Source organism: Canis lupus, chromosome 12 (assembly GCF_003254725.2).
Source record: "Canis lupus dingo isolate Sandy chromosome 12, ASM325472v2, whole genome shotgun sequence".
Taxonomy (NCBI): domain Eukaryota; kingdom Metazoa; phylum Chordata; class Mammalia; order Carnivora; family Canidae; genus Canis; species Canis lupus.
In genome coordinates this window covers 46,053,451-46,197,629 of record NC_064254.1, presented here as the reverse complement: position 1 = coordinate 46,197,629, position 144,179 = coordinate 46,053,451, and the positions used below count along the sequence as shown (strand labels likewise).

General features: G+C 37.1%; 1 long non-coding RNA gene across 3 annotated transcripts; it reads right to left on the bottom strand.

Annotated features, from left to right (window-relative positions):
* Positions 1–31,248: 31,248 nt before the first annotated feature.
* Positions 31,249–89,650, bottom strand: LOC112658451 (uncharacterized). Of its 3 annotated transcripts, none has more exons than XR_003135713.3 (6): positions 89,286–89,650; positions 79,046–79,109; positions 78,092–78,155; positions 76,217–76,319; positions 33,583–33,809; positions 31,249–31,372 (listed from the first exon to the last, which is right to left on the bottom strand). It is a non-coding gene; the product is annotated as an uncharacterized LOC112658451 (long non-coding RNA). The 3 variants fall into 3 exon arrangements; XR_007401288.1 differs by having other exon boundaries at positions 89,512–89,645; XR_003135715.3 differs by lacking the exons at positions 76,217–76,319; positions 78,092–78,155; positions 79,046–79,109; positions 89,286–89,650 and adding an exon at positions 49,168–49,526.
* Positions 89,651–144,179: the final 54,529 nt, after the last annotated feature.

The window sequence follows — 144,179 nt, the reverse complement described above, 5'->3', positions numbered from 1 at the left end:
CAAGAGACTTCATGACTGCAGAATTTAGAGCTAATCAGGCAGAAATTAAAAATCAATTGAATGAGATGCAATCCAAACTAGAAGTCCTAACGACGAGGGTTAACGAGGAAGAACGACTGAGTGACATAGAAGACAAGTTGATGGCAAAGAGGGAAACTGAGGAAAAAGAGACAAACAATTAAAAGACCATGAAGATAGACCATAAAGGAGCTAGAGAAAAAATAGCAAATAGATGATACACCCAAGAGAAGAAGGGAATTAATAAAGATTCGAGCAGAACTCAATGAAATCGAGACCAGAAGAACTGTGGAACAGATCAACAGAACCAGGAGTTGGTTCTTTGAAAGAATTAATAAGATAGATAAACCATTAGCCAGCCTTATTAAAAAGAAGAGAGAGAAGACTCAAATTAATAAAATCATGAATGAGAAAGGAGAGATCACTACCAACACCAAGGAAATACGAACGATTTTAAAAACATATTATGAACAGCTATACGCCAATAAATTAGGCAATCTAGAAGAAATGGACGCATTCCTGGAAAGCCACAAACTACCAAAACTGGAACAGGAAGAAATAGAAAACCTTAACAGGCCAATAACCAGGGAGGAAATTGAAGCAGTCATCAAAAACCTCCCAAGACACAAGAGTCCAGGGCCAGATGGCTTCCCAGGGGAATTCTTTTTTTTTTTTTTTTAATTTTTTAATTAAGTTTTTAATTTTATTTTTTTTATGATAGTCACAGAGAGAGAGAGAGAGAGGAGAGAGAGGCAGAGACACAGGCAGAGGGAGAAGCAGGCTCCATGCACCGGGAGCCCGACGTGGGATTCGATCCCGGGTCTCCAGGATCGTGCCCTCCCAGGGGAATTCTATCAAACGTTTAAAGAAGAAACCATACCTATTCTCCTAAAGCTGTTTGGAAAGATAGAAAGTGATGGAGTACTTCCAAATTCGTTCTATGAGGCCAGCATCACCTTAATTCCAAAACCAGACAAAGACCCCACCAAAAAGGAGAATTACAGACCAATATCCCTGATGAATATGGATGTAAAAATTCTCAACAAGATACTGGCCAATAGGATCCAATAGTACATTAAGAAAATTATTCACCATGACCAAGTAGGATTTATCCCCGGGACACAAGGCTGGTTCAACACCCGTAAAACAATCAATGTGATTCATCATATCAGCAAGAGAAAAACCAAGAACCATATGATGCTCTCATTAGATGCAGAGAAAGCATTTGACAAAATACAGCATCCATTTCTGATCAAAACTCTTCAGAGTGTAGGGATAGAGGGAACATTCCTCAACATCTTAAAAGCCATCTACGAAAAGCCCACAGCAAATATCATTCTCAATGGGGAAGCACTGGGAGCCTTTCCCCTAAGATCAGGAACAAGACAGGGATGTCCACTCTCACCACTGCTATTCAACATAGTACTGGAAGTCCTAGCCTCAGCAATCAGACAACAAAAAGACATTAAAGGCATTCAAATTGGCAAAGAAGAAGTCAAACTCTCCCTCTTTGCCGATGACATGATACTCTACATAGAAAACCCAAAAGTCTCCACCCCAAGATTGCTAGAACTCATACAGCAATTCGGTAGCGTGGCAGGATACAAAATCAATGCCCAGAAATCAGTGGCATTTCTATACACTAACAATGAGACTGAAGAAAGAGAAATTAAGGAGTCAATCCCATTTACAATTGCACCCAAAAGCATAAGATACCTAGGAATAAACCTAACCAAAGATGTAAAGGATCTATACCCTCAAAACTATAGAACGCTTCTGAAAGAAATTGAGGAAGACACAAAGAGATGGAAAAATATTCCATGCTCATGGATTGGCAGAATTAATATTGTGAAAATGTCAATGTTACCCAGGGCAATATACACGTTTAATGCAATCCCTATCAAAATACCAGGGACTTTCTTCAGAGAGTTAGAACAAATTATTTTAAGATTTGTGTGGAATCAGAAAAGACCCCGAATAGCCAGGGGAATTTTAAAAAAGAAAACCATATCTGGGGGCATCACAATGCCAGATTTCAGGTTGTACTACAAAGCTGTGGTCATTAAGACAGTGTGGTACTGGCACAAAAACAGACACATAGATCAGTGGAACAGAATAGAGAACCTAGAAGTGGACCCTGAACTTTATGGTCAACTAATATTCGATAAAGGAGGAAAGACTATCCATTGGAAGAAAGACAGTCTCTTCAATAAATGGTGCTGGGAAAATTGGACATCCACATGCAGAAGAATGAAACTAGACCACTCTCTTTCACCATACACAAAGATAAACTCAAAATGGATGAAAGATCTAAATGTGAGACAAGATTCCATCAAAATCCTAGAGGAGAACACAGGCAACACCCTTTTTGAACTCGGCCACAGTAACTTCTTGCAAGATACATCCACGAAGGCAAAGAAACAAAAGCAAAAATGAACTATTGGGACTTCATCAAGATAAGAAGCTTTTGCACAGCAAAGGATACAGTCAACAAAACTCAAAGACAACCTACAGAATGGGAGAAGATATTTGCAAATGACCTATCAGATAAAGGGCTAGTTTCCAAGATCTATAAAGAACTTATTAAACTCAACACCAAAGAAACAAACAATCCAATCATGAAATGGGCAAAAGACATGAAGAGAAATCTCACAGAGGAAGACATAGACATGGCCAACATGCACATGAGAAAATGCTCTGCATCACTTGCCATCAGGGAAATACAAATCAAAACCACAATGAGATACCACCTCACACCAGTGAGAATGGGGCAAATTAACAAGACAGGAAACAACAAATGTTGGAAAGGATGCGGAGAAAAGGGAACCCTCTTACACTGTTGGTGGGAATGTGAACTGGTGCAGCCCTCTCGAAAACTGTGTGGAGGTTCCTCAAACAGTTAAAAATAGATCTGCCCTACGACCCAGCAATTGCACTGTTGGGGATTTACCCCAAAGATACAAATGCAATGAAACGCTGGGACACCTGTACCCCGATGTTTATAGCAGCAATGGCCATGATAGCCAAACTGTGGAAGGAGCCTCGGTGTCCAACGAAAGATGAATGGATAAAGAAGATGTGGTCTATGTATACAATGGAATATTACTCAGCCATTAGAAACGACAAATACCCACCATTTGCTTCAACGTGGATGGAACTGGAGGGTATTATGCTGAGTGAAGTAAGTCAGTCGGAGAAGGACAAACATTTTATGTTCTCATTCATTTAGGGAATATAAATAATAGTGAAAGGGAATATAAGGGAAGGGAGAAGAAATGTGTGGGAAATATCAGAAAGGGAGACAGAACGTAAAGACTGCTAACTCTGGGAAACTAACTAGGGGTGGTAGAAGGGGAGGAGGGCGGGGGGTGGGAGTGAATGGGTGACGGGCACTGGGGGTTATTCTGTATGTTAGTAAATTGAACACCAATAAAAAATAAATTAAAAAAAAAAGAAAGTAAAAAGAGAGGTTTAGCACTGCGAAGAAAAACACAACCTTGCTTATAAATAACAAACGTGAGAAACTTTCCAAGAATAAAGGAAAAGGACAAAGGTATTCAAGTAATGAGAATAAAGAAGAAAAAGAGAAGATAAATTGTTCATGTGAATTGTAGATATACCTAAAGAATAAATCATTACAAATAATATGCGAAGACTTGTATTTAAAGTATCCGACAAAATAATAAAACATCCACACCAAGATATCCTATAATACTGTTGAATTATAAAGACATAGGAAAAAATCCTACAAATTAGGTACAAAAACAAGCAGAGGTCCTCTTTTTTGCTAAATGTCAGAAACCTGTGAAGCAACATCAACAGAAGCTTTAGGAGAAAAAGTCTTTTGACTAAAGAATTTGAATCCCAACTAATTTGTTATTCATATGCACAAAATATATTTTTAAATCATTCTTTTATGTGCATGATCACAGAATATAAACCACTCACAGGTTTTAATTTTTTTTAAATTGAACTTATTTTCCAGCTAACTAAGACTGGAATAAAAATTACAATATAATGTAATTTGATATCATTTAATTTAATTTAATAAAAATTCAATACAGAAATTATGCTTCTTAATAAACCTTCCAATGAGCACTGAAACCATAAAGTTAAAATCTAAGTGGCTGATGTAATAGTTTTATTGTAACTTGTTATTTTAACAAAACTAACCAGTATGTTAGTTGTAACAAAAAATAAATTCAAATCTTAAAATAATTCCTGAAAGAGCAGATAAGTAATGTAAAAACAATAATTTTTAAGTCATTTTAAAGAAAAATCTCCAAGATGTTAAGCAGCTGGAGTGATGAGGATAAATGAAGAACTCTCACTGAGTTGAAGAATGAATCTCTCATACAAAGGAGAGTGAGTTAAAGCAATAGAAGTTTATTAAGTTCCTTCCGTGGTTTGGCTGTTGTGGACATTGCTGCTATAAACATTGGGGTGTAGCTGTCCTGGCATTTCACTGAATCTGTATCTTTGGGGTAAATACCCAGTAGTGCAATTGCTGGGTCGTAGGGCAGATCTATTTTTAACTCTTTGAGGAATCTCCACACAGTTTTCCAGAGTGGCTGTACCTAGTGCAAGAGGGTTCCCCTTTCTCCACCAACAGTGCAAGAGGGTTCCCCTTTCTCCACATCCTCTCCAACATTTGTTGTTTCCTGCCTTGTTAATTTTCCCCATTCTCACTGGTGTGAGGTAGTGTCTCATTGTGGTTTTGATTTGTATTTCCCTGATGGCAAGTGATGCGGAGCATTTTCTCATGTGCTTGTTGGCCATGTCTATGTCTTCTTTGGTGAAATTTCTGTTCATGACTTTTGTCCATTTCATGATTGGATTGTTTCTTTGCTATTGAGTTTAATAAGTTCTTTATAGATCTTGGATACTAGCCCTTTATCTGATATGTCATTTGCAAATATCTTCTCCCATTCTGTAGGTTGTCTTTTAGTTTTGCTGACTGTTTCTTTTGCTGTGCAGAAGCTTTTTATCTTGATTAAGCCAAACTGTAGAAGAGCCTTGATGTCCATCGACAGATGAATGGATAAAGAAGATGTGGTCTATATACACAATGGAATATTACTCAGCCATTAGAAAGGACAAATACCCACCATTTGCTTCAATGTAGATGGAACTGGAGGGTATTATGCTGAGTGAAGTAAGTCAATCAGAGAAGGACAATGATTGCATTGTTTCACTCATACAGGGAATATAAGAAATGTGAAAGGGATTATAGGGGAATGGAGGGGAAATGAGTGGGAAAAATTAGAGAGGGTGACAAAACATGAGAGACATCTAACTCTAGGAAACGAACAAGGAATAGTGAAAGGGGAGGTGGGCGGGAGATGGGGTGACTGGGTGACGGGCACTGAGGAGGGCACTTGAAGGGATGAGCACTGGGTGTTATACTATATGTTGGAAAATCGAATTTCAATTAAAAAATATTTTAAAAAAAGAATTTGAAAATTCAAAATAAAAGTTTATTAAGCAAGAATACAGAGAAAGCTCTCAGGAGGAGAGGGGTCTGGACAGGGTTGCCAATGAGGGCATCTACTGACAGTCTTTTATTTAGAACTGATCAGGGAGCTTGTATACTTAACATTCTTGTGATGTCTTGGTTTGAGTAAGAACTGGTGATAACATCTTTAATGGCTTACTTCTTCTTTGGGGTCTGGTTATTCTTTGTTGGTCACAGATGACTGTCATAAAAAAAAAAAAAAATCCCTCCCCACCCAGGATGGTCTGGTTTGATCCCTTATCTCTGATTTCCTTCCTTATACCTCAGCATTTTGGGATTTCTGTGAGACTGATCACATAGCCCACTCTCTATCTAACCCTACCTAGCCCCAACTATTCCCTACTCATAAGGAGAAGTTGAGATGAGAAAAAACACATGAATTTCCTCATCTTCCAAGGGTGAGAAAGAGGAATTCAAATATTTATCCTTCATTTTTACAGTATTAAAGATGTAGATAAATATATTTTTAAACACTTTCAGGATCATTGGTCATAGAATTATAAGTAGGTAAATATCTTTCAAATCTCCAAGAAAGAAAACAAGTTAGAATAATAAAAAAAATAAACCACAGAAGGAAACAATGAGGAAATATTAAATATATTAAAATTTTTGAAAAATAGATTTAGCTCCCAATAAAAATATAACATCCAATTGTAGATTATTTATGAGATATTATATCAAGGATATTTATAAGTGGAATACTACTTTGCACTTATAACACTGGTTATGTTTTAAAACTGCTTAATGTTTTGAAAATTAATATTAGAGTTGGGAAGAGTGTAATAAGTCAGGAATTCTCATAATTTTGTGAAAAGTTTCTGGAAAAACGTACACATTAGAGGCCTGATGTAGGTTCTTGAAAATTATCCTAAAAAATGTAAACAGGATGTAGACAAAAAGCAATATATAATTAATTTTGTTGCAATGCTATCTTAATAGTAAAAACCCAGACATTTCCTAATGTCCCATAATAGGGGGTGAGTCAAATTATCACATATCCATGTAATGGAATATTCTGCAACTATTAAAACTATAATTTATAAAATTATTTAATAATGTAGAAGTTTTAAATATATAATTCTAATTAAAAATGAAGGGTAGGAGCACCTGGGTGGCTCCATCAGTAAATCAGTAATCTGACTCTTGATTTTGGCTCAGGTTATGATCTCAGAATCATGGGATCAAGCCCCACATTGGACTCTGCACTGGACATGGAGCCTGCACTGGACATGGGGCCTGCTTGAGATTCTCTCTCTCCCAATCCCTCTGTTCCTCACTACTCCCCTCCTCATTTCTAAAAATAATAATAATTATTAAATAAATTTAAAAATAAAAAAATTAAAATAAGATGAAATCAGAGAGGGAAATAAACCATAAGAGACTCTTAACTATAGGAAAGAAACTGAGGGTTGCTGGAGAGGAGGGGGATGGGTGATGGGGTAACTGGGTGATGGGCATTAAGGAGGGTCCATTACTTGATGTAATATGTGTGATATGCAACTGATGAGTCACTGAATTCTACATCTGAAATCAATACACTATACGTTAATTAATTGACTGTAAATTATTTTTTTATTAAAAATTTATAAAATTTTTAAATAGAGGGTAAAGTTGTAACATGATCTTAAAGAAAAATGCATTTGGATGTACTTAAATTTAAGGAAATTTGCCAAAATGGTAATAAGAGTAATGTCTACTCAATTTTTAAATTTTCTTGGTATTATGCATTTCCTCATGTTCTACAAGACCATATTTTGTTTTAGATGTTCAATAAGCAGCTGAGCAACCCGATACATCTTTGGAAAATGAACAGGAAAATAAGTGAGATAATCCGTGAGCACAGAAATTTCTGGTAGTAATTTAGTATATTTTTTTCTTCAAACTTATTTTTTCTTCTCTTTTGGATTACAAGGGAAAAATTCCACGGAATTCCTTTCAATTAATCTTTATTCATTTCTACTAAGTCCTAATGATCAATCTTTCCTTCCAGGCAGCAATGGACTTTTCTTGGGTGCTCATGTTAATTCCTAAAGCATAATATATTGATTTTAGGGAATGAAAAGAACAGGAAAATGAGAGATTTTTAAAAATATTTTATTTATTCATTCGAGAGACACACAGAGAGGCAGAGACATAGACAGAGGGAGAAGTAGGCTCCTCATAGGGAGCCCAAAGTGGAACTCAATCCCCAGACCAGGATCATGCCCTGAGCCAAAGGCAGATGCTCAACCACTGAGCTACCCAGGCATCCTGAAAACAAGGTATTTTAATAATTTTTAGTAGAGTAAACAGAGAGGGAAAGAAAATCTGTATGAAAACATGAAGTAGTGGCTATTAAAGCAAAAAAGAAGAGGAGGAGGAAAGAAAAAAAGGAAACCCCAAACTTAGACAAATACAATGGAGAGTAAAAGATATAGATTGAATTAAATCAATTAGAAGTCTATATATAATGCCATAAACTCACCCAATATATTTACTTATCAGACAAAATGGCCAAAGGCAAGTATATACACCCAAATGGCAACAAAAAGTGAGGATAATTTGTAAAGAAATTGAACACAGTTTTAAAGGAAAATTAGGACAGCTTTTGTGGGTGTCAGCACCACTGGGCAAATCTCCCACATGACAGTGTTTAGGGGGCCAGCATCAGTGCAAACTAATTAACAAGCCTCTGTACACAGCAAAATAAGTGAAAACAATCTATGAAATAAAAATGGCATCTTCTCATCCACACTTAATGTTAGAAGACAACTGATGAATATCTTTAAAGGTCTGAGAGAAAGGATTTGCAACCTGAAAGTTGATTTCCAGCAGAATTATAAATCAATCAAATGTGGAGATAAAATGAAGGCATAATCAAATATGAAGACCCAATAATAAGATGTCTAGACATGCAAAGATACAGCAAGTTAACTACCACACATCCCTTATTAGGAAGTTAAGTCAAAAAACATAGTGTATAATTATTTAAAATTGATGGAACAAGAAATAATATGTATGTTTATTATGTAAAGTTACAAAAGGAGTAATAAAGTAAAAATAGAAATAACTATATTGGGAGAAGAGAAAATGGGTAATAATATAAATGATCTAAATCATCAACTCTAATTCTAGGAAGTCAGTATTTAGAGAAACAAATATAAACATCAAAATAATTCAAAGTAAGAAAATGTAAAAGTGTAGGGTGGGAAAGGAATAGGAAGACAAAATATACATGCTTTTAATTAGTATTAGTCCTATTCTATCTTACTGTAAAATTATTCACATGGATAATTTTTTCAAATTATAAAACTTTTAATTGAATGGCAAGTGAGGATGTAGAGGAAGTACAGATAATCAATTCACTTGAGAAATTTAGCTGTTAAAGGGAACAGAGAAATGTAGAAATAAGTTGATAAGAATGAAGTAAAGAAAAACTATGTCTATTTGTTTTTCTAATGGAAAATGAGTATTTTATACATTGAATAGAATGATACCAAAAGACAGAAAAATTAATAATACTTTTGTGTACCATCCATTGCAGGTAATAGACAGCATCCAAGCTATTTATAAGGTAAGAACCATTTTATAAAGAAAACTTACACCATCACTAATGTCATCCTTGCCCATCTACCATCTCTAAACATTCATCCTCACACTTTGAAGTGTAATATCAAAGTTGATGTCCTGAACAGCTTCCTGGTGGAAATCTAAATTTATTTGAACTGTACCTGCTGGGAAGCTTCACTTTAAAAAGTTTTTTTTGTTTGTTTGTTTAAGATTTATTTCTTTATTTTAGGAAGAAAGTGCAGGGAGAAAGGGGGAGAGACTCTTAAGTAGACTCTGCACTGAGGTGGGTCTCCATCTCACCACTGAGATCATGACCTGAGCAGAAACCAAGAGCCCAGAAACCAAGAGTCAATGCTAAACTGACTGAGCCACCCAGGTGCCTTACTTTAAAAAGTTGGGGGTATTTTTTAAGATTTTATTAATTTATTCATAAGAGACACAGAGGGAGAAAAGCAGAGACATAGGCAGAGGGAGAAGCAGGCTCCCTGCGAGGATCCTGATGCGGGGCTCAACTCAGGGATCACGACCTGAGCCAAAGGCAAACACTTAGCTACTGAATCACCCAGGCAACCCTAAAAAGATTAAAAAAAAAAAAAAAACCCTCTGTGTTGTGTTTTTCAGCCTGATCAAATTGCACAACAGATGAGTAAAAATCAAGATTGGCTAATATCTTACATTTGATTCAGAGAAGATACACAGTAAAGAAACTACTCAAGGAATTCTAGCTTCTTATAAAGCATCAAATTTACTTAGTTCCTCTTTTCTGTGGAAACTGGGCTGCCATCTTACTACAAAACACCTATGGAAGCTTTCCACCCAAAAGCACTAGCCACAATTTATGCTTAATTATCTAATTTCTCTGTGCGATCTTTCCTGGCACTTTCCAATTTTAATATATGTGCTGCCGAAGTGAGCCCTTCCCGGCATTTGCCATTTCATTAGAGGTAGAATGGGGGACAGTTCAGTCAGGGATCCATAACAATTTTGCAGGACTCTTCTCAACTTTTCTCAAAGAGCTTTCAGCCAGATATTAAACATCTAGCACCACAATCACTGCCCTACACAATCAAGTGGAACAATTGGATTGATTGCCCAACACCCTCTGACAAAAGGCCAGTCTTTGCCTCAACTCCATTTTTAAAAAATGCATATACTGACACTTGATTTGAGCTGTCAGTAGTTAAGTTTAAAGCCAATATCCAGTCTGGCATGAGGCTGCAAACCAAGGATGTCTAAAAAGAGGAAGATTGAAGATAGTGGGCAAATGTGTTATTAGATTTCTAATGATTAAAGATGTCACCCAATCTTCAAGAATAGAAGTCATTACTGCTAAATTACTCATGAAATTCATGCCTTTGATTCATGTCAACCATTCCTATACAGACTTGGCTTAAGGCATACAAATAACACATGTCAAAAAATAATGTGTTCTGGGTGCTGCTAAGTTTAATCTCCTCAATTCCTTTGACTTTTACTTCATATCATTGGCCCCAAGACAAGATGGGCTCTTCTACTATAGTATAGGTCATGAAAACCTGAAATTGTTTAAGCTCCAGGCTGCAAGTGGAATTGATTTCTTTACAACTATAATAGATTGAGGATGCCTGGCAACCCCAAAATAAATTTGGATGATGGCCAAAAGAACAAATTGATTTCTTCTCATAGAGTACTATATGGCACATAGTACATGCTTAATAAATATTTGTCAGATAAATAAACTATTGAACCAACTCTAATAAACTGGTCATGATGACTGCCTGAAGAGAGCTGTATTGAGTAGGAGGGAGTTACATGAGCTTTCATTTATGTCCACCATAGGCTCTGGAGTGGTGAGTGGCTCCACTTGTGCCATAAATCTGTCATTCTTGTTCTAGAGACAAATGAATTTTCAACTATGCATTCATAAAAGTCCTAACAAAGTGATAAATAAGAAAGGGAATATAGATACAGTTCCTGATGACTACAGATTATGTTAGCTAAGTAGGAATAATTATTATTTGTATTAGTGGTCTGTTTCTGGACTAGTTTTAGTGCCTTTGAGTTATTGAAAGCCATAAACTACCAGAAAGTAGAGCATGAGTTTAGTTATTTTTAGAAGTAATGAAGTTTTCAAGCTGAAGTGTCATCTTCTAGTCACTACTGCTCCTCAAACTTTAAAGAAGTTTGAGTAACGCATAAAGTGATACATGTGCCCTTTTTCAACTCATGAGGTCACCAAACAGTTCTACTGAAATTCCACCAAACAGCTTATAAATCTAGGATTATTTTTCTTAAAAATGAAATTTCAGAGATATCTATCACAACTACTAAGAAAGAATTGAAGAGGAATATGGTAGCAAGTTATATAGCTATTCATTGGCTAAGCTATTATTTATCTTGGAAATGATTAGCATAAATATACAGCATATTTTTTACTCTTTAAACATATTGAAAATAATTGTAAAGAAAGTTCAGGCTAATATTTTTTTTTACATTTCTGTTAAAGCTTTTTTCTCCCCTCTAGCCATTGTTAGAGCCTACACAAATAAAAAGTATCCAGTGTCTGCAGAAATTAGTGGTATAACGAACAATATAGTGTTGAACAGTGGAGTAAAAGACCTGGATCCAGCCAGGTTATAATCTTGGAAGCTTATGACTCTCTCTTGCAAGCTTATGACTTTAGGCAAGCTACTCAACCTCTCTGTAAAAGTAGGACAATGATATTGACATTTCAGGATGTTTAGGAGAACTAATAGGAATAATGTGTATCAAGAATAGCACCTGTCACATGGAAGTTGCTTAATGGACTGATGTTAAGGAGGACAAAGAATATGGTTTTTAAGGAGTGACAGTAAAGGATTCAGAAAAGGGGTAAATGTTATTAAATGTAGACAAAAGAATAAGAAACAAGGCCTGTGTCTCCATTTTAGAAGTAATAGTGTTAGTATTTCTTATGATGTCAAAGTAGTTTAGCTTTGTGAAGGATGGCCACAATGGAATGGAGAGCTGGGGAGGCAGAAATAGGAGGCAGAGCCTGAGGTGGTACACAGAGAAAACAACTGGGGAAATGAGCAGGCCTGGCACATGTTGGCATCACTGAGCTCAGTGGGCCACTGCTTTGGCTCTAGAATGAACTGAGAGTTAAAGTAGTCACTCAACAGAAATAGAGACTCACTGGAGACCCAGCAATGGGCACTTACTGTGAAGCAAAAGAAAAAGTGGGAGTTGGCTAGAGTTATTAGAGGCAGTGTTAGCCAGACAGTATAACTGTTAAAACAGTTATAAAACAATAACAAATCGCAGCAGTTTTCAAAATAAACATTTATTTCTCGCATCTCAGTCCACTGTGGGTAAGTAGTAGGTTAAAGGTCGCAAGGCTTATTCTACAATCAGAGGTGCAGGGTTCCTTCCATCCTGAGACTTTGAGACTCTGTATGGTGTCAAGGTTCACTGCTGGGTCCTCTGCAGTGGATAGCAAGTGAGAGTATGAAAGCATATGGGGCATCTCATAGGAGTGAAAGAAAGAAGAAATAGAGAAAGGGGCTAGATGTATACACCACAGAATCACTTCCAGAAAGGCAAACACCAAAATGATGTTATGTAGAAAACATATCAGGGAAAGCCTAAAAAAAAAAAAAAAAAAAAAAAAAAAAAACAACCCTAGAATAATGTATCGACAAATCAAAGAGAATAAAAAATTAGATTTAAAACTTGCTCCTGGCAGTCCATAATAAGAGGAGTCAAAAATATTTGTTCTTCCAATCCATGAGCATGGAATGTCTTTCCATTTCTTTGCATCATCTTCAATTTCTTTCATCCATGTTTTACAGTTTTTGGAGTACAGGTCTTTCATCTCTTTGGATAGGTTTGTTCCTAGGTATTTTATGGGTTTGGTGCAATTATAAATGGAGTTGATTCCTACTGTTTCATTATTGGTGTTGATTCCTACTGTTTCATTATTGGTGTATAGAAATGCAACATATTTCTGTATGCTGATTTTCCATCCTGCAACTTTACTGAATTTGCTTATCAGTCCTAGTGGTTTTTTGGTGAAGTCTGTGGATTTTCCATATAGAGTATCATGTCAACTGTAAATAGTGAGTTTTACTTCTTCCTTGCCAACTTAGATACCTCTTATTTCTTTTTGTTGTCTGATTGCTGAGGCTAGGACTTCCAGTACTATGTTAAATAACAATTGAAAGAATGGGCATCCCTGTCTTATTATGACCTTAGGGGAAAAGCCCTCTGTTTTTTACCACTAAGTGTGATATTAACTGTGGATTGTTCATATATGGCCTTTATGATTTTGAGATATGTTCCCTCTATTCCTACTTTGTTGAGGGTTTTTATCATGAATGGATGCCAAATAATTTTTCTGCATCTACTGAGAGAATCGTATGGTTCTTATCCTTTCTTTTATTAATGTGGTGTATCACGTTGATTGATTTGTGAACACTGAACCACCCTTGCAGTCCTGAAATAAATCCCACTTGATTGTGGTAAATGATTTTTTAACGTATTGTTGGATTCAGGTTGCTGAGATTGATTGATTGATTGATTGATTGATTGAGAATTTTTGCATCCATGTTTATACGGGATATTGGCCTATATAGTTCTTTTTTCAGTAGAGTCTTTGGTTTTTAGTACCAGGGTAATGCTAGCCTCATAGGATGAATTTGGAAGTTTTCCTTCTTTTTGTATTTTTTGGGGATAGTCTAAGAACGGGTATTAACTCTTCTTTAACTGTTAGGTAGAATTTGCCTGTGAAGCCATCTGGCCTTGGACTTTCATTTGTTGGGAGTTTCTTGTTCACCAACTCAATTTCTTTGCTGGTTTTTGGTCTGTTCAAGTTTTCTATTTCTTCTTACTTCAGTTTTGGTAGTTTATATGTTTCTAGGAATTTGTCCATTTTTCCCAGACTGTCCAATTTGTTGGCATGTAGTTTTTCATAATATTCTCTTATAATTGTTTGTATTTCTCTGGTGTTGGCTGTGATACCTCCTCTTCCATTTGTGGTCTTATTTATTTGGGTCCTTTTTCTTTTCTTTTTGAGAAGTCTGGCTAAAAGTTTATCAATTTTATTAATTTTTTCAAAGAACTAGCTCCTGGTTTCATTGATCTGTTCTATTGGTGGTTGTTATTGTTTTTATTTTCTATATCATTTATTTCTCTCTAATCTTTTCTTTTAAAGATTTTATTTACTTATTTATTTATTTATTTATTTATTTATTTATTTATTTAGAAAGAGGGAGAGAGAGAGGGAGAGAGCAGGGGTTGGGGGAAGGCTTAAAGGAGAAAGAGAGAGAATTTCAAGCAGATTCCATGCTGAGTGTTCAGCCCAATACTGGGCTTGATCTCAGACCCTGAGATCATGCATGACCTGAGCCAAAATCAAGAGTCAGACACTCAACTGATTGACAGGTGTCCTTGCTGTAGTCTTTATTATTTCCTTCCTTCTGCTGACTTTAGGCTGCTTCATTTTTTGTTCACTTTCTAGCTCCATTAGGTGTAAGTTTAGGTTGCATATTTGAGATTTTTCTTGTTTCTTGAAATAGGCCTAATTTCTATTTACTTCCCTCTTAGGACTGCTTTTGCTGCATCCTGAAAGTTTTGCACTATCATGTTTTCATTTTCACTTGTTTCCTTATGTATTTTTTAAATTCTTCCTTGAATTTGGCTAACCCATTCATAGTTTAGGAGCATTTTGTTTAACTTCCTTGTATTTGTGGATTTTCCAAATTTTTTCTTGTAGTTGACTTCAAGTTTCATAGCATATGTGGTCAGAAAAGGTGCATGGTATGATTTCAACCATTTTTATTTGTTGAATCCTGTTTTGTTACCTAATATGTGATCTATTCTAGGGAATGTCCCAGGTGCACTTGAAAATAATGTGTATTCTGTTATTTTAGGACGGAATGTTCTGAATATATATATAAGTCCATCTGGCCCAGTGTGTTATTCAAAGCCCTTGTTTCCTTATTGATTTTCAGTTTAAATGATCTGTCCATTGATGTAAGTGTGGTGTTAAAGCTGCTACTATTATTGTATTTTTATCAATGAGTTCCTTTATTTTGTTTTTGGTTTTTTTACAGATTTATTTAGGGCAAATAAATAAGCCTGAGCCTGTGTGGCTCAATCAGTTGAGTATCTGCCTTAAACTCAGGTCACAATGTCAGGGTCCTGGGATTGAGCCCCACATCAGGCTCCCTGCTCATCAGGGAGTCTGCTTCTGCCTTTGCCACTCCTTCTACTGCTCCCCCTCTTTGTGCTCTCTCACCCTCACTTTCTTTCAAATAATAAATAAAATGTTTTATTTATTTATTTATTTATTTATTTATTTATTTATTTGACAGAGTATGTGCATGGGAGAGGGAGAAAGTGAGATGCAGACTCATAACTGAGCATGGAGTCTGATGCAGGGCTCGATCTCACAACCCTGAGATCATGACCTGAGCTGAAAGTGTTGGACCCTTTACCAACTGAACCACCCAGGTGTCCCAGGTTCCTTTATGTTTGTTATTAATAGTTGTATATATTTGGCTGCTCCCATGTTGGGGGCATAAGCATTTACTATTATTTTGTCTTTTTGTTGAATTGTCTCCTTTATGATTATATAATGCTTCTCTTTGGCTTTTTTTTATAGTCTTGTTTTTAAAGTCTATTTTGTCCACCATAAGTATTGCTACTCAAGCTTTCTTTTGACACCCATTTGCATGACAGTGTCTCTCCATTCTCTGTCAATCTGCAGATGACTTTAAGTATGAAATGAGTTTCTTGTAGGCCGCATATAGATAGATCTTGTATTTTTATCCATTCTGACACTTTATGTCTTGATTGGAGCATTTAGTTCATTTACATTTAAAGAAGTTATTGATAGATATATATTTATTGCCATTTTAATACTTGTTGTTTCTAAAGATTTTCTCTGATCCTTTTTTTCTAAGGTCAGGAACAAGAGAGGGATGTCCATTGTCACCACTGATATTTAACATACTATTGGAAGTCTTAACCACAGCAACCAGACAACACCTGTCAGAACGGCTAAAACTAACAACACAGGAAACAACAGGTGTTGTCAAGGATGCGGAGAAAGGAGAACACTCTTACACTGTTGGTGGGAATGCAAACTGGTGCAGCCATGCTGGAAAACAATATGGAGGTTCGTCAAAAAGTTAAAAATCTACCTTACAATCCAGTAATGACCCTACAAGATATCTACCCAAAGGTTACAAAAATAATGATTCAAAGGGATATGTATACACTGATGTTTATAGCAGCATTATTAACAATAGTCATATTATGGAAAGAGCCCAAATGTCCATCAAATGATGAATGGATAAAGAAGATGTGGTGTACATATATATACTATGGAATGTTGCTTAGCCATAAAAAAGAATGAAATCTTGCCTTTTGCAACAATGTGGATGGAACTAGAGTGTATTATGCTAAGCAAAATAAGTCAGTCAGAGAAAGACAAATACCATATGATTTCACTTATCTGTGGAACTTAAGAAACAAAACAAATAAGCAAAGAGAAAGAAAAGAGGAGGTAAACCAAGAGACAGACTCTTAACTTCAGAGAACAAACTTATGGTTTCCAGAGGGAAGGTGCGTAGGGGGTGGGCTACATAGGTGATTGGGATCAAAGAGTGCACTTGCTTTGATGAGCACAGTGTGTTGCATGGAAGTGTTGAATCACTATATTTTACACCTGAAACTAATATTACTGTATGTTAACTAATTGGAATTTAAATAAAAACTTAAAAAAAAAAAAAAAGAGGAGTCAACAATAAACTAGGAACAAGGGCCAGGGGACTTCTCATGCTGAAAACCAACAAGAATGAGAAAGAAAAACCAATGCTAGGTCATTATAGACCAGCTTGAAACTCAAAAGGTACTGTCCCCTTCATGAGTAGGACAAAGAAAGAGGGACAAAGGGAGAGAGACAGCCACAATGTGCAACACAGAGGACTGTGAGGTGGACACCAGGACTTGATGTCTTGGAATGAACTCTAGGAAAACAGCTGAGGACTTCTCATAGCCCAGGTGTTTTTAAGCTATCAGGAAGTCAATTCTGAAAGGGATCTACAGCACACACATGCCCACACTCACACACAGAAGAAGGTTTGGTCATGGCACCAAATCTAGCCTGGTCTAAGGACTGAGTCCCTTAGACCAACATAAACCAGGTAGGGTAAGGTGGGCTGATTTTCAGGGCAAGAATTCTGAATGGTGTTATCAGTGATACTTTTACATTTTTTTATATTTTCTAAATTCTCTACAATTAACCTATATGTGAATAATTTTAAATGCCTTCTAAAATATAATTAATAAAATATAATTAAAAGCATAGAGATGGTTAGATGATCTAAGAAAGGGAATCAGATGTTCTTGGGAAGAGGGCAAAATTGTTCCTTTTACAGTTCTTTAACATTTCAGTGAAGTCCTGAAACAATTTCAGAATTTGTAAACTATTCCCAGACAGTGTTTGTCATTTTGGCCAACTCTGCTGGCTTCCCTGATGTGACCAGCAGTAAGAACGCTTATCACCAAAGTGAGATTTCTTTGCTTATTTCAGAAACAGCAGGGAGAAGTGAAAAAAGTTCACTTTTATATCAAGGCTGTATAAAGAAGGAACTTCAGAAAGTAAAATGAAGTAATGGTAACAGAAAAGAAGACAGGCAGGTCAGGCAGCAGCTGAGGAAGTGGAGGAAGAGGAAGCAGCCCTTGTCTATTTCCTAAACAACCATATGCAAACTCTATTTGGGCTCAAAGAATGGACAGAGCAACTCAAACTCTGACCTTAATTGCTCTTCCTAAGTTCAAGAACATTGGCTGCACCTGCATGTTCTGTGTCAGTAGGAAGGACAGGAGAGGAGTGGCCCTGAAAGTGTCTTTGGATTGATTGGGAGTCTGGGGAAACTAAATTGCTAAATCATCTCAAGAGTCATTAGATGGGTCATATTCTTCGGTCCATTAATTTCTAACTCCTTCTTATTTTGGTAAATGAACTCATCAAAAGAATAAAAGTATAAACATAGTAAGGCTTTTGTTGCTTTATTAAGCATATAAGCTTATTTTTCCAGGACCTCTTTTTTCTGGGAGCTGCTCCTCACATTTATAAATTTTCCATTAGAGAAATGTTTTTACAGATGTGGACCTGCCTTTACCACCAACATGCCAAGGGTGGGGACCTGGTCCTGATCCAAACAGCAACTCCTGATCACATGGGTTGGTCCAGCGACAAACATCTAATTTCACAGTGGCCATCTTCATCCTTCCCTGCTGGGTGTTTGCAACTAAAAACTAGAAAGGGGTGGTTTCTCTTTAGTGGCTCAAACTGCAATGTATAAAATTCTGGAGTTTGTAGGCAGTCATGTTCTCTGTGATTCAAGCTGAAAACAACCAGGAAATCTGTCTGAAGCAGGAGAGGAAAGTTAAACAGATGCACATAGACAGGCACATGGGGATATGAGAAAAGAAACCTTCAAACCTCTGCAATTGTTCTAAGAATCAGCCTCATCTTTGCCCTTTTTTCAAGGCTTGGTTACTGAAATCTTTCTTAATTTCATGAATTGCCTCAGGATCCAACTCATGAAGACAATCTATTTCAAGAAAAAGTCCTGTCAATCACAACTCACAGATCCCCAATTAGTAAAGTTCGAATTTTTATAAAGGAAATGCATTAAAAATAACTTAAGTAGAGTCAGTGGGAGAACATTTAAGTAAAAGTTGTTGCACACCATCATGAAAACAACACAGCAACATAGCAAATATTTATATAAGTAAATCAGAACTTCATGAACATTCTAATTGCAACTATGGAAAAGCCTGTATATCCCTAAATACTAGAAGAGAGAATGGAATCATTAAAACTAAGGATAATATTTTTATAGTAATATCTCACCAATCAAAATGAAGTATAATCAGAAGTAAATAATTATATAAATATGTATATACATATGTACATACATACATATATATACACACATTTATATTAGTCATAATTAATTAACCAAAATTCCAGGAGTGTAGTAGAAGGAGCATGTAGTTCAAAAGGAAAACCAACACTCAGCATAATATGAAAGACTATGTGTGTCTGCCCCACTGTTGGCTAAAGTATCCTAGTAGGTTCTGACCACACTTTCAAGTGGCTTTACTGTGATTTATTCAGCTAAGAATGTGAGTAGTACCCAATATTTGTGAATTCCTGGCAGAGATACTGCTTTGCAGAAAAGTCAAGGAGGAAGCAGCCTCCATCCCACTGCTTTGCATGCAGACAAAACTGAAAAGCAGCTCTCCTTTGGCATCATTACATTGTGTAGCCTTAGCTCCCACTGCATCCCAGATGAGTGACAGCACATCTCTTCAGTGCAGGAGTTATCGATGTATACGGCTTAGTCAAAGGAGAAAAAACAGATTTTTAACACTTTGTGTTATCCCTGTCCCCTCTGATAAGAAAAAAAAATTCATAGAGGCATGTAATTTTGTTTTCTAAATCCACTGAATTATCATTTCTAATGTTCATACCTTATGTCACAGTGAAAATAAAGGAAAACCATAAGCACTTCAATCCCAGGGACACTACATAGTCACCAAATTAGACACAGCATCTGTCACTACCACAGTATACACTCTTCAACTAATAATAGCTGCATCTGACCAAGAGCCCATTCTGTGTGTGCACTGTGCCTGATGCCTTTGACACATCATCACATACAATTCTCAGACAATCCTCTGATGCAGGCCCTCTTGCTCCCATTTTACAGAAAATGGATGGGACAGTAGAAAAAACTTAATTACCTAATTCCAGGTCACCAGGCTTCTAAGTGGAGAACCAGAACTCAAAATTAGAACTTCTCTTACTGCAAAATGCATCTATTTCCATTGAATTCTGACACAGCACATAATCTGGTGATGATGATGATGATGATGATGATGATGATGATGATGATAAAAGCAAGATTCCTTATGGAAGCAGAATTAAATTCATTCTGTGTGATCCTTCAGAAATGAATGTGAAGGGGTACAGGTGACGTCTGCTGCCATAGACACACAGTGCTTGTTCACAGGCACAGTGCTCAGAGTTGATGGAGGAGAAGGGACTCTCAGAGAAAGGGAGCCTGTCACTGTTAATGCAAGCAGAGGCTATACCTTTGCTCAGTTAGAAGGTTGAAGGGTGAGAGAATAAAGAACCTTCAAGGCTCCCTAGAAGCCTGAACTTCTTTGACCCTTTGATTCTGAGGTTGGGATGATGGTGATGATAATAACAATGATGAGGTTTTCTGGCGGCAATTCCCTTGACTTTTTGGTTTCTTCATGTTCTGCCAAGACCATACACCACCTAGCATTCCTCTTCCAGGTACATGGGTGGGGAGCCAGGCTGGGTGCTGAGTAAAGGGGACTTCAAACCCCCTGTGTCCCCTATAACCGTGATAGCTTTGTTTTTCTCTGTTTTACATGTTGGACTTCTGCATAAGAATATATTTGGAAAAAAGTTTCCATTGGAAAGAAGAAAGGAAAGGAAAGGAAAGGAAAGGAAAGGAAAGGAAAGGAAAGGAAAGGAAAGGAAAGGAAAGGAAAGGAAAGGAAAGGAAAGGAAAAAGAAGGAAGGAAGGAAGGAAGGAAGGAAGGAAGGAAGGAAGGAAGGAAGGAAGGAAGGAAGGAAGGAAGGAAGGAAGGAAGGAGAGAGGGAGGGAAGGAAGAAAGAAAAATGAAAGAAAGAAGGGAGGGAGGGAGAAAGAAAAGTAGATATAATGCTTGAAAATTTCTGAATTTGGGGATAGCTATACTTCTGAAAGGAAAAATTTATCTAGGCAATAACAAAATGGAATGCTTTGTTTCACCACAACTGAAGCTCTTAAACACTATGAACTTGAAGCCACCCACCAAAGTGGATAAGTGATAAAAACTTTGAACACCCCAAAATGCCAGAATCCTCTTGGACCCAACTGGAGAGTCTTACCTAGTCAGTGTGCAATGGGACTTGATGAATCAGCCACGTATGGACTCTAGGACTCATCCCGCCCTCCCCAGAATGAAACTTTTCATTTTCTAACACACAAACCATCCTGACTTTTTCCCCATTCAGTGAACAACACAGAGAATTTTTTTCAGGGGACTCTGTTTCCTCATCAGGCAAGTAAATAAACTCAGCACAGGCTTTGTTATCCCTGAAGTGGTCATTGTCTTCCTTTGCCATTCTCCTCCTAACTCTGGCACACAGGGACATTCTGGGGCATACTGTGGAAGGACTGCCACTGGGTCCTGTGCTGAGCTTTCTGAAGCCTCAACAGGCAGGCTCTCACAGGACAAAGAACACCCACACAGCAGTATTTCACATGGCAAATATTACATCTAACCCCTCTTATAATTCTTTTTAAGGTTTTAGTTGAGATAAACTGATTCGTAGAAAAACCAAAAAGAGTTTTCAAACTCAGGAAGACCTCATATTTGCATCTCGTCTTTTTCCTCCTGTTGGGGACAGACAGCTCTTTCGCCTTCATAAAAGTCAGACTGGTTCCTTCATGTTCATTCAATCATCTCTACATATTCTTTTTTGAGCTCTATTAGTGTGAACTTGGTGAGCTGTCATCACTCTCATCCTGGCTACATTCAGATGCCCCACATGTACTGTACACTCTCAGGCACCCATGTGAAAAGAGAAACCTTTGCAGAAAGGAGAGAACAGGTTGGCTGGCTAGTGGCTCTGGTGGCCAGGAAGAACTCCCACAGGTTAGAATGAGGATATGAGAGACACCTGGATGGGCTCAGCGGTTGAGCATCTATTTCGTCCCAGGGCCTGATCCTGGGTCTGGGGATCAAGTCCTGCATCAGGCTCCCTGCAAAGATCCAGACTCTCCCTCTGCCTGTGTCTCTGCCTCTCTCTGTCTCTCATGAATAAATAAATAAAATCTTAAAAAAAAAAAAAAAAAAAAGACACTGAGGAGATGGTATAAAGTGTCCATGGTGAAATCCAGGAGATGGATATAGTGATATTCAACTCATTGTAAAGTCCTTTCAACATTGATATATGTTTGAACATTTGTGTAATAATATTTCAGAAAAGGAGTAAGTGCTTAATATCTGCCTAACTGGTAGAAACTTTAAGCTCCAAATCCCTCAGAAACAAGACTTAGTGAAGGATAGAGCTATAAAAGTGGACCTGAAGGGTTCTCACTTAGGGCCAACTATAGTCAGGCCCAGTCTTATGTGTCCTGAATGATGAAAACAATCTATCCCCTCTTTAGCCATACAGCTCATTTGGCACAAAGGAGGATAAGCAGCTACAGGCAGAACTGTGAGATCTCCACTCTCTCCTCTTTTCCAGGGGCATCACTCTGCCCTCCCTGCCCCATCCTCCATCATAGATTCAGTGCCTTCCAGCTCCTAAAACTTTCCCTACCAGCAAAAAAGAAAAAACTTCAGATCTGGTGTTCTGAAAGTCTCTTATGAATTTTATGTTTTTCATTTTTCACTTGCTTAACCAAAAGTGTTTTAGCAACTGCTCAAGCTGGTCCTGAGGATTTGTGCATGAGTATGTCTGAGGATGGGAAGGTTTCTCCTATACTGACACCAAAAAAGAGTTTAAACTGTCATAGGACAGAGAAGTTTTCAAGGTCAGAGCTGGAATGCTCTTGGAGATTATACAGTCTACTTGCCTACTGTTTAGTCTGTGCACCCCCCCAGGACAAGCCTGAGCTATGAAACCTGTGATAATATTCAAGCTCTTTCATGAATCATACATTGAAGCCATAGAGTAAGAATCTAATGAATTGTTTATTTACTCCATTTGTACTAAGTGGATACTAGATATTGATGAAAGCAAACTGTTCCTTTGAGCCGTAGGATTCCTTTTGGTCTTAAAGGCTCTATCTAGAGCATTTCTTAATAAATTACTATGGAACATAATATGAGATAACAAAATGATTCCTACAAATGACATTGCTCCTATGAAACATAAAATACTCAAAAGACAGAAATAATATTCAATCTTTCCAACTAATTGGAGTTTTTTAAGTGTTTACTCCAGTTATTCCTGGAGAATAGCTTCTCAGAAGTCTCTTGTATAATTTGTTTACCAACCTGGTTTAAACCTAGTTCATAAAATGTTACATCCTAGGCTTGAATATTCCTTCCTGAAAAGAAAATATTAGGTATTCTTGACTTATAGAGGATCTCATGTACCTACTGGAGATTTACTGGAGTAGTAAGAAAGGGTTACTAGAAGGAGACATATGGAGACTACTAAGGGCTCCAAAGGACAGAAATTTGCTCTACTGGTAGCTGGCATTCAGAAGCCACAGCAGCAGGAGCTATACCAGCTTCACTCTGATAGAGATGGCAAGCTCTGAAATGGGAGGCAACGGTGACTACTATCTTATGGGTTTTGCTTCTCAACAGAAATCTTATATTCCTGGCTGTAGATCAGATCTTAGAACAGCTTATTCACTCATCCATTTCTTCACTTTTTTAGACAAGAGACCTGAGGTCAAGAAAAACTGAGGGAGTTAATCACCACTAGACCTACCTTATAAGAAATACTATTTATATTAGCATTTATGTATAATATCAATTTCTACATATAAACTGAAGAGAAATTTTTAAAATAATAATAAAATCAGCTGTACTTTGTTTTCTGTCATAGAAAGTTCCACTGTTCCTGCTAGGGAGGAAACTGTGAGGGATATTATAGATCTGAGGGCATAATCCTAATTATTTAATGACTATACCTCACCCTTCAGATAACCTGTCTGTCCCTAATTAAATTATGTACCCAAAGGTAAAAAAGCCTTCTATGTCATTGACAACATTCCTTCCTTCCTCCCCTCCTCTTTCCTTCCCTCCTTCCTTCTTCCTTCCATTCTTCCTTCCTCCCTTCCTTTATGTGTTTGGCAAATATTTAAATGCCTATCATATGTTGGGTGGATTGAGTAGCAGATAAAATGACTATTTTTGTACCATGAAATGCTGAAAACAACAGATAACCCACAATTAAATCAAAGAATCTTACAGGTAAGAAATACTGAGGAAAACAAAGGTTAAGTTCATACATCTAATTAAAAGAATCATAACTAACACTCAAGTTTCCTTCTTTTCTCTGGTAGAAAGACCTCTCATTACAAATTGGAAAGCTGACTCAAACCTCAGCATGGCCAATTACTAATGATGATCTCAAGAGAGTTTATCACTTGTACAGTGGGAATATTATCTTTTTTCCTGAGATTACTATAAAAAATGAAATAAGATAGATAAGATATATAAAATACTTCAATACAGTGTCTGACCCATTATAAGTATGCGATATTATTTAGCAATGTTTTCCCTTCATGGTTCAATACACTGTTCATGACTATCAACAAAAGGTTCACTTTTTTTTCTGCCACTGATTTATTAAGGAATTTTCTCTGTCTTCTTAATTCCATTTTTAAAATGGGTCAAGTTTCCAGTCTATGGCTGAATAATTTCTTTACCTTTCTCCTAAACTCGGAGCTACTGCTGTTCTATACCAGGCTTTCTGGACTATTCCATTCTCCCACAGCCATGCTGATGTAGTCCCACAATCAAGCTACCACCATCCTCTCAGCCAGGAGTTCCTGTGCAATGCCCAACCTGCCTAGCGTGGCCCTTCCTAGTATGATCTGAAACCTCTTGAAAATGTTCCTGTTTGTTCACGTATTCCAACAACATTTACCAAGTAGAATTATGAACTAAGATGGCCTAGTTGCTGACACATTGAGATAGGTTTTATAGTGTCTCTCACTGCAAGGAGCTCACATTATAATGATGTGTATTGTGTGATATTTGGTTATTTATCCAATACACATGTAAAGTCATTACATAAGGTGATGGAGTACGGAGGTGGAAGAGCTAATTAGCTGAGGAAGAGAAAGTTTATCAAACAAAGGCTTCTCAAGGGCAGTAAGACTGGGTTTAGATTGGGTCACAAGGGAAGAATTTGAGCTCTTCAAGTATGGAAGAGAGGAAATTCTCAATCAAGCAACAGCTCAACTGGTTCAGTGTGGCCAGAGCCTGCTATACCTGAAGAAGAGCACAGGAAAGTGGTGCTATAAAAGTTGGCAGAAAGCAGGTAGAAAGCACTGATGCTCCTATCACAAAAGTGATGAAGTTCCGAGTAAATCTTAACAAGAGGTATAGCACAATCATATCTAGACTTAATAAAGACTATTCCACTGATAGAAAACTGTAGGGAGGTGGGGTCTGACTTAATTCCAAGAAAGCAACTCTCAGACTATTACCAAAACAATGGTCTTGGTAATGAGTAATGAGGATCCGAATCAAGGCAATGAATAGGAAGAAAGAGATGCACATATGAGAAATTTAGGAGGTAGAATCAACCAGACTTAGCCACACACTAGAAATGGGAACTGAAGTTCCAACAATCATCTGGAATGACTCTGGATTCTACCGTCAAAGATTGTGATTTTGTAGTCATGTTAGTAGAAGTTGGGAATCTGAATTTTTAGGGAGTATTCCTACAAAAAAATTATTCTGGTACAGGTCGTCCACACACTACAGGGGAGGTTAAGACAGAAGGTACTTCTTTTTCTCAAGTGGCAACAGCACACCTTCTTGATTTAACATCCCTGTAAAGATAGGACAGCTTGCCAGTGATGAGTACCTGGGTGGTTCAGTTGCAGGTGAAACACAGAGCACTAATCAATGATGGGACACTAGAAAACAGGCACAGAGGAAGAGGGTGACTCCAAAAGAGGATAACCAAAGAGTTGTCATAGAGAATGTAGATACCCAAGGCAGATGCTACTCGTGGCCAGAGTTTTCCTTGACCCAGCCTTTAAGGCAGAGATTGCTTTTTCTTGGGGACATGATTACAGTAGGCAGCTGAAGGATGTGGCCACTGTGAGTAGGGGAGAGGGTTTGTTTCTGTATTTTAATTCCTGCAACTAAATTCAGAAAAAGTCATTTAGCCTTCACCTATCCATGAGCTAATCATTTCTGTGATATTTGATACAGCACCTGGAATCCGTAGCACATTTAATGATGTTGGGACTTCTACTTAATGCTTTATAATAATACTCGTTGTGAAAATGCCCATCACCTGAGTGAGACAAGTCAGACAATCCCATTTACATCTGACTGAGCAAAACATATTTCCTTTGTATATATTTAAAATCTATTGATAAGCTGAATGTATACTTGAAAATACACCTCTGGCAATAATTTATATTATGTATATAATTGAATACCAGAAATATTTTCTTTGTGCAAAGCACTGTGTGTTAGTTCCTTTCTTCCACTAGGGCCTTATAACATAACAAGGGAATGACAATAATAGATGGCAAAATCTGACAAGGGCCATCGGGAAAAGACAAAATACCACAAGAGGCAAACAAGAGAGAGCTTTGTGGAGGAGCTGTCATTTGAGGGAAATTGTGAAAAAATTACAGTTTCAACAAACAGATGATGGGAGGGGTAGGGTGGGGCTGGCATTTCAGATGGGACAAAGACTGGCAAATGAGGAAATACAGAGCAAGCTTGGGGAATGAGAGTGATAGGGAATGTGCATAAACTCTAAGGAAACACCAGAAAGCTGCAACTATAGATATGGCCATTATTTTCAAAAATCTAAAATGCTAAACTGAGCATCAATTCCATACTTCCAAAAGGTTTTGTGAATGAGGGCAGGGTGAACACAAGTGAGAGCTCTGTGTTAGGAACATTACTTTGGCAACAGTAAGAAGCAGAGCCTGGAGAGACTGGAAGCAGGGAAACTAATTAGGAGGCTGCTGCCATAGTCCTGGGAGAGTCCACGAGGGCTTGTTTGTTTGTTTTCTTTCTTTTTTTTTTTTTATTTATTTATGATAGTCACACAGAGAGAGAGAGAAGCAGAGACATAGGCAGAGGGAGAAGCAGGCTCCATGCACCGGGAGCCCGACGTGGGATTCGATCCCGGGTCTCCAGGATCACACCCCGGGCCAAAGGCAGGCGCTAAACCGCTGCGCCACCCAGGGATCCCGTTTGTTTGTTTTCTGTAGCTGTATTTCTGAATGTAGCAATTTGAAATTTTATTTTATTTTAGTTTTTCCTGCCATTCTTTCTTTTTTTAATTTAAATTTTAGGTTAACATACAATATAATATTGGTTTCTGGAGTAGAATTTAGTGATTCATCACTTACATACAACACCCAGCTCATCACAAGTGCCTTCCTTATGCCCATCACCTATCTAGCCCATTCCCCACCCTCCTCCCCTCCATCAACACTTGGTTTGTTCTCTATTGCTAACAGTCTTTTACAGCTTGATTCCCTCTCTCCTTTTTTTTCTTTTCCCCCTTCCCATATGTTCATCTGTTTTTGTTCTTAAATTCCACGAGTGAGATCTTATAGTATTCATCTTTCTCTGACTAACTTATTTCACTTAGCACAATGAGGTTTGAATTGAGAAGGGAAAAAACAAAGGGATGGATGCATTAGACATTGTACAGGTAGCATCTGGGTACTAAGCCTTCAGCTCTTAAGTTGCACTGACATTTGTGGTTAAATGGATTATTGGAGTGGCTTCAACAAACATAGTTTGAGTGTGAGGGAGTGAGAAGAATAAAGTCATGAAGAAAGTCCAGGCAACAGGAGTTTGGTGTCTCACATACTGTTGATGATACCTTTAGGGCTCATCTCTCTCCTAAACTGGCATGAGAGCTTCTTTCTGCTGGCACCTGCCCATTGTTGTATGAGGGGTCCTGGCGACCACAGGTTCCAGGGAATTAAGACCCTTTGGGTGGCCCCTGAGCAATGACAGATGAGAGTTGGTATAGAAATACTTATTTCTTCACCCCTCAGGAGACAATCCTGAGACCTGTTCTATGTCTCCCAGAGTCCCAAAGGGCTTAAAGCCCCAGTTGCCCACAGTTGTAGCCTGCTCAGGATAGCTTTCTTTATTGGCATCCTTTTCTCCCTGGGGTCATTTGCTCACTCCACTCAGGGCCTCCTGGGATCACCTCTCTATAATTTTTTATATAACTGGATTCTTCTCAGAATTTGCTTCTGGAGGGGCACCTGAGTGGCTCAGTCAGTTGGGCACCTACCTTCAGCTTGGGTCATGACTCCAGGGTCCTGGGATAGAGCCCCACACCTGGCTTCCTGCTCAGTGGGGAGCCTACTTCTCCCTCTCCCTCTGCCTGCCACTCTCCCTGCTTGTGTTCTCTTTCTGTGTGTTAAAAAAAATAAATAAAGCCTTTAAAAAAAAAAAGAACCTGATTCTGGAAAAATAACCCCTTGAAAATAGAGTCATCTCATATCACAACTTAAAGGAAATGCTGATAACTGTCTTAGGAGCAAGACTAAAGTCACTGGAGGTGAGTTAATAATATTGCTGAAGGGTTTGGGATTATACTAGAGGAAAAAATGGGGGTGAGACGAAAGGGACAGAATATCCACCTGTGGGCAGAAGATTGAGGAAGAAAGAAGATAGAGTGCTACAAAGATCATCTCAAGTTCCAAAGAGGGGAGGATGCCGAGTGAAAACAGTTGAACCAGACCTCGGTCTTTTCTTATTAAATTACAGTCTCAGGACATGACATGGCTAGATTGTTGTTTGATTGATTTTGGTTAAATTAATGCTTTCAAAGTGGAAGCTCCAATTTAGAATGAGTTATGAACCCTGTAAAAATGATGTAAGCCACCTAAATCTTCTTCTACCTAAAATATCCCTACTTCCTTTACCTAGAATCTTTGCTCATGTTTAGGAGGTAGCTGAGGCTTCAGGGAACCCAAGGAGGTGTCCATCTTAGTACCCTGAGTCTCCTATTATAATTGCCTCTCCTTGAACCTTCTATCCATTTGTCCACCTTTCCTAAAGATAGTAAGTTCTTTGAGGGAAGGGATCATCATTCATTATTCTGATGCTGATGGACAAGTGGACTTAGTCTAGCAGCTCGTGGGTCACCAAAAGGGTTGTTTCAGCACCATCTGATCAAGAGAAGAGCAGGATTTCCACCTACAGAGCATAGATAGTATGATAACCACAGTTTAGACAAGAGAGATAGACAGCTAGAGTTAGAGACAGAGACTGAGACAGAAACAGAGGCAGAGACAGTGCTGTTGAGTATTTTTTGTTTGTTTTTTTGTTGTTTTATTTTGTTTTTGCTAAGTACATTGAGGGAGGATAGACCTCCACAGGATATGTATATTATCCTGTGAAAATTTCCTACACAATGAATTTAATGACTTTTGTTGAGTGTCTCTATGAAGTTGTCAGTGTTTGGGAGCTAAGGACAATTTGACAGATAATTCCACAACTTTGATAAAACCTACATTCTAGTGGGGTGGGGAGGGAGACCGATGGCAGATAGGTAGATACTATAACAGCAAATATATATTATGAAAAAAATAAGAGGATAATGGATGGAGGAGATGGGGAAGGGGGGTCATTTAGGTTGGTTTCAGATATTTGAGCTAAGACCTAAATGACAGGAAGAAGGAAGGACTCAAATACAGGAAAGATTGCAAAAAGAATGTTTCAGGCAGAGGAAAAACAGCATACTTTAAAACCATAGGCAAGAACCACAAGAAAGTCATTGTGGCCAGAGGAGACCATGGCAGAAGATGATGTTGGAGAGGTATGGGTCAGGCCATGTGGGGCCTTAAAGGCCATCACAAGGAATTTGGACTTTATTCTAAGTGAGATGGGAAGGCACTGGAGGATTTTAAAAGGAAAGTAATGTAATTTTGTTTTTAAGAATATCCCTCGGGCAGCCCGGTGGCTCAGCGGTTTAGCACCGCCTTTAGCCCAGGGTGTGATTCTGGAGACCCGGGATCGAGTCCCACATCAGGCTCCCTCCAGAGGGGGAGCTTGCTTCCCCCTCTGCCTGTGTCTCTGCCTCGCTCACGCGCGTGCGCACGCGCTCTGTCTCTCTCATGAATAAATAAATAAAATCTTAAAAAAAAAAAAAAAGAATATCCCTCTAGTTGCTATGGGGAGAGTGGATTGTAAAGAAGCAAGAAAACAAGTGTGGAAACATGGCTGAGAGGCTATTCAAGTGTGCAATTATAGCATTCAGGTAGGGTAGAAGCACTAAACACTGACAGAGCAGGACAATGATTTGGATATATTTTGGAGGATATGATGTTCTTTTGATACTTCCACTAGCTCTGAGAATCACTTATGTACCACCTTTCTTCTCCAAAGGTAATCCAACTTTGGTCCAAAACTCCACATCAGATTGTACAGGAATATAATCACTTTTTGGAAGCCACCTAATATTTCCTTCAGGAAAGGTCTCATAAAGACAATACTGATTAAAACAAACAAAACAAAACAAAACAAAAACAGTAAAACCTAGTCCTAGAGCTCACACATGACAATTCTTGGGCACTTGAGGCTGAAATTCTCATTGCCTCCAGCATGTTTTGTGCCAGCTGAGAAGGCATTGCTATCACCATCACTCCTTATTTGGGTCTCCTCCAGCAGCTTGGCATCAGTCCTCTACTGTTTGGGGTGACATGGTACTAATATAAAACAGGATATGGCACACATATTCCTTGATTTAACACACACACACACATACACACACGTGCTTGGTCATTTGAAAATCTCATTCTTGTTGTCCTCATTTTTGGTGATACTCTCATCATCTGAAATGTAACTTAGATTAATAAAATGGGATAGACATTATCATAAGGACACTTTATGGGTTTTGCTGAGAGCTGCTTCTTATGTGCATGAGAAAAGATACATTTCACTCATCACAATAAAACTACATTGCTTCAAAAAGATGAACTAATCAGAAGCAGCTGGAATGAATTAAAGACACTAACAACTTAGAAATGAGACATAAGTGATCTTGTAGGGGGAAAGTACTTTTAAATTGTTTAAATGTGCTTGTCTAACATGTCACTAAAAGCTGTAATCTTCCATTTTCCATTAACAACTCCATCAATTTTTCCTTAATGTTTTAAATTAACTGTCTTCTCTCAAACATGATGCTGCTCAACATTTGAAGAAAATAGCCCTTGTTTTTCTTTTTTTTTTATTCTGGATTTAGGAAGCTGAAATAATTTTTCATTTGCATTTTTATAAAAGTTTTTTCATTTTAGAAATTGACATGTTTTCTATCATTTTAAATGTCAGAGCACTGCCCCAAAATAAATGTACCTGTCCTTTTTTAAAGTCTATGATGCCTGTGATATTAGAATTATAACTATACCAAGCAGAAGAAAATTACATTGTTTTTATAAAGATACATCATTTTTATAAAAGTCCACAGTGACCCGATTTTCACTTAATTAACTTCATCCATATATCCTTGTTCTTGTCCTTCTTGTAGCAAACTTCCTGGAAAAAAGAAACACAAGAGGGAGAATATGATCGTGTCTCTGGCACCCTATATTGAAAGGAATATGTGTTCATCTATCAGAAGGGATATATAACCCTTCACTTAGTTAGTTGATGTAGCACATCTGGCTAATGGATAAGAGAAATAGAATAGTGTTCACAGACCAAAGAAAACTGAATTTTCTTTTTCTTTAAAAAAAATTATTTATTTTTTCATGAGAGACACAGAGGGGGAGGCAGAGACATAGGCAGAGGCAGAAGCAGACCTCCTGTGGGGAGCCTGATGTAGGACTCAATCCCAGGACCCCAGGATCACGCCCTGAGCCAGGCGGACACTCAACTACTGAGCCACCCAGGTGCTCCAGAAAACCTGAATTTTCATATGAAACTATTAAGCAACCACTACTCATCATGTTGGGAAAGATATCAGACACTCCTTATAAGCCCTATTGAAGCTATTTTGTTTGGCTTTTTTACTGTAGAATGTTTACTAATTCCTTTCAATTTAAGGGATACTTACTTAGTATCAGTTTACATAGACACAAATGTAGGTATTGGGATACAAAGACTAATTAAACACAAACCATGTTCTCAAGGAGCTCAAAATTGGGGGGGGGGGTATAAAAATCATGTTCAAATTACTATATTGTAATGTGATAGTATCAGATAGGAGAGATTGTTTTATTTTATTTTAATATTATAATAACATTATAGGATCATGGCAGAGTGGTTAATTGTGCCTAATTTGGATAGGGAGAGGAGCACAAATTCTACAAGCCTACCCTATTTTCAATTTAACAGATTTTTTCCTTATATCCTTGTTTTCTTATTAAATAAGGGACATTATTAAACTTGAAAACTTCAAGAGTGACATTTGAAGTGTGCATTGAATAATGAGAAGAGGTCTATAACACTCTGTGACTCTCTCTCAGGCTTAAATTAAGCTGAAGATATGCACAAGATATTCAGGAAAACATTGGACATATATCCTGCCTACTACAATAACTTCAGTTTTTTATGTGCCCAAAAGTAAAGAGAAACAGGAGAAAAACTCCTGATTCAGACTGTGAAATAATCTGATACACATTCCAAGGATCATAGACCCTAACCCCACATAATGGGAAAAGACTGAAAATTTTTTAACAAGGGTGTGGTGGCCATTTTTAAGTATTAGGAAGATTATTTTGGCATGATGCCTTGGTAGAGCATTGTTCCATTATCTTCTAGCAATCAGAGTTGCTTTTGCAAAATTCAGTACCATACTGATACCCAACCCTTTAAAAGCTTAATTTCTCTTTTTGACCTAAAGGTGACCTAGTTTCTCTTTTTAAATCCTAAAGGATCTTTTCTTTATTCTTGGTGTTCTGAAATTTCATCATAGTGTCTTTATTTTCTATGTTAGATTTCTGTTCTTAAAAACGTCTTATGTTACTTCTTAGATAATTCCCTACCCATAATTTTACCTGTTCTCCCTTTCCAAAATTCCAATTAAATAGTCAAACACCTGTTCATTTTTTTTAGTTCTATTTTCTGGGTCATTTCCTCAGCGTTATCGTCCCATCCTCCTTCTGAATTCTTTATTTATTTGGTTGGGTTCTGGAAGAAACATATATTATTACATCCCAGAGCCTTCTCCTGTGTTCTGATCATTCCTTTTCTCTACCATCCTGTTCTTATTTCACAGGAGCAGTATCTTTTCTTATGTAAAGTTTCTTCCGCTCTCTAATTTCTGTTTTCCGTGGTTTCCTTTGTTTAATTATATAGTTAGTTGCTTTCATCTGCCTTTCATGTGAAACCTTTCCCAAAATGTTGAATGATACTTGTCTATCAGGTCTTATTTTCAACTTAGGTATGGACAAACTGATTGGAAATTCAAAGTACATAGGCAGGGCTTTTGCATATCTATATATTTAAGGGCACATCACAAAACCAGATTTCAATCGAATAAACATCAAATATCAGTATCCCTCTAGGGCCAACAAAGTTCTCTAGCCCTAACCAGTCTTCAGGTTGATGCTTGGCAGTCACTGATCTGGGAGCAAAGCAAATAGGAACTAGAAGTCTCACCAGTGTAAAAATTCTCCCTAACTCCCTTGAGTTCATCACTTAACCTTCCCTCCCCCTTTCTACTATACCTGGTATTTCCTGTGACCAGAGACTTTTGGATTTTCCTATCTCAGATTTGAACTTCAACCTTGTCTTCTGCTTACCTCTGAGTCTCACATCTTTCTAGGATTCTGTGTCAACTGGCAACTTGCTTCATGAATCCTGTGTACAGATTCAGGTGGAAACTTCCTCTGCTCTACCAAGTCAATGGCCATCCTGCTGTCCACTTTTCATCTTCAGAGACTTTTTCAACATTTCTTCTGTTATTTTTTTCTTCATATTCTGCTTGTAAAATTATAGCAGATGTCAACTCGTTCCTTAACAATTAAGTCTGCAATGCACAAAATAAATAAATAATTTTATATTAGTCTAGGTGCTCTAAAAAGTAGGTTCAGACACATGCCTATGAAAGAAAATGGGGAGGGAGCTTGGAAAGTGTGGAAGAGCCATCACACTGCAATGCAGGTGAAGGGGATATGAAAGGGAGAAAGTTTGAGTGGAAGCATCTTAGAATGCAGTGCAGTTATAAGAGAAGCTCAGCAAGGTGGTCAGGGGGGTTCGTAAGACAAGTTCACTGGTCAGTAGAGTTCTACATTTCCAAGGCATAGGTCTGACTTATTACCCCTGCCATTTTCAGTCATTGTCTAGGATCAGTCCATTGGAAGCAATGTAGGAGTGAATTTCACAGTGCAGCATCTAGGGCTGTTGGTCAGTAACGCTTTCTGTAGTTGGAGATCTGAAAGGAATATTTATATGCAGATCTTGGGGCTTCTCAACCTCCTTAATCATGAGCTAATGACTTATAAGTCTCTTCCTATATGTGTATACATCCTATTTGTTCTGTTTCTCCGGAGAGCACAGACTAATACACTATGTAAAATGTAAAATAGTACAATCATTTTAGAAAAGAGTGTAGCACATGGACAAACCTGAAGGACTTTATGTTACATAGCATAAACCAGAAACAGAAAAAAAAGAAAAAAGAAAAGAGTGTAGCAATTTCTTGAGGAAAGTTTACATCTGGGGACATTTTTTTTAATTAGAAGAAAACCTGTCAGGGAGCTTGGGTGGCTCAGTCAGTTAAGCCTCTGCCTTTGGCTCAGGTCATGATCCCAGCATTCTGAGATCATGCTGGGCTGGGTCGCTGCTCAGCAGGGAGATTGGTTCTCCCTCTCCCTCTGCCTCTCCCCTCTGCTGCCAGTTTGTGCTCTCTTTCTCTCAAATAAATAAATAAAATCTTTAAAAAGAAGAAAACTTGTCTATAATCTAGTCTCTTATAATCAGGCAGAGGGATTAGGGAAATGCTTATAAATGCTGGAAACCAGCCCATAATAGCAGTTAATATATTTTCAACATTCACTTTTAGAAATAACATTGTTCTGTGTGTTCCAATAATCTGCCATGACCTACTTCCTAAACTACAAAAATAAACTACGAAATTTACATGCCAGAATTTAGTTCTTATTAAGGATAGTAGCATATTTCTTTCAATACAGAAGTAATCAAATGAACCTAGAACAAATTAATAATATCCAAACATGACTGAGGTGTTCCTTAGCTGCACATGCCTTTTTGTACTTAAAGCAGCCCAGTCTTGTCATATGATTAAGGATGTGGAAGTACATTGTAAACCCTAAAGGGCTATGTAAGTGGTGGATACTATTCTAAGCCTAATAAGACATAAAATTGCCCTCAAATATCAATTTTTGTCATATTCTGGAGAATATTCCCAGCAGCATGGGGCCTCCAGCCTCACACAGCATGGAACTTGCAATATTCGCTTTTATCTCTACCAGTTACTACTGTTTTTTCCTCTCTCTCTCTCTGTGAGGTCAGTTATTGTATTTATTCCTGAATAGCTACTCTGCTCTATCTAGAAATATTTAAAGTTCTCCTTTAATCTGTGGTTTGTTTGGCTTCATGTTAATGTATCTAGGTATAGGTTTTCCCTTACCTATCCTGTTCCCTTACCTATCCCTTACCTATCCCTTATGTATCATTCTTTAGGCACTTACAATCTGAAGTATTTTTCTTTAATTCGGGGAAGCTCCTTGCTGTTATTTTCTCAAATATCTTCTCTCTTCCATATTTTTTTGTATGGCACTCTTATTTTCCAGATGTTGTCATTTATATTGCTTTCCTATATATATCTTTTGTTATTAATATTTATCATTTTTAATCTCTTTATTCTTTCTTGCTTCATATACAATGAATTTCACAATTTGACCTTCTAGGTTACTAGTTTATCAGGAGATATAGAATATCTCATTTCTCTACATCCTTGTCAAAATTAGTTATTTCATGGTTTTGAATCTATGTTAGTGAATGAACAATGGTGTCTCATCATGATATTGATTCATATTTCCATGTGACTAATAATGTCTACCACGTTTACATATGCTTATTGTCCATTTGTATGTTTTGTTTGGAGAAATGTCTATTCAGATCCTTTGCCCATTTTATAGCTGAATTATTTAGTCTATTATTACTGAGTTGTAAGAGGTTTTTTTTATATTTTAGATATAAGTCCATTATCAGATATATGATTTACAAATATTTCCCCCCACTTCTGTGTGGATTTTTTTTTTCACTTTCTTGATAATGTCCTTTGAAGCAAATTTTTAAAAAAATTTTAACTAAATCCAGTTTACCCATTTTTTGTTTTGTTGCTTGTTCTTTCAGTGTCATCTAAGAATCCATTGTCATATCTAAAGTCATGAAAAGTAAATAAATAAATAAATAAATAAATAAATAAAGTCATGAAAATTTAACTCTCTGTTTTCTTCTTTGAATTTTATAGTTTGGTTCCTACATTTACACCTTAATACATTTGCAGTTCATTTTTCTTTATTTTTTAAAAGATTTTATTTATTTACTCAGGAGTGACACAGAGACATAGGCAGAGGGAGAAGCAGGCTCCCCACAAGGAGCTCAATGTGGGGCTTGATCACAGGACCCTGGGATTATGCCCTGAGTTGAAAGCAGATGCTCAACCACTGAACCATCCAGGCGTCCCGAGTTAATTTTCTTTATAACGTGAAGTGATCCAATAATTATCCACTTTGCCCCAGTACCATTTATTAGAAATATTATTCTTTCCTCCCTTGAGTGGTTTTGGAAAAAATCAGTTGACCATAGACATGTGGATTTATTTCTGGGCTCTCAATTTTGTTCCACCAATCTAAAGCCAGACCTTGAAGATATTATGGGTTTGGTTCCAGACCAAAAGAGCAAATAAAGCAATAAAATGAGTCAGATGATTTTTCTGTTTCCCATTTCATGTAAAAGGTAGGTTTTAAAAAAAAAGTTATGTTTACACTATATTGTAGTCTTTTAAGTGTGCAATAACATTATTTCTTTAAAAAACTACATACCTTGGAGTGCCTGGGTGGCTCAGTCGCTAGTGTGCCTGCCTTTAGTTCAGGTTGTGTTCTCAGGTGCTGGAATTGGACCCAGAATGGAGCTCCCTGCTCAATGGGGAGTCTGCTTCTCTATCTCCCTCTGCCCCTCCCCTCTGCTCAGGAACTCTCTCTCAAATAAATAAATGAATTATTTTTAAACTACATATCTTAATTTAAAAATACTTTATAACTTAAGAAATGCTATCATCTGAGCTTTCAACAAGTCATAATCACTGATCACAGATCACCATAACAAATATGATGAAATAATGAAAAAGTCTGAAGTATTGTGAGAATTACCAAAATGTGACACAGAGACATGAAGTGAACAACTGCTGCTGGAAAAATGGCACAAATAGATTTGTTTGATGCAGGGTTGTCACAAACTTTCAATTTGTAAAATGTGCAATATCTGCAAAGTGCAATAAAGTGAAGCACAATAAAATGAGGTATGCCTGTATATATCAATCATTGTGCCAATACTGCACTGTCTTGATTACTGTCACTTTGTAGTAAATCAGGAAGTGTGAGTCCTCCAATTTTGCTCTTTTTTCCAATATTGTTTAGGCTACTCTGGGTCCCTTATAATTCCATATGAACTTTAGAATCAGTTTGTCCATTATTGCAAAAATGGAAGCTGGAATTTTGGCAAGGATTTCACTGGATAGAAGCTAAGATGGCAGAGAGTAGGGGGACCCTATGATTGTCTCATCCCTTGAACACAGCTAGATAAATATGAAATCATTCCAGACACCCAAGAAGTCAATCTGAGGACTGACAGAACAAATTGCACAATTAAACATGGAGAAGAGGCCACATCATGGAAGGTAGGATATGCAGAGACACAATTTGTGGGAGAAAAGGATGGCTAGTGCTATGGAGAGGAGGGAGCCCTGGTGACGGAGAAAGGAAGGGGGTGGGCGGAGAGAAGAGAGAGTGAGAGAAGTGCCCAGGGGATCGCAAAAGGAAAACATTTCCCCTAAGCATTTGATTGGAAAAATGAGAGGGACTGATTATCTTGAGTTTTTACAACAGTGGAGCTCTACCACCGAAGTTTTTGAGGTCTGTGCCTAGGGGCACTGCAGCCCTCCTGTGGAGAAAGATGGCAGAAACCCTGGAATGCACTGGGAGAGATAGTTTTCCCTTCTTGGAGTGCATCTGGGAGAGGCAACATTGCCTATCAGGGGACAAAGAGCTGCACCACTATACTCCCCTGCCCCTCAGTATATGGACAGAGATACCTGCTGAAGTTAGGTACCCTGGACACCTAATTTTTGCTATGCTTTACTCAAAATTCCAAGCTTCTATATGTTGGTGAAATACTTCTTCTGCACCAGCCCCAATACATCAAGACCCTCCCCAAGAGGACCAGTGCACTCTATACCATGTCCAGTCCTAAGGTTTGGAGTTTAAAATTCAGCCAGCCTGCCTGGACTAAACACAGGTGTACTGTGCTGCCAGGTGGGCAGACGGCCCAGACACAGATAGAATGAAGGCAGGGATCTGAGGGATCCCTGGGACACAAAAAGGGAGATTGTTCACTCTTCTGTAAGAGCTTCCCAGACAGTGATGGGCCCAAACACCTTTGTCCAGGGAGGAGGGAGAGGGCTGGCACCATTTTCCTCCCCTGTACCTCAAGCATAAACTAGCTTTGGTAAGCACAGTGCCAACAGTGGAGGCTTAAATCACTTACACCAACCTCTGCAGGTGCTTCTTTTCTCAGGCAAGTATGCCAGAAAAGCAGTGCTGTGCATTCCTTCGATAGAAGATCAGCACAATCTCTGCACACACACCAAGTCTACTGACCACAGTGTGCTGCAAAGCTTCAGTTCTCAGGGAAATAGTATCAGGCCCCTTTAAACAAACAGACTACAGCAGACCTTGTTAAAACTCACCACACACTAGAAAAGGTCCAAGCACTCCCCACTGCAGCAAAGAGAAATTGTAGAGTACTGACCTACGGAAAGAGCAGTCAAAACACAGCAGCAGAGTGCACATAGCACACTAGAAACCATTCCTGAAGCACCAGGCTCTGAAAAGTATATGACCTCTTCATAATAAAGCCACTACTCTCAGCAGAGAAACAACACGCTTTTCTAACACAAAAAAGAAAACACAGACCTCAACAAAATGCCAAAATGGAAGAATTAATCCCACAAGAAAAGGTCACAGCCAGAGATCTAACTGAAACAGATTTAAGTAATATGCATGATCCAAAATTTATAGCTGGGCTTGAAAAAAGCATAGATGCATAGAAGACACTAGGAAGTCCTTTACTGCAGAGATAAAAGAAACTAGACAGGCCAAAATAAAAAATGTTATAACCAAGATGTGAAATTAATTGGATGTAATGGCCACAAGAATGGAAAGGTAGAGGAATGAATAAATTATATAGAAGATAAAATTAGGGAAAATAACGAAGCTGAAAACAAGAGGAAAAGAAAAATATTGGCTCATGAATGTAGACTTGGGGAACTCAGTGACTTCATAAAGCATAATAACATTTGTATCATAAAAGTGCCTGAATAAGAAGAGAGAAGAAAAGGAGCAAAAGGTCTATTTGACCAAGTTATAGCTGAAAACTTCTCTAATCTGGGGAAGGAAGCAGACATCCAAATACAGGAGGCACAGAGTACTCCCATCAAAATCAATAAAACCAGACCACAGCAACACATACCATAGTAAAATTTGCAAAATATAGATATAAGGGAAAAAATCCTAAAAGCAGCAAGGGAAAAGAAATCCCTATAAGAGAAGACAAAAAGGTAACAGTAGACCTGTCCACAGAAACTTCCAAGGCCAGGAGACAGTGACATGATATATTCAATGTGCTGAAAGGTAAAAATACGCAGCCAAGAATATTATATCCAAGAAGGCTGTCATTCAGAATAGAAAGAGAGTTAAAGAGTTTCTAAGACAAACAAAAACTAAAGAGTTTGTGACCACTAAACCAGCCCTGCAAGAAATATTAAAGGGGACTCTTTGAGTGGGAAAGAAAGATCAAAACTGACAAAAACTAGAAAGGAACAGAGAAAATATACAGAAACAATGACTTAAGAAGTAATAAAATGGCACTAAACTAAAATCTATCAATAATCCCTCTGACTCTAAATGGACTACAGGCTCCATTTAAAGACATAGGGTATCAGAATGAATCAAAAAAGAAGACCCATCTAAATGCTGCCTATAAGAGACTCACTTTAGAGCTAAAGACAACTGCAGATTGAAAGTGAGAGGTTGGAGAACAATTTATCACACTAATAGACATAAAAATAAAGCCAGAGTATCCATACTTATAATAGACAAATGGTTTTAAACCAAAGACTGTAACATGAAATAAAGAAGGGTACTATAACATAATAAAGGGATCTATCCAACAAGAAGATCTAACAATTGTAAATATTTATACCCCCAGCTTGGAAACCCCAAATATATAAAACAACTAACAAATAAAAAGGAACTCATTCATAAAAATACAATAATATGAGGGGACTTTAACACCCCACTTACAGCAATGGACAGATAATCTAAACCAAAAATCAACAAAGAAATAATGGCTTTGAATGACACTGGACTAGATGGACTTAACAGATAATATTCAGAACATTTCATCCTAAAGCAGAAGAATACACATTCTGTTTAAGTGTGCATGGGACATTCTCCAGAATACATCATATACTGGGTCACAAATCAGGCCAGAACAAGTACAAAAAGATTGAGATCATACCATGCATATTTTTTGACCACAACATTATGAAACTTGAAGTCAACCACAAGAAAAAAATTGGAAAGACCACAAATATATAGAGGCTAAAGAACATCCTACCAAAGAATGAATGGGTTAACTGGAAAATTAAAGAAGAAATTTAAAAAACAACAACAACAACAACAAAAACATGGTACAAAACTTTTGGGATGCAGCAAAAGCAGTCCTAAGAGGGAAGTATATAGCAATACAGGCCTACCTCAAGAAACAAGAAAAACCTCAAGTACACAAACTTTCACCTAAAGGAAATAGAAAAAGAACAACAAATGAAGCTTAAAGCCAGCAGAAGAGGAAATGATAAATATTAGAGAAGAAATAAATTATGTAGAAACAAACAAAACACCCAGTAGGACAGATCAATGAAACTAGGAGCCGGTTCTTTGAAAAAATTAATAAAATTGATACACTTCTAGCCAGACTTACCAAAAAGAAAAAAGAAAGGACCCAAATAAATAAAATCACAAATGAAAAAGGAGCGATCATAACCAACACCTCAGAAATATAAACAATTATAAGTTAATATTATGAAACACTATATGCTAAAAATTTGGGCGATCTGGAAGAAAGGAATACATTCCTAGAAACATGTAAACTGCCAAAACTGAAAGAAGAAGAAATAGAAAACTTGAACAGACTCATAACCAGCAAAGAAATTGAATCAGTAATCAAAAAACTTCCAACAAACAAAAGTCCAGGGCCAGATGACTTCCCAGGGGAATTCTACCAAACATTTAAAGAAGAATTAATACTTATTCTTCTCAAACTGTTTCAGAAAATAAAAATGGAAGGAAATCTTCCAAACTCGTTCTACAAGCTCAGCATTACCCTGATTCCAAAATCAGGCAAAGACCCCACTATAAAAGAATTAAAAGCCAATATCCCTGATGGAGACAGATATAAAAATTGTCAACAAAATGCTAGCAAATCAAATCCAACAGTACATTGAAAGAACCATTCACCATGATCAAGTGGGATTTATTCCTTGGTTGTAAGGGTGGTTCGATATTCAGAGATCAATCAATGTGACACACCACATTAATAAAAGAAAGAATAAGAACCATACTCCTCTCAATAGAGGAGAGGAAAAATCATTTGACATAATACAGCATCCATTCTTGATAAAAATCCTCAACAAAGCAGGGACAGAGGCAACATACTTCAACATCATGAAGGCCATATATGAATGACCTACAGCCAATATCCCTCAATGGAGAAAAACTGAAAGTCTTTCCCCTATGGTCAGGAACAAGACAAGGATGTTCACTCTAATCACTGTTATTTAACATAGTACTGGAAGTCTTAGCCTCATGAGACAGAAAACAAGAAGAAATAAAAGGCATCCAAATCAGCAAGGAAGAGGTCAAACTTTCACAATTCACAGATGACATGATACTCTATGTAGAAAACCTGAAAGATTGGTAGAACTGATACAGGAATTCAATAAAGCCATAGGATACACAATCAGCATACAGAAATCTGTTGCATTTCTATTCACCAATAATAAAGCAGCAGAAAAAGAAATCAAGAAATTGATCCCATTCACAATTATACCAGAAACCATAAGATTCGTAGGAATAAGCTTAACCAAAGAGGTGAAAGATCTGTACTCTGAAAACTATGGAACACCTAAGAAATAAATTGGAGATGACGCAAAGAAATGGAAAAACATTCCATGCTCATGGATTGGATAAATAAATATTGTTAAAATGTCTATACAACCCAAACAATCTACACATTTAATGCAATTTTTCACAGAGCTAGAACAAACAATCCTAAAATTTGTATGAAACCACAAAAGACCCCAAATAGCAAAGGCAACCTTGAAAAAGAAAAGGAAAGCTGGAAGCATCAAATTAAAGTCTTCAAGCTATATTACAAAGCTGTAATCATCAAGACATTATGGTACTGGCACAAAAACAGATAGATTAATAGAACAGAATAGAAAACCAAGAAATGGACCCACAACTATATGGTTAATTCATTCAACAAAGCAGGAAAGAATATCCAATGGAAAAAAAGAGTCTCTTCAGCAAATGGTATTGGGAAAACTGGACAGTAACATGTTGAGGAATGAAACTGGACCACTTTCTTACACCATACACAAAAATAAATTCAAAATGGATGAAAGACCTAAATGTGAGACAGAAAACCATCAAAATCTTAGGACCAAAATCCTAGCTCCAGCTGAGGTCAAAGAAGTTGCTCCTCTTTGACCTCAGCTGGAGTAACTTCTTACTAGACATATCTCCAGAGGCAAGGGAAACAAAAGCAAAAATTAACTATTGGGACTTCAACAAGATAAAAGCTTCTTTTTTTAAAATAAAATTTTATTTATTTATTTATTCATTCACTAGAGACACACAGAGAGAGGCAGAGACACAGGCAGAGGGAGAAGCAGTCTCCTCACAGGGAACCTAATGTGGGACTTAATCCCAGATCCCCAGATCACACCCTGAGCCAAAGGCAGGTGCTAAACCACTGAACATGCAGGCGTCCCCCAAAAAAGCATCTTAACAGTGAAGAAAACTATCAACAAAATTAAAAGGCAACTTCTGGAATGGGAAAAGATGTTTGCACATGACATAACTGATAAATGGTTAGTATCCAAAATCTATAAAAAACTTATAAAACTGAGTAACCCCTCAAAAAATAACCCAGTTAAAAAATGGGCAGAAGACAGAAGACTTTTTTCCAAAGGAGACATCCAGATGCCTAACACAGACACGTGATAATATGCTCAACATCACTCATCATTAGGGAAATACAAACCAAAACTACAATGAGCCAGCACCTCACACCTGTCAGAACAGCTAAAATTACCAATACAGGAAACAACAGATGCTTGGTGAGGATGTGGAGAAAGGAGAACTCTCTTACACTGTTGGTGGAAATGCCAACTGGTGCAGCCACTCTGGAATACAGTATGGAAGTTCCTCAAAAATTTAAAAATAGAACTACCCTAAAACCCAGCAATAGTGCTACTAGGTAGTATCCAAAGGATATAAAAATACTAATTTGAAGGGCCACATGCACAAGCAGCATTATCAACAATAGCCAAAATATGGAAACAGCCCAAGTGTCCATCAACTGATGGCTAAAGAAGATAAGTAGTTATGGATATAGATATAAAGTATATATGTAGATATAGTATATAAGTACATATGTATATACACTTACAATGGAATATTACTCATAAAAAAGAATGAAATCTTGCCATTTGCAATGATGTGGATGGAGCTAGAGTGTATTATGCTAAGCAAAATAAGTGAAACAAAGGCAAATATCATATGATTTCACTCATATGTGGAATTTAACAAAAAAAAAAACATGAACATAGGGGAAAAACATAAAAGAGAGAGAGGCAAACAATTAAGAATAGGGAACTTAAGTATACTTAACTAGGGACTCTTAAATATAAAGATAAACTCAGGCTTCCTGGAAGGGAAGTGAGTAGGGGGATGGGCTAAATCGGTGATGGGTATTAAGGAGGGAACTGGTTGTGATGAGCACTGGGTGTTATTTGTAAGTGACAAATCACTAAATTTGACTCCCAAAACTAATTTTACACTATATGTTAACTAACTGGAATTTAAATAAAAACTCAAGCAAACAAAAAAGATTGCACTGAATCTTAAAATAAATTTGGGTACTATTGACATCTTAACAATATTAAATCTTCCAATCCATGAACATGAGCTGTGTATGTCTTTTCAGTTATTCAGGTTTTCTTTCATTCCTATCAACAGCAATGTACAAGTCTTGCACCTCCTTGGTTACATTTATTAGTCCATTTTACTGTCCATTCTTCCTTAATGCTTGTTTTTGCAGGAGGAAATATCCTCTAATGTAGCATTTTAACATTGTAATGATTTTTTTTACTATTTTTTACTATTTTGTACTATTTTACTATTCATATCAGTGGCTGCTCTAGACCTGACTATATATATGCTAACTTCTCTGATTTATACAGACTTAGCTCCAGTGTTTTATATATTTTTTCCTCCTTTTTGTAATTTTATTGTTGTATATATCACATTGTAAATGTTATAAGCTCAATACTAAATTCTTAATCATGATTTTATACATTTTGAATAAACAGAGAAAGGAGGAGACCAAGTTTATATATTGTTCTATTATCCGTATTTATCATTTCTGGATCTCGTAATTTGTTTTTATAGAATCAAATTACCATCTGGGGTTATTTCCTTGGCCAGGTACAGCTTTGCTCCCACCTAGCTCTTTTCTTACATTACTGGAAAATATATTACATTTTTACATGCTATAGGTCCAACAATATATTATATACATATTATACAATGCTTTTTAATCAGTTAAGAAAGTAAAATAAATATATATTCATATTCCCTTCTAACTACACAATTACATAATTGCATTCATGAGTGCTCTGTCTTTTTATGTGTATTCAAATGACCATCTGGGGTTACTTACTTTTAGCCTGAAGAATAACTTCCTTTAGCATTTTTGTCAGGTGGAACTGCTAGCAACAAATTCTCTCAGTTTCTGCTTACCTGGAAATGCCTCTATTTCACCTTCATTTTTGAAAGCAAGCTTCACTGGATATAGGATTCTTGGTTGGTAGTTTTGGGTTTTGAATAGTTTGAATATGTTATCCCACTGCCTCTCAGTCTCCATTATTTCTTATGAAATGTCATTTGCCAGTCATATTGGAGTTCCCTTGTAAGTGATGAGTCATTTTTCTCTTCCTACTTTCAAAACTCTGTCTTTGACTTTCAGCGTTTTTACTATGATCCATCTGCTTGTAGGTCTCTTAGTGTTTATTTTACTTGGAGTTCATTGAACTTCCTAAATGCTGTAGATTAATGATTTCCAAAAAATTTGGGAGGTTTTTGGCCATTATTTCTTCAAATATTTTTTCTGCTCCTTTCAGTCCTCTCCTCCTGGTACTGGCATTATATGTATGTTGATGCACTTAAGGATATCCCACATTTCTGAAGCTCTGTTCATTTGTCTTCATTCTTTCTCTCTCTTCTTCAAATTGCACAATCTCTATTGATCTGTTTTCAAGTTTGCTAATTCTTTCTTCTGCCAGTTCAAATCTACTTTTAAATTTCTCTAATGAATGTCTCATTTTAGTTGTACTTACCTAATCCAGCCTTTCCATTTGGCTCTTTCTTATAATTGTATCTGTTATTGACATTCTCTATTTGATATGACCCTATATTCTTACCTTCCTCTACATCTTTAATCATGGTTCCTTTTAATTCTTGAACATATTTACAGTGGCTTTGAAGTCTTTATTAAAGACTTATTTCAATATGTGGTCACTCTCATAGGCAGTTTTTATTGCTTGGAGTTTTTTTCAGAGTATGGGTCAGACTTAGTTTCCTTGCATGTCTCATGATTTTTTTGTTTGAAACTGGTCATTTGAGATAATATATTGTAGCAACTCTACGTACTGCCCCTGCCTTCCAGCACTTGTTATTGTTTGTTTGTTTACTATGTTTAGTAACTAGCTGGATTATTTTAATTTATTTATTTAGTTATTGCCTCCCACAGCATGAAGACTCTGATGTTGATTCTCAGAGAGCACAGCCTTGGGTATACCCAGAGTCACCCAAGGATGATAGTGGCTTCAGTGTGGCTCTCTTTGACTATCTCTTTCCACTAATTGCTCAATGATTGCTCTATTGTTTTAATAAGGCCCTGGGGCACCAACTGACCCACAACTGTCCAATTAACTCAGGTAATGGCTTTCAGGGCCCCACTATTCTGTACAGTGTCTTGCTCAAGATAGAGCCTCCATTACATGAAGGAATGGGAAGAAGAAAAGAGCCAGCAATATTGACAATATTCACCCAGAACTTAGCCTCAGCCATAGTTAGCTAGGAGCAGGATTAGAAATGCTGAAGTTTTTCCTCTAAAGAAGATAACCCTCTGACCAGGAGTTAAGGGGAGAGTGTCTTATATTCTGGGCATTACCACTCTGCGGAAGAGTTTCTGTCTTGCTGAGCAGGAAAGGGGATGTGGGTGTAGGTTTCCTTTAAATACCAAAGAGCCTCACTATTCTTACCAGGTTTTAATATGTTTTCTTGAATAAATATTTGTTATATGCCCTTAAGGACATTTGCAGGTCCTTTTGATAAGTAGGTTTTAAAAAATCATTTTCACCATTTTCACTGAAGAGCAGGTCTGTGGAGCTTCTCATACTTCATTCCAAACTATTTAGACTTCTTAATTCTTCATTAGGCTGAATGATTTGGTGAGTTTTCAATAGCCTTAATTTATTCTACTCACATAGATTATATTATGAATGGGAGTGCCTGGGTGGCTCAGTCGGTTAAGCATCTGTCTTCAGCTCAGGTCATGATCTCAGGGTCCTGGGATCAAGCCTCACATCGGGCTCCCTGCTCATCGATGAGTCTGCTTCTCCCTCTTCCTCTCCCTCTGTGATCTCTCCCGCTCTCACTTTCTCTCAAAGGAATAAATAAAATCTTTGTAAAAGATTCTATTAAAGGTTGCCTGGGTGGCTCAGTCAGTTAAGCATCTGCCTTTGGCTCAGGTCATGATCTTGGGGTCCTAGGAGAGTCCCACATTAGGTTCCCTGCTCTGTAGGGAGCCTGCTTCTCCCTCTGCCTCTGCCTGCTGCTCCTCCTGCTTGTGCTCTCTTTCTCTCTCTCTCTCTCTCTGACAAATAAAAAAGCAAAATCTTTTTTAAAAAATATTATTAATGGAGTATGCAGCAAAAAAAATTAGAATATGGATCAAAAGGGGAAGGTAAAAGAAATAAGCATAGATTCCTGGGTACTACTTTCTGCTACTGTTTCAAGTTCAAGATTAAGAATGAGTGATGGGTATATTAGTTAACTTGAGCTGCTTATACATTTTTCTAGACCATATTATGGTTTCTACTTTATGGGAGAAATTTCAGGCAGTTAGGCAAGATCAAAGGTAAGGCCAAAAAATTTGTTCCACGTTTGGATCATTAAAATGTTTGCCCATCCTTCAATTTGTTTTTGTGTGCCAGGAAACATTGAAGAATTCAAGGTTCCTATAGCAACTTTTTAGTTTCTATACCAGCTGTACTCATTAGCCACTCTGGAGAATGACCTGAGGTCTGACTTCTTAAAGAACACAGATTCTTCCTTTCTCTGGAGTCACAGTGCATGGTTTAGGCTCCCACTAAAATATTTCATCTTATGTTCTACCACTGAGGCCTTGTGTGCCCTTAAAAAACATATTTAACTGCTTAGTTTCTCTCATTTTAGATACTTTCTTTCATTTTCAATAATTTAGAAGGGATTAATCTCCTGTCAGACATCATGTAGTTTATAAAAGAAAAAAATGTCCTCCTGAATTATGTTGTTATGCAGTTTTTCATTTCACTATTCTTTTATAACTGGATAATAATAATGAACACTTTTTTCTTCAAAATCTTGAATTTCAGTCAATAAAGAGTCCTAAATCCTCTTGAACAGCATATGAACAGCTCCTTAATTTGTCATTTTACTCTTGTAATTCTACCAAAAGCTTTATCTGCAGATGAATGTAGATTTCTCTTCTAATACATGTGAGGTGTGCTTAGAATTTTTTGAGAAATAAGCCATAAGCATTTGTGCATGTATAAAGTTAGTATTTGAAAATAAGAAATACTTGGTTTAGAAGCAGAGAAAAAATTTGAAGAGAATGTGAAACATGTGAATTACAAGATTGATTTGAAACATGATTTCCCTTAACCACTACATTAAATAATAAACTGCCTACTGTATCCAAAAGTGCTAGTATTGTTCTTCCATTTAGGGTGTTTCTTCAAGAATGAAAGATCCAATCCCATAACTTCCACCCAGCCCATTGTTTGTCACTGTATGGATTTATCAAATAAGTATTAACACTTTTTGGGTGCTTATTATGTTCTAGGTGTTGTTCTAAGTGCTTTACATGTACTAAGTTTCACATTCCAACCCCATGAAACAGGCACTCTTATTACCTCTATTTTAAAGATAATTAGAAATATACACTGTGGCTTAAGAGTCCATGCTCTAAACACTAAATATAGTACTTCATGGAATAACTCACTATGTTTGAGAACACCTATAATCATAAAAGAGAGCAAAGCTCAGTGACCCCTCCCACAAATATTTAACCTAAGTGTTGCAATTTGAGGGAGCCCAAAAAAGAGCACCTCCATTCTCTAAGTTTTTCACCAGTTGAGATGTAAAATGAAATTTTAGGGCAGAAGAAAGGAAGGTTAAGATATTACTTTTTATTACTGACTTAAGTAATATTGAAGAATGTGGCTTCCATCCCGAAGGCAAGTCTCAGAACTGGACAGGATTAAATACCTGTTCCCAGGAGTCTCCATGACTCCTACATGGGGCCTACATCTGTAAAACCTATGTGTGATGCAGGCATCTGTAAATCTCTATGCATGGTGTACACATCTGTAAAAACTTGCATTCTGGAGGAGAAGAGCCAGACACAGGTTCTGTGGAAAGGCCAGCTCCCAAGATGAAGAATAGAGGAAGGGTCTGAATTATACTCACCAGTTTTTCCTTCCAAACTCGGCAAAGACACACCCCATCCTATATTGTTTGGAGTCATGCTGGACTTAACAATATAACTGAGTTCCATCCAAATCCTTTTCATAATTTCAAGATCTATAATCTCAGACCCTCTCTAAAAGTACAGTTTATGATATTCTCAACAAGAATTCAACCTTCCTTCCTGTCATTAGTCATGAAAACAGATTCTTACAAACACCACCATTGTTAGCAGGTTCTATGCTCTAAGGCATAGAGTCTATGTCTTTTCTTCCTTTGAGTGGAATTTGTCCGTGAGAGCTGATGCTAGCAACATTCCTCTCAGGTGCCTCAGCAATCTGAATTCCTCCTTCAAGATGTGTTCTCTGGTGGCTTGGCAAAATTAGAATAAACATAGAATTTGGAATTTGGAGTACTGAATTAAATTCTACCTGTGCAAGTTTCTAAGTGCCCCTTGAACATATTGTATAGGCTTGCTGAATTTTAGTTTCCTCATGAATAAAGTATAGATAATGATAATAAAAAAATCTCAAGGGATAATCTTTATAGGATGATATGAGATCATAAATTTTGGAAAGTGAAAAGCACCATATAAATATAAGTGCTTATAAGCACTTTAAGTCATCATTACCTAGCCCCGAATAGCATTAATAATTGTTATTGCTATTATTACAATTGAATTTTTAGTAATATTTATTCAGTATTGCCAGATCTAAGAATACTCCTGGTCAGATCACATTTCTGAAATGTAACTGCTGCATTTGGACATATTATTTATTATTAGAAATGAAAATAACAGTAAGCCTATAAAAGTTTCATATTGGCCAACATACCCTAAATAATTAAAGTTCTTAGTTCTTAAACCTTACCCAATTGAAGAACTGTGTGACATTTAAAGAAACTGTTTTTGTAAAGTCCAATATATCTAAGGCTTTGTACAACTGGCTTTCTATAGAGAAGATGGGCATGGCATAATTTGTTTTTTTATATATTAAAATTTATTTTATGTAAGGAGTAGTCTTTGCTAGTTACATTCTGCCCTTAAAAGAATATTTTACAGGAAAGGTAAAAGGGGAGAAAGTTTCCATCTATCACTCATATTTATTTTTACTAGATTAGAGTCTGATTTGATAGAGAATGCCAAGCATATAGAGCCAAATGTTGAACAATTAATTACTCTATTCCTTTAGGATCATTTTACTTCCACAGTTAGCACTACAGTTCTTCTGAGATCAACCTAATTGGCATTTAATTCTAAGCTGAAAGCACAAAATATTCTCTCAAGCCATTCTTCCACAATATGAATCTCATTTATGAAGGCCAAAATCAAGGAGCCTAATACCCAATTTTTATCCCATACTGAGTGAAGAGAATTGCTGAGAAGCCTGACTTGTCATTAGACCAGAAGGAAATATAAATTGTTCAAGTGAGCCAACCAGAAGGAAAATCTGTATATTATATACTGGTTTATTGTGCTCCACAGTAAAGCTAAATTGTACGGTTTGCAATTTGTCAGTCTAGATGTAAGATGGAACACTCAATCTATTTCCTTGGATATGCCCCTCTAAAAACTGCAGGTAAAACATGGTTTCTTTCCCCATATAAGTATATATTTATTTTCCCAAATATAAATATGAAAAGAGAAGGGATTCAGTTACTTCTGGTATTTACCAAACTGTTTAGTGGTGTGGATATTGGTCCTTGGCTACCCAGGGACCTAATCCTGCTCCACAAAGAACAAGACAGTCATTCAGAGAAATCTACTTTCTCTTTATAGGCTTTCACATATTTGAAAGTCACTATGATGCAATCTGCAAATTTCTCTTCTCCTGGATGAACATCCAAGTTTCTTTTTACCTTTTCTCTTACAGTCTGCTCTAAAGCTTCCTTCACCATCTTTATAGCTGACCTCAGGACCTCATTAAATTTGTACACATTAAAGCGTTTTACAAAGGAAATTAGGCAATGCTTCAGGCATGGTGTGGTCATCATGTGCTACAATGACAATAAAAACTCCTTTGTTTGCGGAGTCTGGGCAAGCTGGCTGAGGCATAGGGTCCCCAAGTCACCTGGCCCCACCAAATTACCTAGATAACTTTCAAATCATCCTGAAAACCTATGAATTCGGCCTGAGATTTAAAAAGAGAACAGCTGGAATGCTAAAGTGAGAAGAATTTGCGCTTCTATCAAGGTAGGAAGACGGAAAAAAATAAACAAATGAAAAAGCATCCAAGGGGGAGGGGCCCCACAAGAAGCCGGGCTAAGGGGGGCAGCGAGAGTCCCCAAGACAGGAAGGCCCAGTCCCGGAGAAGCAGGAACTTTATGAATCCTCCCCAATGGAAAGGCTCTCACAGAGAACTCCAGCAAGACCCCAGGAGGGGCAGTGGAGCCCCCAGGTTCCCGGGGTCACTAACAGAGGACCTGTGCCCGGGGGGCGAGCCCACCACACACCACAGCGGAGGTCCCTAAAGAGCTGGAGCAGGCTCCCTGCGGGGCCCCGGGAGCAGCTCAGGCTGGAGCTCCGGCAGCGGCTCCCGGTGGAGGGGCTGTGCGGCCCGGGAGCACGATTCTAGCAGCACAGGCCCCAGAGCCAAGGCCGCTGGGTGACACAGTCCAAGATCCAGCACTCCCCCCGGGACAGGCAGAAGCCGGGTTAGGACACGGGGCAGCAATAACACTCCTGCCACAATGAGGCCCCAAGCTGTGCAGATCGGTGCCACCACTCCCAGAGCATCCGGGCCCCAGCAGACTGGAAGCTGCGGTAATTACTGCGGGAGCTGACTCCAGGGCTGGGGAGCTGGCCGCCACCACTGTTATTGTTCCTCCTGGTGTCACGTTGTACCTGGGACCGAGGCGGGCCGCCAGGGAGCAGAGGCCTCACAGGATAAACAGCTCCCACTGAGCCCGGCATCTGGCAGGGGGCAGGGCAGCTCCCGTAGGTGCACCCATCTGAGAATCAGCACAGCAGCCCCTCCCCCAGAAGACCTGCTAGAAGGACAGGGGAAGAGCAAGTCCTTGACCAAGCAGCGCTGGAAAGTTCCAGGGGAAGTCTAGGGACTTACAGTATATAGAATCAGAGGATAACCCCCCCCCTTGGGTTTTGTTTTTTGTTTGTTCCCCTGCCTTTTCTTTTCTTTTTTTTTTTCTCTTTTTCTATTTTTTCCACTACAACTTGTTTTTAGCCACTCTGCACTAAGCAAAATGACTAGAAGGAAGAACTCACGACAACGAAAGAATCAGAAACAGTACTCTCTCCCAAACAGTTACAAAATTTGGATTACAATTCAATGTCAGAAAGTGAATTCAGAAGCACAATTATAAAGCTACTGGTGGCTCTGGAAAAAAGCATAAAGGATTCAAGAGACTTCATGACTGCAGAATTTAGATCTAACCAGACCAAAATTAAAAATCAATTAAAGGAGATGCAATCCAAACTGGAGGTCCTAATGATGAGGGTTAACGAGGTAGAACGAGTGACGTAGAAGACAAGTTGATGACAATGAAGGAAGCTGAGGAAATAGGAGAAAAACAATTAAAAGATCATGAGGAAAGGTTAAGGGAAATAAATGAAAGCCTCAGAAGGAAAAATCTAAGTTTAATTGGGGTTCCAGATGACGTCGAAAGGGACAGAGGTCCAGAAAGTGCATTTGAAAAAATCATAACTGAGAACTTCCCTAACTTGGGAAGGTAAACAGGCATTCAGATCCGGGAGATGGAGAGATCCCCCCTAAAATCAATAAAAACTGCTCAACACCCTGACATTTAATAGGGAAAATTACAAATTCCAAAGATAAAGAAAACATCGTTAAAGCAGCAAGAGACAAGAGATCCCTAAACTTTATGGGGAGAAGTATTAGGTTAATAGCAGACCTCTCCACAGAGACCTGGCAGGCCAGAAGGGGCTAGCAGGATATATTCAGGGCCCCAAATGAGAAGAACACACAGCCAAGAATACTTGATCCAGCAAGGCTCTCATTCATAATAAAAGGAGAGATAAAGAGCTTCCAAGATAGGTAGAAACTGAAATTATATGTGACCACCAAACCAGCTCTGCAAGAAATATTAAGGGGGACTCTGTAAAAGAAAGAGGAAGTCGAAGGAAACAATCCACAAAAACAGGGCCTGAATAGGGATCATGATGACACTAAATTCATATATTTCAATAGTAACTCTGAATGTGAATGGGCTTAATGACCCCATCAAAAGGCGCAGGGTTTCAGACTGGATAAAAAAGCAAGACCCATCTATTTGCTGTCTACAAGAGACTCATTTTAGACATAAGGACACCTGCAGCCTGAAAATAAAAGGTTGGAGAACCATTTACCATTCAAATGGTCCTCAAAAGAAAGCAGGGGTAGCCATCCTCATTTCAGATAAATCAAAATTTATCCCAAAGACTGTAGTAAGAGATGAAGAGGGACACTATATCATACTTAAAGGATCTATCCAACAGAGGACCTAACAATCATGAATAGTTATGCCCTGAATGTGAGAGCTGCCAAGTTTATCAATCAATTAATAACCAAAGTTAGACATACTTAGATAATAATACACTTATACTGGGAGACTTGAACACAGCACTTGCTGCAATCGATAGATTTTATAAGCACAACATCTCCAAAGAAACAAAAGCTTAAATGATACACTGGACCAGATGGATTTCACAGATATTTACAGAACTTTACATCCAAACACAACTGAATACACATTCTTCTCAAGTGCACATGGAACTTTCTCCAGAATAGACCCCATACTGGGTCACAAATCATGTCTTAACTGATACCAAAAGAATGGGATTGTACCCTGCATATTTTCAGACCAAAATGCTTGAAACTAGAACTAAACCATGAGAAGAAGTTTGAAAGGATTTCAAACACGTGGAGGTTAAAGACCATCCTGCTAAAAGATGGAAGGGTCAACCAGGAAATTAGAGAAAAATTGAAAGATTCATAGAAACTAATGAGAATGATGATACAAACGTTCAAAATCTTTGGGATACAGCAAAAGCAGTCCTGAGGGGGAAATACATCGCAATACAAGCATCCATCCAAAAACTGGAAAGAACTCAAATACAAAAGCTAATCTTGCACCTAAAGGAGCTGGAGAAAAAACAGAAAATCGATCCTACACCCAGCAGAAGAAGAGAATTAATAAAGATTCGAGCAAAACTCAATGAAATAGAGACCAGAACTGTGGAACAGATCAACAAAACCAGGAGTTGAAAGAATTAATAAGATAGATAAACCACTAGCCATCCTTCTTAAAAAGAAGAGAGAAAAAAAAAGGAGAAAAGACTCAATAAAATCATGAATGAGAAGGGAGAGACCACCACCAATACCAAGGAAATACAAACGATTTTAAAATCATATTATGAGCAGCTTTATACCAATAAATTAGGCAATCTAGAAGAAATGAACATATTTCTGGAAAACCAAAACTACCAAAACTGGAACACGAAGAAATAGAAAACCTGAACAGCACGATAACTAGGGAGGAAATTGAAGCAGTTGTCAGAAACCTCCCAGAACACAAAAGTCCAGGGCCAGATGGCTTCCCAGGGGAATTTTATCAAACGTTTAAAGAAGAAACAATACCTATTCTACTAAAGCTGTTCAGAAAGATAGAAAGAGATGGAGTACTTCCAAACTCGTTCTATGAGGCCAGTATCACCTTAATTACAAAACCAGACAAAGACCCACTAAAAAGGAGAATTATAGGCCAATATCCCTGATCAACACAGATGCAAAATTTCTCAACAAGATACTAGCCAATAGTACATTAAGATTATTCACCATGACCAAGTGAGATGTTTCTCCAGATGCAAGGCTGGTTCAACACTCATAAAGTAATCAATGTGATTGATCTTATCAACAAGAGAAAAAACAAGAACCATATGATCCTCTCAATAGATGCAGAGAAAGCATTTGACAAAATAAGGATCCGTTCCTGATCAAAACTCTTCAGAGTGTAGGGATAGAGGGAACATTCCTCAGTATCTTAAAAGCCATCTACAAAAAGCCCACAGCAAATACTCTCAATGGGGAAACACTGGGAGCCTTTCCCCTAAGATCAGGAACACGACAGGGATGTCCACTCTCACCACTGCTATTCAACGTAGTACTAGAAGTCCTAGCCTCAGCAATCAGGCAATAAAAAGAAATAAAAGGCATTCAAATTGGCAAAGAAGAAATCAAACTTTCCCTCTTTGTGAATGACATGATTCCGTACATAGAAAACCCAAAAGACTCCACCCCAAGATTGCTAGAACTCATATAGCAATTCGGCAGTGTGGCAGGATACAAAATCAATGTCCAGAAGTCAGTGGTATTTCTATACACTAACAATGAGACTGAAGAAAGAGAAATTAAGGAGTCAATCCCATTTACAATTGCACCCAAAAGCATAAGATACCTAGGAATAAACCTAACCACAGAGGTAAAGGATCTATACCCTAAAAACTACAGAACACTTCTGAAAGAAATTGAGGAAGACACAAAGAGATGGAAAAATAGTCCATGCTCATGGATTGGAAGAATTAATATTGTGAAAATTTCAATGTTACCCAGGGCAATGTACACGTTTAATGCAATCCCTATCAAAATACCATGGACTTTCTTCAGAGAGTTGGAACAAATCATCTTAAGATTTGTGTGGAATCAGAAAAGACCCCGAATAGCCAGGGGAATATTAAAAAAGCAAACCAGATCTGGGGGCATCACAATGCCAGATTTCAGGTTGTCCTACAAAGCTGTGGTCATCAAGACAGTGTGGTACTGGCACAAAAACAGACACATAGATCAATGGAACAGAAGAGAGAATCCAGAAGTGGACCCTCAACTTTATGGTCAACTAATATTCAACAAAGCAGAAAAGACTATCCCCTGGAAAAAGGACAGTCTCTTCAATAAATGGTGCTGGGAAAATTGGACAGCCATGTGCAGAAGAATGAAACTAGACCATTCTCTTACACCATACACAAAGATAAACTCAAAATGGATGAAAGATCTAAATGTGAGACAAGAATCCATCAAAATCCTAGAGGACAACACAGGCAACACCTTTTTGAACTTGGCCACAGTAACTTCTTGCAAGATGCATCCATGAAAGCAAGAGAAACAAAAGCAAAAATGAACTATTGGGACTTCATCAAGATCAAAAGCTTCTGCACAGCAAAAGAAACAGTCACCAAAGCTAAAAGACAACCTACAGAATGGGAGAAGATATTTGCAAATGACGTATCAGATAAAGGGCTAGTTTCCAAGATCTATAAAGAATTTATTAAACTCAACAGCAAAGAAACAGACAATGCAATCATGAAATGGGCAAAAGACATGAACAGAAATTTCACCAAAGAAGACATAGACATGGTCAACAAGCACATGAGAAAATGCTCCGCATCACTGGCCATCAGGGAAATACAAATCAAAACCACAATAAGATACCACCTCACACCAGTGAGAATGGGAAAATTAACAAGACAGGAAACAATAAATGTTGGAGAGGATGTGGAGAAAGGAGAACCCTCTTGCACTGTTGGTGGGAATGTGAACTGGTGCAGCCACTCTGGAAAACTGTGTGGAGGTTCCTCAAAAAGTTAAAAATAGATCTGCCCTACGACCCACCAATTGCACTGCTGGGGATTTGCCCCAAAGATACAGATGCAGTGAAACGCCGGAACACATGCACCCCCCCCCCCTCCAATGTTTATAGCAGCAATGTCCACAATAGCCAAACTGTGGAAGGAGCCTCGGTGTCCATCGAAATATGAATGGAGAAAGAAGATGTGGTCTATGTATACAATGGAATATTACTCAGCCATTAGAAACGACAAATACCCACCATTTGCTTTGACATGGATGGAACTGGAGGGTGTTATGCTGAGTGAAGTAAGTCAATCGGAGAAGGACAAACATTATAGTCTCATTCATTTGGGGAATATAAAAATTAGTGAAAGGGTAAAAAGGGAAAGGAGAGAAAATGAGTGGGAATATCAGTGAGGGTTACAAAACATGAGAAACACCTAACTCTGGGAAACAAACAAGGGGTGGTGGAAAGGGACGTGGGCAGAGGGTTAGGGTGACTGGGTGATGGGCACTGAGGGGGGCACTTGGCAGGATGAGCACTGGGTGTTATGCCATATGTTGGCAAATTGAACTCCAATAAAAATTTTTTTAAAAAAACTTCTTTGTTTGCAACACCATATTTCTATTAATGTGACTAGAGTATGTCAACTTTTTATACCATCTTCCACTATTGACTTATATAAAGCTTAAACTAAAAGTCAACTAAAAATCTTTTTCTAGGCCCTGCTTTTAAGTCACAGTTCCACCATTATATTTTTGTACTACTAGAGGCAGATGAGTCATGGGTTTGTTTTGCTTTGTTTTTTCTTAAACCTAAGTAAAAGCCTTTATATTTATTTATTAAGTTTTGTCTTCTCTGTAATGCCATACCTTTATAAAGTCAGAGTCCTTGTCCACCTGATTTGCTCTTGAATCCCCCCTATTTTCTGGCATATAATATGCACCCAATACATTTTTTTAAATTAAATGCTTAGATAAATAAACCTGTCCTCATGTTTCAGGTTACTAAGATCTTTTTAGATTCTGGTTTTAGTAGCTAATGTATTATCTTTAGCATCTCAATTATGTCATCTGCAAATCTGATCAATATTCTCTCTACATTCTCATTCAAGTCATTAATAAAACACTCCACCACTAATTCGTCAAAAACAGAGCCCTCACATGCATTTTTAGAGACTCTCCTCCAGGTCAATGTAGGCCTATTAACTAGCAGAATGAAATGAGAGAAATGAAATTTCTCCTTGAGAATTAAATCATAAATCAACACCAACAAGCAGAGCAGGGACAACCAAATCACCTTAAAAAGAAGGGATGTACTCAGAGCTGTCTGATGTGCCTGAAACCTGAGCAAAGGTACTAACTTATCTTTAGTTCTAAAGAACTGTCGGAACATCTGTCAGAAGGGAATCAGGGAAAAGGAAGATAGTGTTGAAGATCACATCCAGTTAGACTAATCACAGAACGTCTTCCTTGAAGATGGACAAAACCAGGCTTTGAGAGTACAACGCCAAAAGACCAATGGTTTTAGACATTGGAACCAATTAACTAATTCCATTTGCTCTGATTCTGTCATTCCCAAGCCACCTGCCTCACCGCCTGCTCACTGTATGACTTTGGGTAACTCTTTTTTTTTTTTTTTTTCCTTTGGGTAACTCTTATAAACATTATGCTTCCTCAGTTCCCCATCTATAAAATGGAGGTGTTTATCAGACCAACTTCAGGGGGTTGTTTGAGGATTAAATGGAGTAAATATATTTAACATCTGGAAACAGTAGCCCTTCAGTAAATGTTAGCTATGGAAGGGAGAGGTGTATGTTAGACCTATATCAGAGTCCAGACAGACTACTTGGTTGATATTTCATATTGTAAATCAACTAATTGGTATGAACAGTTTTGATCACAAGAGGCAGATTCTTGTAGTTACAGCTGGGATATAGGAAAGAGCACATTTAAGAGTTTCTTAGCCCACATGTTTGAAGCCTTCTAAGAACCCAGTGAATAGGCTCATCTTGGCAGCCCTTACTTTTACTTTCTTTTCAAATTTCCAGAATATAATTTGAATTTGTATTTGACCCAATTTGAAAATTTTTGTATTTCGATAGGGGTTTTAACTCATTCATCTTAATAACCAAAATTAATAAGTTGATATGAATTACATAGGCTTATTTCATGTCTTTGGGCTTATTAGTTTTCTGATTTATTTTTATTGTCTTTTGGCATATGGACCACAATTTCTATGTTCATTTTGTTTGTTTTTGAAGTGATTTAAAATATAGATGATATTGTTTTAACTTCTAAGTTTTTGGGGGAGGGAGATGAAGAGTGACAAGAAGAGAAATATTTTTCTTACCCTTAAACAAGGAGAAAACTGCAAAGATTTGATGCCAGCAAACAGGTGGGGAGCTTCTTGGTGCCCACTGACATCTGCTTGTTGGTAGAATCCCAGAAGCAGCCTTTCATTTTCTTCTTGCACAAATAGTGCAGGGTAAACAAGAACCCCCGCCTCATTTTTGCCTGGTGCTGCCCTTCATCCCAACTGCAACATTTCCTGCTTTCCCATTAACAGTATTGCGTTGACTGAGATCTCCGAAGAAATACAGAAAGCACGAAGGAAGTCAGGGAGAAAAAAGGTGGAATTGCCCTGGCCAACTTAAAAAGCAACTAATCTGTAGGAAGAGGTAACTTCCTTCCATTAGCCTACAAAGACACTGTATCTTTGAGGCAGGGATACTAAAAATACCCTTACACCTTGCTGACTTCTGCCACTGCACCCTACATCTGCTTCAAGTGGTGGAAATCCTCCTTAAGATCCAACAGATTATCAATCATGTACCTAGTCTCCATCACAGTTAGATTTTTGCATCTCTTTCCCCATTTCATGAGAATTGCAATATGAAGTCAAGGAAGAGAGAAAATCAGGTACAGCTAGTCAGTTGTCAAATTCCCTTCTGTTTTCTGCTATTTCCAAGGATGGTTATACTGTAAAAACACAGTAGTTTGTGTTGAGCAACATGACATTGTGGTAAAAAGCATAAGTTTGGAGTCATATAGGAACTGACTACCAATTTCAGGTATAGAGATATATGACTTCCAGCAACTCACATCACATCCACAAGCCTTAGTTCTCCCATCTGCATAATGGACCTAATAAATTAATTTAATTAATGCCTAACTTACAGCATTTTTATAAGTAGTAGAACATAAATAAGAGGTTTATACTTAAAGATCCCTCAAAAGTACTTATTACTATTCCTTCAAAATACTGTGAGTTCATTTAGGAGCTCCCCAGTACCCTCTCTCCAATCAGCAAGAGATCAGAGGAGGATGCAGGATAAACAGCCTAGACCTCCTGTTCCCACTTAAATCAATGCAGCTCTGCTTCTGTCTGTTCTGCTTCTATATTACATTTCTTCTAAACAAAAAGTCTCTTTGGTTAAGCAAATTTGAAAATCACAATTGAACAACACAATGACTTGCAAAGTCTAAGAAATCAAAAAATGTCTGGGGGCTTTATTATTTGTGAAATAGCCTATTCATTCATCCTGGTGATGTCTTCTGACAGCCTTTTACCTACCAAGGAAAGGATGACTACCTTCTTCCCCAGTTCCTATGTAGTTTGTAAGCCCAGAACCCATAAAGCAGCTATTCCATCACTTTATTTATTTATATTTAATATGTTAAATTTATATTTTTCTTGGAATATTTAAAAATATGTAAAAATAGAAAAATATTTGAAGATAATTCTTGATCTCACCATCCAGACATAACCAATGCAATGTGTTTTTATAGGGATTTATACATAGATTTTGGTTTGGTTTTTTAACTGGGTTATGCTTGTACATCTTATACAACTTTTTTACTTGAGTGTTTTTATATAGCTTCATAAACATTTTTCCATATTTCTATATTCTCTTTTAAATGTCAGTATAATATTTCATTCAGTATTGTTTTATGTTTATCCTTTTCCATATAGATCATTAAGGTTGTTTTTAACTTTCTTATGTTGTAAATAGCATTATGATGAATATAATTGCACATGAAGCAATTAAAAAATTATTGCTTTTATATAAACTCATAAACATAGAATCTTTGCATCAAATAGTATGAGTAATTTAAAGATATTGATATATTTTGCTTCTAAAAGACTTCTACAAAGTTACACTATTACCCTTACAGTATGCCTATACCTGCTGCTTGCCCTCAACAGTTTTAGTAGCCCATACTATTTTCCTGTGAGTAGAATGGAAAACCCAAAGAATATAAAAAAACACAAGCTTCAGATTTTGTTTTCATTTGCAGTATTACTAAATTTATATAAACTTAAATTAAATTATACAAATAAGTCTGAATGTGATTAGATTGATAGGAATATAATTCTAACTTCTCCAGGTGGAAAGCTATTAAAGATATATCTGTGGCTTAAAGTAGTGTAAGTGGTTCAAGAAAAATGACCATAATACCCTCAATGCAAACCAGCGCTTTATAATCTCCTACTATTTTTTCTGCACTGAAACCTAATGAAAAATTGGTTTACACAGTTGGTTTACAAATTGGTTTACTCATAAGATTATGTGCAATAACATCTAACTTTGACCGAAAGGTAATGCTTTCAAGGTTACATCTGCAAATCCATTAAGTTCTGCTAGTTTACACAGTAACATATGAGGTACCTGAAATAACTGAAAAGTGTTAAGGAACATTGCTACATTATTCTTTATTTCTAATGGAATATAGATAATTTCTAATTTTTTCCATAACAAAGACTTGAGCCCAGCTGGCAGCTAATTACCATAAATAAGTATTAAAAGTACCTTTCATTTTAGAATATTTCTAATTGCTAAATCTCCACCTCTCCCCCATCAAACAATGAGAATACGTGAACATGAGAACTTTTCCCACCCAAAGTAGACAGGTAGAAAAGAGGGGTGTATTAAAGGAAAAATGTAAAAGAACAAACCCAAGATTCCTATCCAAATAATGGAGAAGATGGTACCAGACATGAACAACAGCTAAAAATCTCAGCCACTGGGGTCAACAATTTTCAGTGACCTCTCAAGGAGAGTTCCCCTTACATCATGTAATTTAAATTAAATCTATGCCATGCAGCATCTTTGAGGCTAGGGTTGGTGGTACCAGTAATGATTTTACATAAACATTTGTTGGGCATTTTTAACTCTAAAAGGCTAAGAAGTGACATTTTCTGTCTCCATTTCTAAATTATGTTGGAGAATGTGAAATATAAGAAATCATAACCAAGTTTTCATATTCCCTATGTTTGTTCATAGTATAGATTAATACAATTCAAACCTTATCCCCAATCTCAAGTAAGTCAATAGTTTTCAATTTTGTCCACCCAAATTTTTTAACCAAACAAGCATCAGAATAAACTTTTCATTCATCTTCTCTGAAAGGAGCTGAAGAAAATTAAGGCAGATTACCAAAGGAAAAGAGAGAAGAAAGAGGTTGGGTCATTCACAAGTTAAATGATCAAACCTAGAAACATGGAGAGGTAAGACCAACCTTAGCATTTTCTTACATTCCCTTTTCATTCTCTTACATCTTCTTTTTTCTTCCTTTGATTATTAATGATTTTAGAATCTTGTTCAATAGACTTTGCTCCATTTAAAAACACAGACACTATAAAAGATAGTCTCCTGGAAACTATAAGTATAATGACTTAAAGTCATCACTTAAGAAGTTCAGAGTCTTGGTCATGCATTGGAATCACCTGGAGAGCTTTTGAAAACAATGTCCCAAGCCAACGGAATCAAAATCTCTGGGAGTGAGGCCAGAGACTAGTATTTTTTTTAAGCTCCCCCAGCAGTAGTTTGTGTAGCTAGACTTGCATTCCTTTGGCATAAAGTAACAAAATCAAAAGACCCTGATTGGTCCAGTTGTTTAAATCCAAATTTTAAAAATAAGTGATAGGGAAAAATACTAACAAGTATAATTGTAAAACGACAAAGTTTTAGGGATAGAAAGGGGATTTCGACAGGTGCCTGGGTGGCTCAGTCAGTTAAGAATCCAACTCTTGATTTCTGCTCAGGTCTTGACCTCAGAGTCCTGAGATGGAGCCTCCTATGGAGCTCACACTCAGAGCAAAGTCTGCCTAAAACTCTCTTCCGCTGCCCCTCCCCCCTGCTCACATTCTCACAAGGGGCTTTCTCTCTCCCTCTCTCTCTAAAATACATAAATAAAATATTTTAAAAAATAAAAAGAGAGAGGGTTTAGAGAAAACCTAATTTCATTTTCAAGAAGTGTTAGCAAGGGATCACCTTTCCTTTAATATGAAAATTCTAGTAATTTTTGGACCACCTATGCAGTTTGAAGTTTAATTTACCAAAGATGATATTTCTGGAAATCCTCAGATAATGTGCACCCCTCCCTAAACCCCCCATTCATACATTCCCTTAGTCCATCACCTCAGCCAGGCATTTGGTCCTAGGCTTCTAGTCCTGCTCTTCCTACAGGTCAATCACATCTTGGTCTCCTCCAAATAACTCCTATTGTTTCCAAAAGATCTCTCCTTCCCAACACAATCTCAGTTTTTATTTTCTCCACCCAAATTTTTTTTGTTTTTTTGGAAACCATATTCCTTTTTAAACCTTATTTTATTTAAATTCAATTAATTAACATATTGTGTATCATTAGTCCCAGGTGTAGAGTTCACTTATTCATCAATTACATAGAACATCCAATGTTCATTACATCATGTGCCCTCCTTAATGCCCATCACACAGTTACCCCATCCCTCCACCCACTTCCCTTCACCAACCCCCAGTTTATTTCCTATGGTTAAGAGTCTCATGGCTTGTATCTCTCTCTGATTTTGTCTATTTTATTTTTCCCTCCCTTCTCCTATGATCCTCTGTCTTGTTTCTTAAATTCCACATGAGTGAAACCATATGATAATTATCTTTCTCTGATTAACTTACTTTGCTTAGCATTATACCTTCCAGTTCTATCCATGTTGTTGCAAATGGTAAGATTTCATCCTTTTTGATGGCTGAGTAAAATTCCATTGTATATATACACCACATCTTTTTTAAGATTCATCTCTTGATGGACATCTGGGCTCTTTCCACAGTTTGGCTATTGTGGACATTGCTGCTATAAACTTTTGTGTGCAGGTGCCTCTTCATATCATGTTTATAACCTCTGCGCAAATACCTAGTAGTGCAATTGCTGGGTTGTAGGAAGTTCCAATTTTAACTTTTTTTTTTAATTTTTATTTATTTATGATAGTCACAGAGAGAGAGAGAGAGAGAGAGAGAGAGAGGCAGAGACACAGGCAGAGGGAGAAGCAGGCTCCATGCACCGGGAGCCCGATGTGGGATTTGATCCCGGGTCTCCAGGATCGCACCCTGGGCCAAAGGCAGGCGCCAAACCGCTGCACCACCCAGGGATCCCCAATTTTAACTTTTTGAAGAAACTCCATACTGTTTTCCAGACTGGCTGCGCTAGCTTGCATTTCCACCAACAGCATAAGAGGGTTCTTTCTCCACATCATCCCCATCATTTGTTATTTCCTAACTTGTTAATTCCTAACTAGTTAATTCTAACTGGTGTGAGGTGGTATCTCATTGTGGTTTTGATCTGTATTTCCCTGAGGCTGAGTGATGTTGAGCATTTTTTCATGTGTTTCCACCCAAAATTTTCAACACAACGTTGGTGATGAGTTGGGCTTATAGGAGAACAACCACAAAGAAGTATCCCATAACTGCTACTTAAAAGGATCACCCTCAGGAGTCCGGCATCCTCCTACTCAGTTCTTTCATTCTCTCACTTCCTTCTCTCCCAGTACCATATACAAACTTATGGCATAGGAGAAGCACTTGGTTCTCAGTCATCTACCCCTCCACACTGGCTGATGCTCACAGTTTGGGTCTCTATTCCTCACCATCAATGTCCTTTCACCTCGACTGCAAAGTCCCTTAGTTCTGCCAGACCTTGCTCATGCACTTCTGTGTCCCTTTAGCTTATTTTCCAACACTTGGAAGCTATGGCAGAATGGGGTTGTCTCAGGCCCTCTGTGTCTAGACACTCCAGGCAGCACCTAATTCTGCTGATATCATGCAGATATTTCTAGGGTCTCATTTGTTTTTCAGGGCTACATCCAGAAATCAAACACTGGTCCTCTCTGACCTCAGATCACCAAACTTACATAGGGTTGGCTGAGGACTAAATGGGGAGAGGGAAGGCACAGAGTTCCCACCAGCAGTTCATACTTCTTGATTTCTTTCCCCTTACATCAACCCCTAACTTGAATAAATTTAGAGCGGAAAACTCTGAAATCATCATACATTCTCCCCAGATATATTGTTTGTAACATAAACTTTGACTTTTGTGGCTTAAGAACATTTTCTTTCTAACTTATGGGATGGGCTGTTCAAAAGTCTACTTAGAAACTCAAAAAGCTGCCTTCCTTTTCCTCTTGTATGCCTGATATACCAACCCTACTCTAGGGAAGTGTGCAAAGCCCAAGCCTATCCCTCACAAACACAAATGGTCGGTGAAGGGAAAGGAAATCATGAAAATTCTCATCAGTTATATCAACAAGTCTCTCTGCACCTTGGAAAGAGTGCAAGTAGTCTGTCTAAGAAAAGGTTAAGAGACCAGAAAGATGAGAGAGGACATGGAGGATGTAAAGGATACAGGAAATATTTGGAGAGGTGAGTCTAGGCAACTGGCCTCTGAAAAGAGAAACTTTGGAGGAGAAGAGACTGTCTCACAAGGATGTTCAAATGAAATTTAGTGTGTGCCTTCACCTTTTACCCCCCAACATGGCTTCATTACTAGATTCTTTATAATGAATGAAAATATTGTGTTTTGTGTTAGTTGGCTTAGTAAGATGAAATAGAAATAAGTCGTACTTAGAAAATAAGTTAGACTAAAGGAAAATAATCTGAAGCTATGCCAGTCTGCCTAGGCTGTTGGTTTCATTTACTCAGGAAGCAGATTAGCTCATTGGAACCATAACATTTCCAACAGCTCCTTCCATGCAAAGGCCTATTTTGTTTAAATCTCCTTGGTTTTAAAGAATAAATCTATCCAAATTGGCCCAATCTTAAGGGGAAATTTATTGGAGAATAACAGAGGTTATTTATTTCATAGAACTCAAGAGTAAGCAGAACAGCTGGGCCCCAGAAGGACTGGAATCAGGATCTGGAAAATCAGTAATTTTCTGTTTTCCAAGACTATTTGGTCTCTTATACATGGAGACATAAGGCAGCATGATAGATTTGAGGAATTCCACATTACCATACACTATGAGACAGGGTGCCAGCTGACGAGTAGACTGGACACGGAATTAGAGAAATAGGCAAGGCATGGCACGTAGCAGAGACCTAAGCAACATATGTGGAATGAAGGCATGATGATTTTTGTTTTAGATATTTAGATATTGTGGATTATTTAAGTTGAAAAGACCAGTAAGAAGTAGATTAATGGGGCAGCCCGGGCGGCTCAGTGGTTTGGCACTGCCTTCTGCCTGGGGCGTGATCCTGGAGTCCCGGGATCGAGTCCCACATTGGGCTCCCTGCATGGAGCCTGCTTCTCCCTCTGCCTGTGTCTCTGCCTCTCTCTCTCTCTCTCTCTCTCATGAATAAATAAATAAAATCTTTTTTTAAAAAGAAGTAGATTAATGAATTTGGAGCTCAGAAGGGATATCCAGCTGGCAACAGAGATTTGCATTACCACCCTAAATTAGTAGTGTAAACAATAAGTGAATAGGTCATCCAGAAAGACAGTAGAGAAAAGAAAAAATGGGCTAAGGACTGATGCCTGGAAAGACACTGCATGTAAGGGATGATCAAAGAAGGAAAAGCTTGAGAAGGAGAATGAGCAGGACAGGTCAAAACAGGAAGAAAATTTAGATAGCTTTGCACAAATAATAGCAAATATGTCTTCCAGAAGGTGGGAGTGGAGAAAGGATACAAAGATTGTCCTGAAATCAGTTTTGGTAACCATGATGTTCTATCACTGCTTTTGATGAGCTTTAGTTCTGGAGTTGCTTGGGCAGAGGCCAGAGTGTGCTAGTTTGAGGAGTGAATAGGCTGTGAGAATTCTGGCAGTGGGTAGGATCACTCCTAAGTGGGTGTTTTCACATGGTCTATCTCACCTAAACTTCATAACAATCCTGTGAATCAGGGATCATTATTTCTACTTTATAGGTAAGAAAACAGAAACTCAGAAAATTCCTTTTATAAGCCAACTTCCATTTCTGATAGTAGAGAAGATAGATAATCTGAAGTCCAACCCTCACATGGCAAAATTAAAATGTTCTAAATATACTAAAAATGTCATTTTATTATTATATATGCCATTGTATATGTTGACTATAAATATTTTAATATATTTAGCATTAGCATTTTTAATCAAGTAACTAAAAGAAATATTATCTATATTCAAGCTGCAATCTGTTAGAGCAAAAATTCACATTCTTTGTTGGTTAGTTGCTTTGGGGGAATTAAAAAAACTGAAATAGTACAAGTAACAATTCAAAATGCCAGAAAATATCAGGTTTTTCTTTTCTGGACCACATCATTTTTAAGGGTTGAAATAAAAACTGAACACTGTTCTCTAAGCATAATCTGAGCAATGCCAATTACAGTTGCTCTGGGTAATTGCAAATCTACTGTGTTTTCTCTTAAGTGTCATCTAGGGAACCAAAGTTAGCCAACTCCTTAATGTTCAAGGGGCTTTCATTTGTACTGAAAATTGATCTAAAGTTCGACTAACTTCATTCCCTGACATTAGTATCCTCAAATCTTCATATCTTCATATGGCTACACACAAGCAGGCCTAAAACTTGCATAGGATTCCCAGAAAAATTCATTTGGGCTTGAGCTCAAAGTCTGAGTGTCTTGTGTTGATGAAAACCTTTGTAAATGAGTATAGAGAGGAGAGAATGATCCCTGACCTCACCAATACTGCTAAGGAAGATACTCATCAAGGTACTAGGCATTTACTTAAAGTTTGGATCATGTCTACCTGCACACAACCCCAACTATTATTAATCCAGAAACTGCCTGCATAGTCATGCACTGGCCACAGAGAGGTCTGAGGATTTTTCAGAGATATGTTATTCTAAGAGAAAAATAAATAAATAAATGGAGATTTTCTTTGCTTTGCTTGGGAATAATCACTCCTCACTGTTTGCCTCTCCATATAAGTATGAAGAATGAATGTCAAGACTCCTATGCCTTTCTCAGGAGGAACATAGCACAGCATTTTATTCTAAGACAGACTAACATTCAGCAGAGCTCTATAGCAAATCATTCTTCAGATTCCTCACTATGTACTTTACAGAATGAATATGATATGGGGGCATGGTGATGAAATTTTAACATCCCAATGTGGGTAGTAATCACTAACTAATCAGTAAGGTGTGGAATAAGTGTGCCATCTGATTTTTTCAATGAAGAGACTGAATTTGTAAAGTAATTTCAAATTTAGAAAATATGTTTTAAAACTGTATGTAGGACGCCTGGGTGGCTCAGCATTTGAGTATCTGCCTTTGGCTCAGGGCATGATCCCAGGAGCCCAAGGCTCAGGTCTTGCATTGGGCTTCCTGAATGGAGCCTGCTTCTCCCTCTGCCTATGTTTCTGCCTCTCTCTCTGTGTGTCTCTCATGAATAAATAAATAAAATATTTTTAAAAATAAATAAAATAAAACTATGTATAATATAATCAAACTTTTGGAAAATAGACATAAAAGTGAAAATCTACCAAACAAAATAATTATTTTGTGGTGGTAAAACAATAGATTCATTTTAGTTTTCATTTAGATGTCTATATTTTCCAAATATTAAACAATAAGCATACTTACTTTACAATAATTGCAAAGAAAAATATTTCACTGTCATTATTTTTTCATGTTTCATGGCACACATTTTCATGTTTCACACTCATTATTTGCATCAGTAGGTTTCAGGGCTACATGAGAGTCAGACGGCGTGTATGATTCAAAGATTAGAACAAGGACTAGTGAGGGGTCCCTGGGTGGCTCAGTTGGTTGAGTGTCCAACTCTTGGTTTTGGCCCAGGTAATGACCTCATGGGTCATGATACTGAGCCCTGCATCAGGGTCCAAGCTCAGTGAGAAGTCTGCTTGAGAATCTCTCCCTCTGCTCCTCCCCCATCTTTAATTGCTCTCTCACTCTCTCTCTTTCTCTCTCAATCCAAATAAATAAATAAATCTAAAAAAAAAGGACAAGGATTGTTGAGAGTTCCAGATTAAAAAAAAATAGCGGAAGACATTTTACACAGAATATGGAAGAAAATAATTTTCAATGGCAATTATTCATTAACTGAACTTTGAAAATGCAGATTAGAGAGTAAATTTTTGGTCAAAAATAGAACATGAAACATAAAAGCAATATTCCTGCTCAAATTGCCTGTGATAAAAATAATGGGGAGTAAAAGAAGAAAATCAACAGTCTGCACTGTAAAACAGGAGCCATCTATCCTGGGATAGACAGAGGTAACCTAGCTGAGTATTTCCACTAATTTTACAGGGGGGATAAACTAAAAAGTAATATCTGAACCTAATTGATGGCTGACGAATTTAAAGTCTTCTGAAGCAAATGTTTTTATGTCTGTTTTTTAAAGAACTTTTTTTTTAAAGATTTTATTTATTTATTCACAGAGAGAGAGAGAGAGAGAGGCAGAGGGAAAAGCAGGTTCCACGCAGGGAGCCTGACGTGGGACTCGATCCTGGGTCTCCAGGATCACACCCCGGGCTGCAGGTGGAGCCAAACCACTGTGCCACTGCGGCTGCCCTGAAGCAAATGTTTCATTAAAACATAAAACTTTTGGTCCTTCAATCAAATGGAAAAACATGTCATGTTCATGGATCAGAGGAATAAATATTGTTAAAATGGCAATACTATCCAAAGCCATCTACAGATTCAACACAATCTCCATCAAAATGCCAAAGCCATTTTTCATAGAAAAAGAACAAACAACACTAAAATTTGTGTGGAACCACAAAAGAACTCAAATAGCCAAAGAAGTCCTGAGGAAAAAGAAAGAACAAAGTCAAAGATAGCATACTTCCTGATTCCAAACTAAAGTCATAGTAATAAAAACAGTATGATACTGGAACAAAAATAGACATATAGATCAATGGAACAGAATAAAGAACCCAAAATTAAATCCCAACACATATAGTTAACTAATCATTTGACAAGGAAGCCAAAAACACTCAATGGGGGAAAGATAGTCTTTTTAACAAATGGTTCTGGGGAAAATGGAGAAACACATGCAAAGCAATGAAATTGGACCCATACCTTACACCACTCACAAAAATGTACTCAACATCAATTAAAGACTTAAACATAAGACCTGATTCTATAAAACTCCTAGAAGAAAACAGAGGGAAAAGAAATTCATTGATCATTGTCTTGGCAATGAGTGTTTGGAGATGATGCCTAAAGCACAAACAACAAAAGCAAATATCAATAAACAGGACTATATCAAACTCAACAGATTCTGCACAGCAAAAGAAACAATTAGCAAAATGAAACTTCAGCTTACAGAATGGGAGAAAATTTTTGTAGACCATTTATCAGATAAGGGGTCAATATCCAAAATAAAGAACTAAAACAACTTAATAGCAACAAAAAATTCTATTAAAAATGGCCAGAAGAACTAAGTACATATTTTTCCCAAGATGACATCACAATGGCTACCAGGCATATGCAAAGATGCTCAATATGACTAATCATCAGAGAGATGCAAGAAGAAAAGAGACAACAGATGCTGCCAAGGAACCCTTATACACTCTTGGTGGAAAAGTAAATTAGTCTAACCACTATGGAAAACATTATGAAGTTTCCTCAAAAAATTGAAAATATATCTACCATTCTATCCAGCAATTTTACTTATATATATACACCCAAAGGAAATGAAAACAGGACTTTGACAAGATATATACTCACCCTTATTTATCATAGCATTGCTCACAATAGCGAAAATATAAAAAGAAACCAAATGCCTATAGATGGGTAAATGCATAAGAAAGATGTGGTATATATACACAGTGGAATATTATTCAGTCATGAGAAAGGAAGATATCCTGCCATTTGCAACAAAATGAATAGACTTTGAGCACCTTATGTTAAGCAAGATAAGTCAGAGAAAGACAAGTATGGTATCACTTATGTGTGGAATCTAAAAAAGTCAAATCTATAAAAGAAAAACAGAAAGTAAAATGGTAGTTACTAGGCAATAAGGATAAGGTTGATGGTGTTTCAGGACATAAACTTATTGCAAATAGTAAATAAGCCATAGAGATTTAATGAACAGTATAATGAACATAGACAATAATAATGTAAAGATAAATGTGATAAATATTACTTCAATGGCAACCATTTTACAATATATAAATGTATCAAAGTAAATTAATATGTAAATATATATTAATGTATAAATGTATACATATATAAATACGTATATATACATTTATATATACATACATATATAAATTTATATACATAATTTATATACATGAATGTATATATATACATTTGTATAATTTACATATGTGTAATTATACAATGTATAATTTATATACATAAATGTATATATTTATATATAAATTTATATACATAATTTATATACATAAATGTATACATGTATACTAATGTATACAATATATAAATGTATCAAAGCATATTAACATGCTGCACATTTTTTTAAGAATTTATTTATTTATTCATGAGAGACAGAGAGAGAGTCAGAGATGCAGGCAGAGGGAGAAGCAGAGGGAGCCCTACGTGGGACTCGATCCCGGGTCCCCAGGATCATGCCCCAGACTGAAGGCGGTGCTAAACCACCAAGCCACCGGGGCTGCCCTATGCTGCACATTTTAATTTATAAAATGTAACGTGTCAAATTTGTCACGCCTGGGTGGCTCAGCGGCTAAGCGTCTCCTTTAGGCTCAGGGCGTGATCCTGGAGTTCTGGGATCGAGTCCCATGTCAGGCTCCCCTCATGGAGTCTGCTTCTCCCTCTGCCTGTGTCTCTGCCTCTTTCTTTCTGTGTCTCTCATGAATAAATACATAAAATCTTTTTAAAAAAATTTTTTTTGGTCCTTTTGAAGATGTGGTCATCCTTCACAAATCTTTTCTATTGTGTTCAAAATGCTAAAGAATTGTTACAGAAAGATTTGATAAGCAGCTATCCAGACTTCACAGATCAAGACTGTGATGAACACACTGGGAAAAAACAGAAGGCAGAACACTTGAAGTAATAATGCTTTCCAAAATTTTAACTTCTGACTAAATATACAAGTTCAAATAAATTTAGCAGAATATCAATCACACTGTCCAAAACCCCAGGAAGAACATTACGACCATGACTAAAGAAAATTATTCTTTAAGAAAAAAATCACATTCTAGGTGATCTAGTAGATGACCTTGACACTCTTTCACAAAAGAAAAATCAACAATCTATTTAATTACAATATTAAACAATCAGTAGTTTCTAATGGCCCCTGGTGCACCAAAAGTTCTGTTTACAAATTTAATGCTAATATCTAATTCACTGGAACATTTGCCTGCTGGGATAGATACAATAACTCACTAGGGTTCTGCATAGTGATACCTCAATATGTTTCCACATATCACAGAACTCTTACTGGCCCCAAAAGCCAGAAACACATTTTATTACATCTCAGTTCTCTCTAATTACCAAAAGAGATGTTTTTAAAATCTCGCAAGTTTTCAAAATAAAATTAATTTTAAACCAATTTATTTTGTAAAAATAAAAACATACTCTCTAGAATTTTAAGGAAATACTGGCAATCACATGAAAGTATCACCATTCCAGAAAGACTAAGTCTCATCTTTTAAAAATCTAACACTATGGAAGTTTAATTCACCTTGTGCCATACATGTGATGGAATCTTCAAGAGGAAAACACTTACTCCCTTGAGGAATGAAGCCAACCTTTCTGGATCAGTTAGACATCATCATTGGCAGCTTCTGGAGCACCAGGATGGACTACATGGTATCAGCTACTTGTGGTAGATGACCACTGGAATGATGTAGCACTCAGCTAGGTGATAGTATTTGAGAATACCAATAGCTTTTTTAATTCAACTAACTTCTCTAGGAAATATTCAAAATCATTAGCATTAAATTAAGGAATAAAGATTGTGAACAAGACTTTACAAAGAGACTCCTGCCACTCTATATTTCACAAAACACCTTTATTGTGGGATATTTTGGGATGGAGGTGGGGATAATGAGAGAAAAGACAATGAAATACTTCTTTCATGTTCAATTGCCCTAGCCTTGCTCCTCGTAGAGCAAAGCTCCTGACTGAGGTCAAAGAACACTTTCTAAATGTAGGAAGATTTAGTATGTTTACATGTACATATTTCCTAGGGGAAAAGTAAAAGCTTAATTCGATTCTCAAAAAGGTTAATAACCCCCAAAATTTTAATAAAATTGGCCTATCTTGTGAATTCATGGTTTACAAGATACAACGCTATTTAATGAGGAAGCCTATTTAAAAGCAAACACAAACACAAGCTTGTATCCTGTATAGATGCCTGTTCCCAAAAAATGTGCTCACCTCACATCATGCATATAGTTCAGATTGCTGCAAACACGAGTAATAAAGATTTTGTAGTTACATCAGAGGTAAATCCATGACAAGATTTTCCTTTTCTTAGTACTGGAGACATATCATAGCAGTAGTTATGATGCTCAAAGAAATTCTCCAAAAAATTGTCTCTCAAAATCATGGAGCCACAGCTCTGAGATGAGTCAAAAAGATGCCACTGACCTAGTCATTCACATGGGTATAAAACATTTTCCAGTTGCCTTTCCTCATGCAACTTTTGGGTTATTAGAAGTGTTTTTTGAGCACTTAATGAAATCTTTGATGTGGCATTTTCCGGAACAGTTGAAGGTCCTGAGGAATTATTATCATTCCATTGGGCAGAGTGGAAAGAACAGAAGGTTTACATTGTTCAAAGCAAGGTTCAAATTTCAGCTCAGCCTCTTACTGAACATGCAAATCTGGTTAACTTAAATTTTCCATTTCTTCATCTTCAAAATAAGTCTTCTAATACCTTCCTTGTTGGATTGCCTGACATATTCAATAGTAAATAATTTTCATTAATACTCTCCACATAAATGTCCTTTCTTCCTGTTCTGCCTTGAAGACAGAAAATGACCACCCCAAAGAGAGACCTAGAAATGAAAAAGGTGTCCTAGACCAATAGGCTTACATCTGACCATTCACTCAAAGACAATGAGGGGACAGAAGAAAAGAAGGTAGAAAATATTGCTACTACTACAGTGATTCAGATACATTTATAAATTATATCAGTTTAGGAGGCCTGGGCTAAGAACAGAACTTCCTTTCATAATAGTGAGAGAAAAAAGCCACAAAGCTCTGTCTTTGCTAATCAATTTTCCCAAAGTATAATCTTTAAATACTAAATTATTATCAAATGACTCCTTTGGAAAATTTCAGTTCTCTTTCCCCATAGCTTCCTTCTCTACTTGGCAACCCAGGACTGGCCTGTATGACACTGCAGCTCTCTGCCTTTTCAGCATGACTTCCCATTTAGCAGTGAATGAGTTGGTGCCAAAATAAGCTTTATTCTTCTGTGGAAATAATAGGAAGTGCGTAAACCCCTTTTCGGTTGGGAAAGGGCACTTTCTGCCTGGAATCTAATCTGAAAACAAACTCTCATTGCACACCCTTAACCATCTCCTTGGAAACAAGAACTTGGGACTGAAATGACTAGCCTTATAACTCCCCATATCAGAGTAGCTACACCAGGTTATACAGGCAGGCTCCCATATAGCACTATCGGAGGACAGAGGAGTAGGTATGTAATATCAGTCGTGTAGAACCAGCAAAGTATGCCCCCAAGAAGAGAATTATGAACTGAGTTTTAAAAAACAGGAATATGCTTTCACTGGGATAATATGAAAGCAAAATAATAATAATAATAATTTTAAAATTTCTAAGACTGCTGAATGATATTAATGAAGTTTCAGACTTCAAATAAGAACAAGAAATTTTCCAAAGATGTTATAATAAAGCAGGGTTTATAAGCTGTATTTGTGTCACTGGAACTACATTGATTGATAAGGATTTGAGGAAGAAGTAAAGGGATGATCAGAAGGGTAGAGTCCCTTCCTAATTCACCCAGAACAGCTCAGTTGTACATATTGTGGTTCCACCATTAAAAGAAGCTTCTACTAGAAAAACATAAAAAATATTTTGATTACTTTTTAAAAGATCTGAAAAACATAGTATTGGAAAATTTCATCCTAGGTCTTTTAAAACAGCACCGTGATAAGCCATAAACATTTGCTCTGTGAACATTCTCTTATGAGAGTTAGGCATATGTGTATCTATCTATGCCCTGACCTCAAAGTGGGGCACCAGCACTCTTTCGGTTCTTCAGACCTTACCCATGAAATGATAGAACTTCTGGTCCAACCAGAGCTGTATGAGATTCAAGGAACAGAAAAGAAGACATCATACATAATAAGAGTGACATCTATGGGGACAGGTATTCCCTGGCAATTTTCCCACCGTAGTCTCGTTTGGTTGAGATCCATTAGCAACTGGCTGTAGCTGGCCTTCCTTCCACCACTGTGGCTTCCTGTTTAGTTTGTAGTTTAGACCTTAAATTAGCCCAAGACTCTCTTCCATGTTGCCCTTGGCATTTCTCTCTCTCTTTTTTAATGTTTTATTTTTAAGTAATCTCTATACCCATAGAGAGCTCGTGGAGCTTAAACTCACAACCCCAAGATCAGTAATTGCCTACTCTACTGACTGAACCAGCCAGGCACCCCCTTAGCATTTCTCTTCAAGGTGTGGAGACCATATGACTTGGACTTTGAACTTTCTTGATGATTTACATTCCTCCTTGATATGTTCTCATCTCCAGGGGCTCTCTTAGTTTTAAAAATATGTACAGCTAAGGTAATACTATTTTGACTCCTAAGATATGCCCTATATGATGATTGGTGATGTTTCCTAAATGTTAAAGGAATTCATTGAAATTTCTAAATAAATGGAAATTCTGAAAACCCTGGAAAGAAAACTATTTCTCAGTAACAAGACTGAAAAATTGTATGTCTTGACTTCCTACATCCCCAAACAAATGCAGGCTCCAAGAGTCCAGCTGGTAGGAGGAATTTGTTTATTTTCAGGAACACTAATCAAAATGCATTCTAAATGTCATTCTTACCAAGTAAATATTAATGTACATGAGTCTCCGCAGAGGCACTAAAGGTCTATTTCAGCTTGCTGATGTGGGTATTCATATATTAATCAATGACAGGGCTGGACTTAGAGGCCAATTAAATTGTTGAAAGATAAGAAAATGGACTTATGTCTTCCTAGAATCCCACTGAATTTTAGGAAATGGAACTAAAGTTCAGCAATGTTATTCTACAGTGGAGGAAACCAGAAAGATGTAGCAGCTTACCCACAATTACCAGCACCCTTTTTCCCTTAGATCTTAACTGTGAAATGACACTTCTGGCCCCAAATGAATTCAAACAATGGTACAGCTGGAAGTAGAACTTGGTCTGAGGTTGTTCCCACCATTCCACACAGGATACAAAAGGGAGAAAAGAAGAATGTTAGACTGGGCCAGGGCCATAATAGTTCAGTAAGTCAAATGAGCATCTGATTATACTATTTATATTTATATTTATATTTATAGTAATTTTCCTAATAGAGAAATATTTAATCGGAAGTCAACAAAGAGTCACTAAGTATGGAAGTGAAAACTCCAGCATCAAATGGAAGAAGTGAGGCGAGAACTGCTATTCCCAATGCTGTTATGTTAACTGATGCCAGTATGGCCATACAAGAATTTCTGCAACTACTGAAAAGTCTTGATCATAAAGCCCCACAGTGGAGATTCTGATACAAGAGGTTTAGGATGGTTCACATAAATCCGTGTGCTGTGGAACAAAGAACACTTCTGTCTGATGCAGTCATGTTCAGAATCTCCGAGGACTCTTTTCACACTGACCCTTCAAGTTCTCAGTAGAATTTTCTCATATAGGGCAAGCTGGGGAAGATATGAGATGACCAAAAGGAGTATCCATGTTTGAGTTGTAGCCTGCTTGTCTGTTTTTAGCTAACCATACTCCTTGTGACTGGTCACCTTACACATTTGATGATGATGATGCCAACCATGATAACAAGGATAATAATAACCATGGGCAAAGTCTACTAGGCCAGTGCTTCTCAAACTTGAATGTGCATAAAAATTACTTAGGGATCCTATTAAAATAAAAATTCTGATTCAGTGGGTCTGGAATGGGGCCCGAAATTTTGCATTTCTAGGAAGTTCCCAAGGGATGCCTGTGTTGCCAGTCAGTGGATGACATTTCAAGTAGCAAGGCACTAGATTTCTTTAACTGGCTAACTAGGAAGAATAGAGTTTATCCCAAACTCCTTAAATATTCAGCATCCCAAAAGGTAAATAAGCAGAGTACAGCTTCTGAAAACAGTACTTAAACCTATGCAGGCAACCAAGGATCACTGGGCAGTGATTTATGCAAGCACTGGGCAGGCCAAAATGTGTTATTGATGGCCTATATGCCACTAAAACTAAAACTAAAACAGTCCATTGAGTAAATATGCCCCAAAGAACTCACATCCCAGGACTTTATGCTTATTCATAAGGTAATAAAGACTGGTCATCTCTTTAAGTCACAACCACATGATTTATCCCAGATCCAAGAGCCCTACAGCTGTTTATTCTCCTCTAAATGAACATGCAACTATTCTGGAGAAGCCATTAAAGGAAGACAAGGACAAGCTTTCTGTCGCATCTGGATCCCTCTCTTCCTTTTAAAAAACCCAAATCATAAACATGGCATGATAGGAGCAGTCCCCTGCCAAGTATGGTTCTGCAGCAGAGACACCTTGCATACAAAGTTAATCATTATTTGAGCAATTAAGTAAGCAATAATCACAATCTCAGGAAAAACAGAAAGCCATTCTCAACTGAGAAAAAGGGATAGAATCTTCAAAATCGCATTCTTTATTCCCCATGTTGTGTTTTCATACCATTTCCTTCATCAGACTAGGAAACAGCATATAGAAAAATGCAGAGTCCATTGTAAGTGCTCAGGAAATATTTGAAAATTGATTAACTGAATGACAGATACCTAGGTACTTTTAAATTGAAGATTTTTTTTATTATATCCCAAAACAGTTTTAAGTAATAAAGAAAGATAACCAAAAATGAGAAAAAAATAAAAATTGGCACACTGGAAAGAACGCATTATATACAGCCAATATTATCAATTACCCACTCAAATGCATCTTTCTTTCTTCTTACCTGAAAAGTCCCAAGTTAATCAGGATTTGATATAGATCCTTTGTTCTTTAGGAAACCTGCCTTACTGCAAAAGAAAAATCCTATTAAGCAAGACACAGAAACCTCATTCCCCTGTGTTAGTGAATGTTCTAATGCTGGCCAACGGGATCTAACATAAAGTTCTCTGGGGGCTTCTGGAAAGTATTTGTCCACTCTTGATGAAAACTGTAAAGTTTTCTGCTCCATCACTTCCTTCTTGATTAGGAGGATGCCATTTGAGGACATGAGGTTTGATGTTGCTGCCACAATTTTGTGACCATAAGGCAAAAATTTATCAAAATATTCTAACTATATTGAGTATTGATCTAGCCCTAGAATGGGTTACCTCTTTGCTCCTTGTTATAGAAAAAAAATTCTAAGGCACTTTTAGTAGGGTATTCCAATAGTTGTAGCTGAGAGCATATTACTAATACAATATGCTTCTCTTCATTTATATGTATGTACAGACTTCCAAAAAAAAGAACACTAATAAACCCATGGTTAACAAGCTTTTTGAGGTAATCATTTATTGATTTGGGTTATAAATTCTGGATAATAAATTGACACCCATAAAAGTATTAGCTGAACTTAAGTGTATACCATGAAATGTGGGTGAAAAACTCATACAAGGAGGTCCCTGGGTGGCTCAGTGGTTTAGCACCTGCCTTTGGCCCAGGGCACGATCCTGGAGTCCCAGGATCGAGTCCTGCATCGGGCTCCCAGCATGGAGCCTGCTTCTCCCTCCTCCTGTGTCTCTGCCTCTCTCTCTCTCTCTCTCACTCTCTGTCTCTCTGTGTCTATCATGAATAAATAAATAAATAAATAAATAAATAAATAAATAAATAAATCTTTAAAAAAAAACCTCATACAAGTTTTAGTAGAGCTAATCATTTATGCATTCATTCATTTAACAAATATTTAACTGATATGTCCTACCTCAAAGCTGGGCTAGACACTGGAGACAAGATAGATAAATCCCCGTCTTCATAGAGCTGACATTCTGTGGGGCCAAGAGAAAATTCACAGATTTACATAATGATTAATAATATTAAGGGAAAAAACCTAGAATGATTATGGCAAGAGCAACTGCAGTGTTATCTTTATGTTTTATTTATTTATATTTCTTTTTTGAGAGAGAGAGAAAGCACATGCATGGGCAAGAGTAGGGAGCAAAGGGAGAGGAAGAGAGAGAATTCTAAGCAGGCTGCATACCCAGCATGGAGCCTGACACAGGGTCTAATCTACCAACCTGAGATCATGACCTGATATCATGACCCAAGCTGAAATCAACAGACCAATGATTAACTGACTGAGCCACCCAGGGTCCCTGCAGCCCTGCAGTTTGTCAGTGGAGGTTCAGACTGATATAGGAGCATAAAAATCCAGTGGGGTATCAGTTTATCCAAAGGGTTGCCATTTCCCAATAGAGCAATAATTGATAAACCCAATTGCCAGGGTATTGGGGGTTAAGCAAGGAAAAGGATAACATCACAAGAGGCAGTAAGCATCACAAGCTTTACTGGGCAGTGTTTGGACAGGGTTGCATGACAGGGTTCATCCCTAACAGCAAGCAACTGCACAGAGGCCACAGTTCAAGCAGAGAAAATGCTAGTCAGAAGAGGAAGATGGTTCAGTGTCTCAGTGATGTTACTCAGCATGGCAGGGTCAGACAGCTCTGAAGGACCATAGCAGCCTGAGGCCTGATAACTGCAAGCACCTGTTTTATAAATAGATAACAGCTATGGAATAAAGTGTCACAGCATATGCAAAGCAACCAGTCTCCAGACAAAAATGTGCTTCTTTGATCTATTTTTTAAATAACTGGGAAGTGTAAAAATTTGGGCTTGGTGGCTGGTAGACTTTTAAAAAAAAAAAAAAAAAGATTTTTTAAATGAGGAATAAATATTGAGAATTGCCCGATTTCCTTGAAGGATAGATTCCTTTTTTATTTTTATTTTTTTTATTGGAGTTCGATTTGCCAACCATTTGCTTCGACATGGATAGAACCAGAGGGTATTATGCTGAGTGAAGACTTTTGAGTTAATGAGTCTCAGCCTGCAGGGGGAAATAACCTAAGGACCAATACACAGAGGCTATCTTCGGGTCATTTACATAGCATTAACCTATTGTTTTCAAAGGAGGACGGGCAAAAAAGTAACTGGAAGATATTAGCTCCTTTTTTTTTTTTTAAAGATTTTTATTCATTTATTTGAGAGAGAGTAAGAGAGAGCATGGAGAGAGGGAGAGGAGGCAGAGGGAGAAGTAGACTCCCTGCTGAGTGAGGAGCCTACAGGGCTCCATCCCAGGACCCTGGGATCATGACCTGAGCTCACGTCAGTGGCTTAACCCACTGAGCCACCCAGACACCCCTGACAGAGAGTAATTCTGATGAGCCCGAATATGACTTAAGAAATAGTGTTTTTCAGCCAGAAAGGAAAGAGTTCTAAATACTTTCCCAACTGGCCCAGAAAACAAGGTGAAGAAAAGGCAAGTAAAATTGATTAGATTCTCAAGCTGCTAGTTAGCTGCTTAAGGGACATGAGAAAACAGGTAGAAGTCCACTGCCTTTCATCTCCAGGTATGGCAGAAAGAGCATGTTTAAGGAACAACTGAAAAATTATAGTTTTACTGAGGTTCTTAGTGAATTTTACTTTTAATTTAGGCTGGGAACACTAAGAAACACACTAGATCCAAGTGATTTCACTCAACACAGGTCTGAGAGGAACCTTGGAGTCTACGTATCAGTGAGAAATTGGGCTCAGAAAAGTTGATGCCTGTAGAAGTTCATGTTGCTAATAGGGGATAGACTCGAACTTCACTCCTTGACTTCTTGCCCTGGACTTCACAAACCCTACCAAACCTCTGTTGATTATATAATCTAATAGTCTCAGGATTTTTTAGGAGAGTTAGCATGCATAAATTTCTTATTTTTTTAAGTTGTAAACCTTTCTCTTTTCTTTCCACCTTGAGACACTATTGACATACAAGTTAAGGTGTACAATGTACTGATTTGATACACATGAATATTGCAAAATGATACCACAGTAAGGTTAAACTTACATAAATACCATTTTGTATGTATGGTAATAATATTTAAGATGCACTCTCTTAAAAACCTTCAAGTATAAAATATAGCATTGTCAATTATAGTCACCGTCCTGTATACTTGATCCCTAAACTTATTCATCTTATAATTAGAAGTTTCTATGCTTTGACCAACATCTCTCCATTTCCCCCACTCTTCAGCCCTGGAAACCACTATTTTCTGGTCTCTATTTCTAAGTTTGGCTTTTTAAAATTCTACATATAAGTGAGAACATACAATATTTGACTTTGTCTGATATTTCACATAGTATAACACCCTCAAATTCTATCCATGTTGTTGCAAATGGCAGGATTTCCCTCTTTTACATGGTTAAGTAATGTTTCAGTGTGTGTGTGTGTGTGTGTGTGTGTATACACAACATATTCTTTATTCATCTGTCAAAGAACACAGGTTCTTCCCATATTTTGGCTATTTTAAATAATGTTGCAATAAACATTGGGATGCAGATATCTCTTTGAGATGGTGATTTCATTTTCTTCAGATCTATCTCCAGAAGTGAGACTGCTGGATCATATGATAACCCTATCTTTAATTTCTTGAGGAATCTCCATACTGTTTTCCATGGTGGCTACACAATTTACATTTCCACCAACAGTGCACAATTGTTCCCTTTCCTTCACAGTCTCACCAACATTTGTCTCTTATCTTTTTTATAATAGTCATTTTAACAGGTTTGAGGTAATATTTCATTATGGTTTTGATTTGCATTTCCTGATAATTAGCAATGTTGAATACCTTTTCATGTACCTGTTGATCATTTGTAGGTATCATCTGGAAAAATGTCTATTCGTGTCATCTGCCCCTTTTTTTGAAGAGAGGGAGAGAGGGGGGTAAACAGAGGGAGAGGGAGAAAGAATCCTAAGTAGGCTCCACGCCCAGCATGGAGCCCAACGTGCGGCTTGATCTCACAACCCTGATATCACGACCTGAGCCAAAATCGAGAGTTGGATGTTTAACTGACTAAGCCACTCAGGCATCTGCCCATTTTTTAATAATACTTTTGTTGTTTTTGTTGCTACTGCATTATAGGAGATCCTTATATATTTTGGATATTACCTCTTAATCAAATAAAAGATTTACAGATATTTTCTCCCATTCTATAGGTTGCTTTTTCATTTTGCTGATTGTTTCTTTTGCTGTACAGAAGCTCTTTAGTTTGATGTAGTCCCATTTGTTTATTTTTGCTTTTGTTGCTTATGTTTTTGGTGTCATATCCAAAAACCATTGCCTTGATCAGTATCAGGAAGCTTTTTCCCTATTGTTTTATTCTAGTGAAGTATGTTGCAGTTCTTGCATTTAAATCTTTAATCCATTTCAAGTAGATTTTTGTGAGTACTGTAAGAGTCTAATTTCATTTTTTTACATGTAAACATCTGCTTTCCCCAAACCATTATTTGAAGAAACTATCCTTTCTTCATTGAGTAGTCTTGGCTCCCTTGTCAAATATTAGTTGACCATGGGTGGATTTACTTGTGGGTTCTCTATTTTGTTCCATTGGTCTATGCCTGTTTTTATGCCAGTACCATACTGTTTCAAGTACAGTGGTTTTGTAACTAAGTTTGAAATGAAGAAGTGTGATGCCTCCAGCTTCATTCTTCTTTCTCAGGATTGCTTGGACTATTTGGGGTCTTTTGTGGTTCCATACAAATTTTAGGATTTTTTTTTCTATCTCTGTGAAAAATGCCATTGGAATTTTGATAGGGATTGCATTGTGTCTATAGACACAATGGGTAGTGTAGACATTTTAATGATATTAGTGCTTCCAATCCATGAACACAAGATATTCCATTTATTTGTTTCATCATCAAGGCTTTTCATCAATGTCATAATTTTGACACCAAGTCAAAATGAACTGAAGGAGATGAAGTTGTTCATCTCCTTGGTTAAATTTATTTGTATTTTATTACTTTTGATTCTAACACAAATATGATTGTTTTCTTTATTTCTTTTTCAGATGGTTCATTATTAGTGTATAGAAACACAACTGATTTGGGTTTTTTTTTTTAAGATTTTATTCATTTATTCATGAGAGACACAGAGAGAGGCAGAGACATAGGCAGAGGGAGAAGGAGGCTTTCTGTGGGGAGCCTGAGGTGAGAACCTGATGCAGGACTCAATCCTAGGACCCCGGGATCATGACCTGAATCAAAGGCATATGCTTAACCACTGAGCCACCAAGGTGCCCCCACAATTGATTTTTGTATATTGTCTTTGTTGTATACTGCAACTTTACTGAATTTATTTATTAGTTCTAACATTTTGGGGGATAGAATCTTTAGGATTTTCTATGTAAGATCATATTATCCTTGAATAGAGACTATTTTAATTCCTTCTTTCTGAATCAGATAACTTTTGTTTCTTTTTATTACCTAATCGTTCTGGCTAGGACTTTCAATACTATGCTGAATAAGAGTGGTAAGAGGAAGCACTCTGTCTTGTTGTTGATCTTAGTGAAAACTTTTCAACCGTTCATAATTGAGACTGATGTTAACTGTGGGTTTGTCATATATGGCCTTTATTGTTGAGGTATGTTCCTTCTATACCTCATTTGTTGAGAGTTTTAATTATGAAAGAATGTTGAATCTTGTTTTAATTATGAAAAGATGTTGAATTTTGTCAAATGCTTTTTCTGCATCTATTGAGATGATTATAAGATGTTTATCTTTCATTCTATTAATGTGGTATATCACATTTATTCATTTGTATGTTGAAACATCCATGCATACCAGGGATGAAACCCACTTGATCATAGTTTATTATTCTTTTAATGTGCTCTTGAATTTGGCTTGCTAGCATTTTGTTGAGAAATTTTGTATCTGGGAACCTAGGTTCATGAGTGCCTGCCTGAAGCATAGGTTTGCAAAGGCTAATTGGGATCCTGGGGCCACTGGAGCCATCAAGTGCCATGTGAGTGGGGGGCCTGATATAAAACTTTTTAAAGATATGTTTTAGGTACTCAACTTTATTGGGATTTTTTCCAAAGCTTACAATTAATGTAGAGTTGATTTCTTAGGGATCATGGTTATATATGTTTTTAAGATTTATCTATTTTAGAGAGAGAGCATGCATGAGTGAGAGTAAGGGGAGGGGCAGAGGGAGAGAGAGGATCTCAAGGAGACTCCGTGCTGAGCACAGAGCTCAACAGAGGGCTCAATTTCATGATTCTGGGATCAAGACCTGAGCTGAAACCAAGAGTCCAACATTCAACCGACTGAGTCACCCAGGAATTTCCATGGTTATATTTTTTAACATTTTCTATAAATAAATGTCTATTTTCAGGAGAAAGCAAGGGTAGCTCAATTAAAAGCTATTACACATACAGATGCTCTTTTGGGACCAATTAATGGCAAAATACCCTTAGCCTGAGAGTAGAACTAAGCATTCTGTAAGAACAAACATTTAAAACATAACTAGAGTATGCCTTTAATGCATTAATTTCTTGTAACAACAAAGAAACTTAATATAAGCCATTCTGCACCCTTAAAAAGTTCATCCTTAAAAATATAGATGTAAGCACAATTTTATCAGAAGAATGCACTAATCTCTCTTCCTTATTAGAGCCAAACTTCATTTCAAAGCCTCTTTTTGAAAAATTTAAGTCAATTTTTACTGTTTATAGACATAAATCTCATACTGAGACATTGGACATAAGGCAGAAGAGATACTTCCACATTTAAATCTCAGTCACAGAATATTAGCTAAAGTAATTCTAGATGCTGCATAGGTAATCCCAAAAATCTCAATTCCTAATACAAAAGAATTTATTCTAGTAAAATCTAAAAGTGTATGCAGTGAGTGGTCTCCCATAAAGTAATATAGCAATCCAGAAACTTTCTATCCACCATTCTCTAAGACAAGAGCCAGCAAATTCTTTCTGTAAAGAAGAACTAGTAAATATTTTAGCCTTTGTGGGCCTAAACAGTCTTTATTGCACTCAAGTCTGTGTTATAGTGTAAAAAAAGCCATAGACAATATCTAAACAAATGCATATGACTGTGTTTCAGTAAGACTTCATTTACAAAAATAGGTGATGGATTGGATTTGACCCTCAGGCTGTAGTTTGCCGACCTCTGCCCTAGAACTTTAGATTATTTTGCTTTTAGCCACATGACAAGGAAAGAGAGAACATAGATGATTGTGCTAGAGGCTTTGGTGGACCAGGCCTAAAAGAAGCAGACATAACCTCAGTTTCCATTGCATTGGCCAAACCTCATAGGACCACATAAAGCAAGACTGGGAAAAGTAGTCTCACTATTTACCAAGAGATAGAAGAAATGACTTGTTAACACATGGTAATTCTGCCAATGTGTTCTTATGGCCAAATGTCAACTTTACAGTTCCTCCCATCTATAGTACACATATATCATACTCCCAAACCACCCTTCTCCCTGTAAAAAGTACCTCCAAAGCCACATGCAGTCACTACAACCAGTTCAAAAAGCAGATTCTCCTTTAGAAGCACAGTCTTTCTGTCAACTCAATCAGGTGGCTCCTTGTGGCTTGGCAGGTAGGACAATAAAAAAATAGTGACTTAAGAACTAAATATCAAGTTTTCTGTCCACTCTTATACAACATTCAGTATACAATAGTGTGATGTGATGAGCAGTGGGTGTTATACACAACTGATAAATTGTTGAACACTACATCTGAGACTAATGATATACCATATGTTGGCTAAAAAAATTAAAATTAAAAAAATACAATGGTGAAGTAGGGCCATGATAATTATAATAAAATCCCCCATTCAAAATAAGAATGTAAGGCACAGGGATGCCTGGGTGGCTCAGTGGTTGAGCGTCTGCCTTCAGCTCAGGGTGTGATCCCAGGATCCTGGGATTGAGTACCTCATCGGGCTCCCTGCAAGAGGCCTGCTCCTCCCTCTATGTCTCTGTCTGTCTCTCTCTCTCTCTCTCTCCGTGTGTCTTTCATGAGTAAATAATTTTTTTTAAGTCTTAAAAAAAAATAATGTAAGGCACATAGCAGTTCCTGGTGAATGGAAAAAAATCCTGCTGGGCAGCCATAGTGAAAGCTCTCAATCTGGGATTTGGGAAAGTTCCTTATTTACAGACTAATTCTGCTCTCTGGAAGGTACTTCTTTGTTCATTCAGTTCCATGGTTACAGACACTACATCGGGAATTCTTCTTTGTCCATTAATCTCCAAGGCCATAACTGAAATATCTGTAGACTGTGCATCTTTTGCAGCCCACTCCCTGCCTAAGGTTGTTTTAAGGTCTCTAACCAATCCTAAACTTAGAACAGATTCATGCTTTCTTTGGCAGCAGATTCCCTCAAAAAATCTTGTAGGCCAAAAGCCACTTCCAAGTCAATTTTTTTAAAAAGATTTTATTTATTTATTTGTCAGAGAGAGAGCACAAGCAGGGAGACTGGCAGACAGAGGGAGAAGCAAGCTCCTTGCTGAGCAAGGAACCCCAATGTGGGGACTCAATTCCAGGACCCTGACAGACACTTAATCAACTGAACCATGCAAGCATCCCCAAATCAACTTTAAATGCCAAATAATCACATCCAAAATTCTTTCTCAGACATAATTCTCCAGCCTGTCTTATTTCTTACCTTCTTCACCCCATGTCCTTCTTTCTCTTTCCCTCCGTCTTCTCTCTCTTTCTGTTCTCAATCTCTCTCTCTCTCTCTCTCTCTCTCTCACACACACACACACACACACACAATTTAAGATGATTACATTGAAGCTATCTGAAAAAAAAAAATAGTTTGATGGGAAGGTAAGACCACAAAACGAATTATTATTTTTAACTGAAAAATCTGCTGGTCTTTTTCACTAATGGCCGTTTAATCTTAAATCTTATGAAAAGTAGTTGGTGTTTTCTGCCTATAAGGCCCTAATATCTAGAATTTCTCCATTTCCTTGATTCTCTGCTTGAGAACTAGCCAAAACTTGCTTTATTTCTTATTATAATTTTTTTTCAAAACAGTCAGTAACAGTCAACATAATCACAGACTCCCTCATTTGTGATAGAACTACAAGGTCCTAGGCAAATATATGCCTTCCAAAACATCACGGATGATATTTTTACCAAACATTTTGCCATGATACAACAGAGCTCTTCAATCTTCTAGGTAACCATACTTCTTTGCCTTTTTACCACCTGACCTTCAAACCAATGATGCACATTTCATTTTTTTGTGTTAATCAGCATCCTACTTTAGTATTATCTGCAGTGAAAGATAATCTCAGTGGACTCACATAAGTTTATTTATGTCTCATGTAGTATTAATCATGTGTTGAACAGGCAACCTTCCATGCAGAGATTCAAGGAATCAGACTCCTTCTAGCTTGTATCTCCACTATCACCTGTGACTAGAAAGTCTCAAGCTTGTGGCCAGAGATGAGGAACAGAGAAAGAGTTGGTTGTGCTGGGATGCTTTGCAATAAGATTTGAAAGTGCTCCCATTCTACCCAAATTCCAGATGCCAGAATTCAGTCATTTACTATGTACCAAAAGCTAGAGGACATGAGTTCTGGCACACATATAATAGTCCCTGCCTCAGACAACTCTAATATTGCTCCCATCATATAACTAGAATATAGATCTCATTTTCCTAGAAGACAGCCTGGAAGATATGGCATAAACAGAAATCAACAATTTTAAGTTCAGGACCTTGAAATCTTAGAGTTAGCAGTTGAACTGCAGAGACCAACAGTCCAACTATCTCATGTTACAGATTTAGAAGCTGAGGCTCAGATGTACATAAGGAATCAGTGATAGATAGAGACCTAGAGCATTGATCTCCTTCTACTCAGGTCAGCACTGTCTTTAATATGCCTCCCTACCTCATTTCTTCAGATCAATGCTGTCTTTATTTTTTTTAATGCTGTCTTTAACATGCCTCTCTGCCTTATTTCTTCCTAAAGTTATAAATTTGATGTAAGCTAATGAATAAAAATTGTATTTTTAAACCTTTTTTTACATATAGCTTTTAGTAAATACAAGAAATAAAATGACATTCAATTAAAAGACAAATAAAATTCTTTGGTCAGAATTTCAGTAAGAATTAGGTTGGTGTGCGGGATCCCTGGGTGGCGCAGCGGTTTAGCACCTGCCTTTGGCCCAGGACGTGATCCTGGAGACCCGGGATCGAATCCCACATCGGGCTCCTGGTGCATGGAGCCTGCTTCTCCCTCTGCCTATGTCTCTGCCTCTCTCTCTCTCTGTGTGACTATCATAAATAAATAAAAATTTAAAAAAAAAAAAAAGAATTAGGTTGGTGTGTGTGGTCATAAAGGAGATATTTTTTACTCCAAAGAGATAATCTCAATATGGTCTGAATACCGTTTCTCAGATTTTTTGAAACTGTTGAAGCCTAGAGGATCATTCAGGTGAAAGCAAAGAAAAACTATAGCTTTTGTAAAACTAACAAAAATGAAGTAAAGAAATGTTTGCAAAAACTTCAGGGTCATCAAGGGGTGATGAGTAGCAGAGACTAATTGTTGAAGGAATTAAGAACCAGGTGTGCTCTGAGCTCTTGTCCTTGGAATATCTTGTCCAAATCTATAAATAATAGTTCCCTCCCTTCCTCATCTCTGGGATTGTGGTCAGGGCAAAATGAAATTATGTATACAAGTGATTTACAAGTTGAAAATCAATATGCAAGAGAGAGTTATCATATTCAAATGATCAGTAATAAATCTTCTATTTTAGTCTTTAAATACCCATTAAACCTTATTGTGGCCTCTATGCTCCTTAGAGAGCACATGTGAACATAGATAATTTGCTAGATTGTTACTGTTTCCATAATTATTATTTACTAAAAAATGTGCCTAAACTAAATTTCCAATGCTTTCTCTACTTAGTTAATTACAAGAGCAACATGATTATCAGAGATTAGAAATACAAAGCAAACTTTTAAAAAGGTATTTACAAAATGCAAAATTTAGTCACCTATTATTTTTTTAAAGGCTATAAGGCTAATTAAAAACTAATAAATTGATATTGAGAAATGTCATTTAAGAATGAGGCCTTGGTAAAGCAAATAACAAGACTGAGGAAAAATATATTTGACTACAAATGCAAAGAAAGATGATAACCTACCAAAATGGTCAAATACAGCAATGGGTAGGATCAGGAAACTTAACTAAGAGTAGCAATTTATTTGATTAGTAAATCTACGGGTTCAGAAAATAAACCCTCTTGAGAATTACTCTACATGTTAGTGAATTGGGTTTCTTATTTTCAAAGGTTGCAATACCAAAGACAGCATTACAGAACTGGCCTTTACTGTCAGAGGAACAGATTACATGGCTTTAAATGTCTGTACCTTCTGTTGTAGATTTTACAATAAGGCATAATTTATAATGTAGAAAGATGGGTTCCATCTACAGCCAGATCAGAAGAATTGATTCAGAAGAAAACTAATATTGACAAGTTTCCTAGTCATTAGCCAGTTAAGGCGACCCCCATCTACATCACAATTCTTATGACTAATTCAAAAACTCATAGAATTTTCTGAATTTCTAGGTTCCAACCTAGAAGAATGCAAGTCCCTGATATTGGTCTGGATATAGACCTAAGCCTTCACAGAAACATTGGCCCTGCTAAAGGTAGTACTCTATGGTGGACACCTTTCCCAAACTGTGCCTCCAGGAGGCAGGCTGCCTATTTTAATTTCAGACAAATAGTTTAATTAATTTCAGATAAATTATCTTCAAGACCTGTGAAAAAGGGCCTCAATGCAACAGCACATCAGCAGAAAGTCAAGATGAATGGGTTTTTCTTTAAAGAAAAAAAAAGAATTGTGAAGGACCATTTTGTATTATGAATACTCTACCTAGTTTCCCAGACACAGGCAGGCTTCCAGTTACCCACTTGTCAGCCTCTGTGTGTGCGCATTTAAAAGTGAATCCTTTTGATAATATTACTTGGAACTCTGAACAACATTTTTGGTATGACTAGTTATGGTTGCCAAAGCGTCTAGAAAATAAGAGATCTTCATGCTTGTTGCACCTAAAAATAAAAGAAAGAGATGAAAACAAACATATTAAGACACAATTCCCTTATCATCAGGGATTTCAAACCAAATGAAATAGTTTGGCTCAAATTTTGTACAGCAGACATTCTGACATTTCTGCTTTCTTCCAATTCAGTGATTTGGGGGGGAAATATGCAGGCTCAGGTCTGGCTCAACCAGTTCAATTCTGGGGGAAAAAAAAACAACAAAACAAAACTGATCCATTTATCATTTAATACAAAACCAGTATTTGGATTTAGTTCAAGACTTAGTAAATTAGTATGGTTCATTTCAGTTTAATGTTCGATACTATTTTCAACTGTTCATTTTATCAGTTATGGCCCAAAAGAACAAAATATATGTATTAACTACTGTCAGAGGAAACATAGGAGGATACCATTAATGGCTTTGAAAGGAACCAAGAGTCTCATTAGCATGCAAATTAAGCATAAAATTTCCATTGTCTGTCACATCGCTTAGAGTACATAAACCTACCTTTTCCCAAAAAACTCACAGAATAATCCTCAGGCACCTATGTTATTAAACATTTGCTTCATCTCTCTTCTCACAAAGCAACCAAGAAAACTTCTAACTAGTCTTTTCTAGATACTTCTGAATTAGAAAATTTTAACTCTTTATTCCTTCTATGAACTAAGATTATGCATAGCAATGTTATATATAAATTTTTTATACTGTGATATATATGGTAATTTTATATCTATGTATACACACACACAAATATGCACACATACAAAGGGTAGTAGAGAAGGAAAAGTGTTAGTTTCACTGAGACCAAAAGAAAGGCAAGTAAACCAAGGAAAAGAGATGGACTTAATGGCTGGGGTATCTAAGACTTTCTTGTATCAGAAGCTACCGCTTAGAATGTTATTCTACAAGTACATTTGGTAAGATGAATTATTGAGCTATATATGTGTGATTTGTTTGCATAGATTTTTCCCTCTTCCATTCAAGAAGGATTCTCTTTTCCTAACTTTGAGCTCAGTGAATAGATGTTCTCCCGGAATGGGAATAAAAAGGAGGAGATAGAGTTGGTGAGGGAAAAAATAGAAAAGCATCATTAAAGGTCCATTGAATAGCCCCTGCTCCAAACAATACCTCAGCAATGTGGCATAGGGGAATGGTGTCATGGTACAACCCCAACCCACACCCACAGTCCCACCCCAGGCCCTTTAAGAAAGAAAATAGAAGAACCCAATGCTTCAAGATATTGCAAATCTGTATTAGTTTTCTATTGCTGCTACAAAAAATCACCACAAACTTAGTGGCTGAAACACAAATTCACTATCTTAATAGCTCTGTTGGTCCAAAGTTCCAAATGGATTTCACTTGGGTAAAATCAAAGTGTCAGCAGAGAAAGGCTGTATTCTTTTTGGAGATTCTAAGAGAAAATCCATTACCTTGCCTTTTTCACCTTGTAAAGACCACCTTCTTTCCTTGGCTCATGGCCCCTTCCTCCATCTTCAAAGCCAGCAGCATAGCATCTTTGATCTTCTCTCTCTGACTTCTGCTTCCTTTGTCACATCTTATTTTCTGTGATGTTCCTGCCTCCATTTTATAAGAACCCTTGTGATTACACTGGACACATATAGATAAGCCAGGCTTGCATATGAATGCATCAAGGGTTGTCTTGATGAACTGGAGATTCAAGGCCCTCCACTAATCTCCATATATTTGTAAGTCTTGGGATTCTTATAACATTCAAAGGAGAAGGAAGTAACATTAATAACTAAAACATGAGTGGAGGGGCACCTGGGTGGCTCAGTGATTGAGTGTCTGCCTTCAGCTCAGGGTGTGATCTCAGGGTCCTGGGATTGAGTCCTACATCAGGCTCTCCACAGGGAGCCTGCTTCTCCCTCTGCCTATGTCTCTGTGTCTCTCATGAATAAATTAATAAAATCTTTTTTAAAAATGTGAGTGGAGTCAAAATAATGTTAAGATGAAGAAAAGTTACAAATGTGACAGTTATCATTCGTAAAGTTTGTACCTACAACATATAGCTTTATTTTTCTTCCCTAATTGCATTACCTCTCAGTCATCACCACTGCAACTCATTGACTATAATCACATTGACAATTAACAAGTATCTACTAAGCACTTATACCTAGAGCACCATAACAAAGAACTGTAATAATACAAAAGAATTCAAAAATAGGCATCCTTCTCAGGAAGTAATATGTATGAAAACTATAAGTGAGATTATTTATGGGCAAAAGAAGATAAGACTATGTAGTATGCTAAAATATACTGTGCAAATAATAAGTGTTCCTGGACACTCAGTTCCTTCCTATCCTCACTGACTTGGTATTTTGCCTTGTAGATTTCACATTATTTCTTACAAGGTATTCTATGAAAGGGAGTTTCTCTGGTCAAAAAAGTTTAGGAAAATACTAACCCATCATGTTTAATTATTGAAGCAGTAGCCCAGAGAAGTGCTATACCAAAGAAATCACATTTTACTTAACTATTTCCAAACATATTTATGCCTCCAACCCTTTTCTTTTAAACACTTACCAATATCCTTCTTAGAAAATGCTGACTTAGTGAACCATGGTCCTTCCTAGACCATTTATAAAAATGCTTCTATTTTAAAACCCAAGCTTCAGCACTGCCTGCTGGATATTCATAAATGTTTGCTGAGTAATGTGAATATCTCGCAAGATGAATGCTCATCTCTTCAAATCTTTTATTTCCTGTGTTTATCAGTTCCATACCAAAATAAGACCAATTCCCTAAAACTCTTATGTTTCACCACCTTTAGGATTAAAATTTGTCCAACTTTTTGAAACTTTGAATAGACTATATACACTGGTCCTCCTTCCGCATAGATATATTTGGAGGCAGCATGTTATGGAAAAATAAAATGCTGCAGTCTCCTCTCAGCTCTGCCACTAACTACCTGTGTGACTTCATGCAAAGCCCATGACCTTCCAGCACTCAATGTGCTCACTGGTAAAACAAAAGGATGGAACTGGATGGTCTCCAAGGCACTTTACAGCTCTATTATTTATGCATATCCCTTATCTAGATACTCATTCTCTCAAAGAATTTTAACATATGGGGCAAGAATTATTTCTCTTGAGGAAACAATACTATTTTCCAACCCCAGAACCCACTACCCCCAGTAAGTTGTTTGTGTTCGGTGATAGTAGTTTTTATTATAGATCCTATCAGCTTTCTTGGTGTGGCTGCAAAGGAAAGGTCTCTTCTTTAGTGCAGTTTATAATCTATCTTCCTGAGTATATGGAATGAATTATGCACCCCTCTCTTCAAAATTCATATATTGAAGCCCTTATCCCTAATATAACTATATTTGGAGATAAGGCCTTTGAGGAGGTAATTAAGGTTAAATGAGGCTTTTGGAGTATGGCCCTAACCAATAGGACTGGTGTCTTTATAAGAAGAAACACCTGGGGTATACACGCGTCAAAAAAAGGCCATGTGAGGACAGAGTGAAAAGACAATCACCAAAAAAGGCTAAGTGAGGACAAGAAGAGAGGCCTTAGGAGAAGCTATGCCTAGGGAACCTTGATCTGGAATTTCCAGCCCCCAGAATTATGTGAAAATAAATTTCTGTTGTTTGAGCTACTCAGTCCGTGGTATTCTGTTACAGCAGCCTGAGCAGACTAATACATTGAATAAATATAATCTATATGCAAACGAGAAACAGAGTAAACAATATATGACTCAACATAATCAATAAGATGTGCATCCTTTTTTTTGCAAGTGGCTTCTGTTTGCTAGCTAGAGTAATTAGTATGGAAATAACTGTTTATTTCACTTTCACTCATCTATGTGAAATGATCATGTTGAGCATTTTCCACCCTACACGCTAAAAGCTGACAAAAGGTGTTTCCTGGGCATAGTACACAAGGAAAACAAAGCAAGAAGTGGCACAAACTTCTCTCCCAACCTATTTTCAACATCCCTGGTCCTGAGGTAGGCTGCTTAATGGGCCCAATGTTTTCCCTTGGTATGGATGTAGCTAGCAATGGGTATGATTTTACCAATACCCCTTTTTCACAAGAACTGTTAACGTCCTCTTCTTAAATGGCTTATTCAAAAAGAAGTCAGAAGAGTCAATATGGGTCTTATAGTATCATCTGGCCAAGTAAGTTATGGGTCTCAGACACCCACTCTCTCCCTCTCTCCACACATCCCTCTCCTTGCATCCTGTTCTTACAGCAGGACCCCCACTGTTGCAACCTTCCAAGAATGGGCTAACTAAAGCAAGAGCTTAGCTTGCATTGACTTATTTCTTCCCAAAGACCTACTCAGAGCAGTAGTTATATACTTATCATAGGCTTGGCTGTATCATCTTGCTTTGGAACATAAAATCTTAAAAACATGAACAATTAAACCCCCATGTTGACTACATTTCTCACTGTTTTTTCCCATTTCTAAACATGCTCATACTTACTTTCACATCCTTTATACCTAAGATTGGTAAGCACTCCATTATTTAGGAAACTCTTCAGACAGTTCTGGGCATGTATGCTTTATAGCATCTAGCACAATATATTATAGAGTTGATGTTCAAAAAAAAGGTGTGGATCAAATTTTTAAAAACAGGGAGAACTGTATTTTAAAAACATTTCACAGGGATCCCTGGGTGGCGCAGCGGTTTGGTGCCCGCCTTTGGCCCAGGGCGCGATCCTGGAGACCCGGAATCGAATCCCACATCGGGCTCCCGGTGCATGGAGCCTGCTTCTCCCTCTGCCTGTGTCTCTGCCTCTCTCTCTCTCTCTCTCTCTGTGTGTGACTATCATAAATAAATAAATAAATAATTAAAAAAATAAAATAAAATAAAAACATTTCACTTCTCATGTCTGTATATAAGGTATATTAACAGATTTCATTTTAAAAATGAAATTAAAACTTTCATTTAAAACTTGCTATTTGCAGGCACTCTTCTATGAGCTTTATAGGTATTAATATATTGAAATCACACCATAACATTATAAAATAACATAATATTAGTACTGATCCCCCTTTCACAGATAGGGAAACTGAGCACAGGAGATTGAGTAACTTGTCCAAGGTCACACAGTGCAGTGACCCAGATGGGATTGGAGCCTTGAGAGTCAAGCTCCAGAAATTACTATATCTCTTTGTTTTAATCACATAGCACGCAAGTATGAATCTGAAAACAAAACGGAAAAGAAATCTAAATACACTAAAGTTCATATATTTTATTCCAAAGGCAAAAGCCTTTGGTCCTCAAAGACTACAGGCATTCAGCATCTTGGCTTTACACACATGCTTCTAATAGCAACAGCAAAAGAAGTTGGAAATGGGGTTTGCTGAAGACAGTTTTCCTGAAGGCAGAAAACATGAAAATGTTCAGTACAAAAACAAGGGAGACAAAGAAGAGGAGAGGGGCATGCACAAGCTGCCAGAACTCTAAAAGCAGGCTATCAGTGAGCCGTTTCATGTAACGGTGGACAGCCCTCTACATTCCATTAGCTGTTAAGGGCTTCACTAAAGAGCAGCTTTTCATCAAGTGTGACTGAGTCACCGAGAATGTCTAATATCCATTAACAGTCTGTGTTTCGACAGGCAGGGGAAAAAGCAATCCAACCAAGTGGTTAGGAAGCAAGTTTATGTACTTTAAAAAAAAAAAAAGAGTATTTTAGTTTCTGGAAATTTCCTGAAAATGATGGAAACTAGAGTATTATTAAATGTATAGAAAAAAATCAAACTTTACCTAAAAACTGCATAGGCATATGAAAAATGCCCATTGTGATTTACATTAAGAAATACGTTTTTAGGAACGCCTGGGTGGCCCAGCAGTTGAGCATCTACCTGCCTTTGGCTTAGGTCGTGATCCCAGAATGCTGGGATTGAGTCCCACATGAGGCTCCCTGTGGGGAGCCTGCTTCTCCCACTGCTTATGTCTCTGCCTCTCTCTGTGTGTCTCTCATGAATAAATAAATAAAATCTTTAAAAAAAAAAAAGAAGAAATCTATTTTTAGTCTTCAATCCCATTTTAGTCTTCTGGATTGAAGACTAAATACCAGAGTAGCTAAATCCCTGGTATTTCCTAAGTATGGATACCAATAAAAGTGTCTTTTTTATATAAATGAAATGGAGAAAGCATTTTAGGATGGGAGTTAGTCACCAGAGGAACCAACCCTGTGACTAGAGGGTTGGAATTTTCAGTTCTATCCTCTGGAGAGGGGAGAGGGACTGAAGATGGACTTTGCTCATTGATGCCCAGTGATTTACTCAGGCATGCGAAAGTAATGAAGCCTCCATAAACTCAAAAGGATGGGGTTCAAAGATTTTCCAGGTTGGTGAACACATGGAGATTTGGGGAGAGAGGTGTGCTCAGAGAGAATGTCAAATGTAGTAATCTACTCAGTAAATTGGTTTTCTGAGTTCTGTGAGCCAATCCAGCAAACGAATTAAACCCAAGGAAGGGGTTCTGGGAAGCTCAGGTTTATAGCCATTTGTTAGGAGCAGAGATAACAACCTAGGCTTGCTATTGGCATCTGAAATAGAGGGAGTCTTGTGGTACTGAGACCTCAGCCTGTGGAATATGCTGCTATCTCCAGGGAGAGAGTGTCAGAACTGAGTTGACTTGCGGGACACCCAACTGGTGTCCAAGAATTGCCTGGTGGTGTGGGGAAAACCACTCAACACATAACATTGGAAATGAGTGTAGAACCCATACCAAGTCATTGCATGTTCTCTTTTTCTATTGAAAATGTTAATGTAAGCCATTTCTTTTTATATTAATGTTGCCTGTTTGTTTTAAGTAAATCCTAAGTACATTGAAATTAACATATTAGGTAAATAATTTATTTCTATTATTTCATAGTGAAAAGTTCAAAAAGTTTACCACTGTACTTTCAAATAGTTTTAAAGGATTTCTCTTCTGGAGCTTTCCAGTCCCAGCTGTGGAAAATTAATTTCAAAGTAACCAACTCCAAACCATGGAGAACAAACTGAGGATTGATGGAGGGAGGAGGGTGGAGAAGGGACTACAGGGGTGATGGGTAATAAAGAGGGCACTCATTGCAATTAGCACTGCGTGTTGCATGTAAATGATGAGTCACTGAATTCTACTCCCAAACCCAATATTGCACTGTATGTTAACTAAAATTTAAATTTAAAAAAGAAGAAATAAATAAATAAAAATTACTGTTAAAAATGAGCTAATTTTTTTAAAAAACAAAGTAATCTATTCCAGCAGCTTTTTGTGAACAGCAAAATGTTATCACCTCTCTGGGGAGCCTCACAGCAATGCTACATCCTTCAGCATAATGGACACTGGTTCAAAGTTAGGAATTAGGAACAGGAAAGATATTTTTCTCTGCATAGTCAAGGCTGAAGATGCTGAGAGTTTGTTGATTCATTCTTTTTCCTCCTGTTGGTTAAAAGATACAGAGTTTCTATCTGGGGTAATGAAAAAGGTCTGGAACTACAGAGTGGTGATGGCTGCACAACATTGTAAATGTACTTAATGCCACTGAGTTGTACACTTTAAAATAGTTAAAATGGGGATCCCTGGGTGGCTCAGCAGTTAAGCACCTGCCTTCAGCCCAGGGCGAGATTCTGGAGTCCCAGGATCGAGTCCCACATCAAGCTCCCTGCATGGAGCCTGCTTCTCCTTCTGCCTGTGTCTCTGCCTCTCTCTCTTTCTCTCTCTCTCTCTCACTGTCTCTCATGAATAAATAAATCTTTAAAAAATAATAATAAAATAAAATAGTTAAAATGATATATTTCATGTATGGTATGTTCACCACACACACACACACACACACACAAACCACTGTGCACATGAGTTTCTCACATTGGTTTTCCCCTTAACACCCCATACATACATACATATATACACATGCACACACACACATATACATAGAGAGAAGTTCTTAAAAAGTAGACTAAAGTTGACTTCAGAGCTTTTTTATCCACATTTATAAACCTACTTTATTTATTTATTTAAAGTTTTTTTAAGTTTCTTCCTTATATAAAATCTAGATCTCTAGCCCAAGTGTCCAATTGTAGATAATTGGATAAAGAAGATGTGACATAGATATACAATGGAATATTACTCAGCAATAAAAATGTATGAGATTGTGCCATTAATGACAATATGGATGGACCTAGAGGGTATTATGCTAAGTGAAATAAGTCAAACAGAGAAAGACAACTAAATACCATACGATTTCATTTAGATGTGGAATTTTTTTAAGTGCATAAACAAACAAAAAACAGAATCAGACATATAAATACACAGAATAAACTGATGGTTGCCAGAGGGAAGTGGAGTGGATGGTTGGGCAAAATAGGTAAAGGGGAGTGGGAGATACAGGCTTCCAGTTATGTAATGAGTAAGTCATGAGAATAAAACGAACAGCATAGGGAATATAGTCAATGGTACTGTAATAGCATTGCAGGGTGGCAAATAGTAGCTACACTTGTAGTGAGCACAGCATAACCTATAGAGTTGTTAAATCACTATATTGTACATCTGAAACTAATGTAACTTTGTCAACTATAATCAAAAAAAAAAAAAATGAGGGGTGTATGGATGGCTCAGTGGGTTAAGCCTCAGGGTTGTGAGATCAAGCCCCAAGTCAAGCTCTGTGTTGGGCATGGAGCCTGTTTAAGATTCTCTCTCTATATAATAATAATAATAGTAATAATAATAGCACTACTACTAATAATAATAATAACAAAATTCTAATCTCATCCAGAAACATCCTCACAGACAAATCCAGAACAATGTTTGACCAAATGTACATGCACCTCATGGCCCAGTCAAGTTGGTACATAAAATCAACCATCATACTACTCTACTGTCTGCCTAAGGCTAGCTAGTGTCAGATAAGATCTCCTATCTGTGAGCCTGCCTCTTGTCTAGGGAAATGATACTGGAAAGACCTTCATCCAATTTCACCACTCTGCATAATTCATGATGGCGAGGTAATATCCTAGTAGAGATCTACTAAAGAGCTTACTCTCAACCAGGAGCCCCTCTTTGCAACCTTCACTCTTGTTTACCTGGACTCGCATCTCTTTTCTTTACAGCCCCTGATCATTGCTTCTTGATCCCCAACTTTTGGCCCTGTGCCCCTTGACTCAGGGACCAGTCTCCTAGCAAGGATCCAATAATTCAACTATGTCTCCAACCTAAATATGTGCATTTAAATCTTGGTTTCATTATCTTACCCCAAAGGGACCCAAAGACTTTTCAATTCAAATCACAGCCATCCTGTGGCCCATGACCATGGACTTAACTGAGGCTCTCCTTCCCAAAATCGGTATTTCAACAGCAACAGAAAACTAACTGTAGGAGAATGGCTAAATGTCTGTACCTGAACTGATAAAAATCTATCTGGATTTGAGAATGATTCTATTGAAAATCCATTTCTGTAAAAGAAAACAATGGAAACACATAACCTAAAAGTAAGACTACAAGTAAACATCACAGACATCTGCCAAGAAATGAATTGACAAGCAAGAGCACCATTGAGGCTGGGAAAAGGAATCTAGAAAAGAGAATTGTTTATAAATTACTGCTTCCAGAATCAGTGCCTATCCCTGTGGCCCACAAGGTATAACCAAGAACTACTGCTTATCCTCATTTTGAGACAAGCTGATTTTGGACACTTTGCTAAGGGTGGGAATGAAGATGAATGAGGATGAGAATGGTGGAAGAAAGTTTGAATAATGTAGAGAAGATTGGCTTAGAACTGAAAGAGGTCTAATTTAATTCAGTTCTATGTGAATTCAAGTCAGTTACTCAACTTCTCTGTGCCTCTATTCATTCTATAAAAATAGGAATGATAATGCTGCAAATAATTTATCTGATAATTAAATTAAATAAGATACATATGCCTCCCAACATGCAAGAGATAGACACATACCTTACTGATGGTATCCTATCTCTATTGCTATTCCTTCATTACACTTTTACCACCCCACATTCATGAAAGCTGCTAGTTCCTAGCAAGATGCCTTAAAATGGTAGCCACTTAATAAATGTTTATTTCCTTTTCCCTTTTTTTTTTGCAACCATTATTGATAAGGAAGATTAAAACTATGAACCTGTTCTCATTTCTTTCACAGCACAAATTTCACAGGATTCGTTTCACAAGTTGTTGACCTTTATGAGTACCTGTGCTCTTCATCCTTGTTCCTCATTCTCACCTTCACCCACTCCCTCCTAGCACTCCTCCAGCTCAGTGCTTCTGATGTGACAGGCAGAGTTAGCATGTCCTGTAAGATCAAAGGAGACTGAAGACCTGATTCTGGAACCTGAACCTCTCAGCCATCAAAGAGGTCTGCCTGTGACAAGCTAAATGTGGAAGTGAGAACTTTTAATAGAAGATCCTTGAAAAAAAAAAAAAAAGAAGAAGAAGATCCTTGAAAAGATAGGATCTTCTCTTCATTTCTGCAATAGCTCCAACCTTTGGGGTTTTTTTATTTATTTATTTATTTATTTATTTATTTATTTATTTATTTATTTTTGGAAGAGAGAGCGAGTGAAAGAGAGCACACACAAACAAGGGGAGGGACAGAGGGAGAGGGAGAGAGAGAATCCTCCAACCTATGTTTTTAAAATGAATAAAATGTGTGCAGATAAGACATGTTGAGCCAAACATTTTGTGCACTCCAAGTTTCTAGCTATGGATAGAATATAATGCAGCAAGATTATGATGGCTACTTTCAGCCACAAGTCACCAAAACCCAATTCAAAGTTGCTTACACTAAAAAAGAATTTACTGGCCACAAGCTCTAAAAGTCTAGACACAAGGTGAGCTTCAGGATTTGCTTTATCCAGGGTCATCTTCTCTTTTTCCCCCACTATTTTCTGATCAGCTTTATCCTCACACATCTAGGCCACATATTTATGTACAACAACTTCGAAGAAAAAGTGGCTACTTTCCAAAACTTTCCCAGAAGAGAGAGACATTCCAAAAAACAGTCTGTTCATTCCATTCAACTGGTCACATGACAATCCCTGAACAATCACAGATAAAGGACTCTTATCTTTAAGATTGTGACTCTTCAGACTAATCAAGCCTAGAGCTAAAAGCTAGAGGTTGCCTCTCTTTACCTGAAGCAGAGGGATAAGTACTTGAACAACAACTACAAAAATTGGATTCTGTAATGAGGGAGGGGAGAATGATCCTTGTAGGCATCCAACAATGAACACATCAGCCTTTATTTTACACAAACACTTCTAATTCCACTTCAATGAGAGTACTATTGAGAACTCAATTTGTATTAAAACTGGTTTAATAATAGAGAAAAGAAGTTGTGAGTTCTTTTAGCAAAAATAACAAACATCCAAATGGCTGACATCCTATAGTAACAGTCAACTTAAGATATCACATACTTCCTCAACGGGCCCATTGTTTAAAATATGCCTGGAGCTCCTTTGTAACTTTCAACTTTTTTTCTCTAAACTTTCCCCAGGTGAGCACATCAGTTACGATAGGCTTAAATATTGTCATACTGCCAACTTGCAAATTTCTATCTCAAATCCAAAACTGGCAATCATCTATTCTAGTAATAACCCTCTCCAATTTTCCAGAAGAATAAGACTCTGGAGGAAGGAATGATTTATCCACAGTTAGGTGGTCATTCATCAGTAAAATAGCAACTAAAAGCCAAGTTTTATAATCTGGCTCCAAATCTAAAAACCTCTTTTGTTTTCATCAATTGGACTCTCAAGGTGATTCCATACTCCATACCAGTTACCACCCTTTTATTCTATGGGATTGTCTGGCTGTGTGTGTGTGTGTGTGTGTGTGTGTGTGTGTGTGTGTCTGGCTCTTTCAAGGCAAATTTTGTTATCCCTAATTTAATTATGTAACCTATAGGGATAATTCCAAAATTTTGGAGAAACTTATAACTTCACCTAAATGAAAGGAACACCAATAAGAGTATTTTATTCCATCTAAATCTCAAGAACCCTTCAAAAGGTGCTGAATACATTCCACCACCTTAATCCACAGGAACAGACTCTACAGATATTTTAGTCATTAGAGATCAGTTCTGCTATTCTCAATGCCTGCTACTAGAAATGTCTAGTGACATATTACAGTTAGCTTACATTTACTGGAATGATGACTCAGTAAATTTAATGCATTGCCATTAAATTTATCAGGATCAATTTTTGCTTGCTATAGAGAGAAGAAAAGCTAACATTTACTTAAATAGACTCTTAGATAAAATTATCAGAGATTGGACTTAACAACCTGTGCTTGCTGTAGGTTCACAAATCCCAACCTGTAACTTATCAGTATAGAGCCAACCTCATCTGTTAAGAGGGGCCTTATAACCAGAGAGTTGGTGCTGAAGACTATGTGATGAAAAGGAGATTTTTTTTAATCTTTCAGATATACTGACTGTTGAACTGACTTCTGTAGGCAGAGATGTAGTCCAATGCTATCCAATGGGAAGAGAATGCCAAGTCACAGACTCAAGTCACATGTATAATATTAAATTTCCTAGCAGCTCCATCAAAAAAAAAAAGAAACAATGAAATTAATTCTAATGATGTGTATTTTATTTAACCTAATATATCCAAAATGTTAACATTTTAGTGTATGATCAACATAAAAATTATTGAGCCATATTAAATCCTTTTTTGTACCAAATTTTTAAAATCTAGTGTGTATTTTAAACTTAAATCATGTCTCAGTTTGGACCAGCTACATCTGTAGGTCTGTAGCCAGAACTGGTGGCTACCATATTGGAAGCATAGTGCTAGACAAATGCTTCTCCAAGCCCTTGAGATTCCTAAAGCAAAGTGACCACCTCAAGGAAAGGAAAATCACACACTCTCCACTGGACAGTGCTCTGTACCCTGAAGGGCTTTCCTTTCCTCTAATTAAAGGGATCTCAGGGGCATCTGGGTGGCTCAGTTGGTTAAGCCTCCAAGTCTTGACTTCAGCTCAGGTCATGGTCTCAGGGTCTTGATCTCAGATTGGTGAGATTGAGCCCTGTGCTGTGCTCCATGCTCAGTGGGGAGTCTACTGGAGATTCCCTCTGCCCCTCACACTGCTCTCTCTCTTTTTTACTCTCTCTCTCACTCTCTCTCAAATAAATTTAAAAAATCTTAAAAAATAAAAAAGGGATCTCAGCGCAGTGCTATTTCTTGAGGTTCTGCTTTTGTGCTCCAAACTTCTCTTTTTTTTTTTTTTTTTTTTGTGCTCCAAACTTCTCAATTATTTTCCTTTGTGAGCATGGGAGATATATTCCACTTGTATTGGACTTCCTGACCTCCCTGAGCTCATAGGTAAAGCTCAGAGGATCCTGCCACAACTGCAAGACTCTCTGCCTCACCCTACCTCTGTTTCAGGCTCTGTGCAAAGGATAAAATGGCAAGTCCTGAACTATCAATGGGCAGAGATCTAGCTTTTGGTTATTCCTTCTTCGGGTGCACAAATCACAAAACTTTCTTCTCCAAATAGTCCTGCCTTGTTTCTCTACTGACCAACTGGCTGGCTTACTAACAAGAACTAACATTTATCATGTTCCACATGTGATTTTAATTTCCTAAGTCTTCATAATAAGACTTCATGAGTGCTACTATTAACCTTATATGGTAAATAAGGTAGCCTTATTTGGACTACTTAAGTATTTGAATGATTTGACCAAGGTCACACAGTCCAGGGCAGAGTTGGAATTCAGTCCCAGCTCAGAAGCCTAATTCAAACACTACATTCTATAATGACCTGCTCTCTAACTTCTGGATTCAACCCCTTGGCTTTATGATCCACATCTTTTCCTGACTTCTTCATCTGGCAATATCCCACTAAGATGAGCTCCAAATATTGCCTGTTCTAGCTCTCTTCCTGGCAATTTGTAAAAACCTTCTAGGAAAATAAGCACGAGCTTCTGTCTCCACCTCAATCAGCATCTGCTGGACTCGAGTCCTCACTGGCTCTCTACACCAGACTAAAGGCCTTTGACCATCCACCTACATGCCAGAAGACAAGAAAGAAGTGCATAGAGCAACATTCATTTAACAGTTATTTACCAAGTCCTTCTGTCTGCTGGGCAAGATGCCGAGAGTTGGGGCAAGAATGAGATGCTTCCTGGTTTCAGGGAGTTTACATTTTAGTAAGAGGAGAAAGATAGTAAATAACCAAACCCAAAAACTGAACCAAAGGAAAATCATCTACATGTGCCTAAAATCCCTAACACCGTCATGCATGTGCTAATCTGTTTATAAATCCTAGGAAATTGATGGCATTAACAGACTAAAACTATTTTCTGTTGTTCTTAAGCAAAAAAGGCTAAAATAGGCTGCATATCTGCCCCCAAAGGAAGCCCCAGCCTATAGTTATTTTGTTTAGAAGTCTTGCTTTTTTGTTCTTTTTATATATATAACTAATTACAATGAAATTTTTATCTTTGTAACCTCAATAAAGCAAAATGGAAATTGGATGTCCCCACATACCCATAACTTCTGTCCTCAGATAACAAATGAAAGGGTTTGTCATAGGTAGGATGCTCCTGGGACAGAAGAAGCTGAGATGAGGGTCTGTGAATAGGTGAATTATTGGTCATGCCCTTGGGGATAATGAGCAGTGATGTAAATGGAAGAGAAGGAAGTAGGAGTGGGCAGAAAAGTTGAAGTGTAATGCAGTTGCCTATCCATAAGGAACATTAGAGCTGATGGCCCTTCAGAGATGTTCCAAATTTAAATCATGGGACAAAATCTTCAACAACCAGTCTCTGAATGGGGTCCATCCTGGTGAGGGTGAGTATACTTGGGCAAGGTGGCTCCTTTTGGTGAGAGCAGATCCTAGGGAAGGAACTAATTGTGACTATTAGAAACAAATCTTCCAGCAATTGAGGAAATGAGCCTCAATACTGAAGGGTAGATCTGAGTGGCATACCCCAGCATCCCCTACAAGCTCAGAATATCCATCTTCTTTCCTTGAACTGTTGCTGAGTTTCACCACAGAGGTTTGAATATGAATTGTGTCCTGGTATCCACATTTGTCACTATGTAAACCACCCTAGGAATATCCTAGTCCAGACTATTTGTCTAGAATATCAAAGAATCTACTCTTGTAAGCAAATGGTGATTAAAACCGTTTCATGGGTTTCTGTCTCTGAAGACCATGCAATGTCTTTCTTAGCTATAGTCTGCTCCAAGAGAAAAAGGGGTATACTAATTTTGGTATACCTAAATAAATGTGGAAGTAATTTGATAAAGTGAAAAGAATAGAGGTGGTCAGGGTAGGCCCCATTGAGAAGGCAGCATTTAATATGAAAATTGAATAACAAGAGTCAGCCATGAAAATATCTTGGAAAGAGGGTTCTCCTTAGCAATAACAGTAAGTGCAAAGGCCCTGTGGCAAAAAATATTTCATATTCTCCAAATATTTTAATATTTCTCTAAGAAAAAAAGGCAAGTGTGGGTGGAGGTTCATGAGTTGAGGGAGAACATTATGAAATGAGGTTAAAGATGTAAATGAAGAATAGATTATCTATTTGAAAATAATTTCTTGAGTACTTCCTATGTGCTAGTCACTGTTCTAAATTCTGGGAGACACACCAACAAACAAGTAGAGTCTTCAAGACTTTGGTAGGGAATTTGGATTTTATTCTAAGACAAATGAAGGTCAGTGAAAGATTTTAAGCAAGTGAGTGACATGGTCCAAATTATTTTCCAAGAAGATGATTTTCCCTTTCTGCAGGGACTTGAAGAAGGGTGTCTACCTAAGAAGAAATGCAGTAATGACTATAGTAATTTGGACTAAGGCTGTATAGAAAAGATGGAGATAAATAGATGGATTTGAGATATGTTCAAAAAGCAAAACTGACAGGGATTGCTGGTGGAAGAGACATAGAAAATGAGGGAAAGAAGACTCAAGGCTAATTCCTAAATTTTTTATTAGAGTAGCTAGATAAATAGACTATGGTATCATTTACTAAAGAAAAGGAAGATAGAAACAGATTTACAGATAAAAATCAATCTTGATATTAACTTTGGCATCTCTATTGCATGCCAAATGGAAACATCAGATAAGCAGTTTCATATGTGAATTTAGATTTTAGTGGAGAGAGTTATGACATAAATTTTGATGTCATTAGCATATAGATGCCATTTAAAATCAAAGTGTTGAGGGCGCCTGGGTGGCATATTAGTTGAGCTTCTGCCTATGGCTCAGGTCATGATCCCAGGATCTTGGGATCAAGTCTCACATCAGGCTCCCTATGAGAAGCCTGCTTCTCCCTCTGCCTGTGTCTCTGTCTCTCTCTGTGTCCCTCATGAATAAATGAATAAAATCTTTAAAAAACAACAACAACAACAACAAAAAACCCAAAATGTTGATCGGACCATTGTATTAGTCAGCTTAGGTGGCCATAACAAAAATGATGTAGACTAAGTGGCTTAAACAACAGAAATTTATTTTCTCAGTTTTGATGGCTGGCATTCCTAGATCAGTGCTAGAACAGCCAGATTCTGGTGAGGCCTTCCTTCCTGGCTTGTAGCCAGCTGCTTTCTCACTGTGTCCTCAAAAGGCAGAATAACAGCAAGAATGAGAGAGAAATGTCTTCCTCTTCTTGAGGCCACAGTCCTATCAGATTAGGGCCCTACCCTTGTGACCTCATTTAATCTTTGTGTTGTTGTTATTGTTGTTGCTGTTCATAGCAGCTTTACTCACAAGTCAAAAAGTGGAAACAACTCAAATGTTCACCAACCAGTGAATAGAAAAACTAAATGTGGAATATCCACACAAAGGAATACTCCTCAGCAATAAAAATGAATCAAGTACCCATAATGCAGCAAAATGGATGAATCTCAAATGTATTATCTTCAGTAAAAGAAGCCAGATACAAAGACTGCATATATGATTTTACTTATATGAAATGTCCACAAAGGCAAATCTGTAGAAACAGAGTATATTAACAGTTGCCTGGGGTCAGTAGTGGGAATGGAAAATAACTATAAATGAACGTAAAGTCCTTACTGGAATGAGGAAAATGTTCCAAAACTGAATTAGGGAGATGGTCATACAACTTTGTAAATTTAATAAAAACCATCCAATTGTACATAAAGTTGTTTATCTGAAATAAATGTTTTCAAAATGCAGAGGCAGGAAGCAAAGGACTGTGATATCTGAAAGAAGATAACAAATGAGATGACCCCCACAACCGCACTCCCTGTTTAGGAGCTATTTCTGGCCTGTAGGTGCAGAAAGGGGGAAACTAAACAGAGTATTACCTACCAAAGACAGATACAGCTACTTTGGTAACCACTTCGACATATGAATTTTAGGAGGGGACACAATTCAGTCGTTAGCAATCACCTAAGAAAAGAATATGAATAGAAAAGAGATAAGGGCCCAGAATGAGCCCTCATTGGGTATTCCAACATCATAAAAGGAAGCCAGAAATAGAAAGCCACAGCTGATGAAATAGGTGGGAAAAGGAGAGTATCATGAGACAGAAACCAAGAGAACAAAATGTTTTGGGAAAAGAAAGCAGCGCTATGTGTCATACTTCTGAAAGGTGCTCCAAGATAAAAAAAAAAAAAAAAAATGGACACTGTGGCAAGATGAGGTGATGTTGGTAAGATTCCTTTTGATAGGCAGAGGGAAAGAAATCAGGGCAGGGCAGGCAGAAGAGAGAACAGGAGGTAAGAATATGGAAACTAGGGGATCCCTGGGTGGCTCAGCATTTAGAGCCTGCCTTTGGCCCAGGGCATGATCCTAAAGTCCCAGGATCGAGTCCCATGTCGGGCTCCCTGCATGGAGCCTGCTTCTCCCTCTGCCTGTGTCTCTGCCTCTCTCTCTCTCTCTCTCTCTCTGTGTGTGTGTGTGTGTGTGTGTCTTGTAAATAGATAAATAAAATCTTTTAAAAAAAAAAATACGGAAACTGTGAATACAGACAAGCTGTTCTTGTGGGTTTGTTGTAAAGGGGAACAGAGAAATGGGCCAGTAGCTGTAAGAGGTCATGGTCTGGAAGGGAGAGAACAAATGGCTTCTGAACCAGGACCAAATGGCACAGTCTTAACATTGTAGTTTATCCTCAGAGTCCCTTTTGTTCTGTCTATTGGGTAGACCATCCTTAACACAGCACTCTCCTTATCTATGTGGTGCCACAACTCTCCTCATTTCCCCTACTTTCTTAGTAGCACAGCATACTCATCAAAAGCCCAGACCCTAGAGCCAGAATCTCAGTACTACTATTTACTAACTCTGTAACTATGGACAAGTAACTTATCCTCTCATGGCCTCTGATTGCTCATTTATGAAATAGTGTTGATAATTATAATAGTGCCTTCCACACAGAGTTACTGTAAAGGTTAAATTAGTTAATAGATTCAAGTGATTAAAATAGCACATGGCAAGTGCTATAAAATATTTGTAAAAATAAATAAATTTAAGGGCACCTGGGTTGCTTGGTTAAACACCCAACTCTTGGTTCAGCTAAAGTCATTATCTCAAGGTCAAGAGATCAAGCCCCACCTCGGTTCCAAGCTTAGCCTGGAGTCTGCTTGGGACTCTCTCCCTTGCCATCTCCTTCTTCCTCTGCCCCTCCCCAGATCTTGGACACATGTTCTCACTAGCTTTCTTTCTCTCAAATAAGTAAGGAAATAAGTAAATAAGTAAATAAGTAAGTAAATAAATAAATAATCTTTAAAAATAAATAAATTTACACTTTATAAGAAGATGCCTTACATTGCTGGCTATGTCCTTACTTCTTCATTCTTACTACATAATGAAATACTCTTAAGTATCCAGTATTATATGTGTGTTGTGTCCACCAACAAGGTTCTATGAAAAATAATTTGCCTTCTCTTTTCCATTTATAATATCTTATAGCTAAGATATTTACATTATATAAATCTGTTACCTTTATTTAAAGCCTTAAAATAATAAACCAAAGTAAAATCTTAGTTCATATTTTTCCCATGTTACTAATAAAGCCAAAGTTTAAAAAAGAAGTATACCAATTCATATCTATAGAAATGTTTTCACTCAGATGCATTAGCTTGAATACATGCTATTATGGGCTGAATTGTATCCTCTCAAAATTCATTTTTAAGTCCTAACTCCTGGTTATCTCAGAATGTGACTACAACTGGAAATAGGGTCTTTAAGAGGTAATTAAGGTAAAATGTGGTCATAGGAATGGGCCTAATCCAATATGACTTGGTGTCCTTACACAAAGCGAATAGGATATAGGCACATGTGGAGGGAAGGCCATGTGAAGACATAGGGAGAAAAAGGCCATACAGAAGCCAAGGAGAGAAACTTGAACAAATTCTTCCCTCACAGCTCTCAAAAGAAACCAACCTGGCTAACAACTTGATCCTGGACTCCTAGCTTCTGGAACTATGAGACAATAAATTTCTGTTGTTTAAACCATCCATTCTACAGTATATTGTTATGGCAGCCCCTAGCAAGCTAATACATACAATATGGGGTGAGCCTGCAAGTGGCTGGAGCTTTATGGCTTAAACATTAGAAAGCCTAAATCCTATAGCCAGGTCAAATCCTCAAGTTAAAGACTTGATTTTAAGTAAGGTCTAATATGCTAATGAAAAGTTCCCTGTTCATTGCTAACATGAGTCCCAGCAGTAATTAGAGAATGGTCAAAATAAGTAATGTCAAGGAAGGTCTTTTCTGTCATTAGAAGCCCAGCTAAAACTGCCCCTATAACATGAGGAATGTGAATTAATGTCTGTAAGAATAACGATGCAAGATAAATTTAACCAACTTTAGAAAATAACCATATATTGTTATCAAGTTTGTCTCTAAAATGCAGGAAACTGTCTAGTAATGCTAAAACAATAGCATCGTGAGAAAAAGATATGCATTCAGTGTACCGACCTATCATGAATTCCATGTGGGTTTTTCCCCCCCAGTGGTTATGTGGCATCTCCTAGACTGTCAGAATACAATGGTTTATTTATCATTTGAATTGAATCCAAATTGGCTGTTGATAGTTTCTAAGTGCTTACATACAAATTTTTCTGCCTAAAAAAAAAAAATGTGTGAATCCGATTCAGCTTGTAAAAGAGGCATCATCAGCCTAGAAAACACTTAAGATTGGAATCTTGCATCCAACCTGTAGCTTCAACTCTGTTGAAGCTTAGCAACAGTCAGAACAGGAAGACACCACAATCCTCTTTGCTTTTCTTATTTTCTCTTCAGATCTGCCCTAAGGAGATGCCCTCCAGTCTCACCTATGTAAGAGGGGACACAGGAATGCACAGTCAGCAAAAGCCAAACTACCTTTATTCATATCACCATGAGGTGAGTGCAGCCAACAAAAGTTCTCATATCTATCTAGTTCCTTGGACTTGAAGTTCCCTTCCTCACTCCCACACCAAAGTCATGCATCCAATGGTGAGGACAGGCACCTTGTGTTCTTTGTGTTTGTGTCCCTAGCAAAGACTCCCCATTATTTACTGAATGAAAAATATTGAAGAATAGGTAAACAAAGAATGTTTATTGAACTGAACTGAACTGAACTGATATGCCTGTGGCCATTCACATAGCACAGGGCGTCACCTCCTTTTTTTTTTTCCATAAAAAGCAGATAAATTAGAAAAGTTTAAGGCAAGAAGAGAGAAAAAGTGAAATAGGATAGAACAGAAATATCAAGAAAACATTTTTAGTCCAAACTTTTTTTATATTTGAAATCTTTTAAATGAAATCTTTGTGGAATCCTAGTACCTAAAATGAATAAAGGCAATTGTGTTCTGATTTAAAGGTTGTGGGAATTCATCAGCTCAACCCTTAACTTCAAATCCTCTCTTAATTTCCCCATTGGCATACAAACTACAACCTCTCAAGATAGCCTGAAGCATCTCTGGAATGTGGTGTGAAAATCACAGGCAGTAGCAGAAAGAGCCCGAGGTCAGAGTCAGATCTTCTTGTCAGTCATGTGACCTTAGCAACTTCTGTTAACATTTGTTTACTTCATCTTCCCCATCAGTAAAGTAGGAAAAAAATCATATTATCCAGGTCATTAGCCAAAACGCAGTATCATAGTAGTACATAATATAATATCTGAAACTTGGATAATCCAATTATTTATCAACTGGCACAAAACAAAGAAAGATGTTATAGTTTGTGTCTCCATCTAGACACCACAAATATTTCCTCTTTTTTTTTTCCAATTCATTTAAACTAAAAATAAAAAGAGTGCACTCATTTCTCCCCTCCCATCGCCACACTCCACCTCTGGTAACTGCCAATCTATGGGCTTAGTTTGTATATATATACAAATCTTGCACACAAGTGGCAAGATTTCTTTCTTATAATAGTCCATTGTGATATATATATTATAAATTCTATATATATAGAAATTGTGATATATATAGATACAGATATATATAACAATTTATTTATCCATCAATAAACACTTAGGTTGTTTCCATACCTTGGCTATTATAAATAATACTGCAATGAACATGGGGTGGGGGTACATACATCTTTTCAAATTCATATTATCATTTTCTTCAAATAAATACCCAGAAACAGAATTGCTGAATTATATGTAGTTCTACTTTTAGTTTTCCAAGGAACCTCCATACTGTTTTCCATAGTGGGTATACCCATACTTACTGTATGAGAGTAGCCAAATACTTTAAACAAAGTTGTTTCCCATCCTTAGCACCTGTCTTTGTCAGGAAACACCCGGGGCTAATAAACACAGTATTTTCAAAGTCCAGTGATTCCATCTCGTACTCATATTAAAGAACCAATAGTTGGTTTGCTGGGATTTTTATTCTCCATAGCCAGACACATGGCCTGAAAAAACAAAAAACAAAAATCAAAAATCAAAACAAAACAAAATAACACACAGCCATGGGAGACACCAGCTGGGTCAGGAGGAAGGACATCTGTAAAACCTAATTTCTAACCAGGAGCATACTGTCAAGTTGTTCTCTGCATTTTCAAAGGGCTTTTTTCCTGACACTCTGAACTTCTTAACAAATAATTTCCTGATTTACCTGGGAAATCACCCAGGGTTGACCCAAATGCAAGATTTGGACCTTTTACCTATGTGTCAAACCCTCAAGCTGAGCTAGTCAATGTTTTCAGGCCAGTAAATACATGGTGACAGTGGGTGCTATAGATCAGGACGCTTTAGAGTGGGGTTGAGAGCCTTGACTTCCTCAGTTCAGGAAGATTAAAAAATGATTTTTTGCTTACTTATAATTTGTAAGGATAGAATTCCCCAAGGTCTCTCTTAGCACAGGTAACAGACCTTGATTTATTCGTGTTTGAATCTGTCAAGTGAGCTATAATATAAACAGAACAAAGAGAATGAAATCACTTTGAGAGTAATACGTGCCATGGTAATAAGGCAAAACACTCTCAGGGAGCTAGATATTAGGAATTATTTCATAATGACTCTACTGTGAATTTTTACCGGCAAAGTCTTTATCCTGAACTTAATGGTAGAATTGAAGTGAAATGGAAAATAATCTTATTAAATTATAAAGCCTTATTAAAATTATTCTGTTCTTGATTGAGTTCCATAAATGTCCACCTTTATATCAGGATTCAGTTGCATAAAACAAAATCCACTTAAGCCAGTTTAAGTAGAAAGGGATACAGAACTGAAGAATAAACAGCTTCTATAACTCTGGGAAGGGTGAAGAAACAGACCTGAGATTAAATATTCACCCCTCAAAGCCACAACATAGAACAGGTCCACCAAAGAGCTGCTCTCTCTTCTATAGACAGGAAGCCTCTGCCTCCAAACCATATCCCACTTGCCATGATCACAAAATCATGTCATAAAAAGATTCACTGAAACTGCTGCCAGTTTCTGAATTAACTGTGCCTACTGTCATCCACAGATGCACAAAAAATGCCATCTCCTCTGTTGTGAACAAACCTCCACACCTGGTGGCTGGACACTGAGACCTCTGCTAAGATTATCTTAGAAAAATTTTTAAAAACTTTCACAACTGGGCTTGACAGTAGAAATACTAAAAGAAATGGAGCTTCCACTTCACTTCTACCTTCAAAATCCCATCTAACCAGCCGAACCCACATCATATTCCTTACAGTAAGTTCAAGAGAATCTCTGTAATGTCACTTCTGGCCTTCCAGTTTCTGTCGGTCAGGAGGCCCATCAGAAGGAAGATGGAATGGCTCCTAAGCACCAATTTTCCATATTCACAATGATGCTATTCTGGCTAAAACAGTTATTAGAATTCTAAGTAGATGGTATAAGTTCCCATCTTAAAACATGCTCTTTGGTCTGGAAGGAGTTTTAAATGACCACCAGTCCATATCCTTCAGTTAACAAACTGAGAACCATGGATCATAATAGTTTGTTTAATATCACACAGCTAATTAGTGGCAGAACCAAGAAGAGACATATTGTTTGACTCAGTCTTGTCCTCTTTTCATCTCCCCAGGTCTATATCAAGAGATAACAAGTAGTAAAAGTTGTGCTAATAACCCATCAATGTCAGATTTGGCCACAAATAAAATATGTATAGATAAATGATACACTGTGAAGGCAACTGGAAATACATCCTTTTCCAGGATTTACATGGAATATTAAGTATTTATTTGACATATTTATTGAGTGCCTCCTGTATGTCAGACACTGTATCAGGTATTGGAGAAACGATGTTGACCAACAAAGATATGAGATATGTCTAGCAAAGAAAATAGGCAATTCAACAATTGTCAACAATAAAGGGCAATGAATATAATGAAAGGAAAACTAGAGAGAGGTACAGACCAAAACAGAAGAATTTACTTAATCTAGGTTTCAGGAGACTTTCTGGGGAGAAAATTATATATAGTTGAGATCTGCAGGGTAAGGAGATGTTATACAGATGAAAAGACCTGCCAGTAATAAAGGAAGAGGGAATGCCATCTATCATCTCCCTTAAGTAAAAGAAATTCAGAAGCTGAGAACAGCTCGGTATAGCAAAAGCATAATTTGTAAAAGGGAAAATGGCAAGAGAGGTTATTGGAAATCATCAGAATCAGTGAGATTTTTTTTAATTTAAATTCAATTAGCCAATATAGAGCAGATCATTAGTCTCAGATGCAGTATTCAACTATTTATCATTGCATATAACACCCAGTGATACTTTTAAGCCACATGGAAAACTTTGAGCTTTATCCTAAGGCAGTGTGTCCCCATTTCCAGTCATTCACATTCCCAGTTCATTATTTTGCCTTGTCCTTGTATTAGTTTCCTAGGGCTGACTTAACAGAGGTACCACAATTCGGTGGCTTAAAATAACAGAAATTTATTCTCTTGTAGTTGTGGATACTAGAAGTCAGAAAGATGTTAGCAGAGCCATGGTTCCTCTGAAGGTCTTGTGGAGGATCCTGCCTTGACTCTTCCTAGTTTTTGATGGCTGCCAACAATCCCTGGCATTCCTTGTCTTGTAGATGCATCATTCCAATCTCTGCCTCCATTATTGCATAGCATCCTTCCTCTGTATCTGTCAGTCTCTTCTTCTCTACTTATAAGAACATATTAGATTAAGTCCTTATTGGATTAAATGCTCATCCTACTCCAGTAAGACCCCATCCTAATTACGTATGCAACAACCCTATTACCAAATGAGGTCATAATCTGAGATTCAGAGGACATGAATTTGGCGGGGGGGGTGATACTATCCAGCACAGTACAGCCATCTATGTTATTAGTCACTTAATATTTTTTTAAATCAACTCACTTTAAGTAAACTCCTAAGCAATAATATCCATTAAATCATGTCTGAAAAGCTGATATTTGTTCCATACACAACAAAATAAAATTATGTAAACTAAAAAATCTTTTCCATGTACTAATATGATACTTATACCAACTTCAGGAAAAACTGCCCAAAAACGTAGCTTAAGAAAAGCCCTTAAGATAAAGCCCTTAGGTGTTTTTACCTATGGACAGATACTGAAGAGTTATATAAGTTTGTTTTTGTGATGAATCCTATCACTGATTCCCAACTCTGGACATAATTGAAAATCATTCCTAGGTCAATTAAATCAGATTCTCTGAGACTAAGGTTTGTTTTTTTTTAATAATAAATTTATTTTTTATTGGTGTTCAATTTGCCAACATACAGAATAACACTCAGTGCTCATCCCGTCAAGTGCCCCCCTCAGTGCCCGTCACCCATTCACCCCCACCCCCCGCCTTCCTCCCCTTCCACCACCCCTAGTTCGTTTCCCAGAGTTAGGAGTCTTCATGTTCTGGTCTGAGACTAAGTTTAAAAGCTACCCAGGTATCTCAAATCTGTAGCCAGGATTATGAATCAATGAAATTATGGTTCCTTTTAGGAGGAGATTTTTTACTAAATGTATGTGATTGGCTTTAGCAATGGCTTAAAGAAAAAATTAAGAGGAATTAAAAGTTATTTGCTGATTGAGTCTTTTTTTTTTTTAAGACTTATTTATTTATTTATTCATGAGAGACACAGAGAAAGAGAGAGAGAGGCAGAGACACAGGCAGAGGGAGAAGCAGGCTCCATGCAGGGAACCCGACATGGGACTCCATCCTCCGGGTCTCCAGGATCACACCCCCGGCCGAAGGCGGTGCTAAACCACTGAGCCACCAGGGCTGCCCTGATTGAGTATTTTCTGAGGCTAATCCAAGTAGCTGAACTTTCTGCAGATAACAAAAAGCTAGACATTTATCTATAAAAGCTCATATTATCACAATAAGGGACACATATTAAATGTATCATCTCGGGATGCCTGGGTGGCTCAGTGGTTGAGCATCTGCCTTTGGCCCAAGGCATGATCCTGGGATGAGGAATCAAGTCCGCATTGGGCTCCCCATAGGGAGCCTGCTTCTCCCTCTGCCTGTGCCTCTGCTTCTCTCTGTGTGTCTCTCGTGAATAAATAAATAAAATCTTTTTTAAAATTTTGAATTTATCATGTCTATTTATTAATGTACCCATCCACCTAGAGTTATACTGGTTTGATAACACAAGAATCCAGTTCTTCTATTCACCTTTTATATGCCTAAAAGCTATTATGTGCATACAATTTGCTGAGCACTCTTAAGAGCTATGCTTGTTTATAATCGAATTGTTAAGTATTGCAACAACTCTATGAGGTATTACTTTTATTACTCTCATTTTATGAATAAAGAAACTGAGAGCACAAAGTAAAGATTGCACAGTTAATGCATATCAGAGCTGGATTTCAAACCAAGGCAGTCTGGCTAGGACTGAGTTACCTAACCTCTCTGCTTACTCTACTTGATCTGCATAGCTACTACCGCTCCTTCTGATCCCATTTAAGAGAAAGAGCAAACTAGATAGAATGAAAATAGTCATTTGCTTTTGTTGAACACCTGTATTTCTTATGGAATTATAATTAATATTGCATTAACCTCATGGTAAAAGCAACAATTATTGTTGATTTCTATTCTGACAACAAAGATGGACATTTCCAATTATTTCTTGTATTCATTAGTATGTTTCCTAAATGAAAAATGTTTTAGATTTCTAGTAGAAAAGTTAATCGTCTAAGAAGCCTAACCTGAAGTCTACAAACAAAAACATAATAGACCAAATAATGTGGACGTATTAAATCTGAATAAAAAACTGCATAATAGCACATTTCCTTGGCTTTTATAACCAAGCTAAATCAAAATACGGTTAAGAACAAAAGAAGACAACAGCAAAGCTGACAACCCAAGCGTCTATCAAAACTGCAGGCACAGATAAGTGATGCAGACCATTTGCATTGAATCAGCTTCCCAAATGAAATATTTCTAGCCACTGGGAAATCACAGGTCATTCTAAATATTGGGTCCTAGTTGCAGTGGCTGCTATCTGCCTACCTTACATTTTTCTCCAGGATTCTTCCTGGGGTTTAAAAAAGTGCAGCCCCTTCTGCATTAAAACCTCCTTCTACTGCCTAATTCATTCTTCCTTTTTCTGATAACTCAAATGTTTTATACAGAGGAGACAAAGGAACCATAACAGTTAATAAAAATACCCCTGAATATGGGATGACCACTCCAAAAAGCATAGAAGTAGAGACCAGTCTGGATAAACTTTGAGCAATCTGAAACAGTGAAGACTTTTGGACTTGGAAAAAGCAACCCTGAGAAATAGGCACCTAAATGATACTAGGTCCTAGATGATACTACCTTTGATTAGAAGCAGGCACCTAGAAATCAACTGACCGCATCCATTTTTTAATATGTGACTAACTAAACTGATGTATCCATTCTACTCCACTATGTAGGTCCCACAATTGGGCCACCTGGACTTGAATGTCCATCTTACCGGCACTGAATACTTTATGTAATTCCTCAGCTATCTCTCATCTGTAAATTAAAGATAATAAAGCTACTCAGTTCATTGGTTATTATGAAAATGAATTGAGAAGTTAAAACACATTATACACCGGCATATGGTAAGTACACAATTGTTACTTAGTTCTTGGATGACCAACAAACCAAAAATTTTGTCTCTTAGTTGATTGACATGTTAAGTGCCCTTCATCTTCATTATTCACAATAATTTAAAGAGATTCTTTCATCCTGTTCCTGATGACCAAGCAGATTTAGAAATAGCAAAATAGGTTCTGCATGCTTACACTGCTCTTTATTGCATCTAGTTGCTATATGGACATTTTAGCTCCTTGAATGAACTGCTTCTTTCCTAAAACAAAAGAAGAAAGCTAAACAACATTGTGTGTTTGTTTTCTAACAAAGTAGACAAAACACTCTAAGTCTATGGTGATTGAGAAATGCCTTAATCAACTCTAAGAAAACTACAGTGACAATTAACCTAAGTTTCAGGATGAGCAACCTTGGTCTCATGGCAACCTGACTGTTGTTCTCTCTCTATTCCTAGTCATTGGTAGTCAAGGCAAAGATTTCCCACCAATGCATGAGCTCTGTGCTCCCATTCTGCATGTAGTCCACCTTATTGTTACACATAAAGATGGAATAATAACCAACCACTGAGGTAACAAGAGACTGGAATGACAAAAAAAAAAAAAAAGACAGTATAATTATTCCCTGGTATGAACAATAAGTCATTAGAGAGCACATGATTTTGTGACCTAGAATTTAACAACTACATAGCCCAGAAATAGCCTTAGAAATAAGGCCTACTTACTTCTTATTCACATTAGTGAGTCACAGAATAATATAATCCGGAGCTAAAAGGGACCTTAGAGTTATCAATGATGCTGTGGATAATTCACTAAAATCAACTCACTGACTTACAAACACCAAAGCACCAAAAATATATTTGCAAATCTCTTGTAAAGAATAGAAATGGCCTCTTTGTTTAGAAAAAGTTATGGGCCACTTTTACATATAAAAATAATTAAAATACACTACACAATACTGCAATATAGTACAAACAAGGCTCAGCATAATCTGGAAAAGCAAAGATTGCAAGAAAGAGAACAGAACACTACTGACAGGACAGAGAAATATGAGCTCACCATATCTCTTAGGATAAGCACCTGTGTATTCAGAAGAAATTCCTTGGTAAACCACTGAGAGCTGAGAGTAAGAAGCCAGAGGAATCCTCAACCAAAGAGAATTTATGATCTGCTCTGAAAAATAAAAGTAGAAGAGAAAAAGAAAAATGTGAGAGGAGGGGCCAGTGCCCTGAAGACAGGGAGTGTTCAGAGGAAGTGTGGAGGAGGCACTTTAGAGATGAAAACTTCACATGAGGATATTTAAATGGAAATCCTGTGCATAGAAGAATATGACAGTTCTCCATAACCCCCATAAAAATTTAATAGAGTATTTACCAAAAAATCACAAAAGCTTTTCATAGTTCATCTGGAAACCAGTAAAGGGGCCAAGTTCTGTGTTCTGGCTTAGAGAGTCAATAGCTAACTGTAAAATAGGAGGGTTTTTTTTAAAGGATTTTACTTCCTTATATGTGAGAGAGAGGGGGAAAAAAAGCATGAACAGGGGGAGGGGCAGTGGAATTGGGTGAAGCAGACTCCCTGCCAAGCAAGTAGCCTGATGTGGGGCTGGATCCCAGGACCCTGGGATCATGAGCTGAGCCAAAGGCAGATGCTTAACTGACTGAGCCACCCAGGTGCCCCAAGGGGAATTTTTTTTAAGATTTTATTTATTTATTCATGAGAGACCTAGAGGTGGGGGGTGCGGGGTGGGACACAGGCAGAGGGAGAAGCAGGCTCCACGCAGGGAGCCTGATGTGGGACTCAGATCCTGGGACTCCAGGATCACGCCTGGGCCACAGGTGGGCACTAAACTGCTGAGCCACCTAGGGATCCCAGAATTTTTGATTTACACATGAAAGAATGGAGACAGAGGTTAGAATGCCTGGAAGAAGAAGAATAAGATTTGCAGAGAAAAAGTGGGAGAGACCCAATAAAAGTGAGAACTATCTATCATAGATGGCCAAGGATCTTTTAATAACAGTAATATTTAATATCCAATGTTTGTATTGTTCCTGTTCTATGAATTTATTTCATTCAATTACTCCAAAACCTTCATTAACTTTAGGCTATAGTAATTTAGCTTATGTCTGATTTACCTTCATGCCTATAATAATTATTAAGACATAACTGTTTTGGGGATCCCTGGGTGGCGCAGCGGTTTAGCGCCTGCCTTTGGCCCAGGGCGCGATCCTGGAGACCCGGGATCGAATCCCACGTCGGGCTCCCGGTGCATGGAGCCTGCTTCTCCCTCTGCCTGTGTCTCTGCCTCTCTCTCTCTCTCTGTATGTGACTATCATAAATAAATAAAAATTTAAAAAAAAAAAAAAGACATAACTGTTTTGGACAAAATATGAAACAACTTTCTAAAGCCACTAGAGAGCAATGAAAAGCAGGCGAGATAAGAAGATGAGAGTCTTGAAAGAAGGGAAGCACACCAATCATGTCTACATTTAACAGATTTTTCCATTTACAGTGCTAATTGCCACTAACAGTACTTCCCAGGTGCACAGGAATGGAGCCCAAACAGAAACAAGAAGTCCCTAGGGAGTCAGAGGTCAATGTTTGGAGCTAGCAGAGTGATGGGAAATTGGAAGGAGAATCCCAGAAAGGAAAGTTACAGAGGGAAGAGTCACAAAAGCCTACAGAGGGGAAGGCTCCAATGCCCTGGAGCTGTTACTGATTCCTGAACTAACATGCAAAGAGCAGTACCCTTAGGAATCCAGCAGAAAGCAGCAGCTGTGCAAGGATAAGAAGTGAGTGGAGGGATCCCTGGGTGGCGCAGCGGTTTGGCGCCTGCCTTTGGCCCAGGGCGCGATCCCGGAGACCCGGGATCGAATCCCACATCGGGTTCCTGGTGCATGGAGCCTGCTTCTCCCTCTGCCTGTGTCTCTGCCTCTCTCTCTCTCTCTCTATGTGACTATCATAAATAAATTTTAAAAAAAAATTAAAAAAAAATAAAAAAATAAAAATAAAAAATAAAAAAAAAAAAAGAAGTGAGTGGAGATTTCAGTGGCTGCCTATAGCATGGATACAGCAATTAAGATTAGGTCCTATGTTCCTACTAATAGGTCAAAGATCTACACTTCAGAATTAAAGGCCATATCTCAGAACTAAGGATTGAATCTTTAGACAAAGGACAAAACCAAAATAAATACCCCTCCAACAAAGTTTAGAACCAAGCCTCCTGAGGGTAATCAGCCAACTTTCTTCAGAAGGAAATAATCAAATTTCTATACTATCATTCACAATATTCAATATGCAAAATAAGTTAATAGATATGCCAAGAAGGATAATGTAACAGAGTCAATATTATAAGACAATTAGATGACCTAGAGAATGGAATTCTCAGCCAAGGATTTTTTTTTTTTTTTATTGGTGTTCAATTTACTAACATACGGAATAACACCCAGTGCCCGTCACCCATTCACTCCCACCCCTCGCCCTCCTCCCCTTCTACCACCCCTAGTTCGTTTCCCAGAGTTAGCAGTCTTTACGTTCTGTCTCCCTTTCTGATATTTCCCACACATTTCTTCTCCCTTCCCTTATTTTCCCTTTCACTATTATTTATATTCCCCAAATGAATGAGAACATATAATGTTTGTCCTTCTCCGACTGACTTACTTCACTCAGCATAATACCCTCCAGTTCCATCCACGTTGAAGCAAATGGTGGGTATTTGTCATTTCTAATAGCTGAGTAATATTCCATTGTATACATAGACCACATCTTCTTTATCCATTCATCTTTCGTTGGACACCGAGGCTCCTTCCACAGTTTGGCTATCGTGGCCATTTCAGCCTTATAACCTTATAAATATCTTTTAATTGATAGAAAAGAATGCATATGAGTGAATAATTTCAAAAGAAATGTGGAGGTTTTTAAAAAGAATTGAATTGAATTTCTACAATTAAAAAATACCTAAAATGTTTTAAGTTATAGGATAATAACAGCAAGTTGAATATTACAATGGAAAGAATCAGTGAATTTGAAGACAAGTCAATAGACTAACAAAAAAAAGACAAGAAAATTTTGAGGAATGATTCTCTTCAGCATGAAATTATATACCCACAAAAATTGTAAAATAACTGTGGGAGTAGAACAGAACATTTCAGACCTGCAAGATGCTGAAAAACTAACCATCCACACACTTCAAAGCTACAAAAGAAGTCATCAAAAGGAAGGTGTAAGTCCTAATACAGAAAGACAAGTGACAGAACTCTCTTGAGTGTTTGAAGAATCAGGGAGGGAAAAGAACTAAACTCTCATCTTCCATGAAGATAGTCAGTGAATAATGCCTGAAGTGGAAAACTCAAGATGTAAGTATGTGTAATGTAGGTATGTGTTTTGGAGCTATGGAAAGTACCAAAATAAAGAAAAAAAAATGTCCAAAGTAGTTGCCTCTGGAAGAAGAGCTTTGCATCAGGAAAGTGAAGCATTCAGAGGTCTGCTCTTTTTCATAAACACCGTGGAATACTTGACTCTTCAAATATTAAGTCTGTTTACCTTGATTAAAATAAAAACTGGACTTTAAAACAAATGTTAAGAGATATATAATATCTGAATAAGGAAAGAAGAGCAAAATTGCAACTTAGTCATAAAATATAAAATGATTCTTCCATTTTAAAAAACAATGGGGGAGGAGAAATTTTTTTAAATCTAGGGATTAGGTTAACTATTAAGGATATGGTTTCTAATTTTCATGTGAAAACTTTTTATAATGAAATTGACTTATTCAAGGGAGCTTATAAGAATTATTTTAAAAAATAATTTAATTCATAGGAGTTTGGAGAGAAATTATTAAATCAAAGAGCAAGAAGATGTAATAATCCCAAATGGCTGGGAATCTTATTGTATTTTAGCGGAGGAAAACTGTAAAAGCATTTTCCTTTAGATTGTAATTCTAAAACTGTAAAAAAAAAAAAAAAGAACATAAAGAAATTATCTCCTGAAAAATAACTAAAATACTCATGGTAATGAGTGCCATAGTCTATTGTGAAGGGAACTGTTTTCAGGCAACCTTGGGCTGACAGATGTATTACAAAACTCAATGCTTTTACAAAGAGTGGTCAGATGAAATAGAATGTATTACCTTCTCTGCCAGCATTTCTAACCCAAATCAACTTCCTGATGTACTTCAGAGATTTAACTGTGGTCATGCAATTAGCAAAGTACAGAAATTTCTGTGCATTATCTATTTGTAAAGATGTTTATTTACTCTTATTCCCTTATATTAAAAAATGTTTAAAGGATTATAGCTATTGTATAAATCATGCTATAGTTTTTAATATGAGTATAATGTAGAAAACATTAAAAAATGGTTTGTTTTATTTTAGTTGGAGAGGTAAAAGAAGGTAGGGGCACCTGGGTGGCTCGGTGGTTGAACGTCTGCCTTTGCCTTAAGTCGTGAGACTGGGGTCCTGGGATTGAGTCCTGCATCAAGCGCCCTATAGGAAGCCTGCTTCTCCTTCTGCCTATTTCTCTGCCTCTCTCTCTCTCTCTCTTTCTCTCTCTCTCGACTAAATAAATAAAATCTTAAAAAAAAGAAAAGAATATTTAAGGAGTAAAAGGAACTAGCATTTACCAAGTGCCACCATGTTTGTGGACATCATGGGGACAGTTTTTATAAACAGATATTTGTTTATTTCAGTTTTCCTAGAAAACAGAACCAGAAGCAAGTATTGAGAGTTAATACTTTTTGGAAAGACTTTAATTTCAGGGAAGCAAGAATGAGAAAAAGGAAAATGAGATAAGGATATAAAAAACAATACAAGGCATTACTGACATGCCATTTTTGCCTTTTATATCAACTATAGAACTGAATCTCATGCAAGTAACTAGTGCCATGTATGCTGGCTTCCATGCTATCTGTGCCTCGAAGGTATATAAAGCTGACTCTTTTTCCTGTGGGTTCTTTCATGAACTCTGTGGAAACCCCTAGACATCTCCTCCCAGCATTGTTCCTGGTGTGGGGAAATGCCCCTTCTCAGGCCAGCCACAGCCTTGTTTTCTGTACTGACATATTCTCACTGGTGGATTCTCTCTCTTATGTAGGTGGTTCTCTTAGACAGGAGCCAGATTGTCTTGAAGCCAGCAGCTCTCTCACTGCGACTCACATTTGTGTCCTTGGAAGTACTCACTAATCCTGTAAGCACAGATCTATCCCAACATAACAGCAGCTCTCCTGGGTCTGCCACCCAGTGTAAGTAGCAGGACTGTCTCTCTCCTCTATAGGTTCTTTGGGTGTCAACTATAACAGAACTATTCCCCAAACAGCAAAGACCACATACAAAGTTCTCTGAGTAATCCTCATGGAAATCCACTTCATTAAGCTTGAGATGAGGGCCACCCCTACATCTCACTCCTGGGATAGAGGGAGATGCACAGCTTAACTTTATCTAAGTAAAAGCTATCCATAAACCCCCTATCCTCTCCACACTCTTGATCCTTTCTCATCTATTGCTGAGGCAATACAACAGGCTTAGAAGTGGTTTTTACCCAATTTCTTTGAAAATTCTTGCTTTTTGTCTATTACCATAAGTTGGTATGCAGCATTCATTGTGTTACAGTGTCTGAGTTAAAACTTCAATTGTAATATCCTAATATAGTTTTAATATTAAAATGTTGAGTGTGATGTTTGATGTACATTTTTATAGATCTTTTATCAGATTAAGAAATTTCTCCTCCTTATTTACTAAAAAATAATTAACATGAATTTGGTTGAATTCATCAAATTATTTTGTATCAACTGAAATAATCAATTTTTTTCTTGAATTTGATTAGGTGATGATTTATATCAATAGATTTTCTCATAGTGAGCCAACCTTACATTCCTGGAATAAATAATTGGACAAAATATATAATAGATACTTATTTATCCATTGCTTGATTCAATTTGGTACTTTTTTAAAAGATTTTATTTATTCATGAGAGACACAGAGATAGAGGCAGATACATAGGCAGAGGGAGAAGCAGGCTCCCCAAAGGGAGCCCAATGAGGGACTCAATCTCGGGACTCAGGGATCACACTCTCTGAGCCAAAGGCAAACATTCAGCCACTGAACCACCTAGGTGTCCCTCAATTTGGTACATTTGTAAAGGATTTTTGGTATATATATTTATTCCCAGTGTCCTTATAGATTCTGGTATCAAGTTAATATCTGCTGTATAAGGGGAGTTGGAGCATATGGCAGAGACAGCTAATTTGTGTCTTCCCCTTCCTCTATGGTAATAGAACCTTCTACTCTAGGTGGACTCCCAGATGCCCAAAATAAAGACTATATTTTGTAGCCTCTCTTGCAACTTTGTATGACCACATGACTAAGCTCTCATTGATGGGATATAAGGTCATTTATGGGATGTAGCTTTTAAGAAAGAGCCCCACTCCCTTTTTCAATCCATCTCTCTTGCTGGCTAGAATAAGAATGTGGTTGTGAATATTCTAGGACAGTGTGATTAAAGGTACTGCCCTAGGGATGGTCAAGCAACAGGTAAAAGGAGCCTAGAAGCACTATGTGAGCCATGTATGACAATAAAGATTAGATCTGCCAGACCTATCCTGGCCATCTACCTCCAGGAGGATGTGAGAAAGGAATGCCATTCTAGATTTTTTAAGCCACTATTGCTTTGGTTCCCATCACACACAGATAAACTTATATACTAACTAACATAGGAAGTATTCCTCTTTTTCAGTATTCTCTGAAAGAGATTGTGTAAGGTTAAAATTGTCTATTTCTTTGGTTTTGATAGTTTTACCCATAAAATGATCCAGGCCTAGTGTTTTCTTTTTAGGAGGATTTTCAGCTACTGATTATAGTCATAGGTCCCCTGAGATGTTCTGTTTCTCCTTGAGTCACATTTAGTAATTTATATTCTTTTTTAGGAATTTGTCCTTTTTATCTAAGTTTTCAAACATTGTCTGAGACTCTTATCATGGTAAGAAATAGTAAATTTCAAAGGCCTTGTGGAAAGATTTCTGAAAAAAAAAAAGTATTTTTTCCCACGGCACAGTACCAACTGCTACTCTTAGCCTTGTTAATATTGAGTTTATAAAGTGGAAAATGATAGAATTATCTTTAGTCCAGTGCTCCTAGGCCACTTATATTTGAAATGAAACACCTGAGCACTAAGAAGTGGCAGTGGTGGGATCCTGTGTGTGTTGCTCCTTTATCTGAATCAGTATTTAGGGGTGAGATCACTCTCTCACAAAAATCACTGCTGCCTAGGCAAAAATTCAATGAGCCAGCATCACGATAGCAGTGTAAGCTTGTGTGCCCCTCCTACAGGAGGGAGGGCAGTAGGGAATGGCCCAGATCTCAGTTTTGTCTGTGGAAATTAGATTAACCCTAGAGACTGAGATGTATTTTACCCTAAAATTGTAGTTCATCAAGATTACATATGGACTAGGAGGCATATCTGAAATTACTAGACTCCATATCTACCAAAAGAAATTTAGAGACTTAACAATACAGGACCCTGATCATGTTTGACTGACACACTGTTGGTTAAATCATCGAAAAGCCTAGGTGTTTTGACCACTATCACATAGCTAATCCATGATAACTAACCAGAACTCTGTTTTTCATGACTCTAAATCTGGTTAATTTTCTACTTTATCACTTGATCTCCTTGCAAAGAGTACATACACAGTAATACACTTACTCTTGCAAAATGATTTCTATTTTGCAAATTAATGTCAATAATTGATAACCTTATTCCAATTCCCAAGCCTTTCACATGATTCAACTGACCCCATTAAACTTTTTAATGTCATGTATTTGAAAAATAAAAAAGACATATTCATTGGGTGCCAAGCCAAAAAAAAAAAAAAAAAAAAAAAGACAGCATTCCACATCAATCCTACTCCTCCCACCTTTGTGGAAGATTGTCACAGGTCTGGGCATATTTCCACTTGGAGCATGATATTAAAGTTTTCTCCTGAACCATGATTAAACTGGAAAATTCCTCATTTTTCTCATCCTGGAGAGAATTAAAATAGCAGGGCTGAATTTCAGCATATATTCCATCAGGTTGGATACAACAGCCAGGGCAGCAGTCTCAGTCTGTCTAACTTGTAGAGTAAAACTCCTAACTTTTGTTGATCAAAACTGAGATGATTTTCACATAACCTCAAGCCTAAAAGAACCTAAATAAAATGATAGAGAGTGATAATAAAAGGAGAATCATTCTTATTGATTTGTGTCCTAAAATTAATTCAGAGAAAAAGGAGTTCTAAGTATGGTTGCGCAACTAACAATGCAAACATCTTTAGGAACATATTTTGGGGTCTTTTTGAATAATACAAAGTTTAATATTTGAGCATACTTAGACTTTAAACTCCTAACATTACTATAGCCTGCTTTTTGCTTTTGCTTCTGCCAAATCCTTTGCAGTGGAAAGTTCCCAAATGTTAGCTGAATCTTGTCTTAACTTTTTCATCCCAGCCCTAAAGATGGACTATCACAAACAGAACTTTAAGAACTATTTACCACTATCACAATGTTAAGAAGGAGAAAAATCAGTAGTAACCACAAACTATATTATATCGATTTGTTTAGTGGGTGTTTTGTGGCCTGTTGATTTGTCATTGGTTTGTTGTTGTTATTGTTGTCATTGTCACTTTGGTGCTTTTGTTGGTTTGTTTTGCTTTTGTACTTCTTTTACGTTATTTATATCTCTATCTTTTTAAGTGGTGATAACTATGTACTGATTTAATTGTTCTGGATCTCAAAACCACATATTGATCACTCTTTATTGCATTTGTTATATGAAGGCTTATCAGTATAAATAGCTTTGCTTTACATTTATTTTATTAGATTATTTCTATAGACTTCAAGTTTCTTACAAACTTGAATTTCACCTAACTTGAAAATAAAACCATGGAAATCTGATTGTCCTTTTATTGGGCTTATGTAGCAGATATATCATATGAAGATTTAGAGAAGTTCAGCAAGACCTGTACAGTCAGGTTCTATAGTATTACAGGAGGGCTGGACATAAAAAGCCCAGGGAAACCATAGCTTGCAGAATGACTCTTGGACAAGCTTGAGGAATCAGGAAATATTTTATGTAAATCTTTCCTAGACCATCAACTTAGTGTAACTAGGAACTGCATGCTGTGGATTATAAAAGAAAATAAATGGCAATGGTCATCCATCTCCTTATTTTCCTTCCCCTTGTTCCATGACAGGCAGGATGCTTTTGTTTTTTCTAGGTATTCTCTGCCAGGATAATTGGAGCAGATGACAAATGTAGTATTAATGACCCAACTTCTTTGGACCATAATGTGGCTATACTGAAGCTGCTCTGCAATCTTGTTTTTTCACTCAGTTTTCTTTTTTATTTTTTTCAGATTTATTTATTCATGAGAGACAGAGAGAGAGAGAGAGAGAGAGAGAGGCAGAGACATAGGCAGAGGGAGAGGCAGGCTCCCTGTGGTGAGCCTGATGCAGGACTCGATCCCAGAACTCCGGGATCATAACCTAAGCCAAACGCAGATGCTCAACCACTGAGCCATCCAGGCACCCCTTCACTCAGTTTTCTATGAGAATTCAGTCTTAAGGTATCAAATAAACAAGCAAAATATTCCCAGCAAAAACCTATCCTACAGCTAGCACTCTACCCTTTTATAATAACACTTCATTTCCTCTCCTATTCATTGAGGGTAGATCTGCCCCACAGATTCAAACTGTTTCATCAGAAACAAAGTTTTAATCTTTCCTTGACTTATTTCTGCCTAAAACCTAATCTGGGAAGTAAGGATTATAATTGACTTATTTATCTTATGTAGGGATTCAGAATATAACACTTAAGAATCAATGTATTCTTATAGACCAGTTTAAGTGACTATACCATGCTTAATATTTAACCCTAAACACAAACTTTACTTCTCTCCTTAGGGGACATGATGATATCAACATTCTGTGAATTATTCCTATATGAGTTGGCTTTAGGTTTTTCTTTTTCTCAACCTCCAAAATTATTCTTGCAAAGAGAATTTTCAGAAATTTCTTGTTCATTATGATACCCACTATTGACTAAGCTGAATAATCTAATGAATGGGTGCAAGGGATAATATAAAAATAACTTCTATTTGAATATAGAACACATAATTTTCAGTAGAATGATGAGTTTCTATTACTACTTATTTAGTTATTGTTCTTAGTTTGGGTTCTTTGTATACATATCAACTAATAGGAATGATGTGGGGTTTTTTTATGTATCCACTGGATAAATAATTAATTCTTCAGTAGTCAGAAAATTCTAATATATGTTATTTTGCTCTGTAGAGAAATCTTCAACAGAAAAGGATTCTTAAAAGGAGAGAAAAGTTACCAGAGTGAATCTTCTACCCTAATAGAAGTTTGAGATAAATATGCAAAGGGTATTTTTATTAACTATCCAACTCCTTGGTAAAAGTGGTAAGAATATTTTCTGTGAGCTGTCTTACCTTTTAGTAATGTCATCTACATGAAATAAGAGATCATTTGGCAAATGTAAGAGGGAGTAAGGTTAGGCAGTGACCAACTTAATGCAATCTGAGTGAGGGTAATCTAACCTGAGTGACAATTTGAAAGTGCCAAAACGTCATGGCATCTAGGCCTACTATTTACACTAGAAAACATCAGATCTCATGAGAGAAGAGTAAAGAAGTCTTTGGGAGGTGTCTGAGTGGCCCAGTTGGTTAAACATCTGACTCTTGATTTTGGCTAAGGTCATGATCTCAGGGTTATAAGATCAAACCCTGCATCAAGCTATGCACTGGGCATGGATCCTGCATAAGATTATCTCTCCTTCTCTCAACCCCTCTTCTCTTTCTCTCTCTTTCTCTCCTTCTCTAATTTTTCTCTGTCTCTCTCTCTCTCCCCCCTCCCTTCTCCCTCTCCCTCTCTTAAAAAAAAAAAAAAAGAAGAAGAAGAAGGCTTTAGGAGTCAAGCCTAGGTAACTAAAGCTAAAACACAAAAAAAGAGACAAGAATTGGTGTTTCACAACCTCTTAAAGAGGAGTGTAATTTCTCCATGAGTTAGGAGAAAGTGAATGTACCTGGGCCTTTTCTTGGGTTCATAGACAGTTAGGAAAAATATTATTAGCTCCCCATTTAGTATTTCATATGTCCACAAGTTGAGAATTCGCCTCAATTTCTTCAAGGAAAAGAAATATAAAAACTGAAATACCCAAGTACATTAGAGAAGCTTAATAAATAATGTCTATCGGAAATAAATACTTCCTCATCTTTAAGAATACTTTAAAATTCGTAGATGTGGTATAGGTTAATATTTTCATGAACTGGGAGCAGTAATAATGGTCACTGCCACAGGAAATCTACAATAGTCTCTAGCACTAGATGTGAAATATTCAGGGAGCCTTAAGAAAAAAGTGGACTTAGGGTTAGGAGGGTGACATGAATTCCATAAAGGAAATAAGTGGGGTCTTATTTGAATTGTTATTTCTAACCAATGGTAAGTGTACTAATATATATTTAAATGCAATGAGCATGCAATGAAGGGAGAGGTAAGTAGGAACTTTGGTACTTAGAGAAGTCAGGCTCTTACCCTCACCTCCACTCCTCCTGGCACAGCCCAGTCACATGTCTATTCTAAGCAGTGATTCAGCTAAGTGGACACCTCTACATTCTTAACTTTGTTAATTGATGATTTTATACTAAATAAAGTGTTTTAAAATATTAAAAAGATGACATTAGATATAAATCTATGAGCTACTAGATAAGATGAAAGATAAGACAGCATATAAGGAAACAAAAAAAAAAACATGAGAAATAGAAAGCATGCATCAAGATATCAGAAAAAATACAAAATATATCATTTAATAAAAACAATTTAAGGGCACCTGGGTGGCTCAGTCAGTTAAGCATCTGATTCCTGATTTGTGCTCAGGTCATGATCTCAGGTTCATGAAATTGAGCCCCGTGTCAGGCTCCACAATGGGCATTAAACCCACTTGGGATTCTCTCTCCCCCTCTCCCTCTGCTCCTTCCAGCCTAATCTCCACATGCATGTTCTCTCTCTAAAAAAAAAATAATAATAATTAATGTTTACTATAAATATAAAATTTTAAGTTTTTGATGAAAGTCTCAAACATATGTAAAAACAGAGAAATAAACGTTAAAAATCATATAGCCACTACCCAGATTCAGCAACTGATAAGACTTTTTCCAATTTGCTTCAACTATATATTCTTAGCTGAATCATTTTAAAAAATAGTCACAAACATCAATTTATTTCACTCCTAAATACTTTAACATATATAATAGTTTTCCATATTTTCTTTTTGTTATATTTATTTATTTATTTATTCATGATAGACATAGAGAGAGAGAGAGAGAGAGAGGCAGAGACACAGGAGGAGGGAGAAGCAGGCTCCATGCCTGGAGCTGGACGTGGGACTCGATTCTGGGACCCTAGGACCATGCCCTGGGCCAAAGGCAGGCCCTAAACCGCTAAGCCACCCAGGGATCTCCTATATACTTATTTATATGTAATAAGTATTTTCTTCTATTTCCCTCTTCCCCTTATTATTTATACAAGTTTATTGAGGAAAAATGTTATATTTTAATCTTTAGGTAACAAAATATTTGGTGAGACTGGGACTGAAATTATGGAGTAATTGGCATAGCCATTGATTAGCTATAACAGTAACTGGTCAGATAATGTGACTCTTCAGTCTGAGAATAGGAAAAACATCTCTTTTATGATGGAAGGCTGCATCTTGTAACATGGAAATGCAGAGTGTGTTGTGCTGAAGTTCAAATATGTGTAGAGATACGCACATGGTGCTAAAGAAAGAAGTGGATGGATTTAAAGTTACAACTTTCTGCCTATTAGCCATAATTCCACTCTTCTTTCTCCTGCTTTGTGATACTTCAGTGGGAACCTATAGACATTTCTCCTTTGACAGATGGTTCTTATGTTAGGTTTACTAATTTTAATCCAACTTCATTTTTCCAAAAAGATGTTATGTAAAATTTCCATTGTCAATTCCTAATAAAATCAAAGTCTCCAAAAAACTTGAATTAAATATTTTCTTGAAGTAACAAAAAATTCTAACTTAAACCAACATGCTGACATCGTAGTTGATGGTAAAATCAAGTAGGTATCACCATTAGATTCAGGAATGTCATAATTCATCAACATTTTCCTAGAAGTTCTGTTCAATGACATAAGTGAGAAAGAAATAAGAGGTATAATGACATTTATACTAAAATTTAAAGGCAGTGTCAATACTTATTTTAAAAACACATGTTGCATAGCCACATCTTTTTCTATGCAGTGGTTTGAGAAAACTGACTAAAATCCAATTTCAAATATTGAGTTGAAGTAAAATCCCTACAGATTAGATCAATTTACGCAGTGTGGCACATTTGGATAAGAGACAAAATGATTACTCAGGGTCCAGTATCTTGGAACAAAGAGAGGCCCGAAGGAGCTACACCATCAGCCACCAACAAGAAGTGCAGGTGCGAAAGTGAAGCCCCAAGTCTGGGCTGGCTCAAGGTTTTATTATAGTAGAATGTAAAGTATGCGGAAACAAAGAAGGAAAAACAACTCAAGAAACCAATCATGAGAGGGGCAGCAGGGAACTGCCTACGTGATTATTTGCACGGATCTCAGAGAAGCATAAACTAGCGGCCTGCGGGGGATGGGAGAACTGACCTCAGCTGGCCTGACTATCTCATCCACCATCATTGCTGTTTTCAGCACGTACTGTTTCCAGCACAGACCAATGGCAGGAATAACTGACTTTTGCCACATGCATAAACCTGTTGCCAGTTATGCATATCCCCTTTCTCATTGTTTCTTTTACCCACTGAGGTCTTGTTCTCCCACAAATGTAGAAGAGGCAAAAGCTTTTCCATATAGGGTATAAACAAGTTGTACTGAAAAAAATTAATTCACAATATCAATTTTAAAAGATGCAGACATACAAATTGAGAGCCATGAAAGACAATTTAAATAAGTAGAAATTTCCTGCACTGTTGGTGGGAATGTGAACTGGTGCAGCCACTCTGGAAAACTGTGTGCAGTTTCCCCAAAGAGTTAAAAATAGATCTGCCCTACGACCCAGCAATTGCACTGTTGGGGATTTACCCCAAAGATACAGATGCAGTGAAACGCTTGGGACACCTGCACCCCGATGTTTCTAGAAGCAATGTCCACAATAGCCAAACTGTGGAAGGAACCTCTGTGTCCATCGAAAAATGAATGGATAAAGAAGATGTGGTCTATGTATACAATGGAATATTACTCAGCCATTAGAAATGACAAGTACCCACCATTTGCTTCGACATGGATGGAACTGGAGGTATTATGCTGAGTGAAATAAGTCAATCGGAGAAGGACAAACATTATATGGTCTCATTCATTTGGGGAATATAAAAAATAGTGAAAGGGAATAAAGGGGAAAGGAGAAAAAAATGAGTGGGAAATATCAGAAAGGGAGACAGAACATGAAAGACTCCTAACTCTGGGAAACGAACTAGGGGTGGTGGAAGGGGAGGCGGGTGGGGGGTGGGGGTGACTGGGTGAGGGGCACTTAGGGGGGCATTTGATGGGATGAGCACTGGGTGTTATTCTATATGTTGGCAAATTGAACAAATTGAACAATAAAAAATAAATTTATAAATAAAAAAATAAGTAGAAATATAGATCATGTTCTAGAATAGGAAGATATCAAGCCTTATTAAATTGATATTCTGTAAAGTTTAAAACAATCTCAATCACTGTCTCATTGGCACTTTTTAAACATGCAAAATAATTCTCAAGTCCATCTGAAAGACAAATAAGTGTAATTAAAAATTAGGGAGGAAAGTAATGGGGCAAGAAAAAGCCTGCTTTGCCGTATGTTATAATGTACTTTAAAAGTCATTATAACATGTTGATCCAATACAAGAAGCAATAGATAATGAAGCAGAGTAAGTTGCTCTGGAAAAAACTATATTTATTGGAAGAAAATATATATTTTTATTCCCAAACTCACTCAATAGAAAAAAATTAAATAATAAATGCTGTTAAGAATATTGGTTATTTTGGGTGAGAGTGAGAAGAATCATTAGGATTTTACACTTTACAACAAAACAATTCCTGGTTCAAGTTAAGGGTAAAATGCAAAAGAAATTAAATCAAAGAAAAAAGGAAATACAGTTGGATATTTAACTAATGTCTAGATGGAATATTATTTTCTCAACATAGAAGCAAAGGAAAATATCACAAATTGAATTAAAAATCAAGTGGCATGTGAGGAACAAACAACACAAAAAGATTAACATCATTAATACATAAAAAACCTGCAAAAATGGGATCCCTGGGTGGCGCAGCGGTTTGGCGCCTGCCTTTGGCCCAGGGTGCGATCCTGGAGACCGAGGATCGAATCCCACATCGGGCTCCCTGTGCATGGAGCCTGCTTCTCCCTCTGCCTCTGTCTCTCTCTCTCTCTCTCTCTCTCTCTCTCTATGACTATCATAAAAAAAAAAAAAACCTGCAAAAATGAACTAGAAAAATTTTAATACATAAAATAGATAAATAATATTTTTCAAGTAAAAACATGACATGTATAAAACTGGGTAAAAAACTGTGGCAATACTTCTCTCAGAAGTAATGTCTAAGTCTGTTAGCATGAGTATAAATTGGCACAACTTTTTGAAGGATAGATTGTACTCATAAATTAAAGTCTTTTTTTTTTTAAGATCTTATTTATTCATGAGAGACACAGAGAGAGAAAGAGAGGCAGAGACATAAGCAGAGAGAGAAGCAGGCTCCACGCAGGGAGCCAGACGTGGGAGTCGGCCCCGGGTTTCCAGGATCACACCCTGGGCTGCAGGCGGCGCTATACCGCTGCGCCACCCGGGCTGCCCCAAAGTCTTAAAAAAAAATCCCATACTCTTTGCACCAATTTTCCTACTTCTTGAAACCTTAAGCAAATAATCAAAGAAAGGACAAACATTATATGTTCTCATTCATTTGGGGAATATAAATAATAGTGAAAGGGAATATAAGGGAAGGGAGAAGAAATATGTGGGAAATATCAGAAAGGGAGACAGAACATAAAGACTGCTAACTCTGGGAAACGAACTAGGGGTGGTGGAAGGGGAGGAGGGGGGGGGGGTGGCGGTGAATGGGTGACGGGCACTGAGGGGAGCACTTGAGGGGATGAGCACTGGGTGTTATTCTGTATGTTGGCAAATTGAACACCAATAAAAAATAAATTTATTATTATAAATAAATAATAAATAAATAAATAAATAAATAAATAAATAAATAATCAAAGAAAGACTTTTTAAATCTGGAACATAGTCATAAAAAGGCAAAAAATCAGAAATAAACTAAACATCTGAAAATATGAGAATAGCTAAACAAATTATAGGCCTCTATTAAATGGAATATAATAGTCATTAAAATCATACTTTTGAATATTTAAGACAGAAATTTTCAAGATATAATAGTAAGTAAAAGAAGAGAATAAAAACTTGTAATAAAAAATAAATTTAAAAAAATTGTAATAATAATAACTCTTTTTCAAACTCTTCAGATACACATAGACACGGGAAAAAATAACTGAAAAAATATTTTTAAAGGTTAACAGACATTACTCTGTATTTTTAGTAGCTTTTAATTTCTTCTCATCCCCTTCAATATTTTCCAGATTTTCTGTGGAAATTCTCTAATACTTTTCACAGCAAAAAAAGTGATCACAACCTATGATGTTGTCATGTGTGAAGGGCACTGGCATAAGCATTATTGATTCCACATTTGTGGTAAGTGCACTATTGGATAATTCAAGACCAATTACTCTAAATTACCAACACTGAGGCAAATGCATGGGTTGATGGGAATCATTTTGTTGATATTTGGAATTGAAATAAGTGATGCAAATCCCACGTTTTCAGAACCACTATCTATTGGCAAGACTTTCACTGAATGAGAAAACAGTTCTGTTTATTTTGATTGTAAGTAGAATTAGCAGTGAAGTAAGAAGAAAAGAAAACAGAAAATTTCAAAATCATTCAACTACAATTACTCAATATATGATTTTGAAAAATCAAGTGGGGTTGGCCCTTGTTCTTTCATTAAATGCACTAAGTCTGGAACTCAGAAACTATAGCTTCTCCTCTAACGTTGACATGTCATCTCTACAACTGACTTATCAAAGAAGCAAGTCTGAGTCTGGCAGTACCAGGAGCTGTCAATGTTTCACCTCAGAGGAATGAAAGGCAGCCAGAATATCTGATGGTTGTTTTGATTACAGATAATTTCAGTGGAGCCAATGTAAGTTTTTGAAAATTAATCACATCATAATCTTCCTCTGTTTCCTTACTCTAAAAATAGACAAAGGAGTTTTCTAGTTCTAAAAGTGTAAATCTAATTTTGTGGTCGTTTTTAAAATTATCAATGCATGACAAAAGCCCAAGAAAGGATTTTAATAAGACACGAAGACTGTTGTGTACAGACAACTCTGTCAATGAATTCTACTTTCCATTCAGAGGTACTGACAAAAGGGGTAGTTTTAAGGGCTAATAAAAGGCTAGTGGCCTTTGGAGGTTTACCACTGATTCACTTTTCCAGCACTTTCTGAAAGAGGACCGTAAGCTGAGTAACAACCAGCAAATAACATTCAAAACTACCCCTACTTTATTCCCCAGTTCTCTTGGAATGAGATTATACTAACTATTTTGAATTTTAAGAAGTCTGTGCTTTATCACTTAAGAAGAAAACATAAGAATAAGAGTAAGAATTGATTTATCACTTTTGAAATTGTATTTGAATAGAAGAGAAAAACCAAATTGGTAGAACAAGCAATGTAATTGATTTTTCTCTTATTTTTTCACATACGAATAAAATTTTTTCTTTTATCAGAAAGCAAATCTTACTGAGAAACATATTTGTTTAGACTTTTTATAATTTCCAAAATTATTATGCAAAATGTAAAGTACATTTTATCAGTTTTAAGAAAATTATCTGAAAGTCTTCATATCTACTAGTACAGTATCTGGTTTTGCCTATGGCTGTGGCTATCACTCTGACTTTCAGTGAACAACAGGTTTAAGAGCCATACCAAAATGATGCTAAATGGGCAGATTTTCTCATTTTTTGCAGATCCTAATTTTAATTATTTTATATTATCTCAAAGAGAAAATAATTTTAGCAGTGAATAATATCAAATATCATTAACATACATAAAATGTTATAAATCAAAGTTAACATGTTGATTGAACACAAGGTCATAGTTTACTTTTGATTATAAATTTTAAAAATCTGTGTCCATGTCAGGACAGAAAAAAAAAAGACAGTATTAACTCAAGAAAAAAATTAGATCTTGAGTCAGAGCTTGACATAGCTTTTACACCACAAACAATAAAACCCTAGCCTGATGAATCAGTGATGGTTCTCAAGGAGAAAAGAAAGTTACACAAAATAAATATGTCAAGAAAGAGTGAACTTACATGCTTTGTGACACAAATAACCAGTACTTAATGATAACCCATTACCTACAAGGCAGGAAAAATTCAGTTTTTTACAAAATGTGAGAATGAAATATCAGATATAGTTTTAATTATTTAAGTTATTTATCAAAATCCATATCTTACTGAATCCATTATGTCTTTATTTACTTTGAAGAATATCTGATTAGTTTTAGCCTGAGACAATAATTCAAAATCATGTCTTTCCTGAATCTTTTCCTTTTCTTTCTACTTTTTTTCAAGCTGTATTGAAGAAAAAAGTAACTGCTCTGAAATCTGCAACTTGTATACATGGTAGTGAGCACTAGCTACTCCTGTCTTCAGTCCAACCTGTATACCACAAAAATGTAGGCCTGGGATTTTTTTCACTTAGTTAAGGATAGGTTTTTACTTTCATTCATGTATCAAAAGTATGTATCATTGGGGTTGATTTAAGGAAAACTATAACTGTAGTATTTCTATTGAAATGAAACAGATCTTCAAGGTTTATATTCAGTCCCTTTGCAAACAACAAATAAAAATAAGAGTATAATTCTGGAAAAAGAAGCTTTGTACATTCTGATAGCAAAAATAAAAAGAAGGGAAGAAGGGAAGAAGAGAAAAATGAAGGGATGAAAAAAGAGGAGGGTGAGAAAGAACACATATGTGCTTTATTTTTTTGATGGAAAACTTGACTTTGGGTCAGATTTTTCAAATATTGTAGTTACTACCACAGCAAGTATAGTCATCATTCCAAGGTAAAAAATGTCTGCCTAAACAAATCACAATTCATATGCAACTCAAAATTTCTGCTTGAGGTTTTTGTGTTTTGGTTTACTAATATTGACCACCACTGAAGCCTAAGTAGTTTAACAATGTTTACTCTACACAAGGCACTCTATGCAAGAATATGTCTTGATTAGAAGAGACTGTCAGTCATTGAAAAGTCAACACTGTATCCAAGTTAGTTTTCATATAATCACTTTTTGACTTCTGATCTATGAAAATGAGTAGTGCCTGGGGAAATGATTGGCCCTTACCCTGTGATATTAACCTTCTATAAGTTAGCTGTGGCCATTCGGTAACTTATGGTAAAATAAATCCTTAAGAAAAAAATGCACATTTTCGACTTTTAATAAATTTACAAATAAAAATTCTTCTTATCTTTATCGAAAAGTATTTGACAGATAAAAAAGAATGTGAAAAAGACACTTAAATTTTTTCTTATTGTATTTATCATCAGTGAAAATAAACCTCATAATAAGCCATATTTTGTCCTAACACAGAGTCAAAAAAAAAGACAATGCTATAATTAGTTTTAGTGTCTCATGGCTAGATCAAGTTGTTTTTTTTTTTAATTTGAAAATAATAATCACAGACCTCAGATACTTCACATTTCTCAAAGGGACTAAACTCCTCTAATATCTAACTTCTATAAACTGTTTATTTCAAATCTTGCACAATAATTATGAATGTTTTTAGACTAATCAAGTTGTTAAAATAAATTTTTTAATATATTGGCATTTTCATTAAAAAACATTTTATTATCTCACCATGGAGAGGTGGTCACTGAAAGATTTTTTATCCACTGTTTTTTTTAATGTGTTGCTAGCTACAAATCAAGTAACTTTGCTAACAAGAAATAATAATTATTATGAAATTGAAATACACAAGTAATTCAAAAATGTGTTTTTTAACCACTGGTATGAGGGTTTTTTTCTTCTCTCATCTTCCAATTTTCTTTTTTTTTTTAAGATTTTATTTATTTATTTATTTATTTATTTATTTATTTATTTATGAGAAACAGAGAGAGAGAGAGAGGCAGAGACACAAGCAGAGGGAGAAGCAGGCTCCATGCAGGGAGCCCAAAATGGGACTTGATCCTGGGTCTCCAGGATCACGCCCTGGGCTGAAGGTGGTGCTAAACTGCTGAGCCACAAGGGCTGCCCTCATCTTCCAATTTTGTAACCAAGTCTGTAAATGAAAGTATTGAACATTTTAGTCTTTTTGCTTCATATCCGTATTTCTCATCCCTGACCTCTAGTGAAGGCAACAGGAGAAGCAAAATAACCACCAAGTAAGCGTCAAGAAACCTAGATAGTGACTGACATCAATTGAGAGCCAACTACATGTGAGGCATCATCCTAGACCATTTTGAATTTTATAAACCTAGTGATCTTTTCTTTAAATGATGGAGAATTACAAGAGATTACCACCTCTTTATTTACCTAAGTGAAGACAAAAATTTGGAAGCAATAACTATGTAATCTCAACATCATTTCATATTTAAAATATTTTTATTAAAAAATAGAAAAATTTGTCTCAAAATAAATTACAATTTTTTAGATTCTGTATCACCAGATTTAAGGAAAACTGATTTTTATATTTTTCTCATTTGGCTGAAGACTAGAATAAATTTTGTCACAGTTCAGTACTTGTCTGTGGAATTGTCCTTGGTAAATCCTAGTTTGTGAAGTAAAAAGATGAATAATACACCATTTCTGCCTGTAAGAAATTTAGTATGTAGGAGAGAGATAAGAGTAAAGCACAAAAAATTAAATGAAGATACGAGTTGTAAACAATAAGAACTGCCAAAAGAAAGGCAAGATAGGAACACCTAATATGTATTGCGGACTTCTGGCATGCCAGTTGCTGCTTGCCACAAACCTGTATGGTAGGTACAGTTACTATCCTCACTCCCAGTGAGGAATGAGGAGACTAAGGCCAGAAAATGCGAAACAGGGTATGTAACTTATTCTAAGTGATACAGTTTGTAAGTAAGGAACAAAAATTCAAATTTGTATCTCTTAGACACAAAAGTTCTGTCACTGGAGGAATTCAGGCAGAAGCTAGAAAACCTGGTTTGGGGACAAAAGTTCAAATAGGTGACTCCTAACAACACTTCAACCCTTCACCTACCATCTATAGGAGGCCATGTTCAATAGGGGATTGGGAACTCAGAGAGCTTGACCAAGAGGTCAGAGTGAGGGGCATGGGGGGGGGGGGGGGGGCGGACATGTATGTGTGTATGTTTTGTCCATATAGATGAAAGCAGGCTTTAGTGAACAAGGACTTCACTGCGTAACGAGGGAGAGAAAGAGCAGATAATTTAGAGTCAAACTTTGTAGAATTCTTCCATTTAAGAGACAGGTAGATAAAATAATACTGGTGAAAGAAACATAGGAGTAATCACAGTTACAGGAAACGAAGCAATATTTATGGATAAACAACCCACAGAGAAGTATGAGTAACTGTACATGTAGGTAAATATTAGACATTCCTATTAACCAACTTAAGAAATATTACGTCATTATATAATTAAGTCCTATCAGTCTAAATTTCAAATGAAAGGGCTTTCCATTTGTAAAATTATAAAATCATAAATCAGAATGGCTGGACTCTGTTCTTTTTTAAGGCTTAAAGCTGTTAGGAAGAAATTGCCACTGGGAGTTTTAAATCTTTTTTTCTCATTTCCCTTTTTGCACTTGAACTCTCATGAAGAAGAAGCCTGTCCTTTGAATGTGATTGTCTATTTTGTGCTTGATTTGAGGCTAAATTTTAGTGTTGTCTCTTCTCTGAACAAATGTGTCTGTCTGCCTCTAAAGTACATCTCCTCTTGAATATCTTTATAACCTATAATTAAATTTGAAATCTTCTATTCATTTTCAACCTATATAATTTCCCCCAGGCTATCTGCTTTTGCTCATGAATGTGAAGTGCTACAACCCTGGAAATAATTATCGAGTTTTTCCAAGTGTAAAATATGGGACCTGGGGGGCATGTTTTGGCTCCTGGTGGTATCAAAAATTAATGAAAGCCCCCAAAAGAAAACAAAAGAAATGGCATAATGTCAGTATGAAGTTGGGTTAACATCCCCATATTAAAAGGGAAAAATGTCTGAAAGCTTCTTCTTGGTAAACCTAAATATTGCCAGGAAAGAGTTCTCAAAACTATAGCAAAGGGGCCCAAGGTTCATCAGCTTCTGAATGTTTTCTCAAGGCCTTGATGCTGATTACCATTTCTAAATAATAAAAGGACAGAAACTCAAATATCATAACATTTTTTTGAGGAAAGAGAAGTCAGAAAGTGGCACTTTTTCTCAAGATAATTTCATTACCTCATTCCATTTCAATATATTTAACAGTGATGCTTCATTGATCCAAAACCTATGGGGAAAGTGGCACTGCACCAAAGCAGAGTGTCTAACCAACTGAAGCCTGCTCCTTTAGACAAGATGTTATTGGAATCATTTGTTAGAAAGCCTTTCAAAAATTCCTTCACCAATGCCCCCCCTTACTAAACAGAAAATTTTGCTCTTTGTTTTATGCTTTCTTGATGACTTGGACACTCATATTGTGAATATAAGTTATTGTTCTGTACAGTTTGTGATATGGAGGTGCCTCTAGAAACTACCAGAGAATGTAGAACCATCTTCCTTTGGTTGAGTGGCTTTTATATTTCTTTGGACTTACCATCAGCCATGGTAGTATCTACTGCTATATGTCTGTCCTTTCTGTTTCCAATTGTTTTATTACTGTGTACAGAATTATGAGGCAACTACACAAAAACCTACTAAGGTTTCACAATAAATAAATAAATTTTTTGACTAAATAATAGTTTACCACCTAAAGATATGTTTGGCTTATTTCTAGGATCAAGTCCATATACCAAAGAAATAGAGTTACCAGAAGTCCAAAGTCCAAGAAATTAATCCTAATTTTTCTTTTCCAGAGCATAGCTGCTCTATCACTACTTTTGACACTGAAACATGTCAAAGAGTTGGGAAGACATCAAGATCATAAAATACCAAAGCTATACCATATGGTTATTTAAGTAAAATTACCTTTTATGAGATACTAAATTTTTATTGAGCACTTCATGTATGCCAGACATGATAAATCACTTAGTTTATGAGCCTTTGAGAGTAAAGCCTGATTCCTATCTTTATATCTGTAGTGTATAGCACAATAGATGTATAATAAGTACATGCAGAAAACAATAACTAGTGGAATTACAATATTCATCTTGCCAGAAAGACAACTGGATTCAAAAAGTTAGGTAATTTGCCCAAGTTTATATATAGTGACTGAGTGTAGGAATCATGACTTTAGTCCAGATCCTCTAATTTCAAACCTTTTGCTTTCCCCATTATACCACCTGGTCTATGAAATTAACCTACATATTAAAATCTATATATTAATGATTATACAAGTTAAACTCCAAAACCACAGTAGTTTAAAAAAGATGTAAATTTATTTCTCTCACGTAATTCATGAGTGGGTGTTCCTAAATCCTTGAGGAGACCTGCAATCCTCAAAATGCTGCTTTCAATTCTGCATTCAAAGAGGCTGCTCCAGCTGGGGTTTCTGTTAGCCATCAGGAAAAGAGAAAGAGTCCAGTGAAGTGCAGCTGAATTCTTTTCAAGGGACATGCCCCAAAAACTGCCTGTTCACATCTTTGTGCCCGCAGTCTATCTACATTGTCAACTGGGGCTGTGTGTGTGCCCAGCTAAAACGTGGGTATTGCAACGTCAATGAAGGAGTAAATGAATACAGTTAGATAACTAACAGTCTGTGTCATAGTGCCATTACCTTTATGATAACTGGACAAATTTCTTCCTTTTGTTTTTTTTTTTTAATTTCTTCCTTTTGATTTTTCACTCTGCATTTACAACTACAAGAGTAAAAGGAAGAAATTATACTTAAATCAATCCATTTGTTCAGGACTAGTAGCTCTGACTCAAAGAAGTTCACAGGGATGTCTGAAAACTATTTCAGTTCCATCTTTCATTACTATGCACAAAGAAGCAAGGACAAGTTCAACATGGTGGGCAGACAAACACACACGTTTGTCTTCCTGCCTCTCCAAATTCCCTGGAAATGTAGAAAACATAAAAGCCCTGGAAGACAGAGGAAGTTGCCTTAGCTAATCAAAAATGTTAAAGAATTCATGAAATAGAGCAGATAAGACTGTACTAAAATCAGAGCAGGAGGGCACCTGGGTGGCTCAGTCAGTTAGGCATTTGGCTATGGCCCAGGTTGTGGTCCCAGTTCCTGGGATTGGGTCTCACAGTGGCTCCCTGCCCTGTGGGGAGCCTGCTTCTCTTTCTCCTTCTGCCGCTTCCCCTGCTTGAGCTCTCTCTCTCTCTCTCTCTCTCTCAAATAAATAAATAAAATATTTAAAAGAATAAAAAAAAAAAAAAACAGCAGATAAAACTTCAACAACAACAAATGCTTAAGGGCACCACCACAGAGATGAGAGCCATTCTGACAAAGCATGGCATCAATGGCCACAGGGGAGGATGATAGGGAATCATTATTAAGCATTGCCTGCTGCATAACTGGGCTGGCTGTGGTATTTGCCTCTAAGACTAGCATCAAAAGCAGTGAAAACTGCTTTCCAAAAAAACAGGAGGATGACCAAAGGGTAGAGTTTGGGCTTTTTTCCCTGGCAGCAAGTCTACATGTCAGTACAAAAAAAGAAAAATAAAAGTATCTCCAACAAAGAGTGAAATGTATAAAAGCACTTAGCAATGGAGTAAAGCATTGGAGTAAAGCATAAAGTAAAACAAAGTTTGTTTGTTTGGTAATGGTGGGAGTCCCTGAAAGATGAACTATTCTACTCTCATATACCATAAAAGGAAACTTCACTTATTGACACATTCTGCCCACTTACCCAGAGCTGACAAATCAGTCTTTTAATTCAAGGGAGAGGCCTCAGAAAAAAAAAAAAAAAAAAGAATTACTTGGGAAAATCCACACCAGCAACCTTTAATTATATGTTTAATCCTTTATTTATAAATATAAGTGGATAACCAATAATATTTAGACACATGATGAAAATTGAGGTGATGGACATAATGTTTTGAAAGTAATAACTGGGGAGCACCTACGTGGCTCAGGCAGTTGAGCATCAGACTCTCAGTTTCAGCTCAGGTCAGAGTTCTGGGCTGGAGCCCTGAGCCAGGCCCACTTAGTATGGAGTCTGTCTGTCCCTCTCTCCCTCAGCTCCTCCCGCACCCCAGCACACATGTTCAATCTCTCTCTCTCTCTCTCTCTCTCTCAAATAAATACTTTTTATTTTACTATTATTATTATTATTATTATTATTATTATTATTATTATTTGACAGAG